Source organism: Lepidochelys kempii, chromosome 1 (genome assembly GCF_965140265.1).
Source record: "Lepidochelys kempii isolate rLepKem1 chromosome 1, rLepKem1.hap2, whole genome shotgun sequence".
NCBI lineage: Eukaryota > Metazoa > Chordata > Testudines > Cheloniidae > Lepidochelys > Lepidochelys kempii.
This window is the reverse complement of record NC_133256.1, coordinates 10,685,249-10,807,810: the sequence shown is the minus strand read 5'-3', so window position 1 is coordinate 10,807,810 and position 122,562 is coordinate 10,685,249. Positions and strand designations below refer to the sequence as shown.

At 47.2% G+C, this 122,562-nt stretch overlaps 6 protein-coding genes across 12 annotated transcripts; 3 read left to right on the top strand and 3 right to left on the bottom strand.

Annotated features, from left to right (window-relative positions):
* The first annotated feature begins 15,939 nt into the window (after positions 1 to 15,939).
* Positions 15,940 to 35,006, top strand: MRPL48 (mitochondrial ribosomal protein L48). The gene is given in 9 exon segments (XM_073334571.1): positions 15,940 to 15,980; positions 15,982 to 16,120; positions 20,364 to 20,416; positions 21,611 to 21,648; positions 25,094 to 25,179; positions 25,939 to 26,111; positions 30,111 to 30,213; positions 31,290 to 31,379; positions 34,739 to 35,006. Coding segments are annotated over 9 exon segments (783 nt in total). The 5' UTR covers positions 15,940 to 15,954; the 3' UTR covers positions 34,814 to 35,006.
* A 9,085-nt stretch (positions 35,007 to 44,091) lies between these two features.
* On the bottom strand, positions 44,092 to 47,119 carry COA4 (cytochrome c oxidase assembly factor 4 homolog). The gene is made up of 2 exons (XM_073334561.1): positions 47,020 to 47,119; positions 44,092 to 44,633 (listed from the first exon to the last, which is right to left on the bottom strand). The coding sequence occupies exon 2, from the start codon at positions 44,621 to 44,623 to the stop codon at positions 44,369 to 44,371; it is 255 nt and encodes an 84-aa protein (XP_073190662.1). The 5' UTR covers positions 44,624 to 44,633; positions 47,020 to 47,119; the 3' UTR covers positions 44,092 to 44,368.
* Positions 47,120 to 47,128: 9 nt separating this feature from the next.
* Positions 47,129 to 73,661, top strand: PAAF1 (proteasomal ATPase associated factor 1). 3 transcript variants are annotated; one of them, XM_073334531.1, is made up of 12 exons: positions 47,129 to 47,226; positions 47,543 to 47,583; positions 49,829 to 49,932; positions 51,287 to 51,376; positions 57,547 to 57,645; positions 58,647 to 58,797; positions 60,486 to 60,680; positions 63,507 to 63,598; positions 66,201 to 66,316; positions 68,561 to 68,643; positions 69,879 to 69,961; positions 73,143 to 73,661. In XM_073334531.1, the coding sequence occupies exons 1-12, from the start codon at positions 47,180 to 47,182 to the stop codon at positions 73,218 to 73,220; spliced, it is 1,179 nt and encodes a 392-aa protein (XP_073190632.1). In that variant the 5' UTR covers positions 47,129 to 47,179; the 3' UTR covers positions 73,221 to 73,661. The 3 variants fall into 3 exon arrangements, with proteins under 3 accessions (XP_073190632.1, XP_073190641.1, XP_073190650.1); XM_073334540.1 differs by lacking the exon at positions 51,287 to 51,376; XM_073334549.1 differs by lacking the exons at positions 47,543 to 47,583; positions 51,287 to 51,376 and having other exon boundaries at positions 47,150 to 47,226.
* Positions 73,662 to 75,279: 1,618 nt separating this feature from the next.
* DNAJB13 (DnaJ heat shock protein family (Hsp40) member B13) lies at positions 75,280 to 109,192 on the top strand. Of its 4 annotated transcripts, XR_012157617.1 has the most exons (9): positions 75,280 to 75,386; positions 76,079 to 76,182; positions 78,978 to 79,139; positions 81,709 to 81,866; positions 83,049 to 83,162; positions 87,225 to 87,338; positions 87,795 to 87,880; positions 89,608 to 89,737; positions 90,294 to 90,370. XR_012157617.1 is itself a non-coding variant. In XM_073334495.1 (8 exons), the coding sequence occupies exons 1-8, from the start codon at positions 75,319 to 75,321 to the stop codon at positions 91,476 to 91,478; spliced, it is 951 nt and encodes a 316-aa protein (XP_073190596.1). In that variant the 5' UTR covers positions 75,280 to 75,318; the 3' UTR covers positions 91,479 to 91,661. The 4 variants fall into 4 exon arrangements, 2 of the variants coding, with proteins under 2 accessions (XP_073190596.1, XP_073190607.1); XR_012157618.1 differs by lacking the exon at positions 89,608 to 89,737; XM_073334495.1 differs by lacking the exons at positions 87,795 to 87,880; positions 89,608 to 89,737 and adding an exon at positions 91,325 to 91,661.
* Positions 92,496 to 101,540, bottom strand: UCP2 (uncoupling protein 2). 2 transcript variants are annotated; one of them, XM_073334471.1, is made up of 9 exons: positions 101,438 to 101,540; positions 100,660 to 100,814; positions 99,404 to 99,555; positions 98,428 to 98,664; positions 97,120 to 97,327; positions 96,081 to 96,275; positions 95,663 to 95,764; positions 94,685 to 94,865; positions 92,496 to 93,640 (listed from the first exon to the last, which is right to left on the bottom strand). In XM_073334471.1, the coding sequence occupies exons 3-9, from the start codon at positions 99,455 to 99,457 to the stop codon at positions 93,526 to 93,528; spliced, it is 1,092 nt and encodes a 363-aa protein (XP_073190572.1). In that variant the 5' UTR covers positions 99,458 to 99,555; positions 100,660 to 100,814; positions 101,438 to 101,540; the 3' UTR covers positions 92,496 to 93,525. The 2 variants fall into 2 exon arrangements, with proteins under 2 accessions (XP_073190572.1, XP_073190581.1); XM_073334480.1 differs by lacking the exon at positions 99,404 to 99,555.
* A 1,085-nt stretch (positions 109,193 to 110,277) lies between the features above and the next one.
* LOC140899797 (putative mitochondrial transporter UCP3) lies at positions 110,278 to 122,233 on the bottom strand. The gene is made up of 7 exons (XM_073315929.1): positions 122,148 to 122,233; positions 119,285 to 119,507; positions 117,652 to 117,862; positions 116,495 to 116,692; positions 113,961 to 114,062; positions 112,881 to 113,061; positions 110,278 to 111,048 (listed from the first exon to the last, which is right to left on the bottom strand). The coding sequence occupies exons 2-7, from the start codon at positions 119,408 to 119,410 to the stop codon at positions 110,934 to 110,936; spliced, it is 933 nt and encodes a 310-aa protein (XP_073172030.1). The 5' UTR covers positions 119,411 to 119,507; positions 122,148 to 122,233; the 3' UTR covers positions 110,278 to 110,933.
* Positions 122,234 to 122,562: the final 329 nt, after the last annotated feature.

The window sequence follows — 122,562 nt, the reverse complement described above, 5'->3', positions numbered from 1 at the left end:
TCATTTGGTGACCCCTAGTTCTTGTGTTATGAGAAGGAGTAAATAACACTTACTTATTTACTTTCTCCACATCAGTCATGATTTTATAGACCTCTATCATATCCCCCCTTAGTCGTCTCTTTTCCAAGCTGAAAAGTTCCAGTCTTATTAATCTCACCTCATACGGCAGCTGTTCCATACCCCTAATCATTTTTGTTGCCCTTCTCTGAACCTTTTCCAAGTCCAATATATCTTTTTTGAGATGGGGCAACCACATCTGCATGTTCAAGATGTGGGCGTACCATGGATTTATAGAGAAGCAATATGATATTCTCTGTCTTATTATCTATCCCTTTCTTAATGATTCCCAACATTCTGTTCGTTTTTTTGACTGCCGCTGCAGTGTGAGTGGATGTTTTCAGAGAACTATCCACAATGACTCCAAGATCTCTTTCCACATTATTTTTATATGAAGTGATCTAATGTCTTAATATTGCAAATGCAGGCTGCAGATAGGAAAGCAACAGCATCCAACTCCTGACAAAATAATTTCTGGGCATTCTGTAAAATAAGGATTTTTTAAAAGTGCTTAAATAGAACTGGCTCATCTTTCTGCCTAGAAATGGGACCCTGCATAACAGTTCTGCCAGTTACAAAGATAGCTTGGAAAATGTCATTGTGGTTTAGATTATAGAAAGAGCCTGGAGATCAGCATCCCTGTATTATGACTTGCTTAATGGTAAATCGTTAAAATCATTTCATGTTCTTGTCCAAATCCTGTGTGGCTTTAAAGATGTCATTGGTTCAGGGCCTGACGTTCAAAGATGACTTTAATGGGAATTGTAGATGATGAGCAGCTCTGCGCTGTCAAGGCTTGAGTGACTGTTGCAGATATAGAATAGACTTTTGAAAATATTGTTAGTTCAGTCTGTCTCCATGGCAGAATTGGTGTTGTGCAGAGAAGCATTGTCTCTCTCCCTGCCCCCAGAGATATAAACTGTGTGTGTGTCATTACGCTCCACTGGATGGAATCAGAATTGTTTGTCATAGCCCCTATACTGGAAACAGCTACTAAAGAGTCTCCTTTAGCTAACATTGTAGGAGTCCGCTGTCTGGAGGCTGAGGATCTGGGTTCTCTTGCTGTTACTGTGAAATTCAAAATATTCACAAGCTGCAGCTCTGTGACAGGCAGCCATGAAATCCTAGATTTTTTATAGGTTTCAGAGTAACAGCCGTGTTAGTCTGTATTCGCAAAAAGAAAAGGAGTACTTGTGGCGCCTTAGAGACTAACCAATTTATTTGAGCATGAGCTTTCGTGAGCTACAGCTCACTTCATCGGATGCATACTGTGGAAAGTGTAGAAGATCTTTTATACATACAAAGCATGAAAAAATACCTCCCCCCACCCCACTCTCCTGCTGGCAATAGCTTATCTAAAGTGATCACTCTCCTTACAATGTGAATGATAACCTGGATTTGGGCTGGAAATGGCCCAACTTGATTTTCTCACCCCTCCCCCCCCACACAAACCCACTCTCCTGCTGGTAATAGCTTATCTAAAGTGACCACGCTCCTTACAATGTGTATGGTAATCAAGGTGGGCCATTTCCAGCACAAATCCAGGCTTTAACAAGAACTTCTGAGGGGCGGGGCGGGAGTTAGGAAAAAACAAGGGGAAATAGGTTACCTTGCATAATGACTTAGCCACTCCCACTCTATACAAGCCTAAGTTAATTGTATCCAATTTGCAAATGAATTCCAATTCAACAGTTTCTCGCTGGAGTCTGGATTTGAAGTTTTTTTGTTGTAATATTGCAACTTTCATGTCTGTAATCGCGTGACCAGAGAGATTGAAGTGTTCTCCGACTGGTTTATGAATGTTATAATTCTTGACATCTGATTTGTGTCCATTTATTCTTTTATGTAGAGACTGTCCAGTTTGACCAATGTACATGGCAGAGGGGCATTGCTGGCACATGATGGCATATATCACATTGGTGGATGTGCAGGTGAACGAGCCTCTGATAGTGTGGCTGATGTTATTAGGCCTGTGATGGTGTCCCCTGAATAGATATGTGGGCACAGTTGGCAGCGGGCTTTGTTGCAAGGATAGGTTCCTGGGTTAGTGGTTCTGTTGTGTGGTATGTGGTTGCTGGTGAGTATTTGCTTCAGGTTGGGGGGCTGTCTGTAGGCAAGGACTGGCCTGTCTCCCAGGATTTGTGAGAGTGTTGGGTCATGCTTCAGGATAGGTTGCAGATCCTTAATAATGCGTTGGAGGGGTTTTAGTTGGGGGCTGAAGGTGACGGCTAGTGGCGTTCTGTTATTTTCTTTGTTAGGCCTGTCCTGTAGTAGGTGACTTCTGGGAACTCTTCTGGCTCTGTCAGTCTGTTTCTTCACTTCTGCAGGTGGATATTGTAGTTGTAAGAATGCTTGATAGAGATCTTGTAGGTGTTTGTCTCTGTCTGAGGGGTTGGAGCAAATGCTGTTGTATACTAGATTTTTTATAGTATTTCCTGTTAGCTACATTAAAAGAACAGAAGTACTTGTGGCACCTTAGAGACTAACAAATTTATTTGAACATAAGCTTTCATGTGCATAGAATGGAACATATAGTAAGAAGATTATATATACACACATACAGAGAACATGAAAAGGTGGACTAAAAATTGTTGCTGCCAAAGTCATCCCAGACAAGCCATAAAGAATAGCGAGTTTGTTCATCTCCTTTGATGCCAGCCAAGCAATAAACTACAGCAACGTTTCCCAAACTTTTTTGGCCACGGTACACCCGGTATATATTTATGGATCACTTATAATATTATTTGGTAGTTGTTTGGTTTTCAAATAAAATATTGTGTTATTTATGCTCAAATATATTTTATTTTATAAAACGAAATTTAAAATAACTTGAACTAACAATTTCTAACTGGAAAGTGCGTATAAAGTAGTACAAAAATCAAGTGCAAGACCCCTTTTTTTTAATTACAAATTGTTCATGGAACACCTAGTCACATCGTGCAGAACACAATTTGGGAAACGCTGAACTACAGGGTTTCTATTGAATAATGGGTCTGTCGCTGGACAAATCATCCATCAAACATCACACAGGAGAGGGGTGTTAGTGTCAGGAGTAAGGGAAGGACCCACAGCTACCCTGCTTACCTGCTAGCTTAACCTGATGAATGCAGCTGGGCCTAAATTGAGCTGCCTCAGCTGGGGATCAGCTTGACCTGTGCTTAAGACCAGCAGCAGAAGCAGCCTGCTGGCTGCTCAGAGCATTTGCATCTGCTCATCCTAGCCTTGGACCCACTTGCCTCGGCTCGCCTCGCCTCACTCTGAGTAACCTGGTTCCAACCCTGGACTCTGACCCTTGGCTCTGACTCTGATTCCTGGCTACTGATTCCTGCTCCTAACCACTAGGCATGCTTGCCCATGTCCTAATAGTTAGTCCAAGTATCCTGCCCAAATTCCAAAGGAGTAAATTACATTCTATATCCTTAGGTTTCAGAGTAACAGCCGTGTTAGTCTGTATTCACAAAAAGAAAAGGAGTACTTGTGGCACCTTAGAGACTAACCAATTTATTTGAGCATAAGCTTTCGCTCACTTCATCGGATGCATCCGATGAAGTGAGCTGTAGCTCACGAAAGCTTATGCTCAAATAAATTGGTTAGTCTCTAAGGTGCCACAAGTACTCCCATTCTATATCCTTACACTCCTAGGGCAGCTTCAATTGGAAAATGTTCTTTGTTTCCTGGGGTGTAGCATTGCTGTGTGCTGTCAGAGAACATTCCAGCTAAAATCCACCCCAGAGGCCGCAGCATTTCACCGGCTGACGAAGTGATTCCTGTGTGTATGTAAGGCCCAATCCTGCAAGGCACTAAGCATTTTGTGTCTGTGTCTCTGTGGCATTTCCGAGGTGCCTATCACTTTAGAATCTAAGAGGGCCTGCAAGCCCTCAGCTCCCACTGACTTTAAGACAAGGGAGTTGAGGGCCTCGGGACCTTGCAAGAGGCTCTCAGCAGCCTGCTGAGTCAAGCTCTATAGTCCTTTGAAACAACTGGGGATCCTGTGAGATGAAAGCCGCCACGTCAACGTAATGCTATTGCCCCTGGGTGGGTCACCGGCAGTGAGGCTCAACCAGGGACCTTTGGATCACAAAGCATAGAAGGCACTACTGCCTGAATTTAAAAGACCCATCTCTGATAGCCAAAGCTGCAATAGGCCCGGCCACCACTTGAGGAGGACAGACCTAGGGTGACCAGGTGTCCCGATTTTACAGGGACAGTCCTGGTATAAGTAGGGGCATAGCGAGCAGATTGAGGGACGTGATCGTTCCCCTCTATTCGACATTGGTGAGGCCTCATCTGGAATACTGTGTCCAGTTTTGGGCCCCACACTTCAAGAAGGATGTGGATAAATTGGAGAGAGTCCAGCGAAGGGCAACAAAAATGATTAGGGGACTGGAACACATGACTTATGAGGAGAGGCTGAGGGAGCTGGGATTGTTTAGCCTGCAGAAGAGAAGAATGAGGGGGGATTTGATTGCTGCTTTCAACTACCTGAAAGGGGGTTCCAAAGAGGATGGCTCTAGACTGTTCTCAATGGTAGCAGATGACAGAACGAGGAGTAATGGTCTCAAGTTGCAGTGGGGGAGGTTTAGATTGGATATTAGGAAAAACTTTTTCACTAAGAGGGTGGTGAAACACTGGAATGCGTTACCTAGGGAGGTGGTAGAATCTCCTTCCTTAAAGGTTTTTAAGGTCAGGCTTGACAAAGCTCTGGCTGGGATGATTTAACTGGGAATTGGTCCTGCTTCGAGCAGGGGGTTGGACTAGATGACCTTCTGGGGTCCCTTCCAACCCTGATATTCTATGATTCTATGATTTTGGGATCTTTTTCTTATATAGCCTCCTATTACCTCCCACCCCCATTCCGATTTTTCACACCTGCTGTCTGGTCACCCTACAGAGACCGCTACACTGAGTGGGTATGGGTTATCCAAATGTACTTCGTTGCTGTAGTTGTTAGCCAAAGGGCCAGTTGGGCTCCTCGGACTAGCCTTGCTGGTCATCTTCTGAACAGACTCATCTGCTCCCCCCAATCTCTGGGGTGGAATTTTTTTACCCAGATCCCAGTCCTGCCTGTAATAATAGCACAACACATCCAGTACATTACACAAAACTCATGGCAATTCTAATGCTACCAAACATCAGTTCCAGTGCACATTTTGAAAATCTTCTTCCCAATTCGATGAGCTTCCTCCACCTGGATGTAAAAATGCCTAATAAACTTTACTGACTGCCCAAACTATTCAGAGGGTGGAGGAATCACTTTGCCCAACACTGTAATGCGGCCACCTCTGAGGTGGAACGCAGCATCTGCTTAACAACAACACTGCCCAAAAGTTTTAAGTAGGAAGTGAAAAAATACAGCTTCCAAATGAAACTGCAGGCTGGAGGCGGACTGTAATGATTCTAATTGGAATCTGGCCAGGACACTAAGGCTCATAACCTCATTCTGGCAAAAATCTTCGTTAATCACAATAGGTCAGGGCCTCGAGTTTGTCTCATTTGACAAAGGACACCTCCAGCGGCCTGGTGCTCCCAGCACAATGCTGGGGAGTTGGGAGTCAGTTCGCTAGCAATGCAGAAAGAGAGCGGGATGTGATGTACTAGCCTGATGTGAGTAGAAGGCTGGGATTCCTGAGATCTAATCCCGGTTTTGACACTGACTTGCTCTGTAGCTTTTGTTAAGTCGCTTAACAGTTCTGTCGCCATTTCCCCACCTGCCAATTGGGAGAACAGCCTGGGACGCTGTGATTAGTTAATGTTATAAATGACTTGCCACCACATTCTAGAAGTATTAAGTATCACTGGCCCCCTGGCTGGTTTCACGTCGGTACAGGTGAAGAAAATCATTCAGAGATTTTCCTTTCAGTCTAAAGAATTTTAGCTTCCTAGTTACTTTTGGGGGGAATTGCAGAAGTGGAATGAGTAAGATGGTATGGTTGGCTCCATGAGGTTAAGTATGGAAAGTCATCTTCCTGAAAGGAAATAATACATACCTTGGGCTTTTCATCCCTCGATCTCAAAGCAATTTACAAGTGGTTCAGTATCATTATCCCCATTTTACAGATGGGGAAACTGAGGCCCAGAGTTAGTGTCTGAGCAGGGCATAGAGCCCAGTTCTCCTGTGTCCTAGTCCTGTGCTAGACTCCCAAGTCGGTGGATTCAGCAGGCCAGACAGATAGAAGACACTTTGGGGTCCATGCCAAACAATTCCATGTTAAACACTGGTTCTGTTTCACAGAATTGTTCCAGGGTGATTTTTTTTCCTAATGGGAACTGAGGCTTCAAAATAAAGTATGGAAACAATGTGGAGAAACTTCAGATTGTAGCTACAAGCCGGATCCAATAACCTGCTTTTGTAGAGAAACCTTTCCACAGAAAATCTGAGTAACGTCCTCAGAGGTATTGGCCTTCCTATATTCTCCCCCATCCCCTTTTTTTCCTATAAAACAAAACAGACTAGAAACTTTTAGGATAATCCTTGGCACTTCTGTAGCAATACCTCACTGAGCATCTCAAAGCTTCTTACAGTCATTAATGGACAAGCTTAGCAATTGCCCTGTCAGTAGGACAATATTATATGGATCTTGTGGATAGCTCAGCTGACGCGAAGAGAGATTCAGGGCCACATCCTCACAGGTATTTAGGTGCCTGGTCCCATTGAAATCAATGGACGATAGGAGGCTAAACACCTTTGAGGATCTGGACTTAAGTGACTTGCTTAAGGCCACACAGTACATCACTGGCAGAGCCAGGAATGAAACCCAGCTCCTCAGCTTCCCAGTCCTGGGCTGTAACCATTAGACAATGTTCTCCTCTTTAGAATATACCTAGTGGTTAGAGTATGGGACTGTGAGTGATAAACTTTCTCTCCCCCTTTAGTCCCAGTAAAAGGGATTGGACCACAAGTTTCTTACCTCTCAAAATCTGCTGTTGGATAGGAGAAATGGGGCCTGGTGGTGAGTTCCTGAATTAGGCCAGGACCACAGTGTTCCCGGTGGCTGCTTATATCCAAGGCCAGACCAGCACAGTGGAGAACAAAGTTTTTTAAAAGTACCTATACAAATCAATTAATCTGATAATGAAGAAGAGAAATCCAGATGTTGGTAGCCCTTCTGACTACAGTCAGTTCATTCCAGCGGCAGGAAAAGGCACCCACACATTCATGCCATGGGGGAGTAACTGTTTTGCAAGCTTTCTACCAAATCTTGAGGCTCAGTGAGGACAAAGCTATCTGCAGATCAATTCCTCCCTCAATTCCTGAACCAGGGGAGGAGGCATATCCATCTCAGCCACTCTCTAGAACCTCATGAACCCAATCCAGATGTTCACAAGGCTAGCCAATGTCCCCGGACCCTGCTTTTCATTGGAGAGCATAAAGAAAGCTGAACTCAGTGGGGCATGTTACTATTACTTAGTTGTATTACTGTAGTGTCTACACTCAGTAGGCTCTGACAGAGATCAGGATCCCATGGGGCTGGGTACTGTACAAAGACCACGAGAGGCAGTCCCTGCCCTGAAGAGATGAATCTAAATAGACAAGACAGACCAAGGGTGGGGGGTATCAGGAAGCGAAGTGACTTGTCCACTATCACACTGCAGGTCAGCAGCAGAACTGGTTGGGCCCCTGACCTCCAGTCCAGTGCCCTATCCCTGCACCATACTGCTGTTCTCTATGACCATGTACACATGATGGCTGTTTCATAACTTACAGTGGTTGGTGGTGTGACAATCTAGTCCAGCCATAGGTGGGAGCATCCACACACGGCCAGGAGACCGAGATAGTCTGCAGGTGACCCCACTCTCCCTAGGGAACAAAGAGAAATCCCATTAAATATGACAGCAAGTGCCCAAGGCTGGTAAAGTTACTTGGGAAAAATAATTACTATAAAGTGCTGGCTCAGAATAGCCACGAGCTCCAGATGCTGTTGCTGATGACTTTCTCCTAACAAGAGACAGGTTAATCATCTGAAAAGAGAGGATGGATTGACTTGAGGCTGTGGCAAGATACAGGTAGCAGGCCCCTTAGAAAGACTAAGACTGATAGGTAGGTAGATAGAGAGACAAAGTGGGTGAGGTAATATCTTTTAGTGGACCAACCTCTGTTTGGTTTTACCGACCCAACTCCTTCGGTGGACAGCACTATGTCGACGGGTTCTCCCATCAGCTTAGGAGCATCTTCACTAAGCGCTACAGTGACGCACCTGTGCCAATGCAGCATTTCAAGTATAGACCTGCCCTCTGAGTGTCACAGCTAAATACAAGGTGGAACAGATTGTCTAGCATAAGTAGTTAACACACATTTCAAGGGACCATTCAGAGTGAAGTGGCCCTTTACACTCCTCCCGTCATAGGGAGGAAAGGAAGGAGGGGGGAAGCAACTGCGGGGGTTCTTAGTGTGTTTATAGATTAGGGTTACAGATCTAGATAATAGGTTATAGATACAGGTAGATAAAAGGGTCTGATTCTCCTCTCACTTATATCACACTGGTATAAATCCATTGCTCTCGGTGGAGTAACTCCTGATTTATACCAGAATCAGGTGCAAGATTGGGGTTCTATGCCCAAGCCAACTTTCTGTGTGAATAGCCTGACTGTCCACTGCCTTAACACCCTGCATAGTCATTTACCTCTGGGCAAAGTGGGTGTAGAATGCTTGTAGCTCAAAATGGTAACATTTTGCAGCCATATTGCATTCCCCTTGGACCATGTAAATGACAATGCAAGGATAGAATCAGACCCTTGGTGCTTCAGTTTCCTTACCCGTAAAGTGGGAGTTTCATTACTTACATACCTCATGGGGGCTGGGAGGGCTAATTCATGAATGCCTGTAAAGGGCTTTGATATCCTCAGATAACCGGGGTATACAAAGTATTGTTAACGCAGTAGTCACCCAATAGTGCTGTTACATATAGATGTGCAAGTTCTTCTTCTTAGCATGCAAGTGATGTATAGTTTTTGAAGAAATTATAGAATGTAGGACTGGAAGGGTCTTGAGGGGTCATCTAGTCCACCTCCCTGTGCTGAGGCAGGACCAGACAAACTTAGACAATCCCTGACAGGTGTTTGTCCAGCTTGTTCTTAAAAACCTCCAATGACGGGGTTTCTACAACCTCCTTTGGAAGTCTGTTCCAGTGCTTAGCTACCCTTATAGTTTAGAAAGTTTTTTCTAATATCTAAGTCAAATCTCCCTTGTTGCAGATTGAGCCCATTACTACTTCTCCTACCTTCAGTGGACATGGAGAACAATTGGTTAGCATCCTCTTCATAACAATCCTTAACATATTTGAAAACTATCAGGTCCCCTCTCAATCCTCTTTTCTCAAGACTAAAGATATCCAGTTGCTTATGCTTTCTTCATAGGTCAGGTTTTCTAAATCTTTGATAATTTTTGTTGCTCTCCTCTGGACTCTCTCCAATCTAGCCACGTCTTTCCTAAAGTGTGGGGGCCAGAACTGGACACAGTACTCCAGATAAGACCTCCCCAGGGCCGATTACGGTGGGACAATTACCTCCCATGTCTTACATATAACACTCTTGTTAATACACCCCATAACATTAGCCTTTTTCACAGCTGCATCACATTGGTGGCTCATATGCAATTTATGATCCACTCTAACCCCCAAAATCTTTTCTGCAGTACTGCTGCATAGCCAGAATGCAGAACAGACCCCAGCAGGACCCCACTAGATATGGTCTCCCAGGTTGACAGTGGACCATTGATAACGACTTTTTCAATATGATCTTTTAACCAGTTTTGGACCCACTGTGACACCCTGGCAACTCAATATTCACCACTGTCATGTAATTAGGATATGTTTTGCATAAAGTATGCTTTGTGAAGTTTCAGAGTAACAGCCGTGTTAGTCTGTATTCGCAAAAAGAAAAGGAGGACTTGTGGCACCTTAGAGACTAACCAATTTATTAGAGCATAAGCTTTCGTGAGCTACAGCTCACTTCTTCAGATGCATATCGTGGAAACTGCAGCAGGCTTTATATATACACAGAGAATATGAAACAATACCTATTCCCACCCCACTGTCCTGCTGGTAATAGCTTATCTAAAGTGATTTCCAGCACAAATCCAGGTTTTCTCACCCTCCACCCCCCCACACAAATTCACTCTCCTGCTGGTGATAGCCCATCCAAAGTGATAACTCTTTACACAATGTGCATGACAATTAAGCTGGGCTATTTCCTGCATAAATCCAGGTTCTCACATCCCCCCCACCCCCATACACACACAAACTCACTCTCCTGCTGGTAATAGCTCATCCAAACTGACCACTCTTCAAGTTAAAATCCAAGTTAAACCAGAACATCTGGGGGGGGGGGTAGGAAAAAACAAGAGGAAACAGGCTACCTTGCATAATGACTTAGCCACTCCAAGTCTCTATTTAAGCCTAAATTAATAGTCAGAAATTAATTATTAAATTAATTGATGTCAGAAACAACTCTGACATCATAATCAAAAAGGCTGACAAAGGAGGTGCTGTTGTCGTCATGAATAGGTCGGAATATGAACAAGAGGCTGCTCGGCAGCTCTCCAACACGAGTTTCTACAAGCCATTACCCTCTGATCCCACTGAGAGTTACCAAAAGCAACTACAGCATTTGCTCAAGAAACTTCCTGAAAAAGCACAAGATCAAATCCGCACAGACACACCCCTGGAACCCCGACCTGGGATATTCTATCTACTACCCAAGATCCATAAACCTGGAAATCCTGGGCGCCCCATCATCTCAGGCATTGGCACCCTGACAGCAGGATTGTCTGGCTATGTAGACTCCCTCCTCAGGCCCTACGCTACCAGCACTCCCAGCTACCTTCGAGACACCACTGACTTCCTGAGGAAACTACAATCCATCGGTGATCTTCCTGATAACACCATCCTGGCCACTATGGATGTAGAAGCCCTCTACACCAACATTCCACACAAAGATGGACTACAAGCCGTCAAGAACACTATCCCCGATAATGTCACGGCTAACCTGGTGGCTGAACTTTGTGACTTTGTCCTTACCCATAACTACTTCACATTTGGGGACAATGTATACCTTCAGATCAGCGGCACTGCTATGGGTACCCGCATGGCCCCACAGTATGCCAACATTTTTATGGCTGATTTAGAACAACGCTTCCTCAGCTCTCGTCCCCTAAAGCCCCTACTCTACTTGCGCTATATTGATGACATCTTCATCATCTGGACCCATGGAAAAGAAGCCCTTGAGGAATTCCACCATGATTTCAACAATTTCCATCCCACCACCAACCTCAGCCTGGTCCAGTCCACACAAGAGATCCACTTCCTGGACACTACAGTGCTAATAAACAATGGTCACATAAACACCACCCTATACCGGAAACCTACTGACCGCTATTCCTACCTGCATGCCTCCAGCTTTCACCCTGACCACACCACACGATCCATCGTCTACAGCCAAGCTCTGCGATACAACCGCATTTGCTCCAACCCCTCAGACAGAGACAAACACCTACAAGATCTCTGTCAAGCTTTCTTACAACTACAATACCCACCTGCAGAAGTAAAGAAACAGATTGATAGAGCCAGAAGAGTTCCCAGAAGTTACCTACTACAGGACAGGCCTAACAAAGAAAATAACAGAACGCCACTAGCCGTCACCTTCAGCCCCCAACTAAAACCCCTCCAACGCATTATTAAGGATCTGCAACCTATCCTAAAGGATGACCCAACACTCTCACAAATCTTGGGAGACAGGCCAGTCCTTGCCTACAGACAGCCCCGCAACCTGAAGCAAATACTCACCAACAACCACATACCACACAACAGAACCACTAACCCAGGAACTTATCCTTGCAACAAAGCCCGTTGCCAACTGTGCCCACATATCTATTCAGGGGACACCATCACAGGGCCTAATAACATCAGCCACACTATCAGAGGCTCGTTCACCTGCACATCCACCAATGTGATATATGCCATCATGTGCCAGCAATGCCCCTCTGCCATGTACATTGGTCAAACTGGACAGTCTCTACGTAAAAGAATAAATGGACACAAATCAGATGTCAAGAATTATAACATTCATAAACCAGTCGGAGAACACTTCAATCTCTCTGGTCACGCGATCACAGACATGAAGGTCGCTATCTTAAAACAAAAAAACTTCAAATCCAGACTCCAGTGAGAAACTGCTGAATTGGAATTCATTTGCAAATTGGATACTATTAATTTAGGCTTAAATAGAGACTTGGAGTGGCTAAGTCATTATGCAAGGTAGCCTGTTTCCTCTTGTTTTTTCCTACCCCCCCCCCCAGATGTTCTGGTTTAACTTGGATTTTAACTTGAAGAGTGGTCAGTTTGGATGAGCTATTACCAGCAGGAGAGTGAGTTTGTGTGTGTATGGGGGTGGGGGGGATGTGAGAACCTGGATTTATGCAGGAAATAGCCCAGCTTAATTGTCATGCACATTGTGTAAAGAGTTATCACTTTGGATGGGCTATCACCAGCAGGAGAGTGAATTTGTGTGGGGGGGGTGGAGGGTGAGAAAACCTGGATTTGTGCTGGAAATCACTTTAGATAAGCTATTACCAGCAGGACAGTGGGGTGGGAATAGGTATTGTTTCATATTCTCTGTGTATATATAAAGCCTGCTGCAGTTTCCACGATATGCATCTGAAGAAGTGAGCTGTAGCTCACGAAAGCTTATGCTCTAATAAATTGGTTAGTCTCTAAGGTGCCACAAGTCCTCCTTTTCTTTTTGCTTTGTGAAGTATCATTCTAAAAGTCTTGATCTGTTAAGACATTAATATCTTGTTGGATTGTATGTGCTATCACTGTATGTGAAGTTATGAAATTTGGCTATGTATGTGTTACTGAAACATGTTGTGAAAACCCCCACAAGCAGCCTTTCAGGTACAACAATAAAAAGGCCAAACAATGTTAATGGCTTATTGAGGAAATGCACACAAGAACAAGGATTACTCCAGGAACTGTGTATAATAGAAACCTCTCAGAGATAGCACTACACCCTGGGAACTGTCTGACCCAGGTCACAGTAAAAGAGCTTTCCAGCAAGTGGGAAGAATATATAAAAGGGGGAAAATGACATCATGATGGTACCTCACTCTCTCTACAACAACACACCTGGAAACACCTGAGGAATAAAGACTGAACTGGGGGACATGATGGTCCCAGGCTAAGGGATTGCTAGCCTGTGTATGAAAACCTGGGAAACCCAAGCTGCAAAGCAAAGGTAGTTTATGCCTTAAGAATCTGCCAGCCTGTTTATCACTCAGAGTGAGAATTTGCTAATTCATATCCTACCTATCTAGTGTATTAAGCTTAGCTTGTGTGTTTTGTTTATTTACTAGGTAATCTGCTTTGATCTGTTTGCTATCACTTATAATAATTTAAAATCTATCCTTTTGTAGTTAATACACTTATTTTATGTTTTAATCCAAACCAGTGTGCATTGAGAAGGCAGGGGTTCTCAAACTGGGGGTCGTGCCTCCTCAGGGGGCTCACAAGATAATTACATGGGGGCCGTGAGCTGTCAGCCTCCACCCCCAAGCCCCGCTTTGCCTCCAGCATTTATAATAGTGTTAAATACAAAAAAAGTATTTTTAACTTATCGGGGTGGGGGGGTCGCACTCATAGGTTTGCTGTGTGAAAGGGGTCACCAATACAAAAGTTTGAGAAACACTGGACTAAGGTGTCTGGGGAAAATCTCAGCTTGATTACTACAAGTGTGCATGGCCCTCTTCACATTGTGGGAGAGGCAGACCGGGTGTTAAACTAGGGCAGGTTTGACCAGGGCGGAACGGTACTGCTTTGAGATCCTAGGTTGGTGGTTAGAGAGACTGCATGTGACTGCCAGCTGGGTGTGTCCATACCTGTGTGAATGCTGGTGAAAGTGCAAGCTTGGAGGACTTTGCAACTTGTCACAGCAGCACAGTGTGAGAGGGAGCCCAGGCTGGTGGGTCAGAGGGCTCAGTGGTACCCCAGTTCCAGGTGGCACCCCAGGGGAAGCAAGTCACACCCACCTTATAATAGTTTAATCTAGCCCACACTTCCCCAGTTTGCTTATGAGATGTCATGTGGGACTATGTCGAAAGCCTTATTAAAATCAAGATATATCACGTCTACTGCTTCCTCCCATCTACTATGTACCAAATGTGAGCTACTTGGCAGGGCTGGTATTAATTTCCTTCTATATGTGTTACTAATATAATACATTATTCATAGAACCATTGAAGTTGGATGGACTTGTTACATCACCTCATCTATACCCTGTTCATCTTTCAATTAACAATATTAGAAGATTGTCAAAATTCAAGAGGTCACTTTCTGGTTCTTATGCACTAGACTAGGATAAGGCTGTTGCATTAGGGGTTCCAGTGCTGCAGGGGGAAAAAACATGAAATTGAAAATGCTACACAGTTGATGATGTGCTTTATAAGCAAGGCTGACTGCAGAGGAATTGCATGATTTTAATCAGTTTTCCTCCGCAACTGATCCTGCTTATTTAGCACTTTTATGCTTGAGCTTAGCACTATTCCTTGGCTGCTGGCGACCTTGCAAAAAGCAGGGGAGGGAGAGACAAAAAATAATAATTATGATAAAGGACTGTGGGAGCTGCATCAGCAGTTCTAATGATCACAATAATAAATTAACAAAACAGATGTTAATAACACCTTAAAAGACCAGAACATATATGAGTGGATATAGAAAACCCACATGTTGTTTAAAGGACTTGCCAACACAACACATGCACATGAGTGTGGACACATGCAGACATAGATACATGGATATAGGGAAACATGGACATATATGCATCTCTTAGGTCAGGGGTGGCAACCTGAACCTGAGAAGGAGCCAGAATTTACCAATGTACATTGCCAAAGAGCCACAGTAATACGTCAGCAGCCTCCCATCAGATCCCCCCGCCCCGGCACCTCCCGACCACCAGCAGCCCTACTGATCAGCACCTTGCCACAGCTCCTGATCAGCTGTTTTGTGGCGTGCAGGAAGCTCGGGGAGGGGGAGGAGCGAGGGCACGGCAGGCTTAGGGGAGGGAGTGGGAAGGGGTGGAATGGGGGCAGGGCCTGTGGCAGAGCCAGGGGTTGAGCCGTGAGCACCCCCCAGCATATTGGAAAGTTGGCGCTTGTAGCTCCCAGCCCCGGAGTCGGTGCCTATACAAGGAGCCGCATATTAACTACTAAAGAGCCGCTTGTGGCTCCGGAGCCCCAGGTTGCCCCCCCCGTCTTAGGTAGCCATGTGGACCCTGACACCTCAGTATGTGAGCACTTCCCCATGGGTAATGCATTTATCCTCAAAACACCCCTCCACACAGGAAGTCGGGCCGGGGGAGGGAGGGAAAGCAGGGACCTGAACCTGTTCCTGCTTCTCTGAAGCCCCCGGCTAATACCTCAATGATGGAATTTTTCCTCCACCTAATATTGTGCAGAGGAAATAATTGGACACGCTCCAACACAGAGGCATTAAAATACCCGCCTCTCCCCAGCGAGTCTAGGGCCAGACGTGTCCCGCTCCAGGCTGTCCTTGTGTGCAGGCCCGTGGGGGGGGGGGTGCAGGCAGGGCTCTGCACCCCGGGCACTGCAGGCTGCTGTGGCACACCACCTCCCTGCATGCCTCCTGCAAGGGAACCAGCCTCCGGCCCAGAGCAAGAGCCGCCCGGGGTCCAGGCTGGCCTGACCAAGCCCTGCCCGGCTCAGGCCACCTGGCGGTCGGTATCCTCCCTGCGGCCCGGGGCGGAGACGGGGGAACCGAGTTGCTGCGGAACTGCAGGTGTGAGACTCAGGAAGCGTAGGGGGATGCACGCGCTGCCGGACCGGGAGCGCGGGGGACGCGTTTGCCTGCCGGGCGCGCCCCCGCTCTTCCGGCCGGGCGGCGGGCGGGGATGCGCGCGGCGCTGGGGAAGGTATTGGCGCGGGGCAGGAGGGCGCCGGGGCGGGCGTTTCCCAGGGGCGGGGGAGGGATCGGCGGCGGCGGCGGCGGGCCGTGAGGGGTCATTAGCCCCGGTCCTGGCCACTCCGCCAGGAGCCGCCCCGCTGCCGGGTTTGCTGGTAAGTGATTGGGAGCCCAAGCGCGGCGCTCCCGGGGGAACGGCCAGCGAGTCCGCCGGGATCGCCTGGTCCGGCCTCCTGCGCCTGGGAGCCCCCAGGGCCTCGCTAGCCCAGCCCTGTAGCCGCGGGGTAGCCGTGTTCGTCTGCCTCCACAGAAACCCCCCCCCGCTGGAGACCCCCCAGCCTCTGACTGAGTTACTAAAACAGCCTCAAATCATGATTCAAAGGGCGGAAAACCCACCACTTGCTCAAATTCAGTCTAGCCAGTGGCCCGTGCCCCACAGCGCAGAGGGGGCCCCCGCGCCCCACAGCGCAGAGGGGGCCCCCGCGCCCCACAGCGCAGAGGGGGCCCCCGCGCCCCACAGCGCAGAGGGGGCCCCCGCGCCCCACAGCGCAGAGGGGGCCCCCGCGCCCCACAGCGCAGAGGGGGCCCCCGCGCCCCACAGCGCAGAGGGGGCCCCCGCGCCCCACAGCGCAGAGGGGGCCCCCGCGCCCCACAGCGCAGAGGGGGCCCCCGCGCCCCACAGCGCAGAGGGGGCCCCCGCGCCCCACAGCGCAGAGGGGGCCCCCGCGCCCCACAGCGCAGAGGGGGCCCCCGCGCCCCACAGCGCAGAGGGGGCCCCCGCGCCCCACAGCGCAGAGGGGGCCCCCGCGCCCCACAGCGCAGAGGGGGCCCCCGCGCCCCACAGCGCAGAGGGGGCCCCCGCGCCCCACAGCGCAGAGGGGGCCCCCGCGCCCCACAGCGCAGAGGGGGCCCCCGCGCCCCACAGCGCAGAGGGGGCCCCCGCGCCCCACAGCGCAGAGGGGGCCCCCGCGCCCCACAGCGCAGAGGGGGCCCCCGCGCCCCACAGCGCAGAGGGGGCCCCCGCGCCCCACAGCGCAGAGGGGGCCCCCGCGCCCCACAGCGCAGAGGGGGCCCCCGCGCCCCACAGCGCAGAGGGGGCCCCCGCGCCCCACAGCGCAGAGGGGGCCCCCGCGCCCCACAGCGCAGAGGGGGCCCCCGCGCCCCACAGCGCAGAGGGGGCCCCCGCGCCCCACAGCGCAGAGGGGGCCCCCGCGCCCCACAGCGCAGAGGGGGCCCCCGCGCCCCACAGCGCAGAGGGGGCCCCCGCGCCCCACAGCGCAGAGGGGGCCCCCGCGCCCCACAGCGCAGAGGGGGCCCCCGCGCCCCACAGCGCAGAGGGGGCCCCCGCGCCCCACAGCGCAGAGGGGGCCCCCGCGCCCCACAGCGCAGAGGGGGCCCCCGCGCCCCACAGCGCAGAGGGGGCCCCCGCGCCCCACAGCGCAGAGGGGGCCCCCGCGCCCCACAGCGCAGAGGGGGCCCCCGCGCCCCACAGCGCAGAGGGGGCCCCCGCGCCCCACAGCGCAGAGGGGGCCCCCGCGCCCCACAGCGCAGAGGGGGCCCCCGCGCCCCACAGCGCAGAGGGGGCCCCCGCGCCCCACAGCGCAGAGGGGGCCCCCGCGCCCCACAGCGCAGAGGGGGCCCCCGCGCCCCACAGCGCAGAGGGGGCCCCCGCGCCCCACAGCGCAGAGGGGGCCCCCGCGCCCCACAGCGCAGAGGGGGCCCCCGCGCCCCACAGCGCAGAGGGGGCCCCCGCGCCCCACAGCGCAGAGGGGGCCCCCGCGCCCCACAGCGCAGAGGGGGCCCCCGCGCCCCACAGCGCAGAGGGGGCCCCCGCGCCCCACAGCGCAGAGGGGGCCCCCGCGCCCCACAGCGCAGAGGGGGCCCCCGCGCCCCACAGCGCAGAGGGGGCCCCCGCGCCCCACAGCGCAGAGGGGGCCCCCGCGCCCCACAGCGCAGAGGGGGCCCGCCCCCGGGGTCTCCGCCACGCTGAACTGGAGGAAAATTCCTTCCCAGCCCCGAGTGTTGTGCGGTCAGTTAGACCCTGAGCATGTGAACGAAACCTGCCGGCCAGACACCTGGGAAATAATTCTCTGTCGTGACTCAGAGCCCTCCCACTCCAGTGTCCCATCTCTAGCTGTTTCAGAGTAACAGCCGTGTTAGTCTGTATTCGCAAAAAGAAAAGGAGTACTTGTGTTTGCTGATAGCAGTTGCAGATGGGCCGTATGCCAGGGTAGGCAGTCTCATCATACCATCCCCTCCATAAACTGATCAAGCTCAGTCTTGAAGCCGGTTGGGTTTTTTTTCCCCGCTGCTTCCCTTGCAAGGCTGTTCCAGATTTTTCACTCCTCTGATGGTTAGAAACCTTTGCCTAATTTCAAGCCTAAACTTATTGAGAGCCAGTTAAAATCCATTGTTCTTTTGTCAACACCGGCACTTAACTTAAATAATTCCTCTCCTTCCCTGGTGTTTATCTTTGTGATGTATTTATAGAGAGCAATCATATCTTCTCTCCTCCTTTGTTTGGTTAGGCTAAATGAGACAAACTCCTTAAGTCTCCTCTCATAAGGTAGGTTTCAGAGTAGCAGCCATGTTAGTCTGTATTCGCAAAAAGAAAAGGAGTATTTGTGGCACCCTAGAGACTAACAAATTTATCTGAGCATAAACTTTCATAAATTTGTTAGTCTCTAATGTGCCACAAGTACTCCTTTTCTTTTTTCTCATAAGGTAGGTTCTCCATTTCTCTGATCATCCTAGTAGCCCTTCTCTGCAGCTCTTCCAGACTGAATTAATCTTTCTTAACATGGGAGACTCTTAGCCGATGTCTACACAATAAGTGCTAGTGCGGCACAGTAGCATAGGCACTTGTTATGGTGATGGAAGAGGTTTTTCCATTGCTGTAATAAATCCAACTCCCTAAGAGGTGGTAGCTAAGTTGACGGTATAGTATTTCCATTGACAAAGCAGTGTCTATATCAGGGCTTAGATTGGCTTAACTATGTCTCTTGGCTGTGAAATTTTCACACCCCTGAGCACCGTAAAGTCAACCTAAGTTTTGGGTGTAGGCCAGGCCTTATTTATTATGAAAAGGAGTTGAATATAGTCACCCTTCTCCTTCATATGGAAAGTCTCATGTTCCTGTGCCAATTACAAATCCTCTGCTTGCATCAGGAGAGACCATGCAACGACCTGTGGGCTGCACTATTGAACTCTGTGGGTCATGCTTTGGCCACCCCTTCTTTCCTCAAAGGCCAGTGGGAGATTGTTTCCAATAGTGCATTTTGTATCAGAAAGCACTATTGTTCAGTATTTAGAGCAGGATAGTGGGAGTCAGGAGAACTTGGTTCTGTTCTGTGTGACCTCAGGAAGTCACTTATTCTCTCTGTGCCTCAGTTTCTTCATCTGTAAAATGGAGGGATCTGAAGATGTGTCTACATTGACAATTCTATGGAAATATCCCAAGTGGTGCACTAAAACCAGTGCAAATCCCCCAGTGTTAGCAATGGCAAACAGTGTGAGCAGTAGGGTGAGTTGGTCACCAGCCTTACCACCGTGTGGTCTTCCCCTACACTAGAGAAGGTATGGTAAAAGTTAGTTTTTTCATAGAATATCAGGGTTGGAAGGGACCTCAGGAGGTCATCTAGTCCAACCCCCTGCTCAAAGCAGGGCCAATCCCCAATTTTTGCCCCAATCCCTAAATGGCCCCTTCAAGGATTGAACTCACAACCCTGGGTTTAGCAGGCCAATGCTCAAACCACTGAGCTTGCCTTGTTTATGCTACCACTCCAAATGTGGCTATAACCAGAGGAACCGTTTGGAGATATTCCGAAAATGTCTAGTGTAGACGAGGCTTAAATACTGAGCTCTTGATGGATATTTAGAGCACTTTAGTCTGTCTTGTCTGTCTTTTGATATTTTTCCTCCTATCATAAATTGTGTCAGATATTTTGGGTGGACGCTAGATATTATCGCAGAGAAGAGGAATTGTATCTTTACCAAACCAGATACTGCTGGAGTAAATGGGAAGGTAATTAATATAGTTAGTTTAAGTTGAAGTCAGTGGAGTGACACCAGGGGTGAATTTGGTCAGTAGTGGGTCCCTTAATATCAAGTTACTGGAATACACATGTACAAGTGATCGAGTGTATGAAAGAGAAATTACAGTAATCTGTCTTCCTGTTATTCTGTGCCCTTTTGTGTTGTGGCAGTGTACTGAGAAGTGATGCTTTGCTTTAGGCACGTGACAACTGGTTGGGAAGTTTATTGGTACATTATGAATTTATTGAATTTTGTTAGGGAAGATGCATTCCAAGATGAATAAGCTAACAACTGACTGCTTTGAAAATCTTCATGCTTTTCTTACATGTTTGTTTGTGTTCTAACAATGTTGGTTTGTTGTAGGTTCTATGCCTGGGGAAGGAAATGTTTCTAAAACAGGCATTTGCTCTTAGCAGGTAAGGATTCTGAAATCTGACCGAGTAAATGTAAGATTCAAGATAACATTTTAAAATCCTGTCTCTTTTACAAACTGGCCTGGAAAACTTGTACATATATAAAAAATAAATCACTATACAGTTGAAAAATAATATCAGAGAAAGGTAAAACATTGAGATATAGTGAAAGGAATGTTTCATATGACATCTGGAAGCTGATGGAATAGCAGGATCTGTAGAAGAGATAGTTCCTTGCACCATCAGTGTAGGAAGAATGATCTAGTGCATGGGTGTCAAAACTCAAAACCCATGGACCAGATCAGGTGTGCATGATGTATTTGTGGCTCACATGCCATACTCATACTGTGCGGAATTTAAACTTTGTTTTTAAAATGAAAGTTCTAGACATCATGGCTGCAGCCATAATCTTCCAAATGTAATGTGGATGGGGTGTAAACCAATGTCATGATGTCTGTCTGAATTTGCAGAGAACTGAAAAAATGAGTCGGGGTGACCTACTCCTTATTAATTTGATCAGTGTATCATCTCTAAAGCCCACTGATGGTGTTGTAATGTCAGCATTAATGGATCACTGTAGCAGATGGAAAGATTGGAGGGGTGGGAGTGAAGTCCTCGAGGGGTGGGAATTGGGAGTTGCTGCAGAGAAAGAAAACAAGGATAGATAAATGTTTTAGTTACTATGTAAAAGCTATGTCTCCTCTATCTTTGTGTGCTCCTCCCACTGACATCAGAGGAGTCTCCAATGGGGATCAAGCAGAGTATGCCATCCTGAATTCCCACCCTAGCTCCCAACATAATGAAACATGGAATCTGGCTCTCTTTCCCTCAAATGAGTTTGACACTCTGGGTCTAGTGAATTGTGACTTGGGATACCTGGTGTTGATTCCCAGCTCAACCCCAGACTTGCCCTAGGTCCGTGTGACCTTGGGCAAGTCATTTAATCTGTCCTGTGCCAATTAATCTGTCCTGTGGGGATAATGCTACCCTACCCAACAGTGGTGGTGTGAGGTGCGCAGATAATGCAGGAACGAGGGCTGCAGTTCTGTAAAGATATAATCCATTTTCCACACTCTCTGCCTGTAATACCTGTCACTCAAGAATAATGACTTTCCATTTAGAGACTGAAAATCTATATAGTACTTTTATAAATGAAACAACAATAGCTTTTAACTTTCATCCTGGCTTTTCCTTTAGAGTAACAGCAGCCAGAGAGAGCCCCACCTGTGCTGTAGGTAAGAACTCGCTGTAGATTTTGAATACAATACACTAAAAACCTTCTTGTACCTGAAACGAATATTCACACTTGAGCCCTCATGTCACCTTGCTGTTTAATTCTTTAAACCAAATTTGAGCTGATTGATGGTGTTATAATAAATAATTCAGGTGGGCACTGGGCCAGCATTCAGTCACACCTTTGATCTGGCTGAAAATCCTCCTCTTGTTCCATTCCTAGGACTCTGCTAAGCAGAGAGTCCTAGTCAGACTGACTTTATGTTGTGGAGAAACATGTGCTAGAGACTATGGGCTGTATTCACAAAGAAATGTAGTGTCACCACACTTAACTTTTAGGTGCCTAGAAAATCCCTGGGATTCACAGAGTTTAGTGTGGCATCTCAGCTTTTTGTACAATGAATGTGGGGGAAGGTGCCTTGGAGTGGGATTCACAGAAGCCAGCACACTAGGTCGCTCTCCGCCTAAGATAGCCAATGGGAGATGCCAAGGAGAGCGGTGTGTTCTAAGCCCTGCCCCTCTTCTTGAACCTAAATCCAGACTGCAGGGAGGTACCGTCCCCTGCTTGAGATTCTTATCTGCAAACCTTCTCTTTGGGTTAGGTGTCTGCCCCATTTTTGGAACAAGCTGGATGGAGGAGGGGAGAGGAGGAGGAGGACCTCCCTCATAACTTTTAGCCCAGTGGTTAGGTTATCACCTGGGATGTGAGAGACTCCTGGTTCAATTCCGCCCTCTGCCTGATGAGAAGGGATTTGAACAGGGATCTGCTACTTAGCTGAGTGCCCTCGCCATTGGGCTATGGGATGTTCTGATATGGGGCTCTCCTGTTGAAGCTGTCTCACTGTGAGTAAATAATTTAAAATTTTATTGGAGCAGGGGGACTGGACTCTGTGTCTCCCACTTCCCAGTGTGAGTGCTCCAGCCACCAGGCTAGGAAGTTATTCTCATGCTTGTGCTTGCTCTCTCTCTCTGTCCCAATAATTTTTTCATTATTTATTGCCAGAGGAACAACTTCAAACAAAGAGGGTGAGGGAGCCCTATATCAGAATATCCAATAGACCAGTGGCTAAGGGACTCACCTGAGAGGTGGCAGATCCCTGTTCAGATCCCTTTTCCTCATCAGGTGGAGGGGGAAGTTGAATGGGGGGTCTCCTACATCCCAGGCGAGTGTCCTAACCACTGGACTAAAAGTTATGAAGGAATCTTCTTCCTCCTGTTCTCCCCTTTCCTGCCTTCCCCCGGCAGCCATTTGATGTAAGCTTGCCTACAGGCACCTGATCCAGTAGGTAAGCTCTGGACATTACCTGATTGGGTCCCACGGGCGAGTAATTAGGGGGAGGAACACCGGTCCTTCCTCCAGATTGTGCATCGCTTTGGGGCTTAGGTTTCTGGATGCCTGGAGTGGGGCTGCAGTGCACATGCTCAGAAGCTGAACTGTAGATGCCCACAGAACTTTTACTGCAAAAACGTAGGTGCCGGGTGAATTTACCCCACAGTGTTTGTCAGTAGCTGAAGGTTTTTTTGTGAATCCCAGTGGGGCCTCATTCTGAGATTTAGGTGCCTAACGTGACAGTCAGTCCCCTAAGTCCTTTTGTGAATCTAGCCCAGGGGTCTCAAACTCAAATGACCACGAGGGCCACATGAGGACTAGTACATCAGCCCGAAGGCTGCACCACTGACCACCCCAGCCCCGCCCCCACTCCACCACTTCCATGAGGCCCCGCCCTGCCCCTCCTCTTCCCACCCCTTCCCTGCCCCCATTCCAACCTCTTCCCCAAAATCCCCACCCCAACTCCGCCCCCTCCATGTCCCCAGGGGGGGCAGAAGGGGGGCAGGGTGTGTCAGGGAGCTCAGGGCAGGGGGTCGGGGTGCAGCAGGGGGCTCAGGGCAAGGGGTTTGGCTGCAGGAGAGGTTTGGGGGGGGGGCGGGTCCAGCCCGGCACGCACCGGGGGCAGGGCAGGCTCCCTCCCTGTCCGCTTGCCTTACCCCTGCGCCGCTCCAGGAAGCGGCCGGGACCTGGGGGGGCACAGGGGTCTGTGTGTTGCCCTGGCTGCGCCTCCAGGTACCTCCCCCAAAGCTCCGCAGGGAGCTGGCGGGCCGTGTGTTTGAGACCTCTGGTCTAGCCCAATACTCCCTGTCTACACTGGGTCAGGAACTCTTAGTGGAACCAGTTTTAAACCCAATTTAAGTTTCCATCTACACTTCAGTATCTACTGTGCTGGTGGATTCTGTTACAACACAGCAGTCCTCTGACGTGATTAAAACACAGTTTGGTCTTGAAGTGTAGACAGGGTCTAGTGTGTTCTTGAACCCTGCTTGTTCAAGGTATTGTGTTTCAGTCTAAAAAATCGCCTGACTCTGGGGTGCCCTTATTAAAGTTAAGGCTGTAGGGACAGCACTTTGCCCCAGAGTAATGAGAACAAACAAGGGCTTGTCTTTTCTTTGGATACATGAATATTTGAAGCAGGACTGGATTTAAGGATAACTGGGAACCTGGATCCATCACAGTTTCACCACTACCATCATGCTCCAGCCCTTTCCATGCTGAACTCCTTGAATGTCCTGTTAGGGATCCCTTCCCTTTCTCCCAGTCTATTGTGGTCTGCCAAGTCACTACCCTTGCCTCATTTATATCTCACCTGAGAACTTGACAAGAGACAATGGGACATGCCCCCCAACCTTCCTTATGTGCAACAAATATTTACTCCTCCCCCAATACTTAACTGAACCACTGTGGTGTGTTGGGTACATGACTAACCCTGAGTAACCTACAGTGTAGACTAGGGCAGGGACATGTCTTCTGTGTGAAGCATCTTGCCCACCTCTGGCCACTCTAAAGCAGTGGTTCTCAACCAGGGGTATGCATACGCTTGAAATATTATTTATATAATATATATTTGTTATTATAATATAAATAGCAATATTGCATTTACAGCAACTCATCTAGGTATTTACCTAGTTTTACAACAGGCTACATAAAAAGCAAGTGCAAACTAAAATTTCATACAATGACTGGTTTATACTGTTCTATATACTATACACTGAAATGTAAGTACAATATTTATATTCCAATTGATTTATTTTATAATTATATGATAAAAATGAGAGTAAGCAATTGTTCAGTAACAGTGTGGCTGTGACACTTTTGTGTCTTTAGGTCTGATTTTGTAAGCACGTAGTTTTTAAATGAGGTGAAACTTGGGGTACGCAAGACAAATCAGACTCCTGAAAGGGGTACAGTAGTCTGGAAAGGTTGAGAACCACTGCTCTAAAACACCTCATTACAGACAGAAAGACTCTTCTTCCAGGTTTCTGCCCCTGCCAGCCCCACCTCTCCTCAGTAGATTCCTGGAGAACTCCTAGCTTCCATACTGTTACTGCTTTATCAGGAGAGGAGTTGTCTGACCTTTAACTTGAAATGTATGTGTTCTGTCTTCCTCTTTAAAGGCAGCACGTTGCTGAGCTGCAACAGACACTACAGGTCCCAGCCTACCCATGGCATTGGGAGGTTCAGACACCTGCTTCCGCTGGAGGTAGGCATTTCAGTGCTCTGACGGTGTTGACTTTCAATCAATTCGGATACATTTACAGACTAATTAAAATGTTGGTGCTGCTAATTCTGTGGGCTTCTGAGTATCCAAGTGAAGATTATGCTGCTTTCCTGCTGCCTCTCCCAGCAGAGATTGTTGTACAATGAGAAATATCCTATTCAAAGCACTGCACAAATATTTTCTTGCGTTCATTACTTCCTTATTTAAGTCTCTAATTGGTTCGGCTAATGGAAACTATTAATTATGTTGAACTTAACCAAACCAATCACAAGCCATTGCTGAATATTAGTGAGTAAAGTCTTGGTCCATTTTGAACTTTTTCCTTTACCTGGAATTTGGAAAAGACATTTCTGGATAAATGAAACAATAATTCGTCTAGACAGGTGCCTCGAAGGCAGAGGCTGAAATAGGAGCAGTTTGTTCCAACTCCTTAGTTCCTTCTGGAAGAAGTAGTTTTTCATGCTAAGCATACATTGTCCAGGCAAGTGTGGTGCTTCTAGAGGGCCTGTCATCCCAATTAAGTCTCAGAACACTTCTGTAAATTAGGTGTTATCCTGAATTTTACAACTGGGAAAATGAACACAGAGAAGCCTTGACTTGCCTAAGATTATTCAGCAAATCAGCGTTAGAGGTGGGTATAGACTCCAGGCTACCAGTCCTCTGCTCTAACCACTACTGGGCATGAATCTTGTATAGTTAGACATTTCCAAGAATGCTGAAGGGTATTTCACTTTCTTATAGCTTTCAAAGAGGAAAAGGGACAGGATACGGATGAAGGAGATTAGTGCTGGATCAGATCATGCATATGGAGACCTGAACATACAGATGACTGCGTACGACATGTGCCTGGTGGAGCATTTTGCTCAATATGTTCATAAACTCTGCAACCGATTCTCCATTAGAGTGATCGAAAGGTATAAAGGCCACCCCTGCATGTGATCTCTGTGTGTTTACATGACATGCCATATGTTCTTTGGTTTTGCTGGGGTACAGTACAAAAATAAGAGCCTTGCAGGTGAAGGTGTTACACCAGGGATGGGCAAACTTTTTGGCCTGAGGGCCACATCTGGATATGGAAATTATATGGCGGGCCATGAATGCTCACGAAATTGGGGTTGGGGTGTGGGAGGGAGTGAGGACTCTGGCTGGGGGTGTGGGCTCTGGGGTGAGGCCAGAAATAAGTTCAGGGTGCACGAGGGGGCTCCCCCCTGGGGCAGGGGGTTGGGGTGCAGTGGGGTGAAGGCTCTGGCTGGGGGTGCAGGCTCTGGGGTGGGGCTGGGGGTGAGAGGTTTGGTGTGCAGGAAGGTGCTCCGGGCTGGGACCAAGGGTTCGGATGGCGGGAGAGGGATCAGGGCTGAGCCAGGGGGTTGGGGCGTGGGAGGAGGTCAGGGGTGCAGGCTCCGGGCAGCGCTTACCTCTGCGTACTGCACCATCTGCAGATCCTGCTCTTGCAGCTCCCATTGGCCGCGGTTCCCGGCCAATGGGAGCTGCAGGGGTGGCGCTTGGGGCAGGGGCAGTGTGTGGAGCCCCCTGGCTGCCGCTACACATGGGAGCTGGAGGGGGGGACATGCTGCTGCTTCTGGGAGCCACGCAGAGTCACGGCACGTGCGGAACAGGGCAAGCCCCAGACCCCACTCCCCGGTGGGAGCTCAGGGGCAGGATTAAAATGTCTGACGGGCAGTAGTTTTCCCACCCCTGTGACATTTGTGTGTGTCTGAATTTTCCTCTCTGATCTGTATGATGATTCTCTTGAATTTATTCTGTTCTTTCAGTCTCCATGGGCTCTTGACTGACCTCACTGAGAGCTCTGTTCAAGTAGGAAAAGCCACAGGATGGGTATCAATAGACTGGCTGTGCAGATCACAGGGAAGAATTTAGCTCTCAGTTTTCAGTTGGTGGAGAAAGGGGCATTAGCCTGTGGTCTGAGCACAGGAATGGGAAAGGGGAATTTCTGAGTTCTAATCCTGGCTACTCCATGGACTTGCCACCTCTCTGCCCAAGCTTTTCCATCTGCAAAATGTGTTGACTAATGCCTGCTTACCTCACAGGTCTTGAGGATGGCTGGACGTGGGTAGAGTTCTTTGAAGATGAAAAGTGCCACAAATCTAATTAGAGTCCTAGCACTCCATGTGTCTTTTCCACATGTTGTGAGGTGTTAAAATGCCCTGTCAGTTGCGCTGGATTCTTTTCCTCTTGACACATTTCACTTTTGTCTGTGTCTCAGAAAAGAAATGGGGCATGTAATGCAGACAGAGCTTCTGCTGATTTGAGTCAGATTTTGTTCCCGTACATCTGTTGCGTGGATGGATCTCTCCTCACTGCCCCACATTTAGAGACAAGGTCACTTTTCACCCACTCTGTCTTGATCTTTTTCTCCTCTAAAAGCTCTGATAATTACAGTAGCACCATGGAGCTTGGATCAGGCAGAACAGTGACTTGTGGGCTTTGTCCTACAAATTCTTTGTTCCACCACAGCTATAATTTCCCTAAAAATAGGACAAGAGACCCTTCAAAGTATTGTATTTTAATTTGCTTTCCAAAGACATGGAAAGGCTTGTCACAAGGCAGCTTTCGTGAAGGGGCTGGACTGCACTTTTTCAGTTTATAAATAGCAGAGACGAGATTGAACTAGATGTGGGGGGAGAATTGAACTAGCTCTTCTCCAGGGACCCCAATATTGTTGCCAGGATTTACGCTTTCACTTTGTTTCACATTGGAGATGTGAAGGATCTGACCTGCTGCACCATTGTCTGCCTGAGTCTGCAGATCACCTGTAACAACAGCTCTATGATGTGTGAATTATTCCTGTTCATCTAGATACGATATTAACTCTAGATGCTAATGATGACATTTAACATGTCAACATTAACCATTTCCCTGCTGTCCTACAGTGGGCATCTACAGAGAGGGTTTCATTAAGGAAATGTTCTTTGAATGTATTTTCTTGTCAGATCCATACTAACCCCACCCCTCTCTTCTAGGTTAGAGTCGTGGTGCTCTCCTCGAGATAGCGTGGGGGGATCTCTTATAACCGTGGTTCCAATGTTAGATCTGAGAATCGAACTGTGCTGTTCTGAATGCTTCTGTGGATTATGTGGCAGGGCGTGCGACTCCTGCAGTGTCTTTGCAGAGCAATAATTGTGGGACGAAACCATGCCATCTGTTTCACTTCAGTGAGGGTTATGCACAAAGCTTATCTGTAAATGTGTGCAGCCATGACCATCCCCTGTGATAAGTGCTGATTCCTTTGGGGTCTTCATGATGTTGTCCAAGGGACCTGTCATAACTACTGTGAAAGGATGTTAGCACATATGGGAATCTGTGCCCGAATGCTGTTTAATGTATGCATGGTGCGTAATGCTCACTGTTTAAACCCTATTTAAAAATGTAAAGAAGGTGAATTGACTTTTTTAGACTCTTGTACAGTGGTTCTCAAACTTTTGTACCAGTGACCCCTTTCATGTAGCAAGTGTCTCAGTGCAATACCCCCTTATAAATTAAAAACACTTTTTAATATATTTAACACCATTATAAATGCTGGAAGAAAAGTGAGATCTGGGATGGGGGCTAATAGCTCATGACCCCCCATGTAATAACCTCGTGACCCCTGGAGGGGTCCCAACCCCCAGTTTGAGAACCCCTACTCTTGTATGAGGTGCTGTATCAACAGCCGTGGAGTTGAAAGTCCTGCATGCGTAGACCAGTTGTGATGGTCTCTTTCTGCAATGTGGATGCTCTAGACAAACTGGGACCACTCACAAATGTCATATAATTCAGTGAACAGCTGTCAAATGGCAGAGACTTAAATTAAAAGGCTCTTGGATCCCATTTGGATATCCCACTGAGATCAGACTAGATGATCTTATGGTCCCGTCTGCCCGCAAACTCTATGGATCACCAATCCCTCGAGTCCTCCAACCCCCTGTTAAACATTTAAGAACAAGACCCACAGATGCTTGGAAATTAATATGCCTTCTGCTCGGCGCCTATGAATAGTTACAGGAAGAGCCCACAACGAAGATGACTGCTTCATACCCTAGGCTGTGGTTATTACATAAATTGTTACTTGTATTACAGTAATGCCTGCATGCCTCAACTGAGGGCAAGACCCCATTGTGCTAGGGGCTGTACACATAGTACAGACAAAGTAGGGGAGAAAAGAAGTATTAGCAACCTTTGAGTGAGGCCAGAGATATTAAATGATTTGGTCAGGGTCACCCAGGAAGTCTGTGGCTGACATGACCATTGAACCCAGACCTCCTGAGTGAGAGTCCAGTGCCTTTAACCACCAGATCATCCCTCCTCGCTAATTGAATTGCAGTACAAGCGGTTCGCACGGTGGGCCAAATTCTGTTCTCATTTGCACCATTGTAAATCCAGAGTAACACCACTGAAATCTGTAGATTTACACTGATGTAAATGTGAACAGAATTTGGCCAAGTATCTCTCCTTTGTACATACTAGGCCCATTTTGGTGAAAATAAAGTCTTTCTAACTGGCAAGTTACACCAGCCATTTCTTACTCTTCTTAATAACCATTGTGAAAGACACAAGTCAGTTAATGTACCTGGTTTAATTTTCATTCGCAGTAACTATGTACTAGATGTTTGCTTTAAATCTCTCTTTCAGCAACAAAGGCATTGAATAAAGTTATCTCCTCTTGTGTTAGCATTTGTGCCCAAAAGAGCTTCTGGGCAGCAGGAATGCTGTGGACTTATCTCTGTCCTGTCACACAAGTGATTATACAGCCCTGCTTGTGTCAGCCCCTAATGCAGTCTTCCTTGTTTGCATAGTTAATTTCTCATGAATGCTTCATCTCATCCCATGTTCTCTTCTGCTGAAAGTTCACTCATTCCTGCCAAGGGCTGTCAACATTTCCCCGATTGCTGATAGCTGAATTGTTGTTTCTACAGCTATGCGATGCCCACTAAAACCACGGAGGTAATGGTCATGCAGGAGCAAGGGTCCAGGCTGTACCCAGATGCTGTTCTTACAACCCACCAGCGAGTTGTACAGGTATGAAATTTTGTTTGCCTATAATGAAGCTCTGCTCTTGCATAGCACTTTACATCTGAAGATCTCAAAGCACCGAACTAACTCTCTAACCACTTGTATGTGGAAACTGAGGCACGAAGAAATTAATTAACTAAAAGTCACACAGTGAGCCGCTTGCAGAGTGGAGAGCCCAGAAGGCTTGTCTCTCATCTCTAACTTTTAGAGGTACTATCTCTTTTACACTAAATGGTCGACAGTACGGATGGAAAAGTCATAACGAGATATTTGTCCAAACGCTTCTTTACTGGCTGCTATCACCGTGAAGTGATTTGTAATAATTTTTTTAAGCTCACTGGTTATATTGACCCTTAGCAGTTTTTAAACTAGAATCTGTTTCCTCAGTGATGCTTTCCCCCTCATCTTATAGCTACATACACTCAGACTTGTGCTTAAACCTTTTCTGGGTTAAACTTTCGAAGCTTTAAAAGGTAGAAGTTTTCCACGGCACAGAGCTGATGCTGAGAACTTTCAGAGTTGACACTGATGTCCCAAGTTTTCCATGGCAGGTTCTGTGGTAGGGATCCAGACATTAGCAACAATTTAACCTGAATTAAAAAAAACTATGCTGTGCATGAATGTGTCTCTGTACCTACAGTGCGTGCACACGCCAACGCATACATCTGTATGTCAGTCTTTCTGCTTCTCAGTAGCAGAGTTAAAGAAGTTAAGTGGTATAGGAAAGGGCCAGGAGATGTATTTTCAACTGAGTCAGGAAAACAGTGAGCTGGAGAGATACAAAATGCATGCTCCAGACAGCAGCAGCTGCAGTGGAGGTTCTCGCACAGAGGGTGGGGATACTGTGGGCAGGAATGTGGGGTGGTTCATGTCAAAACTGGACATGTTGGTTTACAGTGTGCATGGAAGATGACCTGCAAACTAAAGTTACGTACATTGGCCTGGAGTGATTGGACTGCAAGGGTCTTGTTTGGGCTCCACCTTGGGCTTGCATTGAAATCGACTCCTTTGCTGTGCCATTAATGTAACAGGTCCACTCGGTGTTTGGCTTTTCTCGTGCAGCATTTCCTTTCTTCTTTTAGATCAGTGGTTTGAGTTCAACGTTTGCTCCTGTACTCTTGGAGGTTATTCAGAGTAACCAGCCCGAAGGGGTCCATCTGTCGGTGAAAGAGGTACCTTTAAGTTTACTGACGTGTTCACATTTAGAAAGTGTTTACTATATATGTGGTGAAATCTGCCTCACAACAGCACAGAACAAGGTCTTGATCCTGAGAAGACCCGCCTCTCCCATTGATGTGTGGGTGCCCAACGCGCCTCAGACTAAGACCCCCACTTGGTCAGTTGGCCTACGTGACACTGTCTCCTCTGCTCGTTGACCAATGCCCTGGATAGCATTTGGACTTCTGTATCCTGTGACATGCCTTCCCTGCCACCAACACCTTTCCAACCAACTCCCATTACCACCCATGAGGAGCGTGGATTGTAAATGGCTTTGCACCTGGAGAAAATCTCCAGGGTTCAGAGTAGGATACTTTCCTTTCAGTACTACGCAGTGCTTATACTGCACCTTTCATCCAAGGATCACAAAGTCCTTTATGGAGCAGGGAAATACCGTCCCTCTTTTACAGGTGAAGAAACAGATTGATAATTGACTTATGCAAGATTAATGAGTTGAGTCGGTGGTAGACTAGGAATGGAACCCAGAAGCCAAGCGCCCTCCTGTAACTATTAGATCACACTTCCTCCTGGGAAGAGGGTTTGTTTGCTTTCTGCAGAAGCTCATTCTTATATTCTGTTTCACCAGAGCACTGAGGCGAGCCAGAGTTCACACTCCTTGGCTGGGCTCTGGGTAGAGAGAAACTTTGCTGCACCGGGGTGGGGTGAGGAAAATTTAAGCCCTCAAGCCTCTATACATTGTATGTCCTTGTATTACAAAAGCAAATCAGCTCTGGGGGGCCCTGTTTCCTCAAGGTAGTTTTTGTGGACCAAAAAATATGCAATGTCAGTGATGCTTTCTGCATCCGTGGACTACATTAGCCTTTGGTAACCCAGAAGAGGGATGTGGAGCTCCGGATGGTCTTGTGAAGTTCTGGAGAGATGGCAGCTCTACAATAGTGCGTAGATGCTAAGAGGATGGGATAATAATAATAATAATAGTAATAAGTAAAGGACTGAATCAAAGGGCTTTGGTGAGCTTTGGATCAGGCCCTAAGATAGGTAGATCTTCCATTTCCCCCTCCTTCCAATAAAATAAACTGTATCTGTCTCTGAAAATGAACTTCTACAATTTGCATTGATAGCTGCACTTAACCATCTCCATATGTTTAATGGTTTGTCCAGTTTTGTTTACTCTTAATTTATGCATCCACATTAGCTCATGATCTGTAAACCTCAGAAGGTAACTCACCAAGCAGGACAGCTACAGGTAGTTGCTGTGGAAACCTAGGGAAGGGATACATTTCACAGTGCAGTGTGTAAGCTACCCCAGTCTGTGTGTGCTATTTAGGGTTTATGTATGTGTCTGTATTGCTTATTCACTGAGTCAAGACTTCTGCACTCATGTGCTGATTCTCTTCACTTACACCCATGCGACTCTATTGACTTCAGTGGAGTTACTCCTGATTTAGACCATCTTAAGGGGGCGGAGAATCAGACAGTCAGTCACCAGCTTCAGTTAAGTCCCTGTTAAGATTCCTTTTATAACACATTTTGTAGAAGAAATAAATTCTTGGCTCTCGGAAAGACTTCCCCTCACAGTTCTGTATGAGTCACTCGCTGCACAAACAAATACTGATACCCAACTATGCAATGGATTCTGAAGAGTGTGTGGTTCAGGGCAAGGTACTGAGAATTAGAGCCCTTGAATTCTATTCCTGGCTCTGCCACTGATTCACTATGTCCTTGGGTGAGTCTCTTAACCTCTCTCTGACTTCATATCCCCATCTGTAAAACACTGATTCTGAGCCTGCCTTAGAGGAGTGATGTAATGCTTGATTTGTTAATGGATGTAAAGTGCTTTGGAATCCTTGGATGAAAGATACTACAGATTAGTTCAAAATAGAACTGTCGATTAAACACCCTTAACTCACGTGATTAACTCAAAGTTAATCACAATTAAAAAAATTAATCATGATTAATCAGTTTTAATCGCACTGCTAAAATATAGAATACCAATTAAAATTCATTAAATATTTTTGGATGTTTTTCTATATTTTCAAATATAGTGATTTCAATTACAACACAGAATACAAAGTGTATAGTGCTCACTTTATATTGTTTTGATTACAAATATTTGCTCTGTAAAAGTGATAAACAAAAGAAATAGTATATTTTAATTCACCTTATACAAATACTGTAGTGCAAACTCTTTATCGTGAAAGTGCAATTTACAAATGTAGATTTATTTTTTGTTACATAACTGCAACACAAAAACAAAACAATGTAAAACTTTAGAGCCTACAAGTCCACTCAGTTGTGGGTCCGCACTGCTTTGGATCGTTGTTGAGCAGAACCCGTTGTCAGCATGGACGCATGTCCTCTGGAATGGTGGTTGACGCATGAAGGGACTTATGAATCTTTAGCGCATCTGGCATGTAAATATCTTGTGACCCCAGCTACAACAGTGCCATGCGAATGCCTGTTTTCACTTTCAGGTGACATTGTAAACAAGAAGCGGGCAGCATTATCTCCCGTAAATATAAACTTGTTTGAGCAATTGGCTGAAGTAGGACTGAGTGGACTTGTAGGCTCTAAAGTTTTACCTTGTTTTGGTTTTGAGTGCAGATATTTTTGTACATAATTCTACATTTATAAGTTGCGCTTTCATGATAAAGAGATTGCACTACAGTATTTGTGTGAGGTGAACTGAAAAATACTATTTCTTTTGCTTTTACAGTGCAAATATTTGTAATAAACATATAAAGTGAACACTGTACACTTTATATGCTGTGTTGTAATTGAAATATATTTATTTGAAAATGTAGAAAACATCCAAATATTTAAATAGCATTCTATTATTTTTAACAGTACAATTAATCGTGCAATTAATTTTTTTAATCGCTTGACAGCCCAAGTTCAAAATATTATTTTAGAGATTAAAACATACTGAGTTCCTGAGTTATGATAGTGCCACATGTCAAGCTCTGTTTTCATGGAGGCTAGGTCCATCAATGGCTATTAGCCAGGAGGGGCAGGGATGGTGTCCCTAGCCTCTGTTTGCCAGAAGCAGGGAATGGGTGACAGGGGACTGATCACTTGTTCTGTTGATTCCCTCTGGGGCACCTGGCATTGGCCACTGTCGGAAGATAGAATACTGGGCTAGATGGACCTTTGGTCTGACCTAGTATGGCCGTTCCTATGAAAATGTTCCAGCACTGCTTGGCTCAGTAGAACTGTGAACACTTACTTACCACCAAGCCCTTGGTATAGTACAGAACATTGGCACGGCCGATATCAGGAGATAATTGTCTTGCTATTACCTTGGAACATAATCAAGACTTATTCCTATTTCCTCCATTTCTCCTCCCCACAGCATACAGAGGCAGACTTCAAGGTTCGATTAAAGGCTCGACCGGAACTTGAAGAGCTGATGGCGCAAATGAGCTGAGCCAGTGTCCAGCTAAAACTATCCAATCCATTTCAAAGCCGTCTTTGTGAAGCCATAGCATCCCTTAATTGGCTCCTGGTAGCCTTCAAAGGCAACTCTTAATATGGTCTTATTGATATGTTTATTGCTTGGAAGATGTTTCCACTGCCCTGTTCAGGAGCTTATTTTAATGAAATCAAATGTACCCATTGTGTATCTGACCAACTGGTGCTTTTTTGTAGAGAGATTTGCAGCCGTGTGGTGATGAAAAGGCTGGATCGCATGTCTGATTCCTTCACCCTCATTCCTGTTTGTTCTGCCTTGGGTGCCTTTTCTACACATTGGTTTAGAAATAGAGGGCCCAATCTGCAGTCTTTTCTCAGTCAAAATTCCCACCACGGTCTAGAATTGCAGGCTTGTGCCCAAAGGTCCTGCTCTAGTTCTTGCTGGAGAAAATAGGATTCTTTCCATACACTGCTGCGGGAGCTGAGTCGGGCCCAGATCGAGGGAAGATAGACAGAGCTAAGATGGGAGGCAGTGATGGACCTCGGTTGTTACCAGCTGCCCTCACTGTGGAGGAGGTGTCTGTTTATTCTCAATGAGCCAGATAAAGGTGAATGTCACTGTCAGGCGGCAGGGAAAAATCCCGTCCAAACTTCAGATGTGATGCTCAATTTAATCCTGTTCCAGAAACACTATAGGTAACATTTGATCCAGAATATACCCCCAAATGCTACTGGTTTTAACGCAGTTGTCTAGTTAATTTCCTACAGCGAAGGCTATAATAATTCCTTGCACTTGTATAGCCCCTTTCATGGGAGGTTTTCAAAGCATTTTGCCAACCTGGATGGAGCCTCCACATCCCTGTGAGGGGTGGAAAGTACTAATCACAAACGAGAGATCCTGATTCACAAGTGGCTGAATAATCACGAGATGAGTCAGCAACAGAAAATGACCTCGTCAAAGGCCAATAACAGTGACTGTTGGACCACTGTCAACCAATCAGATTACACAGGAAAATTACTCGCCTGGGCTTGTATCTGACTCTTATTCTTCATCTCTGGTGAAGAATAATTTTCCTCTGGATCTGCCCTTGACAACAGGCATATATGATTTTTTTTTTTTGTAGTTTCCAAAAACATTCAGAACCTACATAACAATACATAGCTGGGACCTGGTTCTCCACTGCCTTGGAGCTTTGTAGTCACTTTCACTTGTGCAAAGTCAGTGTAAAACTAGGGGTGAGAGTGGAGAATTCTGATTGGTAACTGTGGCAAAGTACTTTGTTCTCCTCAGCGGACTCAGTCCTTTTTGCCTTGGAGTCACTGGCTTAGGCAAGACAAATCCTTACAGGTAGCACAGGGTCCAGTTATTCCTTTCCCTGATTAGTCCCTTGTGTTTGTTTTCTTTCCCTTCCCTCTGGGGCAGGGGAGTGTAGCCTCCCTTCCTTGAAGGGTTCGGTGTCTTGCTGCCCTTAGCTTACTGGCAGCTTCTCTCCTCCCCCTCTCCTTCCAGCCAGGGAGGGTTTAAAGAGGTCTCCAGGGGTTGGAGCCAACTGAACCTAATTAGCTCCCTAGCAACCCCTTTTCCAGCTGAACCTTATTTCCCCCTTGTTATATCCTCAGTGGAGGGGGAGGGGCCTTTTAATCTCCTGGGACTAATTACTACCCCTCCCTTTTTTGTAGCTGTTTGTCCTGGGTTTACCACATAACATTTTACACAGGGGCTGCACATGTCTTACAGACTAGGTATGTGACAAAAGAATTTGGCCCACTGACTTCCTGTTTCAGTGGTTAGCAGAATGTAAATCTCTTACTCAGTGGAGTTACTCCATATTTACACTGGTTAAAAGAGAGGAGAATCAGGTCTCTGTTGATCTTGGAGGTAAATACTGATACTCCTCTTAACCAGCAATAAGAAATATAACTGGGCTTTCTCACATGGCAGTTGTTGCCAAGACCGGTTTTAAGGTCCCTGCTGGTTGTCCTTTTGACTTGAATTGTAAATGGTGTGTAGTAGCGACAGAAAGGTTGACTGTGGAAAAAGTAGCTTTCCCAATCTCCTCAGTGCACAGTCGGCCGATGAGAGTTGATTCGGATAGAATGCTTCTTGCTGTTTCGTTGGCTGCATGTGTTGTCTCCTGACAGCCTGCTGAGGAGTTTGGGGGACGAGGGAGTGAGTCTGGTGGAATAGTTCAGAACATTGTCCCTTGCTGTGCTGTTCTGTTAAGCTCTTGTTAAATCCAAGTTGTTTTTCTGATTTATTTGCAGGTTTTTAGGCTGAGATTTTCAAAATCAGATGCCTGGAGTCCGGCTCCTGTGCTCTTATTTAGACCCCTTGATATGTGGCCAGATTTTAAAATGGGCTGAGCAGCCAGTAGCGCCAATTAACTGCCGCGGAAGTGGCTGGGGCGCTGGGCGGGTTAGAGTGTCCACACTGCAGCGGTGTCCCAGCCTGGCTAGGTGGGCTCCCGCTGCCGCTGCCCAAGCAAGCAGGCTAAAAATAGCAGTGCGGCCGGGCAGCACAGACGGAGGCGCAGGGTAGCCACCTGAGCTCAGACCCCGGGGGTCCGGCGGTCCTGGACTCAGGCAGCTACCCCAGCCGTTGCTGGAGCCGCAGCATGCATGCTGCTATTTTTAGCTCGCTAGCTCCAACCTGCTTCCAGCTGTGGTGGAGACGTACCCTCTGAAAAATCAGGCCGTGGTATATAGGTTCCTCAGTCCTTATTTAGGCACCTGTTTTGGAACATCTGGACTTAAAACCCACTAGAAAAGTGGGGGATTTGTTTTTGTGCATTTGCCCGGGCCTCGCACCAGGCAGATCGCTCTCTTGCTGCCCTCACTTACTAAAGTAAGACAGCAGCCAACGAGCTAGTTGTGTCCAAAAAGCCCTGACGCCTGCATTACACAAAAGCTATGACAGGAGGTTGGAGTCTCACAGCTCTGCACTCACCCAGGAATACTGAGGAGCTGTGACAAGCTGCCAGTACCTTAACAGGGGGCTCCCACAGATGTTTTCTTCCTTGGCCTATGAGAAACCCTGTATCTCCAGTATGCGTGTATTCGCAGAGGGGATGAAGAACAAGAGACTCCATTCATCTGTTGTTCTGTTTAACCAATTCTCTCCCTCCCTCCCCCCCAACCACATCAGTAAAGGGAGGTAGATAGCACCGCCTGGAAAATGCATTTCTGTTAAGTTCCAGATGCTGGATTTGTTCCTAGTTTGGGCCTGAGGAATACAGAGGGCATTGGTCCAACAGCAGAGCATTTGGCTTGTGTGATTTGACACACGTTTGGGATTGAACTGACAGTGGCACTGACTGTCCTTTTTTATTCCTCATTATCTTGGTTTTTCCAGCTCCATGACTTGAGTCCCCATATTCTACCAGGTGAGCATTTGCTTTTGAGTTTGAGCTGACTCTGAGTTGGAACCATCCCACCTGCTGCTTAATTACCCCACTTTTAGTTCTATTAGGAGAAAAGCCAATGTCCCAGTTCTAAAATCTGAGTTCTGCTTTCATGGGGGAAAGGATCCGAACACTATGTTAGATGTAGATTAAGTAGAGAGGATAGAGTTGACCCTCTCAGGGATGGCTCTTGTGAGGAGGGGTTGGGAAAGAGGTGCTGTTTGCTTCCCTGCATCCATGTCTTTCAAGTCTAAGCCCTACCTGTGGATCCACACAATAGCATTTTAGGGGTTAGTGGAGTAATAGGGTGAAATTCTGGCTCCATTGAAAGTAACAGCAAAACCCATATTGGCTTAGCAGGGCAAAGATTTCACCCAGAACGGTTTAGAACTGTGCCATAACCTGTTGTGTGTGTTGGGGCTAGACTATCGTGCATCATTCCTGATTATACCCTGGTTTTTCACCAGTCTATAACTGGGCCCCACCATTCTGCTGTGTTGGAGCCAACCTGGTGCTGGAAACATCTTGTCTCATTGCAAATGACCCCCATTCTCCAGCACTTACTTTATAAAGAGAGTCAGTCCCCTCAGTTTTAAAATCCAAGCCCTGGTTTAATCAGTTCAGGCGCGTAGCAGTAGATTTAGCATGGAGGTGACGCACTCAGGGATGAATGAAGGTGGACCAAGAAGTAGTGCTTTATACAGAGCACCCATATAGCTACCATGCTGTGCCCCACCAGGGGGCGCTATACAGAGATGGGGCAGGGGAATGGAATAATTGTTTATATCTGGGCCCCAACTTTCTACCTTCTGTCCTCATTAGCCTGCTTTTTCACACCTTTGTAACTGGGGCCCTGTATGCTGATTAGTCGGCTGGATGCAGGGGAGTCAGAAGCTATGGGGTGTATCATCAATACAGAAGACCACCAGGAAGCCACCCAGCAGAAAGAAGGCAGCAATACACCTAGCAGGAACACAACGAGGCAAGGGGACCTGGCTTCGAAGACCAGCATATTTATGAGCCTGCAGTGGGCTGGTGGAAAAGGCCCTGTTCCTGCACAGGCTCTGTGTGCTAGTGGCCTCTGGCCCAAACCTCTGGTTTATTTAAAGGAAAGACAGACATGCCAACTCTCAAATAGATCACGAAAGACACATTTGTGAGGAAAATGAAGCCTCGCTCATGATCTTGCGATTCAACTCTCAAATGTCAGGATTTTTAAATTTTTTTCCAGCCCTGGCACAAATGTGTTTCCAGTCAGACAGGAATTACCCCACCCTAAACAAAGGAATGTGGTTTCTCCACCAGGCAGGTAATTCCAAAGTAGCACTCTGAAACTTGAAAGATAATGAAAATTCATTTGCGTATTAGAAAGAAGGCTCTCCAGCTAACCAGTTTTTCAGAGTAACAGCCGTGTTAGTCTGTATTCGCAAAAAGAAAAGGAGTACTTGTGGCACCTTAGAGACTAACCAATTTATTTGAGCATGAGCTTTCGTGAGCTACAGCTCACTTCATCGGATGCATGCCGTGGAAACTGCAGCAGACTTTATTTATACACAGAGAATATGAAAAAATACCTCCTTCCACCCCACTGTCCTGCTGGTAATAGTTTATCTAAAGTGATCATCAGGTGGGCCATTTCCAGCACAAATCCAGGTTTTCTCACCCTCCATCCCCCCACAAATTCACTCTCCTGCTGGTGATAGCCCATCCAAAGTGACAACTCTTTACACAATGTGCATGATAATAAAGTTGGGCCATTTCCTGCACAAATCCAGGTTCTCTCACCCCCTCACCCCCCTCCCAAAAACCACACACACAAACTCACTATCCTGGGGCAAGAGACCGTGTGGCTACAACCCAGCAGGGAAGAGAAACTTCATCTGAGAGAGAAGGGGGAGGGCCTACCCTCAAATGAGCAGTTGAATAAACTGAAAAGAAAAGGAAAAAAACAAAAAACCCAGACATTTGAGAATTCTAAAAGTGTGGCTTAATTTTACTTAGAAATCCTGTCATCTGCCCCAGCGCTTCAGCTGCCAGCCTGGGAAATGGAGGGTGAAGAACCTTAAGAGGAACAGAGGTGAGGCTGGGAGGGCTACAGGGAGGCTGAAGTGAGTAGGGTGGGGGCTGATGGGGTGAGTGATGGGAGGGTGAACTAAGGCTGGTGGAGGTCAATGGGGTAGGGGGGCTGAACTGAGGGGAGTGGGGTGGGGAGAGAACTGGTGGGGGATTGGGGGACAGGATTAATCGCTGGGCAGGAGATGGGCAGATGTGGGGGTGAGAGCTCCTGCAGCAGGGGCCAGAAATCACCTTAGACAGTACCTGTGGAAGAGTGGGCAACTCTATTGTCACATCCACACACCCTGGGGACTGGCAAGGAGAGTTCAGACATCAAGAGATGGACCTAAAAAACACAATCTAATCTTTTTTCAAAAAAGAAAGTCATGATTTTTGGGCCAATCTCATGATTTTGGGGAGTCTGACTCATGATTTGTGATCTCTTGAAGTTGGCAATACTGGAAAGATGGAGCAGACATCATGGAGTGTGGCAGGAAGAGCACATGCTGCAGGATGGAGGTGTTTGGAGGAGGCACTAGGCAGGCCATTCGTCCAGTTTTAAGCTGGGACAGTTCTGCTTTTCTACGGTGTGCCCCCTGTCATAGATGTGATTTTGTCTGGCATTGGATGGGGGATGCCATGTTGAAGAGTGCGCCACTCCAGACTCCACCCTCGCTGGCATGACCTCACTGCTTTTCAAATTGATGTCCTCTGGGCAGCACAGGTCACGTCAGCAGGAGTGGGGTCATGCAGGTCCGGGCGGGGCAGCCCATGCCTGCAGGCCCATACCATTCCCAGGAGCACTGCAAGGTCCAGTAGTCTGGGGATGCATGAGCGGCCACCCTAGGAGGCTGTAGGAAGTCAGTCTGTGTGTGCGTGGCTGGAATAGCTTGGTAAATAGTTGCTGTAACAAAGAGCCATTTAGTTTAACAACCGTGGAGTCCTCCCCTGTTGTTACCTAGAACGGGGCACATAAAGTAAGTGACACCATGGTTCCTCCACCCCCTGCTGACTGTGCTGAATGCATGGGGCACTCCTGGCTGAATCCCTCCTCGGGTTGTGGGAGGGGGCACGCTGCAGCCTTGTAAGGGCTCTTCCTGCTGCAGCATATACTTCCCCCAACAGCTCCAGTGTGGCTGGGTCTGCCAGGCCTCTCCCAGGGTCTGTCGCTGCCCACCGCCCACAGGGCTCCAAGCCAATTCCTGCCCCACAGCAACCGCCATTGTCAGTACAAACCAGGCCCAGACACGGAGCTTTTGAATCTGTCAGTGCACAGTAGTGCCAGCAGAGGGCAGCGCTGGTGCAAGAGTAGGTCAGCCAGTGACACCGCAGCCTCAGGGTTTGCACCTCGAGGTACAAAGGGGGCCAGATCAGCGGTTCAGACTCTGCCCGAGTGAGGCCCCTGGCCACTCTGAACTGAGGCTCACCGCAGGAACGTTGCGGGACCGGTGGGGAGACTGCTGCTGCTGCTGTTCCTATTGCACCTGCTGACAGAGAGAGCAGATGGGTCTGCAGCGCTGTCAGGGGCCTGGCTCGCTCCAGACTGCCCTGAGCACTAAGTGTGCCCCTGTACAATGACATTAGAAGACTGGCCTGGAGGAGGCTGCCAGGGACCCCGCTCTGAACAAGTGCCTTTGTCCCTTCTCCGTCAGCAAAGGCATCTTAGGGGACATTTATTTTCAGTGCTCCCACCACGGATGTGCACACACTTCTCACTGGCCGTGACTGTTTGGGCCTTGTGAGGGATGGAGCCTCCAGAGGAGGATTAGGAAGCCTGAGTTCCCCCTCGTGTAGGGGGCTGAGAAGGTGACCAATGCCCCAGCCCCATTCCTCCTCTGGAGCGGGAGAGCTCTCCCCTATAGCCCAACTGGGCTGGAAAGGGGTGAGGCATTTAAACCCTCTTGGCCAGCCTCTTCCAGCAGGAGTGTGGTTAGGGACAGCTGCTCCCTTCAATTTCCTCCTTTCCCACTGTCCACAAAGGCTGGCCAGTCTGCTGTAGGAGTTTAGTGCCTGATCCCAGCAGCCCCCCCATCCTCTCCCCTTCTAGCCAGAGGAGCTTTCTAAAGCCTTAGTCTCTGTCCCACCTGCCCCCCAGTGCATGCACACGGCTCCCCACTGACCCTCTGCTGTCATCAGGCCCTTCCAGCTTCCATTCTGCAGGCTCTAGAGTTGCTGAGTTTCCCTTTCGCTCACCCCTCTCAGCCCTTTATAGAAGATACCTGACCCCTTCTCAACTGGGTCTGAAATAGGAAACAGAGTTGGCAGGCCCCAGGCCCTTCAAGGCACAGGCCACCGTTATTCAATGCACAAGGGGGCTGAATTAAGATTTCACAGACAACCTTAATTCTGGTGTCTCCTAACGTTTTGAGTGCTTGACTTTGCAACCTGAATCATGTTCTTCAAATGTAATTAATGTTTGTAGTACACAGTACACAAACTCCTTGGAATAGCAGATTCAAACCTCAGTGCATTTGATTCTACCCTTCATCCTCAGTAAAATGCATAGAACTCACTTTGTTTATGCAGAGCCTTTCAGATGACTGGTTTCAGAGTAGCAGCCATGTTAGTCTGTATTTGCAAAAAGAAAAGGAGTATTTGTGGCACCTTAGAGACTACCCAATTTATTTGAGCATAAGGTTTCGTGAGCTACAGCTCACTTCATCGGATGCATCCGATGAAGTGAGCTGTAGCTCACGAAACCTTATGCTCAAATAAATTGGGTAGTCTCTAAGGTGCCACAAGTACTCCTTTTCTTTTTTCAGATGACAGTTTACAAACCAAAGCTGTGTGCGCTCTGCACAGATGATATAGAAAGTACCATTGGATCTTCAAGTGCAGGACATTGTGTATGGCCTCAGGGCTTGTATACACTTTAAACCCCTATAGCAGCACAGCTATCAGTGCTGACAGGAGGGGTTCTCCCATTCTTGTAGTTAATCATAGAATATCAGGCTTGGAAGGGACCTCAGGAGGTCATCTAGTCCAACTCCCTGCTCAAAGCAGGACCAATCCCCAATTTTTGCCCCAGATCCCTAAATGGCCCCCTCAAGGATTGAACTAACAACTCTGGGTTTAGCAGGCCAATGCTCAACCCACTGAGCTATCCCTCCCCTGCCCTCCCAATCCACCTCACCAAGAGGCAGTAGTGAGGTGGATGGAAGAATTCTTCCATCTACCAACATTCCATCAACCAACACTGTCTACACTGGGGGTTAGATCAGCTCTACCACATTGCTTAAGGGTGTGGATTTTTCGCACTCCTGAGCAACGTAGCTGGGTCAGCCTAACTGTTTAGTATAGACCAGGCCTTAGGCAAAATTCCGCCTTAGCAAGGGTGTGCAGCACCAGGTGTGTCCGTTTGCTGATCCTCCACCCTAGAGGTGACTGGGTGAAGGGAGTCCTGTAGGTATACAGGTTTCAGAGTAGCAGCCGTGTTAGTCTGTATCCGCAAAAAGAAAAGGAGGACTTGTGGCACCTTAGAGACTAACATGCTCAAATAAATTTATTAGTCTCTAAGGTGCCACAAGTCCTCCTTTTCTTTCTGTAGGTATACAGTTTGTGAAATGCTTTGGACCGGTCAGCCTGAAAGATTTGGTATAAATTTGATGTCCCAGCAATTACCCAGCCTGTCAACATGGGGTTAGTTGAACTAAACCTATACAAGCAGTGCCACCCAAATAATCCTTTTTTATTTCTTACATAGCGTGAGTGCATTGAACGGAGAATGTACCAGTGGCTGCCCTGGGTACAATGTTAAATCATCCTCAGCTCCTGTATTACAGCGATGGGGGCTATAGAACAACATGAGACAGAACAGGAATGATAGGATTGCCCAAAGTAGGAACAATAAATCCATTTATTTTTTCACCTGAAAATTTAAAATAAATTTTTACCTGATATTTCCACTGTAAAAAAATATTCAGTGACACATAATCAGCAAAGCCACCCCCATCCTGATTACTGTGATCAGTCCCCTTAATGCATGTGCCAGGTCCCAAGAGAGAAAAGGTTTTATCCCTCTGATTCAGCAGGATATTTCTCAGGAGTTAAATTCTCCATGCTCTGGCTGAGTTGGACTCTTGGATCCCTTGAGCTTCAAGCTTGAGTCTTTTCTGTCAACTCTTGGCCTGGGCTAACCTTTGCCTCTTCTGCAGTTCCTCTGTTCGTTGCTTCTGATGTTCCTTCATGCAGTCCTTGAAGGCCTGTACCTGCTGCTGACACTTCCTCCAGTCCTGGTGTTCAGCCATGCACTCCTGCACTGCATAATGGAAAGTGGCACAGCCAGTGCGCAAGATCATTTGATCCAAGGGATCCTCCTCGTCTTCGGACTTCTGGCTCCAGTTGTGACCTTGAGGGCTGGGACCAGACATCTTGTTGGATCTAAGGAGTAACGGATCAGAGGAGAGTAGCAGAGGGGGGAGGAAAATGTCATTAGAAAACTCTGTCACAAAAACTCAGTCACAGGGCTTGTGCTGCTGGGGAATCACAAACAAGAAATGATAGGGAAGGAGGGGAGAAGAGCCAGTGGAGATACTGTACTCCCAGCCTTCACTCTGCATATCCATGTTCCCAGCATTACCTACTGCCACCCCCACCTTGGCGGGACCTCCCATACTCCTTGTGAATATTTTGCCCTGCTATAGCATCTTCTAGGGAACTCAAAGAATTTTACAAACATTAAAGATTTAATGACAGGTTTCAGAGTAGCAGCCGTGTTAGTCTGTATCCGCAAAAAGAAAAGGAGGACTTATGGCACCTCAGAGACTAACAAATTTATTTGAGCATAAGCTTTCGTGAGCTACAGCTCACTTCATCGGATGCATCCATTGATGGACCTATCCTCCATGAACTATCAAGTTCTTTTTCGAACCCTCTTAGAGTCTTGGCCTTCACAACATCCTCCGGCAAAGAGTTCCACAGGTTGACTGTGAATTGTGTGAAGAAATACTTCCTTTTGTTTGTTTTAAACCTGTGGCTATTAATTTCATTTAGTGACCCCTTACTTCTTGTGTTTTGAGAAGTAGTAAATAACACTTCCTTATTTACTTTCTCCACACCAGTTATGATTTTATAGACCTTCAATAATATGCCCCCCCTTAGTCATCTCTTTTTCAAGCTGAAAAGTCCCAGTCTTATTACTCTCTCCTCATAAGGAAGCCATTCCATACCCCTAATTATTTTTGTTGACCTTTTCTGAACCTTTTTCAATTCCAATATATCCTTTTTGACATGGGGCAACCACATCTGCACGCAGTATTCAAGATGTGGGCGTACCATGGATTTATATAGAGGCAGTATGATATTTTGCCTTATCTATCCCTTTCTTAATGATTCCCAACATTCTGTTCGCTTTTTTGACTGCCACTGCACACTGAGTGGATGTTTTCAGAAAACTATTCACAATGACTCCAAGACCTCTTTCCTGAACCGTAAAAGATAATTTAGACCCCATCATTTTATATGTATAGTTGGGATGATGTTTTCCAGTGTGCATTACTTTGTATTTATCAACACTTGAATTTCATCTGCCATTTTTGTTGCCCAGTCACCCAGTTTTGAGAGATCCTTTTGTAGCTCTTCGCAGTCTGCCTGGAACTAACTATCTTGAGTAGTTTTGTATCATCTGCAAATGTTGCCCCTTCACTGTTTACCCCTTTTCCCAGATCATTTATTAATATGTTGAATAGGACTGGACCAGTACAGACCTGCAGGGGGACACCACTATTTACCTCTCTCCATTCTGACCCTTTATTCCTACCCTTTGGGCTGGTCTACACTCTGAGGTTATGTTTCCGATCTTTTAACCAGGTTTCAGAGTAGCAGCCGTGTTAGTCTGTATTCACAAAAAGAAAAGGAGGACTTGTGGCACCTTAGAGACTAACCAATTTATTTGAGCATAAGCTTTCGTGAGCTACAGCTCACTTCATCGGATGCATACTGTGGAAAGTGTAGAAGATCTTTTTATACACACAAGAGCACCTTCCCTCTTATCCCATGACAGCTTACTTTGCTTAAGAGCCTTGGTGAGAAACATTGGCACAGGCTTTCTGAAAATCTAAGTACACTATGTCCACTGGATCCCCCTTGTCCACAGGCTTGTTGGCCCTCTCAAAGAATTCGAGTAGATTGGTGAGGCATGATTTCCCTTTACAAAAACCATGTTGACTCTTCCCCAACAACTTATGCTCCCCTGCGTGTCTGACAGTTTAGTTCTTTACTATAGTTTCGACCAGTTTGCCCGGCCCTGAAGTCAGGCTCACCGAACCCCAGGCGCGCACATGGCCACGGCTGGGGTGAGACGTGGCCACTGGTTAACAGCGCACGGTGGCATCTCACAGCAGCTTAGGGCCGAAAGGGAGGATTCATTTGCTGCCCGATTGAAATCCCAGGGGAGGGAGATTTGGGGAGCCAGAGCCCAGCTGGCCGAGGTGGAAACGGAACCAGGAGAGCCCGGCTTAAAACTCCCCCCCTCCCCACCAAGGGGGCCTCAGGACAGCTCCCCCCCTCCCCACCAAGGGGGCCTCAGGACAGCTCCCCCCCACACCCCCGGGGCGGGCCCGGCCCCCAGGGGCCCCCAGCACAGCCCCCCGCGGCCACCCCTGAGGGCTCCCCCCGGCACCGCTCCCCTCCCCCGGGGGCGGCCCCGCCCAGCACAGGCCCGAGCCCCCTGTGCCAGCCCAGAGCGGCGCCCCCCACAGCAGCCCCCGGGCCGGGTCACGGACACGCGCGGGCGGGGGGGGGGGGGGTGCGAGCAGCCGCCTCTGACCTGAGCCCGGCAGCAGCCTCGGGACCAGGCGCCGCCGCCGCCGCCTCGCGGCCCCTTTAAGGATTCGGTAGCGGGGGAAGGGGGGGAGGCGCGTTCCTATTGGGTGAGCCTCCCCCAGCGCTTCCGGGTCAGGAGGCGGCGTTTCCGGTGCCGAGGGAAGATGGCGGCGACGGTGCGGATCCAGAGTGACTGGAACCAGGTGCTGAGGTGGGAGCCGGCCCCTCCCCCCCCCCGGAATGACTCCCGCGGTACCCTCCCCAGAGACCCCCCCCCCGGGGAGCGACCCCCCTCCCGCTCCTGGGCGGCGACCCCCAACTCTCCCCGCCCCCGAGACCCCCCCTCACCCCCGGCAGCGACACTTCCTACGCCGGAGCCCTTCTGTCCTGGGGGCGGCCCCCCGTTCCGCCGCCCTACAGCCGCCCCCCTCTCCTTATCCTCCCTCTGTGCTTCCTGGCTGCCCTGTCCCCTCCCCGGTGCTGCTGGTCCTGTCCGCAGCTAACAGGCCCTTTGTGCCTCTCTGCAGGAGGAACGAAGGTGAAGCCTGGCTGAGCTGTAGGAGCCCAGGTGAGTGGCGACTCCCCGGCTTCAGCATCCCTCTCCTGCCACTGGAAGAGACTTCCTGGCTCTGAGCTGGGTGTTGCACGTAACATGATGCATCATACATGGAGCTGGGGGGGCCATGTAGGGGTGTGTCTTCTCCCCGTGAAGCACTTTACCTGACCTGGAAAATGGGAATGTGTGGGTGGTGAGATCTCCAGCCTGGAATGACACCCCCACCAAGCTCTCTGCAGCCAGATTTCACCTCTTGCCCTGCCCTTTGTTCTGTGTTCCGGGAGAGTGGCCCCAAAGGAAGACTGTATAAACACCTGGAGTCCTGTCCTGACCCAAGAAACTCAGAGCTGGGTGTCTGGATGCACACATGAAGCCCTCCTGCTCTCCTTCAAGGGAGTTGGAGCTGGGGTGAACCACAGCATGTTTCTGCTGAGCTCTTAAGAATAAATCTTAGAGAGGGAAAACCGCTGTTACATCAGAGTTTGCACCCATAGTGTAGTCCTTTTGGTTCATTCAAGGTACAAATTTACAATTGGTCAGTTGAGCCTGTAGTTTAGGTGTGTACCTGGATTTCTCTTCATTGCTTACCTCACATAGCGGCATCCGCAAGTAATGCTGTCTAGTGGCAATAACTTGACCTCCATTATACATGCCTTTGTCATCTCTCATCTGGTCTACAGTAGTGCAATATACCTGGACACGAAACCATCAACTCTTAGAAAATGTCAGGTAGTACAGAAGGCTTCAGGACACTTCCTCATCAACACGGGCAACTGCAAGCCCACTGCATCTGTCCTCCATTCTTTGCATTTTCTGTCTATAGAATATGGGATCAAGTACAAGATCTTGGTCCGTATCTTCAAGGTCTAGGCCTTGGATATCTAAAAGCCTAAAGTTCAGGGATGAAGAGAGTAGTCAACAACTCTGCTTTTCTGACACAATGGAACTTTCTACCATAAGAGTGAAGCTCATATATGTACGGGACTGTGCTTTCCCAGGGGCTGGTCTCAGATTGTGGAATAAACTCCCCCAGAAACTAAGGACTATTACAAACCTGCCCACCTTCTATTTCAAATGTCGTGTATGCTGCTTTGATCTGCCATTTCTAACATAAACTCACAGCAGCATGTATGATTTATAAGTAAAAAATCCTAATAAACCACAGCCCTGTACTGCACATGCTTTTCCTGGTGAAAGGAAGTGAGAGAGAATGAATCACATGTAATAAGTGTTAGTTACATCACTTCATGCAGTCTGGAGAGTGATCAGCTATGACGGTGAGAGGTGGGTAATATAAGAACTTACTTTAGAATGGGACCCTTAAGAATGTTTCTCCCTCCCACCCCATGTTCATATTGCTCTTCCATAGCACCCTCCAATTTGTCAATACCTTAGTTGGAACATACCCAGAACTGATCATGGTGTTCCAGGTTTGGTCACATTGTGTCTTTATAGAGAACAGCTATTGCCTTTTGTGATATGATGTGATGCTGCTTTGTATGCAGCCTGAACTCATAACCTTCTCCTTGTTGCCACACTTGTCTTATTTGCTGTCTGGCTTCACTCTTGCATCTCTGAACATTATCTGTTTTGTGGAGTTTTCCAAGCAGAATCCTGTTTTATTTTTTGCCTGTGTCCAGGCCCTTTTTGTTAGGTCAGTGTTTACTCTTGTGTCCAGCTCCTCCTAGTTTAATGTCATCTGCAAACTTCAGGCCATATGACATCGTTCCTATCTAAGCTAAAGTGAATTAATTTTTCCAAGTAAGTGTTCCTGACATACTATCAACTGCTTTGGTTAAATTAAAATATATCTACTGCATTCTTTTAATCTACTAACTTTGTGATTCAAAAAAGCATTTAAGCTTGTCTGGTCAAATTTATTCTTTACTAACCCGTCAGACCATTTGAGTTAAGCAAAAGCTCCCATTCTTACTCTCCTTGTTCACCTGTTATGATCCGTGAATTCTAAACCTTCCTCTCTGCCTGATACACAGGGCATATCAATCATGTTCATGAATTTTCTCCCAGATATATTCAGTGCCTTTGTCCCATTGAATCTCACTTAGTGATTGAATGTTTAATTTAAAAAAAAAAAAACCTCATAAAGGAAGATTAGATTTTGGATCTGAATAGGCTGCCTGTGTATCACTGAAATTGCTGAAGGCCAAAAATAAATACAGGATTATAGTTACATGTGAAGTGTGTAAAATGCTAAATCATCATTTTCTCTGATCTTTAATATGTCTTTGTACTGCAGGGAAACCTACTTTGTATGGCAGCCTGACATGCCAGGGAGTAGGCTCAGATGGGATTCCAGAGATCTCAGCCTCTGAAGGATTTGTTGTAAATGAAATAACCAAGGTACTCTTATTTCAGTGTATTTGTATGTTTGAAGGGTCAGCAAGTAGCTACTACTCAAAATTAAAATGCTACAGTCATTCACTACTGAGATGCCAGCCACACAGTGTGCTGTTCCATGTACTGCCTTATGATCTGAACCTTCGCATAGAAAGTGCTTAACAATATTTCCTGATTAGACATAGTAACTGCACCACTTGAATTTAGTTGCACGTGGTGGGTTTTGGACCAATATCTTCTAGACATGAAAAGAGGCCATCAAACTTTTTTCATTTAAAATCTTTAATCTTAAAATATGATCTTAAAAGTGAAAGGCCAAGTACTTTGTCCACTGAGGTGTACTGGCACTTAGCTACTACTATGAGGAATGCTCTCTAAATATACTGAAGTTTGGTGGTGTGTGACCAGGTTGTGGATTCTATATCTTCTGTGGCTTGATGGATCTTGATCCCTGGCTGTGCTTGCTGCTATCCTCCAGTCAGATTAATCTGTATTTGAAGCATGCATGGAAAGAAAACCGTTTGATGAAAATGCAACTTCAAGCTTTAGTAAGAGTCATTCATCAGGTTTTCCTATAGACTGAAGTCACTTGCACTTTATGCACAAATCATGACTGTCCTTAAATCAGAGCCTGTTGTATCTTCATATGTCAGCAATTGCTTTGCAAAGCCACCTACATGGCTTTATCTGCAATTTTACTGTAAATATGGATTGGTTAGATACATAACTGCGTAAAAACAAAATCTGGAGGCTTTCTCTTATTTCACTGATCCAGATCCAATGTCCAATATTGAGAGGTGCTAGTTGAGGATACTCAACACCTTTCATGATCAAGATTTTAAATGTACTAGGTTTTACTAATCAAGAAATATTTTTGTCTGCCAGTTCCACAGATTAAGCCAGGAATCTGAAAATCCAGATGTGCTTTTTCTGCTTTTTATGTCATTGATGACAAAAATCCTCCAACTGGAAGTCAGCTGATGTTTCTGGTGCATAAAGCAGAACAAAAAGTCATAGTGGTTGTCAGACTGGCTCAGGCCAGTGGTCCATCTAGCCCCATATTTTGTCTCCAACAGTAGCCAGTAGTGGCTGTTTCAGAGGACGGTGCAAGAAACCCTGCAGTAGGCAGTGATGAGGTAAATTGATCACATCAGGCGTGTTCTCCTATAACTGACTTGCCTCTGCAATACTAATGGGAACAAGCACGTTTTTGAGTCAGTAAAATGAGTAGATAGGCGGTAAAGGGATAGTAAAGATTGTTTTCCATCTGTACATGAACGTAAGACGACTGTAAATGTTATAGTTCTGTACAATTAATTCTAACAATATTGTAATCTTTTTCCGTCCCCTCCTTTAGAAAAGCATACTTGTTTCTTGCCCTCATGAAAATGTTTCCACAAAATTTTTGGCACCATACACAAGCTTTTGCAGAATTCATCAAAAAAGCGTAAGTAATCTTGCTGAGTGATTAGAGATACACAGAGCTGAATGTTAATAACATTCTTTGTCTGTCTGTAATTGTTGCAGACCAGTTAAGCAAATGGAGTAAAACATGCCTTTGCATAGAAACTTAGCAAAAAACTATTCTAATCAGGTTGGAATTAAGTTAGTATTTCCACTTTCTAGCTTTAAACTTGGTCTCTCCAGTTCATTAAAGGGGTGGTGTATGAAAACAATCCAAAGTAAATTCTGCAATCCTTTGGGCAGCTTAAAATAGAGATTCCCTTTAGTTACATGGAAGAATAGGGTGCTGTTGCATTTTGCTGTTTTTTGGGTCACCTGTAAATCTAATCTAATTGTGGTTAAATTCCATCCAACACCCCTAAAAAATACATGAAGCAGTCACATATGATACAGAGAGGCATTTGGTTTTCTTGGTAAAAATCTCTGGAAACTTTGGTCCCTGGAATCCTTCTCGAGATCCAATTCTACTGTGACAGCTACAAGGAACTGGCCAGTTATAATGAAGAAGGAAAAAACAAACTTTCCAGTGACGTAGAACCATCAAGTATCAGAGGGGTAGCCGTGTTAGTCTGGATCTGTGAAAGCTGCAAAGAGTGCTGTGGCACCTTATAAACTAACAGACATATTGGAGCATAAGCTTTCGTGGGTGAATACCCACTTCTTCAGATGCATGTAGTGGAAATTTCCAGAGGCAGGCATACATATATTTATTTATTTATGCCTTCCTCTGGAAATTTCCACTACATGCATCTGAAGAAAAGCTTATACTCCAGTACGTCTGTTAGTCTATAAGGTGCTATGGCTCTTTGCCGCTTTCGTAGAACCATCAGATTTTCACTTTCCCTATTGTTACATTACATTAATATGCAACCAAACTCAAATAATGTCATCAGGGCAGGGGCCATGTCTTCCTGTATGCTTATTTGTACAGTGCTTCGCACAAAGGGGCTCTGGTTCTAACAGCGGTCTCAGGTACTGTAGTTGTACTCAATCATAAATAATAGGAGAGCATTGCTCTTTGACAACTGGATACTTCACCTCTTTGACAGGAGCAGTTCTGTGGGTCAGCAGAGTGCCGCTGGATTTACTGCAATAATTCCTGAAGTAACTACAACAATGGCACTACATTCACCCTACACAGTGACCATGCTACTCCATATCCCTTCCTTCAATAACTGGGCTCCAAAAATATCACTTTTGGCCTACTTTCCCATGGATGCAGCATGGCCTAGTGGTTAAAGGACAAGACTGAATCAGGCAACAAGCATTTGGTTTTTGACTAGGCCACAGTTCCTGTGTGACCATTGGGAAAGTCACTTCACCTCGGTGCCTTGTTTTGTGTGTCAGTAAAAGGAGAGATTGAGATGCTTTATTTTTTGTTCTAGTAGCACTCAGAGACCCCAGTGAGAACAGGGGACCAATGTGACAGGTCCTGTACAAACATACGGGGTGACATGGTACCTGCCCAAAATGTGGGAAGGATGCCCTTCTCCCACAGTCTCCTCTGGCTGGCTCTTGTTTTCTCTGTTTTCCTCTATCCTGCACTTTAGCTCCAGTCTCTGCTCACTCCAGTCCCCCAGCAGCTTCCATCATAAAGGGAAAAGATGGGTGAATTACAGCAGAAATCATTACAACACTAGAGAGCATGACAGGCTGGGCTAGGGGGCTAGGAATGGTATGGAGCTCTTCAACTCTAGGTCTCTAATTCAAGGCCAGACCAAGCTTGTCGTGGCAAAGCTGCTGAATTGGTGGCTGTTTGTCCTAGAGAAAATGAACTTGGCCTTTCTAGTGTCTATGGTGTAACAGCTGTACATAATCCCCTTGTTGGCAGACTCAGCAGAGAGGCTAGGGTTGAATGGTTTATGAATAATGAGTTACTTTCACCCCTTAAAGTTACCCTCCAGCTCCGGGGCTAGGTGTGAGGGCAGGGCAGTGTGGGTTAGGTCACACTACTGCTGCCTGTACTGTGTCTGCTCTGTGGATAAACAGAGGACTCCTCACTTTCCTGGGCTTCCAGTCCATCTCCTTGCCCCAGCTTTGTTCTTTATTTAAACATAATTCTTATTTTTGTGGGATATTTCTGCTTTTTAATTTGCTCCTCCCCCTCCTCTACTCCCATATAGTACCTGCACCTCCCTGTTCTGCAGTCTCTATTTTGGGGAGCTGCTCACATTCTTAAGTGACATGGCAAAGCTGAATTTCATCTGGGACTTTCATTTTGGCATTGGAAAGGAGCACATGGCTGGAAACATCAGCCTTTGGTTTGGCTGACTATCTAACTCTACATAAAGCTTACCCAAAGAAACTAAAAAACGTCTATCCCAAATGAAACCTGTTCTGCCACAGAAGGTAGAAGAGCAGAAACCTGTACACTCTGCGAGGGACTTGGCTATACAGATCTAACTTACTTGTGAGGTGCTTAGATACTATGATAATAGGTGCTATAGAAAATGCTATAGTAGAAGCTGAAAAATAAATGTTCTCCATCTCTTTGTGAAAATACATGTTGATGCACAGTATGTTTGGGTAAAGTAGCATTTTCACATCTCTACAACGGAGTATTAAAAGAAAGTGAGATTGTGTTAAGACAGGTTTCAGAGTAACAGCCGTGTTAGTCTGTATTTGCAAAAAGAAAAGGAGTACTTGTGGCACCTTAGAGACTAACCAATTTATTTGAGCATGAGCTTTCGTGAGCTACAGCTTACTTCATCGGATGCATACCGTGGAAACTGCAGCAGACATTATATACACCCAGAGATCATGAAACAATACCTCCTCCCACCCCACTGTCCTGCTGGTAATAGCTTATCTAAAGTGATCATCAAGTTGGGCCATTTCCAGCACAAATCCAGGTTTTCTCACCCTCCGCCCACGCCCCCCCCAAACAAACTCACTCTCCTGCTGGTAATAGCCCATCCAAAGTGACCACTCTCTTCACAATGTGTATGATAATCAAGGTGGGCCATTTCCTGCACAAATCCAGGTTCTCTCACCCCCTCACCCCCCTCCAAAAACCACATACACAAACTCACTCTCCTGCTGGTAATAGCTTATCCAAAGTGACCACTCTCCCTACAATGTGCATGGTAATCAAGGTGGGCCATTTCCAGCACAAATCCAGGCTTTCTCACCCCCCCCCCCCCCGGAAACACACACAAACTCACTCTCCTGCTGGCAATAGCTCATCCAAACTGACCACTCTCCAAGTTTAAATCCAAGTTTAACCAGAACATCTGGGGGGGGGAGGGGTAGGAAAAAACAAGGGGAAATAGGCTACCTCGCATAATGACTTAGCCACTCCCAGTCTCTATTTAAGCCTAAATTAATAGTATCCAATTTGCAAATGAATTCCAATTCAGCAGTTTCTCGCTGGAGTCTGGATTTGAAGTTTTTTTGTTGTAAGATAGCGACCTTCATGTCTGTGATTGCGTGACCAGAGAGATTGAAGTGTTCTCCGACTGGTTTATGAATGTTATAATTCTTGACATCTGATTTGTGTCCATTTATTCTTTTACGTAGAGACTGTCCAGTTTGACCAATGTAAACGGCAGAGGGGCATTGCTGGCACATGATGGCATATATCACATTGGTGGATGTGCAGGTGAACGAGCCTCTGATAGTGTGGCTGATGTTATTAGGCCCTGTGATGGTGTCCCCTGAATAGATATGTGGGCACAGTTGGCAACGGGCTTTGTTGCAAGGATAGGTTCCTGGGTTAGTGGTTCTGTTGTGTGGTATGTGGTTGTTGGTGAGTATTTGCTTCAGGTTGCAGGGCTGTCTGTAGGCATCTGATGAAGTGAGCTGTAGCTCACAAAAGCTCATGCTCAAATAAATTGGTTAGTCTCTAAGGTGCCACAAGTACTCCTTTTCTTTTTGCGAAGACAGACTAACACGGCTGTTTCTCTGAAACCTGTGCTTTGAGTGTTACTGAATGAGGGTGATGGGCTGCAGATTGCTGGCTCTGGAAAACAGACTGCGGTAAATGTCTATTATTAGGTAGGTGAGTTTCAAGCAGATACACTATAAGCTACAGTTATCACTTCTACCTCTGCATCTGGGTCTGAGTTAACGCACATTACCTCAGCCTGCTTATTGATCCCTTGTTAGTTTCTGAATTAGTCAAACATTAACACTGTGCCTTTTAGTGTCTGCTGAGAGTGCTTTGCAATTTCTAATCCTTTCATTGTGAGGTAGTGTATTACTGCTGAGAGGATTGGAATTGTTTGTGAAGTTATTCTGTTGTCGTCTTACATTTCTGTGATCAAATCGTGCTAAATTATTGTCTGATTTGACTTGTGTTTTCAGTGAATAGCCCCAGCCAGCAGAGCTCTTATATGAGTTTTAAGTAGTTTTAAACACAAAAGCAATCCACAAATTCACTTTTTTCTTTAAAATGGGTAATGGAGTACTGTTGGTGTGCAGCCATGTCACCCCTAGCTGTGGTCTTGCTTGTCAGAGCTCATGAGCTAAACAGAGTTTGGCTTGGTCATTGCTTGGATAGGAAACCAGGGAAAACGTGGTGGCAAATCGTTAGGTGGCATTCTTCATTCTGAGTTGGTATCGAATTGATGCCTCAGTATGATGCCACTAGATGAGCTTTTCTTTTAGATAAGACATAAAACCTGAGTGCTGACTACTTGTGAGTAGTAAGGATCCCATATCCTTTTCTACTGGGATGCTGGAGCGAAGGCCTTACTCTATCAGAGTTCCAGGTTGAGTAATTATGTTCTGTTTTCCTTCAGCTGAAGACTATTCTTACAGTTTTGTCCTTAACTGTTCACTGTTGATACAATCTGTTACCCAGCTGTCATATTCCACCCCAGGAGTAGCTGTACTTTATCAGTGGGCGAAGTGATATGATTACACAATGCCTTACAAAATTACTTCATCCACAACTAAAATGCAGCCCCCTTCAGAGTAGAAGAAATCTATTTACCAGATCACAGCAGTGATGCACAATATTTTAGGGAAAGAGAAATTTGTGAAAGGATATAAGGCAAATGTTTGCTGTCACAAAAAGTGGTAAATTGTGTGGGAGTCAGTTTATCTACTTAATGAGGATGAAGTCAGCCCTACTAGAATTTAAGGCTGTGGCTGCTGGGTGTCTGAGTATTTCAAACCTGATCTTTTGCAGGTTTGGATCTGTTTTCCTATGCTCGCAAACACAATGCCCTTTCATGGCACTGGGAGTTAAACAGAAGAGGCTACGCTTAGGTACCATATAGCGTAAGGAAGGGAATATTGTCCAGTAATGAGAGCAAAGGTCTGCGTCAGGGTTCTAGTCTAAGCTCTGCTACTGACTGTTATTTTGAGCCAGTTGCGTAACCTCATTACTTCAGTTTCTTATTTGCAAAAAGGGGCTTATGCCTACAGTCTAGAAAAATCCTGGCCTCTGTTCAACCCAGGGCAACCAAAAACTTGGTCTTGCCAATTGAAATGTAATTATTGCTATCTATACATGCTGCTGACCTGCCCTTCAAAATCCACTCCATCTCCTTGCCCAGGCAGAATTCTGAGCTGAGCCAGAGGAAAAATTTAGCAAAGCCTCTGCTTGTAAATGCCACCAAATTGTAAGAAATCGAGGTTAATCAAGTCAGATAATCCAGTCAGTCAATAGGTCTGAAGCCTGGGTTCAGGTCAGATCATACCAGCAGCTTGTCCTTGAGGGAGAGACACAGAATGTCTGTCTGTATAATACAACTTAATCAGAAAACACTCATTTAAGCTACCTACTCCCTTCTGTCAAGCCCCCTTCCCTCCCAAAAGGGAGACAACCCTTTTTTCTGGTTAGACTAAATGAGAAAGCCAAGACCTTGTTAAACATATTCTTAACATTTCTCGATGAGTGCCTCCTAACATCTGAGACCAATGTCTGTAAAAGGTCTTGAGGTCCTCAAATGAAAGGTGCTTTGTATGTGGAAAGTATTATCAGACCAGAATTGTTCAGTTATGCATGTGAAGTGATTGACTATGATTGCTCAGGTGCTATGGTGAAATCTGCAATATCTATCTCTATATAGGTGTTATTACTGAATGCTTTGGTTAGCAGGTCTCCTTCAATGCAAAATTCCCTTGCGGGAGTGAGCAAAATAAGCATGTGTTCGTAGGGTCACACAAAATGCTCAAACTATTTGGTGCTGTCTTTCCAAACAGATACTCTGCATTGATATTTCCAGTGGCGGGGGCCTTGGCGTCTCTTCCAGCACCGATGGAACCATGAAAGTCTGGCAGGCGGCTAATGGAGAAATAAGAGTAAGAACTTTGGCTCTATCTTTGGGTTCTTATACATTTCTTTGTCTCAAGTTCATAGATTATAGTGTCCCGGCCCTAGCTTTGGCTCCTAACTAATAGTGACTGTGCACTGAGGTCCAGTGTGGTTACGGTGTTCTCCTTTGAGTGAGACGTTAGCGTAAATTTCACTTCTGAGGTCAAAGATCTAATAGACTGTGGCATAATCTCCCAAGGGAAGTGATGCTCAGAGGCTATGATGATGAGTGCCAATATTAAAACATGTTTCAGAGTAACAGCCCTGTTAGTCTGTGTTCGCAAAAAGAAAAGGAGTACTTGTGGCATCTTAGAGACTAACCAATTTATTTGAGCATGAGCTTTCGTGAGCTACAGCTCACTTCATCGGATGCATACCGTGGAAACTGCAGCAGACATTATATACACACAGAGACCATGAAACAATACCTCCTCCCGCCCCACTGTCCTGCTGGTAATAGCTTATCTAAAGTGATCATCAAGTTGGGCCATTTCCAGCACAAATCCAGGTTTTCTCACGTGAGAAAACCTGGATTTGTGCTGGAAATGGCCCAACTTGATGATCACTTTAGATAAGCTATTACCAGCAGGACAGTGGGGCGGGAGGAGGTATTGTTTCATGGTCTCTGTGTGTATATAATGTCTGCTGCAGTTTCCACGGTATGCATCCGATGAAGTGAGCTGTAGCTCACGAAAGCTCATGCTCAAATAAATTGGTTAGTCTCTAAGATGCCACAAGTACTCCTTTTCTTTTTGCAAATATTAAAACATGGAGGCATAGTTAAAAGTGATGGTAGCTACGGCGCAATTGTTCACTGTCTGCTTTTGAACTTATCCCACTGTAGAAGATTAGCTGTGTTCGTGGGGGATTTGACCATGTCCACGATTTAGGTAAAAACACTGTGTGCTTTCTAGTACTGAATAACTTAATACAGGATGGCATCGGGGTGATAACAGTGGAACTAGCATGCAGTTCTTTGTTTTTCCAGAGACTATTGGAAGGCCATGTGTATGATGTGAATTGTTGCAGGTTTTTCCCGTCGGGCCTTGTGGTTCTGAGTGGGGGAATGGATGCCCAGCTAAAGATCTGGTCAGCAGAAGATGCCAGCTGTGTAGTAACGTTTAAAGGTCACAAAGGAGGTACACAAACTAGCCTTTAAAATGCTTAATCCGCTGCCTATATAATTACATCACAGCAGAGGGCTAAAGTTCAAGCATCAGCCTATTACATTTTTGTGCTGTGCATTAACATTAGATGCTTCAAATCTCTTCTTCAGACTCCCTGCATTTGTATATAAAACACAGACAAAAACAGCTGCTATTCTAAACACCTGAAGTTGTTCTTGTCGGGTAGCATTTTATTCCTTCTCTGTACAGTTGGCTGTCGAACTCCTTGCTGTCCTAAATAGGCTGATATCCCCTGGTTATATGGATTACACTGAAAATTCCTTCCATTATAAATGGTTATTCAGCATTAATCAAGACATTCAGATAATAAAGGTTGTACCGCTGTTGCTTCAGATGATCTGTTATTTTTCAAATGTCCAGCAATGTTGTAGGTGCCTCATAAAACAAGTAAAGACACTGTTTGTGCCTCAGAGCACGAAGTCTGTTGTGTCGTGCTGAATTTAGGGGAGGGTGATTACCTGACAAGAGGGCAGGGGACAGGAATAGCAAAATAAAACCACCTCCGTGGGCCATGGTATCTATGTGGTGGGAGAAGCTCTCCCTCCAACATAGCGCTGTGCACACTGGTACTTATGTCACTCAGAGGGCTGGTTTATTCACGCCTCCGAGTGACTTAGGCTATGTCTACACTACAGCTTGAGTCAGCCTAACTTAAGTGGCATCTGTTGAAATAGTTGAGCAAAATATTAATGCAGTATCTTTCTGGACTCCTGCAGTGAACCTAGCATAATTTTCACTTGACCTTTTTTTGGATTTTTAAAACGTGTAAAAGGCTTTGTGGATGTATTGCAACAATGTTGTAAATTAATCTGACAGGAAATGTAGTAGAGCTTCAATGAGAGGAAATCTAGCAGATTTCTGTTGTCTCCAAAATTGACTTAATCCGTTGTATACATTATTGGATCACAAGGAGTCTCAGTAGCTGCAGTCAGCTAGAATAATTAAATTTGGTTTCGTCTGGTTGCAGTTGACTTTTGTTTGAAAAACAGCCCTGGCATTTGAACTTTGCTTCTGTATGCAGACTGTTAATTAAACCTTGTAACTATTCAAATATACCTCTTTAAATGTTAGAAACAACAGTGATATAAAATTGTAAGGTTTCAGAGTAGGTTTTCTCTCCCCCCACCCCACTGTCCTGCTGGTAATAGCTCATCTTAAGTGATCACTCTCCTTACAATGTGTATGATAAACACCCATTTTTTCATGGTCTGTGTGTATATAAATCTCCTCACTGTATTTTCCACTTTATGCATCCGATGAAGTGAGCTGTAGCTCACGGAATCTTATGCTCAAATAAATTGGTTAGTCTCTAAGGTGCCACAAGTACTCCTTTTCTTTTTATAAAATTGTAAGGGAATGTTAACAGCTGGTAAGAAACATGCTTTTCATGTTGCTGTATCTGGAATACACAAGTATCACTGACCTGTCCAAATTCATGATGGGGTTATCTAGCTCAGGGGCCAGATTCAGTTCTGGTGTAAGCAGATGTAACTCCAGTGGGATTTCACCCAACTGGCCTACTGCCTGTGAGATTCTGGTGCTTGCCTTCCAGCTTTTTAAAGCAAGATAGGTGCTTTTTCCAACCTTGCTGTAACTTCCTCACTTCTACCCTTCTGAGAAGTTTCTTTGCTTTGGTGTAGGTATCCTGGACACAGCCATTGTGGATCGGGGAAGAAATGTCATTTCCAGTTCTAGAGATGGCACTGCCCGCCTCTGGGATTGTGGGAAATCTGCGTGCCTAGGCGTTGTTGCAGATTGTGGTTCTCCTGTGAATGGCATTGCTCTGTGCGTTGCTGACAATACAGTAAATCTGGGCTCACCTGAAAAAGCACCTAGTAAGTAATATAGAGAGGTTTTCTTTTTCCCTTAAAAAGATGTACCATGTGCAGACTCTAGGGAAAATACGTAACTGCTGTTATAGAGGGGAATCCTTCATCGCTAGGGCAGCAGTTCCATCCTCAGTGGTCTCTTCTGACAGCATAAACTCTCAAGAGGAAGGGAAGCGGGCCATCAGGGTTGCTCACTGGAGTCCTGAGAGAAGCTGAAGAATACAGTTCCTTTTCAGAGGATGATATAGACTAAAAGGTGTAGCCAATTATTTGACTACACTCCTAGTTCATTATTAAAAATGTCTGAGACCAAATAACTGAACTTAGCCAAATTTATTGTCTAAAGACAAAGCAGTAAAGTATGAAAAGCAAACATACATATCCTCCTTCTGGGAAGGAATTCTTATCTCGCAGTATGACCTTTATGTTTACACAGAAGTTGTGCTTCAAAGACAGGCATTTCAGCTAGTAGTGTTTCTAGTATGATTTTACAAGTTACAAAAGTCTGTACGAAGATCCAGCCCATCAGTTCACAACAGTTGTTGTTTTGTTCTATACTTTTCTTATCTCTGTTCTAGATACTACACTCCAAATCAGTTGGGTGTAGAGCGGCATCCCAGCCTATGCTAGGACACAACATTCATGTCTCTTAGCTTTGACAGGCTTCCCATTTTTTAATGCCAGAGCTGACTTCAGCTTTGCAAAGTGCAGTGGGATTTTTGACATGGATGAACGGAACTATAGGGAGAGTGTAATACATTTAGTTAACATAATTTCCCAACACTTATTTATTTGTGTGTGCATATTGTGACAGGGTCGAGCCAGATGGCTACAGGAGAGTGATCCTATTGGGATCCGGGAAGTGCTTCGCCTGCCCACTGCTAAAGGATCTCTTCTCTTCTCTTCCCCCCCCCCCCCCCCCGAGCTTAAGAGGGGGATCCACAGGACCTGGACACAAATGATTACAGGGGACAACTAATGAAATAACAGGGACAGGAGTGTGGTCAAAGGGTCAAACGAAGGGAACCGGATGGGGACACCGAGCAGAGAACCCCGGGCAGCGCCCACTGCTCCTCAAAGGCATCAAGGGAGTCAGTGGACGCCGCCCAGAAGAACTCTGCCCGGATAGGTGAACGGATGGAGGATCGGAAATAGGCCCCACAGTCACAGGAGACTCCATTGGCCAACCTCCTCACCCTGGTTTTATAGATGGCCATTTTAGCCAGGGCCAGGAGGAGGTTGACCAGGAGGTCCCGTGACTTTGTGGGGCCGCAGATAGGGAGTGCATAAATAAAAAGGGGAGAAGTGTAACCAAAAGCGCAACAAAATATTCGTTAGGAGCTGGAATAGGGGCTGCAGCCTGGCACACTCCAAGTATATGTGTGCCACGGTTTCCCTCACGCCGCAAAAAGGGTAGGTGTCTGGAATGGGGTGAACCGTGCCAAGTATACGCCCGTGCTCACCGCTCCATGAAGGAGTCACCAACTGATATCCCCGGCGGGCCTCGGGACCAAGGTGGAGTATAGGCTGGCCCACCGGGGCTCCTCACCCTCCAGAAGTGGCAGGAGGTCCCACCATTTTGTATCAGGGCGGGACGCAAGGGTGAGGACGTGCAGGGTGTGGAGCACGAGCATGTATAGATGTTTCCTTGGCTACAGGAGAGTGATAGAAGGCAGATATATTAGCTCCAGGTTGAGTAGGTCCCTTTTCCCTGGGTAAAGCAACAGGGAAGGTTCCAGAACAATCAGGAACTTTCTAAAAACAATTAAGACAGACAGGCTGATTAGAACACCTGCAGCCAATCAAGAAGCTGTTAGAATCAATTAAGGCTGGCTAATCAGGGCACCTGAGTTTAAAAAGGACTTCACTTCAGTTTGTGGCATGTGTGTGAAGAGCTGGGAGCTAGAGGCACTAGGAGCTGAGAGTGAGAACGGGGACTGCTGGAGGACTGAGGAGTACAAGCATTATCAGACACCAGGAGGAAGGTCCTATGGTGAGGATAAAGAAGGGGTTGGGAGGAGGCCATGGGGAAGTAGCCCAGGGAGTTGTAGCTGTCGCACAGCTGTTCCAGGAGGCACTCTAGACAGCTGCATTCCACAGGGCCCTGGGCTGGAACCCGGAGTAGAGGGAGGGCCCGGGTTCCCCCCAAACCTCCCAACTCCTGGTTAGACACAGGAGGAGTTGACCTGGACTGTGGGTTCACGAAAACGGCCAAACTGAGGGCCGCCGTGAATCTCTAAGGTGAGCAAATCCGCCAATAAGCGCAAGACCCACCAAGGTAGAGGAGGAACTTCGTCACAATATCTATATATCTATAACGGGTATTATATTCATACCAAGTGCATAATACTCATTTAGTGTGGTGTATATTACATCTAACATGTATGTATTGGCTAAAATTAGCAGGAGGTTCCATTGGCTCTAGTATCTGTGTGATTATTGGTCCACCCTGCCATTCTTGGTGTTTAGGGGTATGCTTCTGCTCCACAGGGAGCTTTGTTGTGGGTTTCAGCAGGAGTAAGATTAGGCTCTATATAATTGAGGCCTTTGGAAATGAGTATATTGTCTGTTGGTACATGAATCTCCTTGCCTTTCCCTCCCTAGTTAAAAGGGTGTTTTCTTCCCCTTTCCCACCCCAAAATCATCAGACATTTTGCCACACCAAGTCCTAGTCTGAACCTCAAAGGGACCTGCTGGATTTCCATGTAGAAAGAGGTATGTCCTATGAGCATCTGGTAGAGATTTTGGTACCATCAGCATAAGCATCCCCAATTCTGTTGCCAAGATGCCTTGCATCACTGCCAATGATGATAACAATTAGAATTTTAACAGGTGAACGTGAAATTGGGACAGAAGGGAAAATCCTGCTGTTGGCTCGGGAAGACAAAAAGCTCCAAGGTGTGGGATTACAGAGCAGGCAGCCGGTAAGGATCTCATGAGACGTGTTCACTACTGTCCATTCAAAACCTCTTAGCACCTTTTGACCTATAAGATGAAATGTTAACAAGCATCTGGAACTCATTTAATGTCTGTCTGCAATACACTTTTTCTCCTGACTTCATAACATACAGGTGTGCAATGCACCAGTTCAGTACTGGAGCATGCATATCGGGAGTGTGATGCGTTGAAACCAATGCAGCGATTACACATTGAAATGAGGATATGTAGCAAATTCCATTCAGTGTATAATCATTTCTTTTTCTAAAGGAAATTAAATGCAAAGACTGCTAGTAGAAGTTCGCAATTTTTAACTACAAAATTCAGAAAATGTGGCTATTACACCTGTAAATTAAGACATAAATTTAACACTAAAGGGGCAGAGGTGTGGTAGGAGCTATAACTTTGCATTTTCTCCCTTTCATATGTTGTGTTCTAGATTTTAATCCAGAGGTTCAAAATGGTCTTTTTATCATGTGTCTAATCCCAAAATGCTTTGCAAATTATGACAGGTTTCAGAGTAACAGCCGTGTTAGTCTGTATTCGCAAAAAGTAAAGGAGGACTTGTGGCAGCTTAGAGACTAACCAATTGCTCCAATAAATTGGTTAGTCTCTAAGGTGCCACAGGTTCTCCTTTTCTTTTTGCAAATTATGCAGACAGCACCACTGAAATACAGCCTTCTCTGGGGGGGGTGTCACTGACACAGTATATAAGTAGGGGAGGTGGGGGGAGCGGCGGTGGAATTTTGGCCAAGGACACCACGGCAAACCCTAGTTTTACGAAAAGCACCCTGGAATTCTTAATGTCCACACACATTTTCCCTTGGATTTTAAGGCCTCCCCCTTTCAACTGCATGGTGGTGATTGGTTTTATATTGTAATACTAGAAAAAGAAAAACATGGGTACAATCTTTCTAAAAACTGTTGTTCCGTTTGAAAGCCCAGTGTAAAATCAGCCTAGCATAATCTTGTTAATTTGCAACCATCTCTTACATTTCATAAAAAAAAAAATCCTTCATAAAAGGATTACATTATTTTCAAAAATTCGTTGGAAAAATGTATTCAATCTGACTCACCCTCCATACAATCTATATGAGATCACTCCAAGCGATGGCTTCTTCTCTGATCAGCAACAACGAATTTGTAGTAGGTCTCATTTTTACAATAACGCCACCTTCCCCAAAATGTCCTTACTAGAGCTGCCTTATCGAGCACTTGTGCCATCTTACCAGATGGAGACCTGTGGTCTACCAACCAGTACCTTCTGCCTTCCTGTCAACTGTGGGTGGTCTGGTCTAACCAGCTGGGAGCCTGGGATTCTCTCTCACTTGCGAGACAGGCTTGGAGCAGCCCAAACTGGAATAGGAATGGGAAGTGTGTAGTAATGGCATAGCAGGGCCTATGATAGAGCCTCAAGAAGGTGGGGGCCTAGAATATGCTTGTGCCAAAAGCCAGACATACCAGTAATGACATGTGGAGAAGCAACTGGGAGTAGCTGTGCAAGACTTCTTCATAATAGCTCCATCTATGGAATGAACAAATCTCAGACTGCATCTCCCTTAATGAACTCAGTAGTTATAATCCAAATTTAACTCTTCTTTCCAAGGGTTTAAACAGTGGTCAGAATATATCCATAAACCAAGTACTGCTGCCACAGAGCAAACGCTGCCTTGACAACTCCTCTAGTTCTGTCTAGAGAGTGATTAATGTAAGCAGCAAAGGGCTAAAATACCAGTGTACTCCATAAAGCATCAAGAATGGGTTTATAAGGTCTGATGATCTTACTTGGCTTTAAATATTTGTTCTCTTACACACCAGTGACTAAATTGAGGCAGTGGATCCTCTGCACAAAATGTTAAGACTGGTAGCAATGATCTTATACAAGTACAGTCTCTGGTATTGGGACAGATGTTTGCCTTACACAGTACAGGTTCCTTTCTTGTATAGTATCTCCTGTACACACACTTCCAAAACATGGGCCAGATTTAAATCCTCTTATAGAGTTTAAATAGAGGACAGAGACTGAAGAGGTAGAGACATGGGAGAACATCTGAGTTTGGAAAAGTAATGGAGAGATGACAAATGCTGCATTGGAGAAGACTCTTCCACCAACACAGTTGTGCCTGAAACAGAGGGAGGTTGCTGCAAGATTAGCAGGGAGAGAAGTGAGATTTCTAGGCCCTGCAATGAAGGCTGGAGGAAGACCATGGAGGGTATTATATGCCCAGTATTGTCCCTGCTGTCTCTGTATGATGTGCTACCTTATCTCTCCAGGGGAATCCCAGCAGTGTTAACTATATATATTGCCAATGCTAGTGTGACAGGCTCATTCCTGGAGGCTTTCTTTGCATTATTGCCTCTGGATGTCTTGGGAAGGAGCAAAGAGCTGTTAGCCCCATGTTGCCTCTGACAGGTCGTGTATAATTGTCTGTGATAACTCACGGAAGTGACCGTATCCGTGACTTCCTAAATAAATCACTCGTTCCCTTTTCCCTGGGACTCCTATTAAGAATAAGGCTGGTGGGTTTTGTCTTTCATGCTACCTGTGAATAAACTGATATTTAAAGTCTTCTCTCCTTTCATTCCCAGGTGTTTCTCTTCGTTGGATCTGATGCATTTAACTGCTGTACCTTCCTCTCAAGCATCTATCTCCTAGCAGGGACTCAGGATGGAAATCTATATCAGCTGGATGTCAGAAATACAAAGTGAGGGGCAAGTGTGGTGAGGTGTTTAAAGCCGTGAATTCAACGTTGGTGAAAGGAGCTAAATTGACAGCCATGGTGACTGTAGAACAGGTGCAACACAAGCATCAGCAGTGCAGGAGTCCCTGGGATGCTGGCTCCTAAATTTAGCCACAGAACAGGTGTATCAGGGTCCGTTACAGTTCAGTCTTTTCCTTAGTGCCCTACCTCTGTGCTTCAGGCCTGATCTGAAGGGACTCCTGCTAGAAGTGAGAGAATAACTTGGTCTCTTTGGCCTATTCAGCCCTTGGCATCTCTACAGAGATGACCAATGAGGATGCCACTTGTGTTTGTGGTGGTTTTGTTGTAGACTCTCTTCCGCTAGGAACTGGACTGAGACTACAACACGGATTCATTTTATATAGACTGCTGAAGAATGGAATTTGTCTTGCTTTATATAGATTTTGGTTGTATGCTGTGTGCGCGCCCATCCAAAGCTTTGGATGCTCTGGACATGCACTGAAAATCGCAATAATGTAGGAGTTAAATATAAACCTGTTCAAAGCACCAGCACTTTTTCCTACCACGTCATTTTATCAGCTGTTCTACAACCAGTACAGCTTAAAACACCTTCCACCAGACGGAAATCCCATCCCCCACTGCCTCTGACAATGAGCTTAATTCTTTAGGCCTTCGATATAACATGCTTTATAAGTGGTGAATTCCACTTGCAATATGATTCTCCGTTCCAATTTAGTATTTCTGAATTGATCTACCCACTGCCAAGTGTTTCCTTTTTCTGAAAGCTCTTCATCAAGCTCGTACGTACAATGCAATGATTAACTTTGTTTATATTCGTGCCAAATGCACATTCCACTTGGGAGGTTGTCAAGATGGTACTTTCAGATGATGACACGAGAATTTAGCATTCAATTTCTGAAAAATTCCTTTTCTGTTATTGGAAAATCTCCAAGCTTTCATCTATTTCATTAAGGATAATCTCTTTAAATTCTGTACGGAGGGAATCATGGTGCATGCCTACAAACTAACTAGCATTTAGATCCCTTTATATCTTCTGGAATTGCCTTTGGAGAAATCATTGCCCTGATCTATCCACTGAAGGATAAAATATTGAGCTTTGCAGACTGGATGCATCTCTATCTTTCCAGTTTTATCCCTTGTCCATGGTGACTAACCACCAGCTTTCCAATCTCACTCTGTATAATTCATGTGACTGTAATGATTTTAATCTTTAAATAACTTTCTTGCTCTGGTCTATTTGCTTGTTCTTTATTATATTGCATATGGGCATTGTTCTGACAGTTGGGCGTATACCTTTTTGCCTGCTTGGGAATTAACTGTGAAAAATAGATCAAGTTTATTTTTAGTAAAGAATGTTATAAATAGGTGCAAGAAAACCAGACACAAAAACAAAAAAGCCTACTGATATAACTCAAGGACTATGTTGAAGTCAGGGTTTGTGAACAAGAAAATGTGGGTCTGCAAATTAATGAACCAAAATTGGTGTGTCAGAAACTAGGCCTAATTGGTAGACAAAATGAGGGGTTGGTCTGTTCTACCCACCACTCCCTTTTTGGATCCTTGAAGAAAGAAACTTTTTGGGGGAAATGAGAGAACAGGGTACTGAAGCAAGCTTCACCATCATGGCTGCCACCCTCACCATCTCCTGGGGCCCTCGGTCTTTGTTATGCTAACCTTGAGAGATGTCCTGTCCTGACCAGACCAAGGCAGAGAGAGGGACCCAGATGACATCACTATCACCATCAGCTCCAGCTGAATCGCAGTCATCACGTGGGATGAAATGGGATCAGAGCTTAACAGCAACACCTCTAGCCCATCTCAACTAATATCTCTTTTCCCCAAAGGACAGTTGTTGCCATCTTTCATATAATCTAAGAGACTGTCAAACACAAGGAGTTTTCCTTTTACAAACTCTCTCCAGCTAAAGAGAAGGGGAACAAGGGATGTTGTTAAAATGAAAGTCTTATTTAATATTTTACCTTTCAAATGCGTTGACTGTGTTTCCTTTTCTTTATCTTTAATAAGAGGTTAAAAGGATATTTAATGGTGGGTTTGCCCTGGTACTAAGAAGGCTGAGGTCTATACCAAGCCTTGTTTAACACTATTTAATGTTAAACAGTGACCAGGTTATGTTAACACCTTTGGCCCATATATTCCATCTAAATCAGTACAACAGTGTGGTCTTTGATTATAATGCTTTGACCTTGTTTCTGCTGGTTTTTCTAGGGCTCCAGTTCAGATCATTCATAGATCAGGAGCACCGGTGCTTTGTCTACTCCCTTATAGAGACGGATTTATTGCCAGCCAAGGTAGTACAAGAGTTCCTGAGGCAACAGTGTTTACTTTGCAGTGTGGTTACCTTAATCGTCATCCTCGTAAGACGCTTCTGCACATTGCTCTGCAGTGTGTGGACACGTCAGCTTCTGCTTGCGGTCCTCTGAAGCGGAGAAGAACTGTGAAAGGCACTTTATAAAACAAGGACCTGATTCTCCATTTCCTTGCTCTTCATGGAGTCTCTTACGGCTCTGCAAAATGGGTGTGTAATGCTACTGTTCTGAGTTGGGAGTGTTTCCTACCCACTTTGCAGAGGTATAAATCACTATACCAGGCTGTTCAGAAGCAGGCCTCCAGTGAATTAAGAGGATGTGATGAGTATGTTCTGACCAAAGACCAGAGCTTTTAGATCGTATCTATTTTTTTTTTTTTTTTTTTTTTAACCTCTTGACCTGTTTCCAGTCTGGTGCTGGAGGGGAGCTTCCAAAGGGCTAGCTGGAGTTGCTCTTATCTCTCCTCTTGGTTATGTTCACATCCCTCCATATGATCAGCCAACGTCTCACTGCGATCATGCAGCTCTGCTTTCTCTGTGAATTCCTGGGTTGGGGTGCAAGGTGATAGCTGGCTGTCCAAGTGACATTTTGGTCTATGCAGGAGCTGGAGATGTAATTTCCAGCTCGAGGAGGTATACCTGCACTAGCTTACTAGAAATAGGAGTGTAGCTGCAGGGGTGCAAGCGGTGGGATCATAACCAGGTGGCTAATCCCTACCGCTGTTCACATCCCCATGGCTAGGCTTCTGTTTTTAGCGTACTAGCTCGATTAGAGCTAGCGTGGACATATCTGCTTGAGCTGGAAATTACATCTTCCAGCTCAAGAGTAGACATACCCTTTGAAAACATATCCACTGCAAATGGATGACAAGTGACAATGGGAACAGTGTTAATCAGTGTTTCATTAACTTCCTAACATCTCATGTTCTTCTGTCATCATTCCGCAGTGGTCTCCCAAAACAACTGACTCTTCCATAAAGTACCCCAATCTTTTGAGCGTCTGTCTGGCCAAACTGGCAGCCCACAACTCCTATTCAAAGGACTCTGTTGGCTTTGTGTAACAAGTGCAGTTCTTCTGCAGTCTTATGATATAAAGCAGCGATTGGGCTCTGATACAAAATGGTGCCTGTATTATGCCAATCTGCGTCCGTTTGTAGTTGTGAGACTGTCTTATCTTGCAAGCAGTTCTGTGTTCCTTACCTGTTTTGTTTTTTCTAGGTGATGGAACCTGCTTTATTATTCAGCAAGATCTTGATCACGTAATTGACCTCACAGAAGCAGACTGTGACCCTGTATACAAGGTAATGGCTAGGTCTGCTCACTATTGCCCTGGGTAACAGCGAGGGGGAATGAAGGTGGCACTCTGCCATGGCCGCCATTGTCTGGTGATTTGGCAACCGGCAGAGCTGGCACCTTTTTGAGAAGTGAATTTTTAAATTTACTTTTTTATTTGAATAGTTTTAACACTTTACAAAAACCATTCCTAGCGTAATTTCTCCTCTCTCAGATGGGGAAACTGAGGCAGAGAGGTTAAGTAACTTGTCCATTGTCAGAGAGAGCTCTGATTAGAACTTAGGGGCTCCTGCCTCTGCATTCAAGTCTTATTTTAAAGGGCAATTCTATTTAGAAAAGTGACGGTAAAAATGGCACTGTTCTTACCCAGCTGAGCTGCCCACTGCGCATATTCCGAATCTCATCTGTTGATTTCAGAAATCAGAGTAAGTTTTTGCTACTCTTTATTCCCATAAACCCTGCTGAGTCAACACAGCTCTGGGGGAGAGCACTGGATTAGGATCTAGCTCCATACAGCCACAGTGTTGATGATGATGCTTAGCGCTCCTTATAACCAGGTTCCAGTTGCAAAGTATGGCTGTCAAGCGATTAAAAAAATCAATTGCTCGATTAATTGCAGTGTTAATAATAGAATACCATTTATATAAATATTTTGGTTGTTTTTCAATATATTTGAAAATGTAGATTTCAATTACAACACAGAATACAAAGTGTAGAGTGCTCACTTTATATTTATTTTTGACTACAAATATTTGCACTGTAAGAAAAAAAGAAATAGTATTTTTCAGTTCACCTCATACAAATACTGTAGTGCAATCTCTTTATCAGAAAGTTGAACTTACAAATGTAGAATTATGTACAAAAAAAACTGCATTCAAAAATAAAACAATGTAAAACTTTAGAGCCTACAAATCCACTCAGTCCTTTTTTCTTGTTCAGCCAAACGCTCAGAGAAAAAACAATTTGTTTACATTTTCAGGAGATAATGCTACCTGCTTCTTGTTCAGAGCGTCACCTGAAAGTGAGAACAGGTGTTCGCATGGCACTGTTGTAGCCATCGTCGCAAGATATTTACATGCCAGATGCCCTAAAGATTCATATGTCCTTCATACTTCAACCACCATGCCAGAGGACATGTCCGTGCTGATGATGGGTTCTTCTCGATAACAATCCAAAGCAGTGCAGACGGATGCATTTTCATTTTCATCATCTGAGTCAGATGCTACCAGCAGAAGGTTGATTTTCTTTTTTGGTGGTTTGGGTTCTGTATTTTCCGCATCACAGTGTTGCTCTTTTAAGATTCTTGAAAGCATACTCCACATCTCATCCCTCTCAGATTTTGGAAGGCACTTCAGATTCTTTAATCTTGGGTTGAGTGCTGTAGCCATCTTTAGAAATCTCACATTGGTACCCTCTTAGCATTTTGTCAAATGTGCAGCGAAAGTGTTCTTAAAATGAACAACATGTACTGAGTCGTCATCTGAGACTGCTACAACATGAAATATATGGCAGAATGCAGGTAAAATAGAGCCGGAGACATACAATTCTTCCGCAAGGAGTTCAGTCACAAATTTAATTAACGCATTATTTTTTAAGCGAGCGTCTTCAGCATGGAAGCATGTCCTCTGGAATGGCGGCCAAAGCATCAAGGGGCATATGAATGTTTAGCATATGTAGCACATAAATACCTTGCATTGCTGGCTACAAAAGTCCCATGCGAAAACCTGTTCTCACTTTCTGGTGACGTTGTAAATAAGAAGAGGGGAGCGTTATCGCCTGCAAATGTAAACAAACTAGTTTGTCTTAGTGGTTGGCTGAACGAGAAGTAGGACTGAGTGGACTTGTAGACTCTAAAGTCTTGCTTTTTGTTTTGTTTTTGAGTGCAGTTATGTAACAAAGAAAATCTATATTTGTAAATTGCACTACAGTATTTGTATGAGATGAATTGAAAAATATTGTTTCTTTTGTTTACATATATTTGCACTGTAAAAATGATAATCAAAAATAATATAAAGTAAGCAGTGTACATTTTGTATTCTGTGTTGTAATTGAAATCAATATATTTGAAAATGTATAAAAACATCCAAAAATATTTAATAAATTTCAGTTGGTATTCTGTTTAACAGTGCGATTAAAACTGCGATGAATTGTGATTAATTTTTTTAATCGCTATTAATTTTTTTGATCTAGTTACATGAGTTAACTGCAGTTAATTGACAGCCCTATTGCAAAGTCATATCTTGCCATCTGTTCCAACAGTATACCCCCTGAAGGCAGCGTAGGCCAGCATACCCAAAGGCAGAGTTTGGCCTGCAGACTTTTAACTGGTGGTGATCCGTGAGCAAAAGAAATCCATCTTCTCTCTCAGATCTGACAGAAAAGCCCATCATCTTTGAAACAATTCAAACCCCCCCAAAAAAACTTGTTTCTAAGAGTCGTTGCTGAATAACTATAAAGCATTTAGCTGTCACATTGTAGACCCCAAGCGCTGTTACAAAGTCATCTTTATAATTGCAAATCTGAAGAAAAATGGACATACCTAGTGGACCAGGAAACATGCCCAACAGTGCTGTTCAACAGGACCGCTCACGATTTACTGATGTGTCTTCTTCACTCTTCCTCCAGTTTTCCTTCAGGGAAACTGCTGCATTTTCAAATGTTCCCATTTCTCTTCAGGCTTTTGCTGAGTTCAGAATCCACTATAATATAGCATTTGGGGAAGTACATGAGCTTCTGTCAGTAGCAAACTGCCCTATCCATGGCGGTACCAGTAGGATTTCCAATTGTTAACACAGAGATACCAGATTTATTTGAGCATAAGCTTTTGTGGGCTACAGCTCACTTCATCGGATGCATAGAATGGAACATATAGTAAGAAGATTCTCCACTTTTTCATTTTCTCTGTAAGAGGCTAATCAATTAAGATGAGCTAGCTTAATATGGATATGTTTCTATTGTGAGTTGTCAAGCGCGGCTGGTCTTTCACCTTGCCAGTGGCCAGTTATTGTGATTTGTCTGCCTCATGGGAGAGGTGTGTTTTAAGGGTGGATTTAAGAGGATGGGAGTTTTTCCCTACTCATATAGGGTTGCATAGGAGAAAGCACTAAGGCACTTGTGGAAAAGCAGATGAGGACGATGTTCATGTAAGAGGTTTTATTTTTAAATAATATTTTCATTTCCCTCTTCTAGGTAGCGACATGGGAGAAACAAGTCTATACATGTTGCAGAGATGGGATGGTGAGGAGATACCAGCTTTCTGACATCTGACCACTTGTGGTGTGTGGAAAACAGATGAACTAAGAACCAAGGCTAAAATCTAGCTAGGTTTGGAACCTAGGCTAAGTAGCACTTCCCAATAAAAGCAAAGCTACCTTTCTAGGACTGTACAGTATGTATGAAGTGTATATATAAGCTTTGAGAACATTGTTGTGATAAAATCTAAGAACAAGACTGTACATAGAATTCTTGATCTTGTGCTGCTTATTACAACCAAAGTTTAGACCATTCTCTTCCAGTAAGCAGCTTATAGAAGATGTTAATGCAAGACCCTCTGTATCTGCAAATATATTTACAGAACTGTTTTCGCATTTCGCAGTGGACATTTTTGGTATTTCTAACAAGACTATGATCTTGGGGCTGGAGAGACAAGAGATGGGGAGGTGACCACACTGCAGAATTGATTGAAATAAAGGGATTGACTTTTGATCACCTCTGTCTAGAGAAGTTTGTGTATTTTCAAGACAGTTAATTTAAAAGCAAAACTACTCTGCTATGTCCATGTCACATTCAATGCCTCATAATCTTTCTTGTGACTATTCTACAACAAAAAGTGTGACTATTCTGTGAATTTAGTGAGCAGCCATGATTTGATCTCAGACTAAATTTGAGACTTCAGTTTGATCTCCACTTGAATGAAATACATATGTTCTTGTGCAGTTTAAAAATATATCCAGTTGTAGCCATTGTAGTGAAGGCCACATTAAAATTCCACCAGTTTTTGTTAAATCAGTAATTATATAGCTCTTATGGTATGGTGAAAAGCATCTTTTTGCCATAGGATTCGAATAATAATGGCAGACTATCATTTTCATCTAAATGTTAAGTCTAAGGGACAAAGGTTCAGTCCTGTGGACTCTGATCTACCCCCATAATTTGTGTGCATGTGTTTGTAAATTCCTGTGCTGTCACATGGTATTAGAGTGAACAGTGGGATAAGATTTAGGAACTCCAGAGATCTAATTCAGCTCTGCCACTGACTCACTATGTGACCTTGAGCAAATCACTTAATCTCTCTATGCCTGGTTTCCCCATCTGTAAAAAGGGGGTGATCCGTAACTACCTTTTAGCCAATCAAAATTGTCATAAGAATTTAGCCCATGTACAAAATCTACTTTCCCACCTTTTACTCCTGAAAATCTGCTAATAAAACCCACCAGCCCCAGCAGAATTTGTGATGGCTGAGTTAACGTGTGTAAAGTACTCTGAAGACAAGTAACCATTTACTTTTAAATAACTATCACAGCGCATGCCATGGTGTCAGGGAGCATTTAGGAATATAGGACTGGCTTATCAGAATACAGCAAGGCTCCATCCATACCAGTTCCCTGTTCACCTGTAAGACTTTTGTCCTCCCTCCCTCCCGATATTTGTGAAAATGAAATACCATCATGCCCCAATACTGCTAATGGGGATGATGGCACAGTGGGTGCTGAGCTGTGCATTGTTGGTAAATGAATGCACACGGGGAAGTGCGCTCGGCCCTCCCTAATGCAAGGAATACCCCACAGCGGAGCCATTCACACAGCCGCTTCAGTAGGCCAGGTGTTGGGGAGGGCTCATGGGTGAGGGCTCTGCAGAAGAAATGGAGAGGGGAAGTGAGACAAGAGAAGCAGGCCCCATGCAGGTGGGGCAGGACGGAGGTAGGGTTGCCAACCCTCCAGGATTAGCCTGGAGTCTCCAGGAGTTCAAGATACATTTTAAATTAAAAATTGTCATGTGATGAAACCTCCAGGAATCCCTCCAACCACCCCTGGCAACCCTGGGTGGAGGAAAGGGTGGGGAAAGGAGCGGGGTGGAGCTGGTGGGGGGATGGGGGCCCTGGGGCTGCAGTGTCTCTCTGAGGGGGCTCCCAAACCATGCTGGGCCGCTGCCCCAGGAGCTCGGGGGGGTGGGGTGGGGTGCGCCGAGGCCTGCTGTGGGTGAGGGCGGCGTCTCTTACCCCCTCCCCTAAACACAGGCCCCGGGGGGGGGGGAGGGACGTGTAGTCCGGAAGTGGTGTCCGGGTGAAAAGAACTACAACTCCCACACTGCCCCGCGCGGCGGCGTCCATAGCAACGGGCGAGCGGGGCCGAGCGGGCCGGGCGCCATGGGGCAGGATTACTACGCGGTGCTGGAGCTCCGCCGCAGCGCCAGGGACGCCGACATCAAACAGGCGTGAGCGGGGCTCCGGGGGGGGGGGGTGCGCCCCGCCGGGTCACGGGGGCCCCGGCCCGGCCGCGGCTCCCCCGGGGGCCCGTCGGCCTCGGGGGGTGCCTAACTCCCTTAGAAACCCATGGGAGCTCGATGCCCACAGACCTTGTAGGCTCTGCGCCTCGCGCGGGGCGGCGAGAGTGCGGGCGCGCCCTCCGCTCCCTCTGACCGTCCCGCGCTTTGGGGGGCAGGCCGCAGAGCCATGCACCGAGGACTGGTGGCGCCCTGGAGGCGAACCAATTTACCTGAGCATGAGCTTTCCTGAGCGACAGCTCGCTTCAGCGGATGCGTGCCGTGGAAACTGCCGTGGGGAGATGTATATACACGGAGAACATGCCGCCATGGGCGTGACCATACACCCTGTAACCAGAGTGGTCCGGTCCGGTGAGCCGTTACCAGCTGTGTTTAGGTGCTACTGATTTCCTCAGCCACAGCAGGGCAGACACCCAGCCTTGGAACCAGACCTTGCAGTGTGCAAGAGAGGAACTCGGGAGGGCAGGGTCGGGCCCCAATCCCACGCATCCATTCCGCTGGTGTTTTGGGATCTTAAACGTCTGACAAATGCACTTAGTTGAAAAGCGCTTCAGATTGCATGTCAGAACAGGATCTAACTGCGCCCACCGTGGGGCTGGGCCTCCCTGGCTTCTCTTTTGCAGCTACCGGAAACTAGCCTTGAAGAACCATCCTTTAAAAAATAAAGAACCTTGGGCGCTGGATAAATTCAGGCAGCTCGCAGAAGCCTATGAAGTGTTAAGTGATCGTAAGTAGGAACACGTTTCTCTTCCCACTGATAAACTGTGCAGTTCAGGGATAAGGTCTGGAAAGTCATATTCAAGTACAGAGTGTACTTTCTGCAGGGGGATTTCATTAGGCACATCATATCATCTGCTTTGCTGCCATGCTGGTTAGCTGGTGTATCCTCTGTCTGGCTATTAACATCAGTTATTTAATTACAAAAGGAGTATTTGTGGCACCTTCGAGACTAACCAATTTATTTGAGCATAAGCATTCGTGAGCTACAGCTCACTTCATCGGATGCATCCGATGAAGTGAGCTGTAGCTCACGAAAGCTTATGCTCAAATAAATTGGTTAGTCTTGAAGGTGCCACACGTACTCCTTTTCTTTTTGCGGATACAGGCTAACACGGCTGCTACTCTGAAACCAGTTACTTAATTGTTTATCTATTGCATGCAGCACTGATCCCTGCTCCTGCAGTCTGATCCAGGCTGGTGAAGGTCTGTGTGTGTTTGGAGCCCCACTGACATCGCTAGCATGGGTGTAAGGGTCACGGTGACCTGTGCCAGTCAGATTGCAGGAGCAGGGAGCCAATGCAATGCTGCGGCCAAGAAAACTAGCCTGATCCTTGGATATATAAGCAGGGGAATATTAAGTAGAAGCAGGGAGGTTATATTACCTCTGTTTACAGCATTGGAGAGACCATTCCTGAAAAACCACCTCCAGTTCTGGTGTTCACGCTTCAAAAAGCATGTTGAAAAATTGGAGAGAGTGCAGAAAAGAACTATAAGAACAATTCAAGGTCTGAAAAATATGCCTTACGGTGAGAGTAAATATATTTTAATCGGTTTAGATTTATCAAAGAGAGGGTTAAGAGGTGACTTGATCATGGTGTATAATAGTGTCTCTCAACCTTTCCAGACTACTGTACCCCTTTCAAGAGTCTGATTTGTCTTGCGTACCCCAAGTTTCACCTCACTTAACAACCACTTGCTTAGTATAGTACTCAACATCAGACATAAAAATACAGAAGTGTCACAGCACACTATTACTGAAAAATTGCCGACTTTCTAATTTTTACCATATAATTATAAAATAAACCAATTGGAATATAAATATTGTACTTACATTTCAGTGTATAGTATATAGAGCAGTATAAACATGTCATTGTCTGTATGAAATTTTAGTTTGTACTGAGTTCGCTCTGCTTTTTATGTACCCTGTGGTAAAACTAGACAAACATCTAGATGAGTTGATGTACCCCTTGGAATACCTCTGCGTACCCCAGGGGGACGTGTACCCCTGGTTGAGAACCACTGATCTATAAGTACTTACATGTAAAGAAAATATTTCTCTTTAATATAGCATAAGATTCTTAGATTATAAAAACCAGATGGGATCACTGTGATCGTCTAGTCAGATCCTCTGTAGAACACAAGTCCTTGGACTCCTTTGAATTAATTCCTGTTTGAATTGGACATAGGTTTCAGAACAACACCCAATCTGGATTTAAAAATTTACAATGAAGGAGAATCCACCACAATGCACAGGCACAAGAAAATATAATGGCTGAAAGTTGTTGTTCTCTTTCTCTCTGCTTTTGTTGGCAGATTGCACCTATAGACATCTAAATCTGACCTTCCATGACCCCGCCCCCCCCCATATTGCTTGTGGGTTGCTGTATGTTTGTAATCTCTCTGGGGTCTCTCTAGACTGTAAAGACTGGAGATAGAGAAGATCGTAGTCTTTGTGGGAATATAGGCCCACATCAGGCCTAAGCAAACTATGGTGTTAAATTGAGTTTGGATTTTAGCATGAGTGATAGGCCCGAAGCATGTAAAAGGATGGGTTGAAGAGAAACAAAAATTGTTTGTGTTAAACTTGTGGTAACTCTTAAATATCAGTGTCTTCTTATGTAAAGTTTGGGTTGAGATCACAGAAATAAAGACAACTTGGATAATTGGGTACCAGGTGATGTATATATTTGGTTTGTTTAGTTTATTATTTAAAAATTGTGTAGTTTAGTAGTTAGAAACAAATATGGCCCAATGAGATAAGAAGAAAACCTTGAAGAAAGAGGCCCAGTCATTAATCTTGTCTTGACTGGGGCAGAAGACATTGTTCAGCCCTAGCTGCTTTATCTGTCCTTAGCTCAGGTCCCACACTACCTGTTTATTACAGTGTACAAAAAAGCAAAGTTTTCGAGGGGTTCTTTGTCAGAGCTTTTCCTCTGGAGTCACGCTATGATGGCAAGGTACCTCCCAGGTACTTGATCTTATTGTGAGCATTTTGACCAGCGCTTGTAACTATTGGCATTGGGATATAGAATATAGGCATATATATCCTTGAGTTTGTATTTTGGATGTAATTAACACCAGGTGGCTTTTGGGACTAATAAAGGAATCCTTGTGTGGAAACTGAGTCGTGGGTAACCTTAATGAGCTTATTAGGAAAATGATTTGTAACAGTCTTCTCTGTGGTTTCCATTCTGTGTATTGGATGACTGGCTGGGTAGGGACAGGAGGGGATCAGCCACCTTCCCCTGGATCACTCAGTGTATCACCCTCCCCAGCTGGAAGGGTGAGCCTTTGAGATTGCTTCTAAGTATGAGACTCCTATAGATAGTTGCTACCAGACTGATGCAGTAGCATCCTTTCTGCTACTTCAGATTTTCTTATGGCAAGGAGAATGCTTAATGACAGCTTTGGGTGACACATCCCAGGATCAAGCAAAGACTTGGGTTTAGAACTATATACTTTCATCTGACACACAAATGATCAAAGCATATGCACATCTACTGATGCCTCTTTCTCCCTTAGCTGTGAAGAGGGGCATCTATGATAAATTTGGAGAAGAGGGTCTCAAAGGTGGGATCCCCCTGGAATTTGGGAGTGAAAATCCCTGGTCTGTTGGCTATGTGTTTCACGGCAATGCTGATAAAGTCTTCAAGGAGTTCTTTGGAGGCGATAATCCCTTTGCTGGTAGGTATAATTCCTTCCTGTGATGCTTCTTGTTTTGTTTTTATGGTGATTGCCCCAAGCATAGTCTCTTCAACAGAACCAGCCCTGTGGTTGGCAGGAAGTAGGTTAAAGTTTTGTACAGTCACCTGAAAACCAGACCCTGCCTTTGTGCCTTTGCCACCATTAGCCCTCGGAACCCCAGTTTGAGGGTTGTTTCTCCTGCAATTGGCTTTGGTTTACCTGACCTGTCACCCCACCCCATGTCTCCATGGGAGCATTGCTGGGCAGTGCTTTAAACCACACACATGGGACAGAACAGTCGCTCCAGGCTGGGCTTGTAGTGTCTTCCCCTGAGCCCGTCACTTTCTCCTCTTGAAAATCCCCTGGCTCAAATAATGGCAACTGCACCAGAACCTGGAGACCCAAAGAGCAGGCAGCCTTCACTGAGATTTTAATGCCATGCTGCAGTCAGCCACTAGGTGGTGGTGAAGAGTGATACAACCTGCCTCGTTTATTTCTCCAGAGACTGGGACCATCAGCACTGAGACATTCCTAGCACCAGGTTACTCTGGACCCATGTCCCTGGATATCTGGGAGCACATTGTGCTCTGAGTGGAGCTCAGGACACTCACAAAATCTGATTGAAAGGTTTCTTCCCAATCTGGGCGCTCGGTGAAGTTTTCAAACTAATTAAAGGCTTAATATTGTAAGTCTGCAGGAGTGAATTTACATTCTGTTTGGGGAGATCACAGGATCAGGTCCCAAAGAACTTGCAACAAACTACCATGTTGGAAACAAGAAGGGTGGTCTTAGGGGCACGGCACATGTCTGGCAGTCAGGTGACCTAGGCTCTATTCCCTAGTCTGCCACTGACTCACTTGGCAGCCTTGGACAAGTTACTTAACTTCTTTATGGCTCAGTTTCTCTGTCTGTAAAATGGGGTTAATAATTATTAGTGTGCCACCTCATAGCAGGGTTGGGAGGCTTACTTCATAAATGTCTTCGGTCCTTGGATGGAAGGCACCAGAGGAGAGCAAAGTCCAATTATTGATTTTAGAGTTTGGGAGGTAGAATGGAAACTTTTTACGTTTATGTTGGTTTAAAAAAGGGGGAGTAAAAAACTCCTTCAAACAAAGATAGTGACAAGAACTTCAGGGATTCCTGGAGGAAAGCAGGAATTCCTTTAGCATGGTAATAAACATGTAATAAATAAATAATAATTCATGCTTTTCATGGTCAGAACATTTTGCAAACATTCACAAAGTTATCCCAGCTGGTAGAGTGGTGAGATCACTCCCATTTTACAAATGGGGAAACTGAGGCACAAGGAGGCCTTTTTGGAAATTGCCAAAAGCTGTCAGTGTCTTGGAATGTCTCACTTGCTGGGTGGCTGATGTGAGCCATCTTGATCCTGATTTTCAGAGGCACCGAGCACCCACAACAGCAGTTGAAATCAACAAGAACTGGGCAGGGGGAAGGTTTGTGAGTGCCCATGTTCAGCCCAGCATGTCTCAAGCTGGGCATTGAAAAACTGACACACTTCTGACCTGAGTGACTTGCCAAGGGCAGAGAGGGGAGTCAGTGTCAGAGCTGGGACTAGAACTAGGAATGCCTGGCTCCCAGACCTGTGCTCAGGCCACTAGTTCATGCCACTCTCAGCTGATGGTGTGATTGCATCTAACCTTTTTCTGGGTCATTGAACATAAGAATGGCAATACTGAGTCAGACCAGTGGTCCATTTAGCCCAGTATCCTGTCGTCCGACAGTGGCCAATGCCAGAGCTTCCAAGGGAATGAATAGAACAGGGCAATCATCAAGACACCATTCCCTGTCATGCAGTCCCAGCCTCGGGCAGTCAGAGGCTTAGGGATACCCAGAGCATGGGGTTGCATCTGTGACCATCTTGGCTAATAGACACTGATGGACTTATCCTCCAAGAACTTCTCTAATTCTTTTTTGAACCCAGTTATAGTCTTGGCCTTCACAACATCCTCTGGCAAAGAGTTCTATAGGTTGACTGTGCGTTGTGTGAAGAAATACTTCCTTTAGTTTGTTTTAAACCTGCTGCCTATTAATTTCATTGGGTGACCCATGGTTCTGGTGTTATGAGAAGGGGTAAATAACACTTCCTTATTCACTTTCTCTACACCAGTCATGATTTTATAGACCTCTATCATATTCCCCTTTAATCATCTCTTTTCCAAGCTGACCAGTCCCAGCCTGTTTAATCTGTCCTTGTATAAAAGCTGTTCCGTACCCCTAATCATTTTTGTTGCCCTTCTCTGTCCCTTTTCCTTTTCGAATATATCTTTTTTGAGATGGGGCGACCAGAACTGCATGCAGAAGTCAAGATGTGGACGCACCATGGATTTATATAGTGTCATTACGATATTTACTGTTTTATTATCTATCCCTTTCCTAATTGATCCGAATGTTCTGTTCGTTCTTTTGACTGCTGCTGCACATTGAGTGGACGTTGTCAAAGAGCTATGCCTGATGACCCCTAGAGCTCTCTCTTGAGCGGTAACAGCTAATTTAGACCCCATCATTTTATATGCACAGCTGGGATTCTGTTTTTTGATATGCACAGAGTTCTTTGCCCCAGATGGATCTGAGGTGAACATGGCATTCGGGGGGCTGCGGGGAAAAGGGGTGGCGAAGCAGGACCCGCCAATTGAGCGAGATCTCTACCTGTCACTGGAGGACCTGTTCTACGGATGCACCAAGAAAATTAAGATTTCTCGCAGGGTAAGGAAAGAAGGGGACTGAATTAGGAGTGGTGAGACGTGAGCCCGAATCGGTGGCGTTTGGAGCGGGACAGCTGCCCGAAGGGAGCCTGTCATGGAAGAGCTGTTCTTTCCCATTGGGCTGGGTTGTATGTTTCACTAGGAGGGCACTGGAAGTTTCACTGAAATTAGTGGATGTGACTGATCACTATATTCTGTGATAGCATCTCCCGAGTCCCAGCCGATAGGGGAATGGACAGGTGGGGAGTAACCTGCTCCAGGCAGAGGGGCAGGGCAGTTGAGAAGAGTAGGGTGGGGTGAAAGTGCATGGCCCCAACCCCACTCCATCTCCATGGCAACTGTGCTCCTGTGGCTGTGCAGAGAGCAGCCAGGGATCCATTCTTGCTCCTGCGGTGGCCTCTCTTTCATAGCCAGCCACAGCAGCAGCTCACGTGTGCTGTACAGAGCAACAAGTTCGGGCAGGACCCCGGCAGCCAAAGTTTCCGTGCTCTCTCTGGTGCCATGGGACCCAACCCCGCTGCCAGAGCACAGGAGGCCCTGCTGAAAGTTGACACTGTCTTACACAGCATTGAGCAGGGTGCAGGAAAAGCTTGGCCTTCTGTAGTGTTAACGTAACAGGTTCGGGTCTCTTTGCCTGCCTTGATCTTAGCTATGTGGCCTCTGCCATCAACAGGGCTCTAGGGGGTTGGTGGGTTGTGCTGGCAATCAGACTGTCTTGAAATGAACAAAATACAATCCTCAAACATTAAGCCAAATATATAGGGCCAGTGACCCCATGGCTATCCCACTAAAGTCAGACGGAAATTAAATGCAAATATTAATCTCCCTGGCAGACTCCAGTGAGGTAGAACAGGGGTAACTGGGAGCCGCATTTGTCTCCAGGTGGCCTGATTTTTCCATCCCATTGTTCCCTCTGTGTGTTTTGCCCCTTTCCCCCCACCCTTTGTTTGTCTTGGGGCCCAATCTTGGTTGGTCCCTAGGCACTCCTGTAATAACCATGGTTTGCAGAGCTGCCTGGGCACAGAAGCTCTGCAATTCAAGTCAGAACTGATTTCGTTTCCTAAAGGCAGTTGCCCACAAGGCTGGTGCAGTATCACTGGCATCCTAGCCAATCAAAGGCCCAGGTGTCTCTCCTAGATACAGACCAAACCCGACTGCCCCACTCATCCGTTTCAAACCCCAGGTGATGAATGAAGACGGTCACACGTCCACCATCAGAGATAAGATCTTAACAATCGACGTGCAGCCCGGGTGGAAGCAGGGCACCAGGATTACCTTTCAAAAAGAAGGAGACCAGGTAAGTTTCTCCTGCAATTGGCTTTGGTTTACCTGACCTGTCACCCCATCCCATGTCTCCATGGGAGTGTTGCTGGGCAGTGCTTTAAACCATACACATGGGACAGAACAGTCGCTCCAGGCTGGGCTTGTAGTGACTGTTGCCCGGCAAGATTTCACCAGTACTGAATGGCTCATTCATTGTTTGCTGTAATGGGATCTTGTGTTTCTGTTGCGCCTTCCATCTGAAGATCTCAAAGTGCTTGACAGACACTAATCAACAAGCCACACAAAACGTGCCTGAGTAATGATGCATATTTTAAGATGAGGCACAGAGAGGCTAAGGGGGAGATTTTCTACATTGCCTAAGGGAGTTAGGAGCCCAAGTCTTAGCTCTGACAGGGACTCCTGCAATGGCATTGAGCAAATCACATAACTTCCCTGCCTCAGTTTCCCCATCTGATAACCCTCCACTTCCTCTGCAGGGCACTGTGAGGATTAACTAGTTAATGTTTGTAGAGTGCTTTGAAGATGAGGGGCCTGATTCTCCGCTGCGATCCAGCTCGGGGCTCTGCTCAGGCAGTATCGATGGCCCAGAATCCAATCGTACGTAGCCAGCCAGGCATTCCACTGGCAGTGGAGAATCACAGAACTAAAACCGCTGGCAAACAGCTGACGGAGGTGGCCTCTGCATCCCCTGCTCCCAGCACAGGAGATAGGGGAGCCATGCCAGTGGGACAGATTAGAGCAGTCTCTTGGCTGCTGTCACTCCCACTGGGGTTGGGGCTGGCGCAGATCAGCCCTCAGGATCAGAGAGCTGTAACTGAGAATCAGGCCCCAGATATGCAGAATGTTAATATTGTCAGGTGAAATTCACTCCTGTTCACAGGACAAGTACCAGGCCGAGGCGTTGCTTTACACCCTATTTGAGGGCTTAAGTGGGACTTAGCTCGAGCATGTGGCTTGTGCTGGCCCTCAGCACAGGGGTGAATTTTATCCCCGAGGGAGCGCACGCAGCAGTGCTCAGTACCAAAGTTACACCCAAAAAGCTCCGTTAAAAGAACATTCTTAAGGTTGCAAAATCAAGCTATTAGCCAAGATGATCAGGGATGCAACCGCATGCTCTGGGTATCCCTAAGCCTCTGATTGCCAGAAGCTGGGCGTGGATAACAGGGGATGGATTACTTGGTGATTACCTGTTCTGTTCATTCCCTCTGGGGCACCTGGCATTGGCCACTGTGGGAAGACAGGATACTGGGCCAGATGGACCGTTGGTCTGACCCAGGATGGCCGTTCTTATGTTAAGCACTCAGTAGCTCGGCAATTCCACAGTTAAAGTTGCCTGTGCAAGAATGTTCTTTTGGCGGCTTGAGTAATTGGCTTTTTGCTTTTTGTGATCTCTCATGTAACTAGTACTGGGGAAGTGCCCAGTTCTCCTATAGCTGAAGCGGTCGTCTTACTTTATGATATTTAGAAATATTTTAAAGAGTCCTGCAACAAGGGAAAACAAAAGGGTTCTTGTCTCACTTTGCTTCTTTGGGATTCACAATGGAGGTTTGGGAGGGTTTTTTTAGGGCTGTCAGTTAATTGCAGTTAACTCACACGATTAACTCAAAAATATGAATTGCGATTAATCGCACTATTAAACAATAATACACCAATTGAAATTTATTAAATATTTTGGATGTTTTTATACATTTTCAAATATATTGATTTCAATTACAACACAGAATACAAAATGTACACTGCTCACTTTGTATTATTTTTGATTATCATTTTTACAGTGCAAATATATGTAAACAAAAGAAATTATTTTTCAATTCACCTCATACAAATACTGTAGTGCAATCTCTTTATCGTGAAAGTGCAATTTACAAATATAGATTTTCTGTGTTACATAACTGCACTCAAAAACAAAACAAAAGCAAAACTTTAGAGTCTACAAGTCCACTCAGTCCTACTCCTTGTTCAGCTAAGACAAACAAGTTTGTTTACCTTTACGGGAGATAATGCTGCCTGCTTCTTGTTTATGTCACCTGAAAGTGAGAACAGGCGTTTGTAGGGCACTTTTGTAGCTGGCGTTGCAAGGTATTTACGTGCCAGATATGTTAAACATTTGTGTACCCCTTCATGCTTCGGCCACCAATCCAGAGGACATGCTTCCTTGTGATGACGCTCGTTTAAAAAGATAATGAGTTAATTAAATTTGTGACTCCTTGGTGGAGAGAATTGAATGTCTCCTGCTCTGTTTTACCTGCATTCTGCCGTATATTTCATGTCGTAGCAGTCTCGGATGATGACCCAGCACATGTTCGTTTTAAGAACCCTTTCACCACAGATTTGACAAAACGCAAAGAAGGTACCAATGTAAGATTTCTAAAAATAGCTACAGCACTCGACCCAAGGTTTAAGAATCTGAAGTGCCTTCAAAAATCTGAGAGAGATGAGGTGTGGAGCATGGTTTCAGAAGTCTTAAAAGAACAACGCTCAGATGCGAAAACTACAGAACCCGAACCACCAAAAAAGAAAATTAACTTTCTGCTGGTGGCATCTGACTCAGATGATGAAAATCAACATGCGTTGGACCGCTCCACTTTGGATCATTATCAAGCAGAACCTGTCATGAGCATGGACACATGTCCACTAGAATGGTGGTTGAAGCTTGAAGGGACATATGAATCTTTAGTGTATCTGTCATGTAAATACCTTGTGACCCCAGCTATAATAGTGCCATGAGAACACCTGTTCTCATGTTCAGGTGACATTGTCAACAAGAAGAGGGCACAAATGTAAACAAACTTGTTTGTCGGAGCGATTGGCTGAAGTAGGACTGAGTGGACTTGTAGGCTCTAAAGTTTTACATTGTTTTATTTTTGAATGCAGTTATTTTTTTGTACATAATTCTACATTTGTAAGTTCAACTTTAATGATAAAGAGATTGCACTACTGTGAACTGAAAAATACTATTTCTTCTGTTTTTTTACAGTGCAAATATTTGTAATACAAATAAATATAAAGTGAGCACTGTAGACTTTGTATTCTGTGTTGTAACTGAAATCAACATATTTGAAAATGTAGAAAACATCAGAAAATATTTAAATAAAGGGTATTCTGTTATTGTTTAACAGTGTGATTAATCACAAGTAATTTTTTTAATCGCTTGACAGCCCTAGTTTTTTTTTCTATTTGTTTTTACCGCAAGAACCCCAGGAATGTCAAATCTGGTCTAGCAGGAGGATTCGCTGAAGGGCTCAGTGGGGACTTTCTTAGCCTTTAATGGAGGGGGGAGTATTAGTCATAGAGCTTAAGGCAAGCAGGGACCACCAGATCATCTAGTCTGACCTCCTGTATCGCACAGGCCACCAATATCCCCCAATACCCACACGCTAACCCAACAACTGAAATGAGACCAAAGTATTCCAGCCCACTGGACTAAACTATGATGTGCCACAGGCAAAGAATAGGAGGGACCGAGGTGCACCAGTGCCCAAGGCTCCTGCAATGGCAGGGAATTGATTAAATGAAATAATCCCAGCAAGTGACCCACCTACCACATTGCAGGGAAAGGTGAAAACCCCCCAAGGTCATTGCCAATCTGACCTGGGGGAAAATTATTTCCCGATCCCACATATGCCAATCAGACCCTGAGCATGTGAGCAAGAACCAGCCAGCCAAGAACCCGGGGCTTTAACAAAGACAGCTTTTGTCCCAAATGTGTGTCTGATGTTTGAGTTTAGAAGGCATGAATATAAACAAAGAAAAAGCATTTTAAACAATCTGATTAAAATCCTTTCCCATTCTCAGTTGCTGAGGTTTCACTTCCTTGGGAGTTGTGATGTCATGACCTTACTACTTCTATCTTCCAGGAAATACAGCGTGCTAAGAACCTGAGCATCCAGTGTAAAGGCAATCAGGGAAAAAATATTTTGTTAAAAAACACACTTCCCAGGCCTTCTGGAGACATCAGAAAGAAGCAAAAAAAAAAAAAAAAGAAAAAGGCAAAGACCTGATTATCTTTCCCTGTAAACAGTGCCTGTCTTTGCTAGATACTGACTTATTCCCTGGTTTATTTCTTGTACTTTAGGGCCCAAACATTATCCCAGCTGATATTATCTTCATTGTACGAGAGAAACTCCACCCAAGGTTTAAAAGGGAGGATGATGACCTGCTCTATGTAGCCACCATCCCCCTAGGGAAGGTAAGGATGTTGATTATTTCACTAGGAGGGTGGTGAAGCACTGAGATGGGCTCCCTAGGGAGGTGGTGGAATCTCCATCCTTAGAGGTTTTTAAGGCCCAGCTTGGCAAAGCCCTGGCTGGGATGATTTAGTTGGGGATTGGTCCTGCTTTGAGCAAGGGTTTGGACTAGATGACCTCCTGAGGTCCCCACCAACCCTGATATTCTATGATTAGTGCACTTGGGGCCTGATCCAACTTGCATGCAGGAAAAGGAAGAGATGCACGTTGACTTCAGTGGAGTTGGACGGTGTCTTCTCCTTTCTTACCTTCCCATAAGGCAGTGAGGTTTTGCAGCATGACAACAAACTGCATTGGGGATGAAAGGAATTGCCAGTTTATAATTGAACCAAACAGAGTCTGGGCCAGCCAGTCAGACTGCTGGGAGGCTGCCTATTATTTATCATCTTAATCCTCAGTATTTATGGATTAGCCGCTCTTGAATTGGCTGACTTCATTCTGCTGAAAACAGAAGAGCTGTGGGCCTGATTTTCATGCGTTTGAGGTATGGAATTTTGCATCTGTAGATATGACCATCATGCCTGCAAATGCATGCAATGCAATGCAATGCAATGCAAATGCAATGCAAATACTTATCCCTCTGTGCACACAGTTACCTGGTGTGTGTCTGTGTGAACGCACACACCCCGTCATGGTAACCGTGCATGCCAGTTAGATGTGCAATCACACGTCTCAACTGTATAAAAACCAGGCCCCAAGAATTCAACATCTCCAGTATTTTTTATTTATTTAGTGCCTCACAGTGTGCTCGGCTCTTTTCAGAACAAAGACTTGGTCCTTGTCCTAAGACAGGTGGGCAAACCATATCCGGCCCACGGGACCATCCTGCCCGGCCCTTGAGCTCCCAGCTGGGGAGGCTAGCCCCCGGCCCCTCCCCTGTTGTCCCCCTTCCCCCGCAGCCTCAACTCGCTGCGCCCCCAGCGCTCTGGCCCGCTGCTCCTTCCGGGCAGCGCGGCGGTGTGGCTGGTTCCAGCCGGTCGGCGAGGCTGTGAGCTCCTGCTGCTCTGAGCGGCATGGTAAGGGGTGGGGGGTTGTATAAGGGGCAGGGTCTTGGGGGCAGTCAGGGGACAGGTAGCAGGGGGCAGTTGGATGGAGCGGAGATTCTGTAGGGGGCGATCAGGGGATGGGGAGCAGGGGGGGTTGGATAGGCGTGGGAGTCCCGGGAAGGGAGCTGTCAGGGGGTGGGGGTGTGGATAGGGGTCGGGGCAGTCAAGGGACAGGGAGTCGGGGGTTGGATAGGGGGGTGGGGTCCCAGGAGGGGGCGGTCAGGGGACAAGGAGCGGGGGGGTTGGATGGGTCGGAGGTTCAGAGGGGGGCAGTCAGGGGGCGGGAACTGGGAGGGCACGGATAGGGGGTGGGGGCCAGGCTGTTTGGAGAGGCACAGCCTTCCCTACAGGTTTGCAACCCTGATGTGGCCCTCGGGCCAAAAAGTTTGCACACCTCTGTCCTAAGAGCTAACCATCAAATTGATTATCTATTTATGGCTAATGCCTTTTGCTTCTGAATTGGCACTGCCCACACCAACCCGAAACAGGGCACCTCACCAGTTTTGCAATGTCATACGTGGTAGGTGGAGGGAGAATTCCTTCCTGACCCTTTCCATTGTCCGTTCATGCCCTGAAGCATGGTCTTGGGTGACCCTGAACTCAGCTGAAAGTATGATTACTGGTGGTGGTGTTGGTCATAATGTTACCCAGCGCTCTTAAAACTCCAGTTACAATGGCCTATGGATTGGTCAGTCTGCAACAAGCCAGAACAACAACACAAGGAGCAACTGTAATTCTACTGCACTGCCAACCAGTATCCAGTTTGTATAAGGAAACAGGTCCTTGCAGCTAGAATTCCACTCAGGGTGTCAGGTGCTAGAGTTAGCTCTGACATTAACAAAAATTTTTCCAAAAAGTTCCTTATTTAAAATATCCACTGCTAGGTAGTCTTGAATGTGGTGTTCGTTCATGACACGGGTGGCAATGTTGCCTAGTGGCTAGAACACTGGACCAGGACTCAGGAGCTTTGGGTTCTGTTCCCAGCCCGGCCACTGGTTTGTTGGGTGATCTTGAGCAAGTCACTTCACGTCTCTCTGCCTCAGTTTTCCGTCTGTAAAATGGGGAGAATGACACTTCCCTTTGTCGAGCGCTTTGAGAGCTACAGATGAAAAGCACTGTGGAAGAGCTAGGGATTATTGTTAAGTCACAATGCTCTGTTCTTAAGGGTTCCACGCTTGCTCTGGCCCCTGCACCCTTTGGGACAAGCTTGTCCCTTCGTGCATTGCATTTCTCTTTGCTCACCAGGCCTTTTAAGGACAATGGCCTCACTACTCTCAGCTCCTTCCTCAGCAAAGGTGAGTGATTGCGAAATTCCTTCAGCTTCTCTCTCCATTGCTCACACGAATGAGCTCTCACGGGTACTTTACCACTCTTCACACCAGATCCTCTGATCTGGCCCAGAGGCGTCACAGTGCAACTCGAGGGAGGGGGTGTGCAAAGGTGGTGTTAAGCCCTTCAGTTTTAGGTGGGTTGTGGCTCGATCTGATCCCCCCCAGCGTAATGTAGATCAGCTTGGGGGCTGCACAAATAGCTGGAGGCCACCCGGGGTTACAGCAGTGCCTCAGCCACACCCCACTTTTCTCTGGGCACACCCCCTAGTTGGCAGTTGGACATGTGGGTGCATGTGGCAGAGAAGCCCGTACGCTGGCTCTGCGCAGTCAGAACTCAGAAGATCCCTCTACACTGGGATGATCCTCTTGTGCCTGGAGGAACGCTCAGGGTGTAAAGGCCCCTTTGTAGTAGCCTTACCCAGGCTCCCATGGATCGCAATTTGCTTCAGCCTGTGCCTGTTATTTGGAATAACAGAATCAACGAACATCTTCGCTCAGTGCCTCGCTCTGTCTTTTGCAGGCTTTGATTGGCTGTACAGTGGATGTGAGAACCCTAGATGACAGACTGCTTAATATTCCCATCAATGACATAGTCCAGTAAGTGCCGGAGCAGAAATAGCCCCGTATGCAATCAGCAAGGCAAACTACCCTGCTCGCCTAGTATTTGGAAAGGCTGATTTGTGGCGCTTTTAGTAAAGCGTGGGTCTGCTCTCACAAGGGAAGGCGAGTTTTTCAACAGTGATTTGGGATGCTCAAAGGGAAGCACCTCGAGACCATCCGAGGGTGGGGGCTCAGTGCTCTCTGGGAATCAGGCCCCTTTAGGTCTTAGATTGGGCACCCCAAATCACTAGTTGCTTTTGAAAGTCTTGGCCTGACTGTAAAAATGGCCTCTGCATACTACCCAGCTCTGCTTCTCCTGTGTCTGCAGAGTAAGATCTAGTTACATCACAGACACCCCCAGGGGCTTACTGTTTTTTAATCCTGCCAGGCCTGCGGCGCCCACACAGCTCCAGGAGGGAGACCCGGCTCATGAACAGGACTGTTAGCTCAGTTCCGATTGCAGAGCCGAATTCTGCCCCCACTGACCCCAACACTGGAGGCAGCTCGCTGCACCCGCACAAACCCCTTGCACTGAGTCACTCAGGGCAGACTCTCTCTGACCAACTGCAATGCCTGAGCCAGAATGAACCCAGCTGGCCTTTCAGATCCCAGGGCAGCCGTTAGAAAAACCAGCTGAGGAAATCCAATCAGGAGTCACTGAGACAAAGGGAAGAGAGAGCCCCAAAGCCCATTTTTAGCATCATTTTTCAGAGAACAGCACCTTACAGAAATTGTTACCTGCGTTTTTCCAAGCTCCGTGCATCCCTCCCAGCAAGCTCGTTAGAGCCAGCTCCTGCCCTCGGAGGGAGCTGCACATAGAGACAATTTGCTCCTTAATGAGATTATCCCTCCCGAGCACTCCAGGTGGCACTGCCGGGTGTGTTCTCACTGCAGCCTTAGGAAGGTTACTCCCTGCACCCTCATGCATAATGCTGGCCTTTGCTCTTCCAGCCCCAAGTACTTCAAAATCGTGCCTGGGGAAGGGATGCCTCTGCCTAGTGACCCCACGCGCAAAGGGGATCTCGTCATGTATTTTGATATCCGCTTCCCTGAAAGGCTCACACCGGCCAAGAAGCAGCTCCTGAGACAAGCACTCCTGACTTAAGCATGCTGTGACTTCAGCTCCATGGGACCCAGGGGCATAAAGCTTTCTAGCTATTTGTACAGATTGTGTCACTGGGTGTATGTTATTGGTGTTAGAGATGGCTCCCCCACTGCATGGTGTCTTTGAAACAGTCTCTGTAATGACTGCAGTGAAGAGCAATAAAAGAATCAGCTGGGGTTATTGACCAACCTGAGATCTGTACTGGTTAAAGCTCAACATGGAACCCTGCTGTCCTGGCCCTGTTACATTCCTCCCTGCAGTTCTGCTGGACGCTGATGTTCCTCACTTCCAGCAGTTTGTAGCAACACTGTGCTCTGCCACAGAGCTGCCCTGTTCCATCCCCCCGGTGGCTGCAGTGCCAGAGGCAATGGGGAAAGCCTTTGGGGATGAAAGAGGCTAGAAAAATGTAATTGACCAGCCTTGTGCAAAATGCAGCCACCTGTAGAGAAAGAAATGCCTTTCATTCCCCTGGCAGGGAGACTTCTGACCTAAGGGGCAGGAGCCCTACTGCCCATCCCTGTGCCTAGTGCTGGCCTGAGCACTGGAAATCCTCCTCACCAACTGCCTCCCTCTGTCCCGCACCAAGCAAGGGGCTGATTTCTCATTGCTTAGTTTCCATTCTGTCCCACCTCCCCCTGTGTGGCTCTTGGGCAGCAGCAGGGATCCCTGTCAGCAAGGGGGAAAAAAAAACAAAAAAAAACCCAACAACACAAACACAAACACACAGTATCCTCTCCTTCCAAATTGTAACCCTCCTTTTGGGCCCAAAGAGCTAGGCTGGTTGGTAGTGAAGAGGGCTTAGTAGACCAGTTGGTGATTTTAAGGTGCCCAGATGGATGCCCACCTTCAAGGGGCCCCATTTCAGGAAGTGCTCTGCTCAGGCACCCAAAGCCAGAGCTCATTGCAGCCACAAACCAGTGCCAAGGTGTGAAGGCCCTTTCAGTTCAAGGCATTATGAGCAAAAAGCAGCAGATCAATTTCCCCCCCACAAAGCAAGTTCACACAAGGAGCAGGCTATGAGTTTGACTCCAGCTTTATTTTAAGACCTGAACTCACCCCTACCACAAGGTCATTGTTGCTCCTCCACACACCTGCTCTCTCATCAAAACAGTGTTAACAGCAGGAAACTTGGGGGCCAACATTCTTTCCACTTAAAATTAAATAAATAGTTACTAGGACTAAAAAAAAAATCCCCATCAACCTGCCTGACCCACCCTCCTCAAACTTCCAGCATCACTGCACTAGAATCCTTACTCCTTGACTAGACCTTGGAACAGCTGCTACATAAAGCTCTAGGCCAGCCGTTTAAAGTGTTGGTGCTTAGAAGTCAGGTCCCCTAATCCATATTAAGGCATGTAAATAAGTGGCTTGGTCTTCAAAAGGCACCAAGAATCTGCCCCTTCTGCTGAGCTGAGGGGAGTTCAGAGCTCTGCAGCTGGAAAAGTCAAGTCAATGAAATACAGAGTAAGGCAGCCTAATGTTCAGGCCAGGCCTGCCAGTCTGAACACATAGGCTCTAGTGATTAGCCCTTGGAATGATCCAGCTGAAGACTGTTTCCCTGTCTTGCCATCAGGGAAGGATCTCACTCCCTGATAGAGTGATTTTACTGCCTGCTACCAGACTGGTCCAGGGCTTTGCCACATCCCAGGTGCTAACTCCAATTCCTGTCTCTTACCCTCTGAGCTGTAGTGGCTCATCAGCCTAGGTCCATCAGATCTTGGCCCTGGGGGGGCGGGGGGAAATCTACATTTGCCCTTCTAATTTGGAAGAAGCAAACTTGCCATTAAAAAACAAAGCCCAATTTGAAGGGTCACATTCCCTACTAGGGCAGAGGCTCCTGCTCCCACTCCCAGGGGACTACAGCTACGGCTCCTCCCTGCAGGCCCAGATTTGTTCCAGAAGAGGAGCAGAGATCAGAGACTAGAGGCTGACACATTAGTGATTGGAGGCAGTTTGGAAGAGTCCGGAGCCAATCTCAGTTCACAGACAGGACAGTCAGTGCTAGCAAGGGCTCATGCCACATCTGTAAGCTGCACCCATGGCAGGCTCAAAAAGGGGCCTCCCAGGAGCTGCGGGCAGCCATCATGGCGCGTTTGAGCTGCTCGTAGGTCACAAACATCACCACGTTCCAGGATCCCAGCCGCAGGAACGAGGGCATGAACCTAGAGCCAGCAAGAGGGGAGAAGAGTCACAGCTAGGTCTGTGGGTTGAGACTTCCCATGTCTTTGCCTTTGGTTCACTCCCCTGCACCTGGGACAGCCCCATGAGGAGATAAGCTAGTGAGAGTGAAGTGGATGCGAGTTAAAGTGCTTCAGCAGGGAACTGGACAGCTGGATTCAGTCAGATCAGTCTAACCTATGTGTGCAGTTCAGCAGCAAACAGACTAGAACAGGGGATGGGGCTCCATAGATCTTAATTTTCAGGTCAAACAGGTTCAGTTTATAAGCAAGATGGTCTGAGTTTGCAGTGTGGACAGCTAGCCTGGAATCAGTCAAGCTGGACCCTTCCCTCCTTATACCTCACCAGCAAGGAGGGCTCTGCAGGGCTGAGTTATTCCCTGTCACACCAGTGGCAGCCCTTTGCCTCCAGGTGTTTGTGGCCCAACTTGGGGCTCTGTTGATGAAGCGTGAGGAGAACAGGGCAGCCAGCGCTGCAGGCAGGGCTCACACTGCTAGTTTACTCATTCATTACAGAATCAGCAGAGCTGCCCCTGGACCGCACAGGAACAGATCTGCAATCAGGAAGGGGCCCTTCCTTTGAAAATACAACTGCCCCATCAACTCAGTCACTGGTGTCCAGATCCACCTCTGAAGGGCTGGTCACTGCTAGGCATGGAGCCATCCAAGGATGGCTCCATCCTCTTCCCTTCCCCCTCCCAGTGCTCCTGGGGGTATCAGTTCAGCCCTGATGTGCTAGCCTGGGCCAGGGAGCCCCACACTTGAAACCATGGGCTTCAGATCCTCCAAACAGAGCCATTCTGTAGCACAAGGTTTTAAAATCCTCCCCATCACTTGCAGCTTCCTTCGCCTGGGGTATTTTTGCTTGCTGTCTCAGTCCAGAGCTTTGCCATGCACAGATCAGCTGCTGGGGCTCCACCTCAGGGGTGGTTGCATTTCAGTGGCAGGTGCAGGGATGCTAGGACTGTGCTGGGCATACCATGCGAGGTCGCTGGTGTAGAGAATCCTAGCAGTAGGAGCTCTACTCACCCCTTGTAGAAAGCCGTGGGCCCCTCCTTCCTCAGCATGGTAAGGGCACAGCTGATGGCACTTCCATAGTGGCCGGGGGCAGAGTTCATGTATCTGGTCTTCACTACATCAACGGGGGAAGCAACGAGTGTGGTGCAGAAGCCGGCCCCGAAGGCAGAGGTGAAGTGACATGGGAGGTTATCTGCCAGACAGGAGAGGGGATGGGTCTCTGAGCATGCAGGTCAGTAACCGGATTCTTAGCTGCTTGGGGGCTAATCTAGCACCGCTGTTGCCAGAGTGCTCACAAGGGGACAACATGCACTGTCAAGCCAGGCAGCAAACCATGCTTGGGGGGTGTGAACCCTGACCCCCTCCCTCCTGGTGCAGGACTTTCTGGGAGTCTGTCCAGGAGACAGCATCCCTACATATCAGGCGCAAACCTCTATGGGATCTCCCTGCAGGCTGTCACACAGGCCAGGCTAGAGCCAATGGATCTGCTGCTACCTAGATCCACCTGCCATTGCCCCCTGCACGACAGCCAAGGACTGGCTCCACTAGCCCCTAGTGTCCTGGGAATATTTCTTCTCACTCCACCCTCTGAGAGCCAGCAGCAGTCCCTCTATTCTGGCTATGCAGGGGAGAATAAGCCAGGCACCTCTTTGGGCCAAGGCAATAGGAGATGGGTGGGTCATTCCGTCGGTGCAGTATTTACAGTGCCCAAGTAGAGCTGGCTGATCTTCCAGCGATTGCTCAGTGCAGGCAGGAATGCGTTAGCAGGGGTTACTCTGGCGTGACTTCCCACCTCTTGCTTAGGACTGTCGCAATCTCACTTTAGGAGTAGGAGCCCATGTTCTTGATCAGAATTGGGTCTGTACGTATCAAGTCCTGGATGGCCGTTAGCCCGCCCACTGCCCTGTGGCGTCTGAACTGAAAGCACTCAGCGCCTGGCAATAATCAGACACAAGGTCAGCATCCTGCACTAGCAAGCCGGACACCAACCGGTCATGAGGCTGTGTTTGAGCAGCGTGTCCTTTATCAGGTCATAGGTCACCAATTCCGTGCAAGTCACAATCGCGTTACGGGCCACGTTGGGGGAAGTTCCTGTAGAACAAGGAGAAAAAGAAGTAGTCAGCAAAATGGATGCTCTGGGTATGTCTACACAGCGGAAGCTAATGACAGCAAGACTCAGAGCCCAGGCCACCTGACTCTGGCAACAAGGCTAAAAACAGGCATGTAAATGCTCCTGCTCAAGTGCCGAAACCCAGAGGATGTCTACACTGTTATTTTTAGCCCTGTAGCACAAGCCTGTCAGTTGACCCAGGCTGAGACTTGCTGCCCCAGGTTTTTGGCAGTGTAGACGTAACGAGTGTTGCTTTAGAACCGGCCCCTCCATGCAGGGTTCTGGAACTGCACCAACCTTTCCACAGCCCTTTGAGTCCCTCCTCCTTGGCAATGGTCTTATAGGCATCCAGCGTCCCCTGGTATCGCCTGCCACCCTCCACTCGGGCCTGGGCCTGGAACCTCACTTTCACCACGTCCGTTGGCTGGGCAATGGCCACAGCCATCGCTCCGGTGGTACATCCAGCCAGGAGTCGGCTACTGATGCTGACACCTAGCAAAGAGCAGGGAACAGAGTGAGAGCCAGAAAGAGGAAAGTCAGTTCACGCAGGGGAGCTGTGGACTCTACAGGGTTTTAGCCTCTGTCCTGGGTCCTCACATGCCCCCAGTTAGTGCTTTAGTATCTGAGCCCCTCACAATCTAGGGTCTCTCCCCCAGCACCCCTGTGGGGCAGGGCAGTTACCCCATGGGTAGATGTCACACCCAGAGCCTGGTGCAGAAGGAGGAACTGAACCCTGGTCTCCCACGGCCCAGGCTAGACCTCTAACCACTGGGAAGTGCTTCCTCTCCAGCCTTTGCTAGCCTGCTCTACCCCCAGGAGTGGAGCCCCTTGGGCATGGAGTATTATCCCCATTAACCACTCACTCCAATGCCATAGAGAATGGCTCCCAAACCTCCTACTTCCCTGGGCCTTGCCCACAAAGCTGGCCTTCCCCTGGGAAGGTCAGATCCACACCAAACCCTCGGGTTGTGGCCGCTACTGCCACCAAAGGCAGCCGGGTGCGCAGTGGAGCCTCTAAAAGGCTCCATTTTTGGCTGTCTAGCACAGGGCCTGGAAATACACAGGCCTCTCTTGGGGATCTTGTCAGGTCCCAACTGCCACCTGACCCCAACAGAAATTAAATTTCAGCCCAGCTAAACCCACTGCAATGGATGCATGGGAGACCCTCCAGGGCACATCATGGGGACTGAACCCGCGACCTTTGGATGGAAGAGCATGAGCCTTTATTGTGTGAGCTAGAGGACCCAGGCCATTAGCTTGGAAGCCATAGCAGCTGCAAACCTTTACCCACTCCAGCCACGAGAGGGAGTCAAAGGCCCACATAACAGGCACTCACGCTCAGATCCCCTGGTGTAGAACTGCTTCACGGAGTCGTACAGCCCAATACGGACAGACGCGAAGCTCATCTGACGTTGGAGCCCAGCCACCAGGCCATTGTACAGGCTCGTGGGACCCTCCGTCTTCACCATGGTGGCAATGGTGCCAAAGACACCTTTGTACTGAGCAGCTTTTGTGTTAGCTGCTGACTTGGTCTCTCCTTGGATCTGTACAGGAGAGAATGGGATGAAGAGGCTTGACAGTGATTTGGGGCCTTGGCCCAACTCACTACTCCAGCCCATGCGTGGCCTGTGTTGAAGTGTGATCTGGATTCCCATCCTGGAGACTGGGGGCTTTACCGCCCCTTCGGGTCCTTTGTTTGCAATTTGTGTTTTAACAACAAAGAGCTGTGAGTCAGGGTGGCATCAGCTGCCTAAAGCATCAGACGGTAGCACAAGGTTACAGCCAGAATGGGCTGTGTCCCAGCACCCTGGGTGTGGGCCAATTTCCAGTGCCCCATACAAAGGGGCTGAGGGTTAAATTTAAATGAACTCAGGAAAGTCTGGGGGAGCAACACCCCCATTGCTGGCCTTAAATTATGAACAAAACCCCATCACCCCAAATCTGGGCCAAGTGTAAAAGCCAGTCTCAGAGCCACACTGACCCAAGCCAGGTTTGCATGAAGAGCTGCCGAGGGAAGGGCTGCGCAGACCTCTCGGATGTCTATGAAAGCTGGCGCAGGCTTTTGATGCATCACAGCTGCTTCCGTTTCCCCCTCTGCCAATCCAAGGGCTGCATTTGGAGAGGCGCGGTGCTCCCCCCACTCCCTGGCGGCGGGGTTCGTGAGTGCGCTCAGCGCTCCACAAGAAGTGGTCAGCCCCTTGCAGGATCAGCCCCATGGCTGCAGGGCTAGAGATGCCCAGCTTAGCTATGCAATGGCTAAGGGGTGGGGAGTGGATGGGGTGAATCTACCCATTGTTAGAGGGACACACATCAAGGAGGGGGCGGTACAAAGGGGTGTAACTAGGAGCAATGGGAAGAAATAAAGGAAAAATCCAGGAGTTGCCTGGGATCTACACTGAAGTGTATTTGACTGTGGAAGTACCAGCTAAGGAAAGTGGTGGCAGCATCATTGTTTGGGCCCACACTCTCGCACGCTCACTGGACCGGCTGGGGGCTGGCTGAGAACGCACGTCATTGAAGATTAAATACGAAGGCACGTCTGCCATTGCTCAGCATCATGCAACGACAGCAGCTCAAGCCACAAGGATGCTGAGCTCAGCATGGACCCCGAGACCCCTGTCCACGCGCCTGCAGAAGTTCTCACCTGCAGTCTGACTTTCGCCGTGTCCAGGGGGAAGGTGATCAGATCGGCTATGCATGCGGCTGTCCCAGCCCCTAGGAACTTCACCATGGCTGTCGGGGGGACATCGGTGGGCTTGAATCCAACCATTTTGCAAGCTTCTGAGCAGCTCTGGAGAAGCCAAGTGCGCACGAGGAGTGGAAAGGAAGCGAGTTGCGTTCCGATGTAGCAAAGGGCAAGACAAATGGACTCTGTCCCAGTCTAGATGGGACAGAAACAAGAGCGATAAACAGAGCTCTAAAATCTGGGCCACACCCTACCGCTTTCTACATTACATCAGGCAAGGATCACCATGCACATTAAGCAACGCTCCATCCCTGGCATCTGGTTCTCCATCACGGGATACAAGCAATGCCCATGTATTCCAAGAGGAGATGCTTCTATCCGCATGCAGGGTGCTTTTGCCATTCATAACACCCATTTTTCAGATGGGCAAATTGAGTCAGAATCTATGGCAGAGCTGAGGCTAGGAGACACAGGAAACCTGGCTATACATTCCCTGCTCTAACCATTAGAGCACACTGCCTTCTCAATTTGGCTTCCATGCTAAACTTGGATTAAATACATTTAAATATCTGGCATGGAGAAGCGTTAAGGCATTGCTGCTTAAATAGGTGACTAGCCGGCTAGCTAAATTTAACCTATCCTGTGTGCATTTCCCACCTCTTGGGTTGGGGGTGAGAGAGAGACACACAGATCCTCACAAAATACTGTTCCTTAGAGGTTGGCAGTACTGAAGTAGGTAGTACTCAGCATTTGGTACATTTGTGTTTATTATCTGGGCCATGCAAAACCTGCCCTGAGCAGTCCATTTCCCCACTTGGAGCAGGAGTTTTAGAAATGCTGCAAATAGGGAAGTTGTCACCAGGCAACCATCATGTGTTTAACACCACAAGTTTGAGGGAGTTGAGGCGGATTAGCAGGCAATTTCATCACTAACCGAGCCTGCATTCTGGGTCGGTCTGGTCAGGTTTTCATTCAACGGTAATGACATTTTTAGTTCCTTAAAAACAGGAGGCGAGTTCTTCCAACTTGGTTTTTATGAAGCCACTGGATGCATGACTGAGGTGTGCAGCCTCAGCGCAAAGCCAGCTGCAGAGGAGACAGATGTGCTGGTAGGGCACCATTCAGGATTTGGTGTAAGTCAAGCCCGGTAACCCCCCCACACTGAAAGCTGGAGATGAAGGCGATATGTTTCACCAGTTGGGGGTAACATCACCAACCACCACCCCGCCATCCCCAGCTAGATTCTAAAGGCTTGTTTTGGTCAGCTGAAAGACTGTTGTCCTAGTGACTGATGGGGGTAGATACAACATGCATCAGCTGAGCATGGAGCTCAGATCTGACTGGGTGCACTTGTTGCTAGGCTGTGACTAGCCAAGAAACCTAGCTGCCATTGTCCAGGATGTGGTTGCCACGTGGCAGTAACAGCCTGCTAGTAGCCACCACGCTTGAGCGCAGTCGTAGCTAGAGTAGGCCATTTCTGGTCCCAGTGTGGACAGGATCTGCATTGGCCTTCACTAAGATTTTCTTACATGGGTGGGGTTCCCAATTGTAACCCTGTCCACAGGAAAGGAGGACTGTTACCCAGTCACCCTCCGTGCAGCAGGAGTTTCCTTAGGAGAGCTCTCTCCTAAACAGGGTAACTACTGCCCTAAATGAATATTTCCACCAGTTAAAAGGGGGAGAGAAGGGCACTGCTTTACTGCCTTCTGAAGTCGCTCTAGAAACACAGCTGCTGGTCAAGCTAGGATAGACCATGGGGTCCAAGATCTTGCAGAAGGACCATTTCTCAGAGTTAGACACATACACGGCCATCTAGTCACGGGGGAGATTAGACTTTGGATTTATGGACTTCACCTATTAAAGAGATTTACAGTGTAACAACTTAGAGACCAGTAATGCAGCCCTCATTTTGTGATCAGCGACTGCAATCAGACCACCAACCTCAAACCCGGTTAGGCTGCTCTTTGTGGAGTTAATTTCAGCAGGTGACTCCATTTAACAATCCCACCTGGAAGAGGATCCCTTTAACAGATCAGCACCTAGCACCGATCTACCAAGCCAGAATTAGGTCTTGGCCCAATTCGTTTTATGAAACTAATGCTCAGGCTTCAGTCCCAGAGGCAAGAGCGCCGCCAAACCTGGTCGATGCAACCGAAGAGCATTAGGGAAGACGGTACATTGAAGCGTTACCTTAGTCAAGTATTTCAGGGCGACTGCGCTTCGATCAGGGTTCTCTGAAGGTATCGCGCTCGTCAAATTTGCTTACTGCAAGGACTCTCTGATCCCCCTGGTTTTCCATAGACGGTCGTTTAGAAGCGAGACACCTGATAATCATACTCCCTAGCCTGCGGGGAGAGCACACATGGGAGCAAAGTACGTTTTACAGGCGGAGTTTTTGCCCGTAGTCAAGATGGGCTAGCGACGCAGGAGCGGGAGCTGAACTGCGGCCCACGCGCAAAGGCAGCGCAGTCCAGCCGCTCTGCGGAACCGCCGCGTGTTGATCTGCGCGGAGACACCGACCTGCGTTTACAGCTCGGGCGGCCCCCGGAGTCAGACGCAGCGGAGCCCGGCCGCGCCCCGAAAGCGCTTTTCGGGCAGCATGAAAATGCCAAGACAAGAGCAAGGAAAGCCCGCCCCGTGTCTGGTGCCCAGTGTGGACCAGGGATTGCGGCTCAGCCCCTGGCTCCTCTCTACCGTGGGGGCAGGGGTTTCGAGCGCAAGGCCAGTCACTTCGAGCCACAGCTGGCCATCCTTGGGCACGCTGGGGGGGCAGATGGCCCTGCTTTGAGAGCCAGGACTTGGGCTAGTCCCCTGGAGGCGTGCGGGGAGATCTAGGGTCGGGTCACCCGGGCAGAGCCAGCGAAGCGCTGCAGGGGCCGGAGCCCACCCAGGGTGCCGGCTCCCAGGGGGGATCCGCTCCGTCCAGGCGCCCGAGCCTCCGTCTGCGGCGCCCCGGGCGGGGACTGACCTGAGTCCGAGGAAGAGACACGGGGGCAGCGGCACCGGTCGCAGGAGGAGGAACACGCCGGTCGCTGCCGCTTTATAGCGCCCGGGAGCCGGCATCAGCCGCCCCGCCCCGCCCCGCCCCGCCCCGGCGGCCGCACCCGCGGGGGTGGGGATCGGCAGCTCCGTCCCGACCGAGCTGGAGCAAACCCCCCCCCACCGATCGCCCCACTCCCTGCCCTCGCGTTACCCCCCCACCGATCGCCCCACTCCCTGCCCTCGCGTTACCCCCCCACCGATCGCCCCACTCCCTGCCCTCGCGTTACCCCCCCCACCGATCGCCCCACTCCCTGCCCTCGCGTTACCCCCCCCACCGATCGCCCCACTCCCTGCCCTCGCGTTACCCCCCCCCACCGATCGCCCCACTCCCTGCCCTCGCGTTACCCCCCCCACCGATCGCCCCACTCCCTGCCCTCGCGTTACCCCCCCCACCGATCGCCCCACTCCCTGCCCTCGCGTTACCCCCCCCCACCGATCGCCCCACTCCCTGCCCTCGCGTTACCCCCCCACCGATCGCCCCACTCCCTGCCCTCGCGTTACCCCCCCCACCGATCGCCCCACTCCCTGCCCTCGCGTTACCCCCCCACCGATCGCCCCACTCCCTGCCCTCGCGTTACCCCCCCACCGATCGCCCCACTCCCTGCCCTCGCGTTACCCCCCCCACCGATCGCCCCACTCCCTGCCCTCGCGTTACCCCCCCCACCGATCGCCCCACTCCCTGCCCTCGCGTTACCCCCCCCACCGATCGCCCCACTCCCTGCCCTCGCGTTACCCCCCCCACCGATCGCCCCACTCCCTGCCCTCGCGTTACCCCCCCCACCGATCGCCCCACTCCCTGCCCTCGCGTTACCCCCCCCACCGATCGCCCCACTCCCTGCCCTCGCGTTACCCCCCCCACCGATCGCCCCACTCCCTGCCCTCGCGTTACCCCCCCCCACCGATCGCCCCACTCCCTGCCCTCGCGTTACCCCCCCCCACCGATCGCCCCACTCCCTGCCCTCGCGTTACCCCCCCCCACCGATCGCCCCACTCCCTGCCCTCGCGTTACCCCCCCCACCGATCGCCCCACTCCCTGCCCTCGCGTTACCCCCCCCACCGATCGCCCCACTCCCTGCCCTCGCGTTACCCACACCCACTGCCCTAGCCAATGGGGGAGCCGTGCTAGGAAGGGATCCCCCCCTTGCTGGGAGCAGCAGGGGCGCTGATGAAGGTTAGGAGGCTGATGGCCCCTCCCTGGTGCGAGGTGGGGCGAGTGTTATCTGTCAGCACAGCTGAGTTGGCGATCAAAGGTTGCAGAGGGCGACCGGTCCCTGAGGCGAACAGGTGAACCAGCTGGAAGCAGTAAGTCCCTGGCAGGGAAAGGCCCTGCTCAGCTGCTCCCCTGGGCCCCCCCCTGCTGCGGCTGAAGTCAGAAACTAACTGACCCTGACACAGAGTGTGGCCTCTCTCTCTTTCTCGGTTCCTCATAGTCAGCGGGAGAGTTCAACCAACCAAGCAAAAATGAAAACATCCGGCAAAGAACCACAAAACAATGGTCAGGAACTTTTTGCCCTGGGGCTTGGCTGGCTCAGGGGGCTGCTAGTGGGACAATAAGTCTTTTGCTCTACAGCACTGGTGCAGATTTGGTGTAGATTGGTAGGCCCCCAAAGTTGCCACCATCTGATGGCTACTCAGTGGCCTATGCAGTGGACAAAGAACCCAAGGGACCATGAGAGGTCAGCTAGTCCCGTCCCTTGTAATGAGACAGGACCAAGTAAACCTAGACCTCACAGGTGTTTGTCCAAGCTATTCTTCAAAACCTCCAGTGATCGGGGCTATACAACTTCAGCTGGAGGCCCCAGCCAGATGGTGATACTAACCAAAAGGCTGAACAGACATGGGGGATAGATGCTCCTTTGAACCCCGGAAATGGTCCTTTCCAAGTCAGCTGTGGAGGTGGGAGTTGATGCTCCTGCAGGTGAAGCTTGCACTGCTGCTTCCCTTGGTCTATTGTTCAGTGGGGGACCCAGCACTTGTCAGGAACGTGGAATTCACTTGGAACCCCAAACAAAATGAAAAGGGAGGGGACAGAATGGAGATAAGGGACTGTGTAGCCGGCAGCCTCTAAATTCATATTTCCACTGTTATTCCAGATCCTCAGAGTACACTTCTGTTTCCTTGTGGATTGTCTCCTTGATACAAACGTGGCACCATAAACCAATGTCAACTAGAGTTCTGTGTGTAAAACGGGCACCAGAGGCAAAAAGACTAAAAATGACTAATAGTCTATGCTACGGAGACTTCCCAAATGTACCCTCCTTTCTATACAATTCATCCTTATGGGATAAGATCTCTCTGTTTTCCGTCAGTCAGTTATAAAACGCACCCACGCTGTTCTTATTTCTCGACTGTGCTTTTGGCTGAGCTTCTGTGGCTCAAATAACCCTTGGTCAAAACACAGTCCTAATCGGGTATCTTCCAAGTGGAGAGGATTTATTTGCTCACACACTTTCCCTGTTTAAGAGGTCTGGGAAAGATCGGTTTCCAGGGGATTGCTGTTACAGAATTGCCTGAAAAATGGAGGTAAGATTCTGTTAGCCATTTAAAATGATTTGTCTCATGCTACATGAGACACAGGCAAGAAGTGGAGGCTTATGTTCAACTAACTGCATCTTTCTAATCACCAGAAACAACCCCTGCTAAGACCAATCCCTGAAAAACAAAATGATTTTGAGACATCTGTGAACCTTTTCATTGAGCTTGGACCAAAATCAGCCCTGACATAAAGGTGGAAGACAATACGAACTGCATGCGTTCAGCACCTAGTTGCTTTTTTAGATGCCTAAGTATGGATTTGGGTGCCTCACTTTAGATGCCTCGCCCTGCTCTACATCCAGAAATGGCGCCAGTTTAACTAAATTGGTTTCTACATTCATTCACTTAAATCCATGCAAGTGAGGACACTGTTTAATCAGTTCGAGTGCCTTAGCTGCATTCACAAATTTGAGACTATTGGCCTTTCCACCCAGTCGTTAAGAACAGTAGCAATTGTTTTAATTACCTGAATCCTCAAAGGAATATTCAATCATTTGCATATTCCAATCAGTCTTATGAAATAGCCTGTCAAACGACTGCACCATCAGGACACGATAATGGGACAAAATGAGCTGGAGTTTCCTGGTCCATGGATCAGCATTGTCAAGGTGAACAAGGGCTCATGAAGTCTGAGGCTTGACAATGAACAGCCTTTTGGGTTGCATAAGGAGTGTTCTCATTTCTTTGTGCTGTTTCATTCTCTTTCCTGATCCCCTAAAAGGCAGTGGTTGCATTTGAAGGTTCCCTTTATAACCAGAAGGGCTGGACAACGTATAAGGTTTGATGCCGTAGAAACCAGGAGATTGAGTATTCTGGCTTCTTTTGCCTCTTCCTTTGAACTCAGGACTTTAGTAGCCTCTCTGCTGGGATTCGTTGAGGAATATTGGATTGGAAGGTTACTTCATCGTGCTTCAGCGCAGGCAAAGGACTAGCTGACCTCTTGACATCCTTTCCAGCCCCGCATTTCTCTGGTTCTGTGAAAGTTGGGCCTAAGCAGAGCTGGGATAAATTGCACAAGGAGCTTTGTGTTTTAAAAAGGGTGAATTAAAGAATGTGCATTGAAACACACCCAGCAGAGTGCAGCGGCGTGAGGGATTTCAAAAAACAGGCGACACTTTAAAAAACGAGGGAATCTCATTCCACTTGAATTCCACAAATGGAGAAACTGAGGCACAGAGCAGGTGATTTGTCCAAAGTAACAGCATAGCACACTTGGGACTTTAACCCTTGCTGACCAGACTCTGGTTCCAGTCTCTGACCCAACCTCTGCCTCAGAATTAGTGTTCTGATTGGCTGGTTGGCTCCAACACCCAGAGGCTCACATCTGGGGACTGATCACTGAAAAGGGCCACAAATGAGCTGGGACTCACTAGTGCTTTGCTTAGCTTTAGCCAAAATATCCCCCCACTGCTACATTTTGAAGAAACCTTCTAAAAAGCATCACTTTGCTCCACAAGGAAAAGGGACCAGATCCCATCACATCTGTTAACTCCTCAATGCTTCTTTGAATGGTTTGATGCTATCTGTTATATTGCTTCCCACCGCTGCAGAAGAGGGCAGCAATAAAAGACACACTCTGGTGTGGCTTAATTCTTTAATGCTATAGTCATAGTCCAGTTAGAAGTAGAATTGAATGTTGATGTATCTGTGTTAGAGTTTTCTATTGTGCCCGTCACAGTAGTATCTAAGGTAGTGGTTCTCAACCAGGGGTACTCAGAGGTCTTCCAGGGGGTACAGCAACTCATCTACGTATTTGCCTAGTTTTAGAACATGCTAGATAAAAAGCACTAGCGAAGTCAGTACCAAGTAAAATTTCATACAATGACTTATATACGATACACTGAAATGTAAGCACAATATATTCCAATTGGTTTATTTTATAATTATGTGGTAAAAATGCGAAAGTCGGCAATCGTTCAGTAACAGTGTGGCTGTGACACATGTATTTTTATGTCTGCTTGTGTAAGCACGTAATTTTTAAGGTGAAATTTAGGGTAGGCAAGACAAATCAGACTCTTGAAAGGGGTACAGTACCCTGGAAAGGTTGAAAGCCACTGATCTAAGGCCTGGTCTGCCCTTGAAAGTTATATCAGCAGAGCTACATCAGTCAGGGGTATGAAGAAAACACCCCGACTGATGCCCACCTAACCCCCAGGGTTGATGCAGCTATGTCAACGGAAGAATGCTTCTGTTGACATAGCTAATGTCATGGTGGGAGGTGGTGTTCCTGCACCGACAGAAAAACTCCATCGTCGGGTAGGCTGTGTCTGCACCAGTGGGCTGTGCTGGGCTAATCTTTATGTGTTATGAATTTCAGTGCTTGCAAAGAGCATGGGGCTGTGGCTACAGAGCAGCTGTGCACGGAGGGCGAAATTCACCTCTGCGCAGCAAATCACCGCAGGGTATGCAGCATGTATCCCACTTGGCCTGGAGGGTGCATCCATCCCAGATGAGTGCTGCATAAACCTTGTACTGACTGCACAGGGATGCCCTGCTCTGGCTGCAAGCTCTGAGTTAGCGTTGCTATTAGGTGTAGCTCAAGCTGGTGATTCATAGATTCATAGATTCATAGATATTAAGGTCAGAAGGGACCATTATGATCATCTAGTCTGACCTCCTGCACAATGCAGGCCACAGAATCTCACCCACCTACTCCTGCGAAAAACCTCTCACCTATGTCTGAGCTATTGAAGTCCTCAAATCGTGGTTTAAAGACTTCAAGGAGCAGAGAATCCTCCAGCAAGTGACCCGTGCCCCATGCTACAGAGAAAGGCGAAAAACCTCCAGGGCCTCTTCCAATCTGCCCTGGAGGAAAATTCCTTCCCGACCCCAAATATGGTGATCAGCTAAACCCTGAGCATATGGGCAAGATTCACCAGCCAGATACCCAGGAAAAAATTCTCTGTTGTAACTCAGATCCCACCCCATCTAACATCCCATCACAGCCCACTGAATATTTAAAGATCAATTATTTGCCAAAATCATGTTATCCCATCATACCATCTCCTCCATAAATTTATCGAGTTTAATCTTAAAGCCAGACAGGTCTTTTGCCCCCACTGCTTCCCTTGGAAGGCTATTCCAAAACTTCACTCCTCTGATGGTTAGAAACCTTCGTCTAATTTCAAGTCTAAACTTCCCAATGACCAGTTCATATCCATTTGTTTTTGTGTCCACATTGGTACTGAGCTTAAATAATTCCTCTCCCTCTCCGGTATTTATCCCTCTGATATATTTATAAAGAGCAATCATATCTCCCCTCAACCTTCTTTTAGTTAGGCTAAACAAGCCAAGCTCCTTGAATCTCCTTTCATAAGACATCCGATGAAGTGAGCTCTGCAAAGCCCTGTATCATTTGGGATGCCATTAACTGCTCCACCGGGACAGTTAAAGGTGACCTGTGAAGGGTGTTTTTAAAAGACTGACCGTGTGTCCCTTGTTGATCCTTTAGGATGTGAACCAAGGAAACTGGAAAGGGGCCGGTGCTGCTGGATGAGACTTCCCCAAATCACTCCTGTGAGCTCAGCACTGAAGGGGAAATTCAGCACAAGGTTTCTGCACCTGGACCGGGGTGAATTCCACTCCACTGCTCGGGTGGGGGCCTGCCTGCTGTAGTTGCCATTGTCGTTCATTGACCAGAGTGATGCTGTTGCTTTGGTCTCAGATTAGTGCTTTCGGTGAAGCACGGGGGCTCATTCGTCCAGCTCAGAAAGATGCAGGGTGAGCTGATCCCACTCGGATTCAAGCACTGGGATCATTCTAGGTATTTCTAACCCGATGCTTAGATCCCTCAGCTGTCCCCTCTGGGTTTGCACCACAGACCTTTCAGCATGGGCCAGATCGGAAAAAGAGAGAAAGGACTAAATCTGCCAAAGAAAAGACAGGAGACCTGCAACGAGATCCCCTGGGGGCTGTCTGAGTCCTTTTATTAGCAATGGCTGCAAGGCAGCAATAACCATGACACAGTTTAATGGCCACTTGTCCCCTGTGACACAAGTGATCCAGGTGAGGTGGGCAATACTCCTCCAATAATTCCCTCTCAGTGCAGCTCCAGAACACTGACTAGTATGCACCGCAGGCAGCTCGGGCCGGTGTCCTGCTGCAGATCCATCTGTGGGCGGTCGGCTCTGTGGGAGGGAGAGAGGATCTAAAGTTACCTGTGTCTTGGTAGGCGTTTCTTTTGCATTATTTATCCCACTTCTGCTTCCCGGCACATCAGCTGGGCTGGTTGAATCATACAGAGACCAGAGATGGAAAAGACCTGGCAGGTCCCAGCTGGTTGGTCCTTTCACTGGGCTTGTTCCCTAAAGTCTATTAATCAGTGAATAATCCAATCTAAGGCCTTGGCTACATTGCAAAGGGTTTGCCAGTAGAGCTATGCCGGTAGACCAGCAAGAGAGTTCTTTTCCCAGTACACCTGATACCTGTTCTCCAAAGAAAATCAACTATACGAGCAACAGGACTTTTTTTGCTGGTAAAACTGTATCTGCGGTGGGGCTTTTGCTGGCCAGTGATTTAGCTGGGAGGAGAGCTGGGGGCACTGGAATAAGCTACGCTGCCAAGGCATAATTTTGCTGCCTCCACATTAAGAGCGCTTTGCTGATCTAGTACGCTGGTATACCTGTGCCGATAAAGCCTTCCAGGTGTTGACTTGTGTCACAACTATAAAGGGAAGGGTAACCACCTTTCTGTCCACAGGGCTATAAAATCCCTCCTAGCCAGAGGCAAAACCCCTTCACCTGTAAAGGGTTAAGAAGCTAGGATAACCTCACTGGCACCTGACCAAAATGACCAATGAGGAGACAAGTTACTTTCAAAGCCGGGGGGGGGGAAAGGGTCTGTCTGTCTGTGTGATGCTTTTGCCGGGAACAGATCAGAAATGCAAGCCTTCCAACTCCTGTTAAATTAGTAAGTAATCTAGCTAGAAAATGCGTTAGATTTCCTTTTGTTTAATGGCTGGTAAAATAAGCTGTGCTGGAGGGAATGTATATTCCTGATTTTGTGTCTTTTTGTAACTTTAGGTTTTGCCTAGAGGGATTCTCTATGTTTTGAATCTGATTACCCTGTAAGGTATTTACCATCCTGATTTTACAGAGGTGATTCTTTTACCTTTTCTTTAATTAAAATTCATCTTTTAAGAACCTGATCGATTTTTCATTGTTCTTAAGATCCAAGGGTTTGGGTCTGTGTTCACCTGTACCAATTGATGAGGATTATTATCAAGCCTTCCCCAGGAAAGGGGGTGTAGGGCTTGGGGGGATATTTTGGCGGGAAGAAGTCTCCAAGTGGGCTCTTCCCCTGTTCTTTGTTTAAAACGCTTGGTGGTGGCAGCATACTGTTCAAGGACAAGGCAAAGTTTGTACCTTGGGGAAGTTTTTAACCTAAGCTAGTAAGAATAAGCTGAGGGGGTCTTTCATGCAGGTCCCCACATCTGTACCTTAGAATTCAGAGTGGGGAAGGAACCTTGACAACTTGGCTCTATTCAATATAATTAGGCTAGCAATATTTCTACGTGTAGACCAAGCCTACCTTTAAACAACTTGAAGGATGGGGCTTCCACCACTTGGGAGCCAATCTTGACCCTCACTGTTAGGAAACCTTCCCTGATTTTCCTCCTACGTTTTCCTTGGTTTAATTTCATCCCCTCACTCACAGTTACCTACTCCTCTCAGACCACCCTTACCAAATCATCCCCTCGATGGTGTTATCCAGCTCCCGGCCCCCAGCACAGTAACATCTGAGCACCTCACCACACCCCTGTGAGGCTCAGGAAGAATTATCCCTGCATCCGCAGCAGACCAGGGAATTGAACCCACCTTGAATCTCATTGGGGTATTTCTTTCTAGAGCTGTCAGGAAATGACTTTTTTCCACTAGAAGATTTTAAAGGTTTTTTTCCCCAAAAAAACTATTGTTTTGATAAAACCCACGATTTTTTTTGACAAAAACAATTTGTTTTTTTGCAAAAATTTCCATTTCTTCAAAAAGTTTGGATGAACATTTTTTGACTATTTATTTCTTCCCATGTCCCAAGTGTCTCTAAGTTCCTTTGAGTTATTGCTCTGATCTTGTGGCTTGCCAGAAAACTTAAAGAAATAAGCATAAATTTTTCTAAAAACCAGCGCAACTAGCCAGGGCTAGAGAGCAGCATGGGGCAGGGTTTGTGTCATCAGGCTGGGCAGGGGGCAGAGCATGGACCATGCCGCGTGCGCCATGAAAATAAAAAGTCCAGAGAAAAAGTGGCGCCTAGAGTTAAGCAGAAAAACCCACTTGGGTAAAGAACCCACCAATCTGTAAAAAGCTAAGCCCCGATCACTTTCTTTAACTACATTGGCAATTTCCTCCCTATTTGCTATCACTCATGAAGGCTGTTTATTCCTTCTGAAGATAGTTAATAAGACTAAACCTAATCCTGACCCCTGTGCTTCCCCATCAAACTGCTCTCCCATCCGTCAGAGTGTACCTGGCCCTCTATCATCACCCTTGGATTATGCTCCAGTTTCCTGTCCACATGGCAGCACCTGGATCCAAGATGGTTCGAAGAGCTCAGAGGCCGTATCGAAAGCTTTACTAAAGTTTGGCTTCATTGATGGTTTTGTTTTTTCGAGTCCTTTTTTGTCACTTCAATATCGTGCATCCCTTGGGCATGTTTAAATAACGTAATTTACGTTGGCATCTCACCAATTGTGACAAGTGGGTTTTGAAAAGCCAGCTGTCTCCGGACAGTCCATCCAAAGCTGCATGCCCCCACCTCAGTGGCTGGGAGCGAATGTCCCAGTCAAAGTTCAGCAGCAAGAGCCAGCTCTGCAAGCTTTGCCTGGGAGAGGAGAATCCATGGGAGCCCCCATGCTGTCCTCTGTCGTCTCATCCCAGAGACCTCCCTGGGGCTTAGGATGGAGATGCCCACGTCTCCTGGGCCAGCATCATGGCGCGTTTCAGCTGCTCGTAGGTCACGAACATCACCACGTTCCAGGATCCCAGCCGCAGGAACGAGGGCATGAACCTGAGGGAGGGGACCATAGATATTAAGAGATCCAATAGCATAGAGGCTAAGGAATTTCCCCTTCATCCCCAACCAGGGTACTCCATGCCCCTGGCAACCAACAACAAGCTGTATCTCTTCCTGCCCTTGGCTGGTGGATCCCCCATCCACTAGCTCCCTCATGATCCCTGCTATCCATGGGTTCCCCTCTGTTCTCTCCTGCCTGGCATCACACACCTTCAGACAGCTCCCCCTGCCACTCCTATTCTTTAACAGTAGCCTTGATTCCTGCCTGACCTGACACGGCGCCCACCCCTGGCTGGAGACACCTTACCAGTTGCTCTGCGCACATATGGTGCTCTGTAAATAATGAGACCGAGTCAGGTGGGCTCGACTCTTTCCCGTGTTTCGCAAGCACAGCAGAATATGAAACCAGACTAATAATCTGTAATACTTAGCCCTGGTCTAGGCCCAGATTCGCAAAGGCACCAAACTCCCACTGATGTCAATGGAAGTCAGGCGCCTCTCTATACCTGTGAGCATCTGGGCCCTTGCGCCCATCAGCTGCAGATCTCAAAGAACTTTACGGAGGTGGGTAGGTATAATTCTCCCCATTTTACACACAGGGAAGTGGAGGAGCAGAGAGCTTCAGGCTCCCATGTTGTAAAGGCTTCTGGGCGTCTTGTGTTTCAGATGCCCGTGGTGAGAGCCTCACGCCTGCTCTGCAAAGGTACTAAGCATCCACCACAAGCCAGCTGAAGCCAACAGGTGCTTATGGGACAGACTGACAATGTCCTGGACCAACCTTGTGGAATGAAGATAAGTGGATAGCAGACTGGATGAGGGTTAATGCCTTTGGGGGCATTGTGTTAAAAAGGCAATGGTGTCTGTGGCACGGTGTGGTGCTCCTCGAGGAGGAGGAGGATGCTAACGTCATTCCTCCAGCTGGGTGTTTGGAGCTACCCCGGGGAAGTGGAGTTCAGATGGGATTCCCCAGGGACCCACAGACAAAGGAAGGGTTTGGGGATAAATAGCCTCTTACAAACCGGCTCAGGGCCGTCTTCCTGATCCAGCAAGCGGAGGCCCCAGTCCTTTGGGGAGGGTTGGGCCTACTGGGCGCTTGTTCTGAGGTAAAGCTGTGATGAACTTGAAACCCCAAGGAAACCCCATGGGTGGGGTGTTGCAGGACTGCTCCTGCCCGAGCCCATGCAAGGGCTGGGTTGATCTCTGATGAGGTTCTTAGCATGTGTGCAGGTTCTTCCCTTGTTTTTAATGTGTTTTCTCTGTAGTGCTTTTACCTCAAGAATAAAATAGACGTGCACAGAAAGAGCGGTGGGATATCTATAACCGGGGCCGTCACACTGTTAAGCATCTCTGAAGAGAAAGCAAGCAGGCCTGTTTGGGCAGGCTGGGAATAACACAGTGAAGGCAGGGAACAGCTCTGCCTGGCAGAAGGGAAAGAGATGCATCTCCGCCCAAGAGAGGGGACAGCCAGGGGAGCCGGAAGCCTCTGAGCGGGCCCTTGCGGGATCACTGAGGGGAACTAGCGGTGGAGTTGCCCTGCCCTGTGCTGCTTATCACCTTTGAAAATCGCAGGCTGAGGGGGCCACGGACCAAGCCACCCATCAGAGGCTGCTTTGGAAAAACTGGCCCGAAGTGACTTGCCCACGGCCACACGAGCTGGTAGTAGCGTGAGGACGAGAACCCAGGTCTCCTGACTCTCAGCCCAGTGCTCTGCCCCTGTCAGTCTCCTCTGTAGACTTGTCACCTGCGCTGCTCCTTGAATAGGCTATAGGCATGGTACAGGCCTGGAGACAGATTTGTAGCTGTCTCAGTGCTTAAGCGCCGCTTACCCCTTGTAAAATGCTGTGGGTCCTTCCAGGATCACCATGGTGAGCATACAGTTCAAGGCATTTCTGTATTGGCCGGGGGTGGAATTCATGTATCTCGTCTTCACGACGTCGACGGGAGAAGCCACCACAGTGGCGCAGAAGCCAGCTCCGAAAGCAGCGACGAAATGGCAAGGAAAAGTGTCTGGGGGTGGAATATGGGTAATGGGTTTTGGGGTAGTGGAATTTTCCATTGCCAACGGGATGATTTCGCCTTTACGAGCCACTTGCAATTAGTCATCAGTGCCATGCCCAGCTAGAGCGCATGCCACCCAAGGACCTCAGTTCAATTTACAGACATCAGTAAACTGATCCTCTCCCCGAGAGAGTGGTAAGTATCTCCATTCCCCACATGGGGGAAACGGAGCCATGGGAGGTTTGCTACTAACTTTGGGACACATACCTTGAGACTCTTTGGGCTTGATTTTCAAAGCTACAGAGCCAGTTGTAATGCCAGCTGAAGTCCATGAGAGCTGCGAGGTCTCCGCACCCCTGAAAATCAGGCCCAAGATGCCCCAAGCTGGATGCCCCCAAACTGAAGTACGTAAAATCAATGAGTACTTCTGAAAATATGGGCCTAAGTGCCAGGTTCCCAAAGGGATTTAGGCATGTAGTGGGATTGCCTAAAGCGTGTAGGCACCTAACTCCCAATGGGGGTTTTTGGAAATCCAACTAGTTGCCCATCTGCACCCCTAGGTGCCTGAATCCCTTTGAAAATCTGGCCCTAAGTGACTTGCCCAAGGTCATGCAGGGAGTCTGTGGCAGAGCTGCGAATAGGTCTTATGTCTTCTAAGGTCTAGTGCTCTGTACTAGACCATCCTTACCACCATGCTGCTGAAACCTCCACCTGATGTCTGAAGCAGCATTGGTAGCTGGCTACAGCCCTCTTTGCAGAATGAGGATGACCCATTGTGGAAGGCCATCAGGGAAGGAGAAGCAATGGAGAGGGCTCAGTGAGACAGAGCTCTAACCACCAGGCTCCCCAGATGGAAAGGAAGAAGGAAGGACACCCTCACTCACTCAAGGCCTTGGTCCCCTCCTCACCTGTCATTAGATGATATTTCAGCAGCATCTCCTTGAGGAGGTCATAGGTAACCATCTCTCCGCAGTTCACGATGGCGTTGCGGGTGATGTTGGGTAACGTCCCTGAGGCAAAAGACGCAAAGGATGAATGGTTTAGAGAGTGACTCTGACCATACGAGATCACACTGCTCTTCTGAAAGCAGAGTAGGGCTGGTGATGACCATGACTGTATTATTATTAATCGTGTTTATTACACCTGTGCCTAAAGGAGCTCTGCTAGGTAACAGGAGTTCTATGATACCAGGATTTTAAGGGATAATAAGAATAATACTTGCCATTACGTGGCATTATTTATCCACAGTGGTCAAAGCACTTTACAAAAGTGGCCAAGACTCATTATCCCCATTATACAGCTGGGGAGAGAGAAGTCCAGAGTTGCATAGCAATTCAATGGCAGAGCAAGCAATGGAACCTGAGAGCCCTTGACTCAGTGCTGGGCTCGGATAGTTGGATCACCATTCCATCTTGAGCACACAAGGAAATGGGGAGAGAGTAAGTGATGAGGCAAACCTGTTTATTGCAGGTCTGTGGGCTCGCCATGAACCTTACTTCTGTGATGCAAGAGGAAAAAGGACTGTTAGGATATAGATATTCAGGCCTGTCTGCAAAGGCCTGTACTCTAAGAATTTAGGTGTATTCTTATCACTTGGCTAGTTATAGAGGTATAAAAGAAAGAATCAAAACCACTGTCTGCCAGTGTAAGGGCCTTCTCTTACTGTGACAGTCTGAGGCCCTGTTCTTAGGCTAAGGCCTTTGGCTAAGCAGCAGAGGCAGCCATAAGCTGGGAAGCGACCGGTCACATCCTCACATTCCAAACTAGTCACATTGAAATAAGGTGCTATTGGGCTGTCAGGCACTATCAGGACAGGATTGTATTCCTATCACCTCCAGAGAAAGGGAAGTGCCTAGAAAATGTAAAAGGAAACTTAGTTTGATAGCATCCTGTCTGGCAAGAACTCACTTATCAATAGCTGGGATGTGAAATCCTCACTTCTGTATTGTTTTGTCATTATAGTTCCCACTTTGCTGTTGTTTGTCTGTATAATCTCTGTCTGGTTCTGTGATTGTTCCTGTCTGCTGTCTAATTAATTTTGCTGGGTGTAAACTAATTGAGGTGGTGGGATATAATTGGTTACATAATCATGTTACAATATGTTAGGATTGGTTAGTTAAATTTCAGGAAAATGATTGGTTAAGGTATAGCTAAGCAGAACTCAAGTTTTACTATATAATCTGTAGTCAATGAGGAAGTGATGGGGTGTGGGTGTGGGTGTGGGGGTGTGAGATGGGAACAGGGAATGGGGGTAAGAAAATTGGAATCATGTTTTGCTAAAGGGGGAGATGGGAACAGGGAATGGGAGTAAGGAAGTTGGAATCATGTTTGACTAAGGGTAGGAATGGGAACAGGGACACAGGTGTAAGGCTCTGTGGTGTCAGAGCTGGGAAGGAGGATACTAAGGAAGGAAACTGGAATCATGCTTGCTGGAAGTTCACCCCAATAAACATCGAATTGTTTGCACCTTTGGACTTCGGGTATTGTTGCTCTCTGTTCATGCGAGAAGGACCAGGGAAGTAAGTGGGTGAAGGAATAAGCCCCCTAACAAGGACATTCACCCTTGCCCTGGATGGGATGTGTCCCCCATCCATCGCAGGTGAGTGGTGACGCTAATGATGATTTTATGTCAACATTGTTAATGATTTAATCTCTGATCATTTGGGCAGAAGCATCCCACTATTCTGGGGTTGGGGTGGAGTCGGGGGTTGTGAGCAGGGCCTGAATAGAGCACCTCAATTTCCTTTTTCTGACCAACCAGCCCCCACATTTGGGAGGGGGGTGGCATTTTGGTTTGGTTTGCTCTGGTCCGTGATTGGTTGTGATCTGCCCTTTTGGGTCTAATAGTCAGTGTGTTTATTGTGGCTTATGCTGGGATGAGCCAGTCTGGGAAATGCATCCCTCTCTCTTGTCTCACTTTAAAAATACTACACAGTGGATTATACATGAAAGTCGCAGCCTGTGCCGAGCCAGGATGAGGGTTAGGTACCACTCAGGTCCTATTTTAAGCCCTTTTAGGGCTGCCCTAACCTGCACAGGGGCAGCCAGCCCCAGGATAGAGGAGCAGGCCTCCTCCCCACTGTGCTGGAGCAGAAATGAAGATCTGGGAAGCAGGGAAGGGAATGCTGTCTGGTCACATGGACCTGCTGCCAGAGCTGTCGCATGGCCACTCTAAAACCAGCTGGCCCTGTCCTCCAGGGATATCTGCAGAACCCGAGGGGCCAGAGCTGAATTCTGTTAGCTGGGCTTGCTCTGTTCACTAAGAGCCATGGGAATTAGGGGCCTACACACTTTTGAGGCGCTGGGCCCAGATTCTTAACTGGTGTAATTTGGCGCAGCTCCATTGACTTCCAGAGACTGACCTCAGTGGAGCCACCCTGCTTTACACCAGCGGGTGATTGGTCTGGGAGGCTCTCTTGCTCCACACAGATAAATCCTGTACCTTTCCAGAGGCCTCTGACCCCTTCCTCCTTGGCGATGGTTTTGTAGGCATCCACAGTCCCGCTGTATTTCTTGGTTCCCTCCGTCAGCCTCACTTGGGCTTGGAATCGCACCTTGACCACGTCGGTCGGCTGGGCACACGTGACTGCCATGGCTCCGGTGGTGCAGCCAGCCAGCAACCGGGTGAGAATACCGGCATCTGAATGGGAGCGAATAAACTGGGTAGCAATCTCTGGTTTGTCTCTAGGATCGACAGCTAAGTAGCAATGCACAGAGCTGAGTTTTTCTCAGCCTCCCCACTAAACCAGAGTGCCTTTCATCCCCCTTGCTAGGACTGGGCGCGAGCACGTCCCCTCTATCCAGCACTGAGGCCATAGGCGAAGGCCGACTCCCTGCATGGCCTTGGGGAAGTCACTTAGCCTAACTTTTCAGGTGGCCTCTAATTTGGGGGTTGGCCTTAGTTTTCTGGATGCCCAACTTTAAACTATCCTGGTCTGGTTTTTAGAGGTGCTGAGCAGCACCGGAAATAGCAACCATCAGGAGGTTGTGAGTAGGGTAAGAGAAGGCCCTGCTCACCTTGTCCCACTACACCGTCCCTTTGCACTCTGACAACACTGACCTAGGACTCCCGCCCCCACGCTGATCCAGCTGCAGACTCTGGCTCCAAAGGGAGGGAACTGCTTGTCACACATTTGGTTCTAATATGTAGTTTTTAAATGGGAAGGACCACGCTCTTTAAACCTGGCCTGGATTTTTGGGCCTGCCATTGTTTGACGGGGCACTGGCTGTCAACAAGACATTGAGGTGTCTGATCATGCCCCAAAGCAAGTGCTCAAACATCTAGTTTAGCTGTGCTCAGGGCACTGCAGGACCTGGATGAGACTGGGATCCTACGTGTAGCATGTTTACCCCATTCGTCATTTGGGATCTCAGGTTATTCAGCTCACTCTAAAGACTGGTTGCCTGTAATTTTTTTTTTTTAAGTGGCAACATCTAGGACAATGGGCCAGAGCCTCAGCTGGTGTGAATCAGCGTAGCTCCATTCATGTAGTTCATTGACTTCCATGAGCTGATTCATGCCAGCTGAGGATGTGGCTCGACGTTCTGAAATAGAGGCCAAAAACACCGCCCCTGGAAGCATGTGGTGCCGACACTCACTCTCCGATCCCGTGGAGGTGTAGAATTGTTTCACGGAGTCGTACAGCCCGATACGAATGGAAGCAAAGCTCATCTGACGCTGGAGCCCAGCCACCAGGCCATTGTAAAGGCTCTTGGGACCTTCCGTCTTCACCATGGTGGTGATTGTGCCAAAGACACCCTTATAGTGGATGGTCTTCATGCTCTTGCTAGGCTTGGACTCTCCCTGGATCTTCAAGACAGACAGACAGACATCATTATTAGCAGATGGCAATTCACCTCTAGTGCAGCCAGCTAGATCCTGCTCCTGAAACCTTTATTCATGTCAGTAGTTCAAGTAAAGTCATCCATGAGTAAGGGTTTGCAGAGATGGGCCCATTAGCTAGGAGAGTTCATAAGCTGTAAGCTCAGTTCATGGTAGTTTGGGGCATGTACTGAGCTAGGAAGGTATTAAATTGTCATTTATATATGCATTCAACCTGCAGTTGCGTTTTTGATCAGTGAACTAGTTGCAAGGCTATAATTGTCATACATTTACACATCAGATTCCATCCAGCTGGATACCAAAGCACTTTGCAAAAGGACTGTGCCAGCGATATAGCGTCGTCATCTCTTTGCTCACCACTGAAATGCAGCCACCTCTGGGGTAGAGTGTGGCAGCTGTTTATCAATCTACAGCAACGTTACAGGCCAAATCAAGTCAGGAACTGGAGTGGCCTACCGTATCCAGCTGAAAATGGTGGAGCACATAAGTAGCCTAGATGTAATTATCAATGATGGAATTTGGCCAGAATGCCAGAGTGATGGTGGGAGGCTAAATTAATTCATGTTCGTAAAGTGCTTTGAGATCAGATAGAAAATGTTCTCCAATATCAATGCAAAGAGGGTGAAATTCACCCTGGTGCAGGGGGACAACACAAGGCCTAGGTACCATTTCAGATCCACTTTGAGGGCTTGGGGCAGATCCTCAGCTGGGGTAAACTCTCACAGGCTCATTGACTTCCAAGTGACAGTCTACCCCGGCTGAGGTTCTGCTCTCTTAAGTGGTCCCTAGCTCTTGTGCTGGGGCCTCTGCATGGGGTGGATTTCACTCAGAACTATAGTCAAGTCATGTCTGTAAAAAAAGTTATCCGTGGTTTCCGTTAATCACATTACAGCAGAAAAACAACCTGGACTTGCTGAGAAGAATACTACTGAGACATCTCTAGGCACCCACAGATTTGCAGGGTACACAACAAACATCATCTGAAATCAAACCAGATATGTTAGAGCCTGATCCAACTCCCGCTGATGTCTTTACATTAACTTTTAATGGGAATTGGATTGACCCTTAAAGGTAACAGATGGGAGGAAAAAAGACCTAGTCTGTTTATCAGCAAGCGCTGGATTTGTCCAATGATTTAATATAAAATGCCTTTCACTCAATTTGAGAGACCACATGGGTCAGAGGATTGGGACTTGGGAGCGCTCGATTCTGTGCCCAGCTCTGCTGCTGACCTGCTATATGACTCAGAACAAATCTCTTCGTCTTGACTATTTCGACTGTTGTCTCTTTGGAGCAGGAACTGTCTCCCACTACGCATCTATACATTGTGCCTGACACAGCTGAGTCCCAGTATCCTTGTACTATAGTAATACCAACAAGAACGTTTACCTGCAGTCTGACTTTCGCAGTGTCCAGAGGGAAGGTGCAGAGATCTGCTATGCATGCTGCTGTCCCAGCACCCAGGAACTTAACAGTAGCAGTTGGAGGGATTTCTGTGGGCTTCAGTCCGACCATTGCTTCCCTGGGTTAGCAGGAATCACAGTTCAGCAAATAGATGCTCCTCTGGAAGCAGTGTTCAATCAGCAAGTGATGGACCAGCAGTGATATTCTCCTTGGAAGATATGAATGAAGCTGTAAATATATTAGGGCTGTCAAACGATTAATTGCAGTTTTAATCGCCCTGTTAAACAATAATAGGATACCATTTATTTAAATATTTTTGGATGTTTTCTACATTTTCAAATATCTTGATTCCAATTACAATGCAGAATACAAAATGTACAGAATGGCATGGTGGCCGAAGCATGAGGGGCGTACGAATGTTTAGCGTATCTGGCACGTAAATATTTTGCAATGCCAGCTACAAAAGTGCCATGTGAACATCTGTTTTCACTTTTAGGTGACATTGTAAATAAGACATGGGCAGCATTATCTCCTGCAAATGTAAACAAACCTGTGTATCTTAGCAATTGGCTGAACAAGAAGTAGGACTGGGTGGACTTGTAGGCTCTGAAGTTTGACTTTTTTTTTTGAGTGCAGTTATATAACAAAGAAAATTCCTACATTTGTAAGTTGCACTTCCACAATACAGAGATTGTACTACAGTACTGGTATGAGGTGAACTGAAAAATATTATTTCTTTTGTTTATCTTTTTTACAGTGTAAATATTTGTAATTAAAAATAATATAAAGTGAGCACTGTACCCTTTGTATTCTGTGTTGTAACGGAAATCAATATATTTGAAAATGTAGAAAAACAACCAAAAATATTTATCAAAAATTTAAGTTGGTATTCTATTATTATTTAACAGTGGGATTAAAACTGATTAATCATGATGAATGTTTTTAATCATCATTAATTTTTTTAATCAAGTTAATTTCTTTTGAGTTAATTGCTTGAGTTAACTGCAGTTAATTTACAGCCCCAAAATATACATAATGCCTCTCTGGATCTCAGTCAAATGGATAATAATTGATGGATAAGGAGAGAAAATATTTTACACCCATTTATTTATTTAACAACAATGACTGATCGTCGCTTAACTCTGCATATAGGGGGAGCATCCTTTGGAGTTTTCTATCTCAGCTACCTACACACTGGATGGATTTGGACAAGTTACTACTGTCCCAGATACTATTGAGCTTAGGGACGTCTGTGGCCCCCATCACTATGGTATCTGAGCACCTCACAATCTTGATTGTATTTATCCTCACAGCCCAACATACCTGTGAGGCGAGGCAGGGCCGGGCTATTAACCCCATCGTGCTAACAGGGAACTGAGGCACAGAGAGGCTAGGTGACATACCCAAGATCAGACAAGAAGTCTGTTGCAGAGCAGGGGATTGCACCCACGTCTCCCCAAACCACAGCTAGTGTCCTAAGCTCTGGACCATCCTTTTCCCTTCCTATGGTGCTCATTGAAGAATGGCATGAAGAAAGTAAACAAGGAGTGTTATTTATCCCTTCATGTATTACAAGAACCAGGGGTCACCCAATGAAATTAATAGGCAGCAGGTTAAAACAAACATAAGGAAATACTTCACACAATGCCCAGTCAACCTGTGGCACTTGTTGCCCGGGGATGATGTGAAGACCAGAAGTACAACGGGGTTTTAAAAAGAATTAGAGAAGTTCCTGGAGGATAGGTCCGTCAATGGCTATAAACCAAGATGGTCAGGGATGTAATCCCATGCTTTGGGTATCCCTAAGCCTCTGACTGCCAGAGGCTGGGACTAGACAGCAGAGGATGAATCACTCAATAATTTCTCTGTTCTGTTCATTCCTGCTAAAGCACCTGGTATTGGCCACAGTTGGAAGACTGGATGCTGAGCTAGGTGGACCATTGGTCTGATACCGTGTGGCTGCTTTTATGTTCTTACGAAGCCAACGGGACTGCTCGTGAGAACAGATCCCCATCCACACTAGCAGTACCAGCTTGTTTTTATAACCACCCAGGCTATGAGACCCTCATCTGACCCGGTTACTGCAGCTACTCTTGCTCTTAGCCCTCTGGAGAGCCAGAGAAACCCTGCTCCAGATTCCCCACTGGTGGAAGCAGATGCAGCATTGGTGACTCTCGGCGGCAGGCCGGAGCAGTGAGATGTGAAGACTAATGCGGGTGTTGCCGAAGCCAGAGATGCACTCACTCCAAACGGGACAGACAGCATGAGGCTTCTCACACCTGGGTGCTTGGAGGGACGAGGTGTTTGGGGATGACAGAAAGGGAGCTGCATACAGCACAAACCCTAAGCCAGCCTCTGCCCTGCACGGTCACTCTTAGGACCTGGTCAAAAGCTCCTTCAAACCAATGGGCTCCTTCAAATCTCCATTGCCTTCAGGGGGCTTTGGAGCCGGCCCTTTCTGCAGTGGGGCTGCTGAGATGTAAATGGGGGCACTTATTTAGTCAGCCTTCACATAGGCAACGCTCTCATAGAATCATAGAAGATCAGGTTTGGAAGGGACCTCAGGAGGTCATCTAGTCCAACCCCTGCTCAGAGCAGGACCAATCCCCAATTTTTGCCCCAGATCCCTAAATGGCCCCCTCAAGGATTGAACTCACAACCCTGGGTTTAGCAGGCCAATGCTCCAACCACTGAGCTATCCCTCCCCCCCAATGGGACCGAGAGCAGCACCCGCACCTAGGTAGATAGATCCTGGTGGCAATGGGTGAGGAATGAGGACGCAGAGCAAGACCTGCAGGGTTCGACCCACTCATACTAACCCACAGCAACTGTGAACGCTTAGCCTTACCTTAGAGATGCAGCAGGCTGAGTGCACGCCGCTCCTTGCCATCCTCTGTGAGCCGAGTGTCTTGGCTCCTGATTTATATATCCCTCGTGGGCTGCACTCTTCGCCGAATGGCAAAGGATAAGGACAGAGATCATTTACCATCAGCAAGTTCACAAGTACCAGCCTCCCTCCCGAGGTTTAAAATAGATCAGAGAAGAAAAGTCATGAGACCCTGGTGTTTTTCAGAAAGCCTCAGGCTGTCACACTAGTTCTGGACAGTGCCGCTCCACCACTGGGAGGCAGCAACGGTGGTAGCCCTGGAGTGCGAGTGCAAGGCTAAAGTGAGAGACGTGATGGGGAAAGTGATCTGGAGGGGCCACAAGCAAGTGAAGAGAGCAGCACATTAGAGATATACGGTATATTTTTAAAAGCTCAT

Bases quoted from the DNA above. Each gene is read 5' to 3' on its own strand.
- COA4 (XM_073334561.1), bottom strand. From the start codon at position 44,623: ATGTCTGGTCCCAGCCCTCAAGGTCACAACTGGAGCCAGAAGTCCGAA.
- PAAF1 (XM_073334531.1), top strand. From the start codon at position 47,180: ATGGCGGCGACGGTGCGGATCCAGAGTGACTGGAACCAGGTGCTGAG. The intron at 47,227-47,542 runs GTGGGAGCCGGC...GCCTCTCTGCAG, and splicing joins GACTGGAACCAGGTGCTGAG to GAGGAACGAAGGTGAAGCCT. The intron at 58,798-60,485 runs GTACACAAACTA...GCTTTGGTGTAG, and splicing joins GTTTAAAGGTCACAAAGGAG to GTATCCTGGACACAGCCATT.
- DNAJB13 (XM_073334495.1), top strand. From the start codon at position 75,319: ATGGGGCAGGATTACTACGCGGTGCTGGAGCTCCGCCGCAGCGCCAGG. The intron at 75,387-76,078 runs GTGAGCGGGGCT...TCTCTTTTGCAG, and splicing joins GACGCCGACATCAAACAGGC to CTACCGGAAACTAGCCTTGA. The intron at 90,371-91,324 runs GTAAGTGCCGGA...TTGCTCTTCCAG, and splicing joins CCCATCAATGACATAGTCCA to CCCCAAGTACTTCAAAATCG.
- UCP2 (XM_073334471.1), bottom strand. From the start codon at position 99,457: ATGTCATTACCGTTGAATGAAAACCTGACCAGACCGACCCAGAATGCA. The intron at 98,665-99,403 runs GTTAGTGATGAA...TGTCCCATCTAG, and splicing joins CGACCCAGAATGCAGGCTCG to ACTGGGACAGAGTCCATTTG. The intron at 95,765-96,080 runs GTTGGTGCAGTT...CTTGTTCTACAG, and splicing joins ACTCAAAGGGCTGTGGAAAG to GAACTTCCCCCAACGTGGCC.
- LOC140899797 (XM_073315929.1), bottom strand. From the start codon at position 119,410: ATGGTCGGACTGAAGCCCACAGAAATCCCTCCAACTGCTACTGTTAAG. The intron at 117,863-119,284 runs GTAAACGTTCTT...TCTGTCTTGAAG, and splicing joins CTGCGAAAGTCAGACTGCAG to ATCCAGGGAGAGTCCAAGCC. The intron at 113,062-113,960 runs GTGAGGAGGGGA...TTCCACCCCCAG, and splicing joins GAAATATCATCTAATGACAG to ACACTTTTCCTTGCCATTTC.